Below are 144179 nucleotides of genomic sequence, written 5' to 3'. Positions count from 1 at the left end.
CCCAAGGAGAAATACACCGAGGCACATAGTAATCAAACTGACAAAAAATAAAGACAAAGAAAAATTATTGTAAACAACAAGGGAAAAAAAACCAAATAATATATAAGGGAACTCCCATAAGGTTAACAGCTGATTTCTCAGCAGAAAATCTACAAGCCAGAAGAGAGTGGCAGTTTATATTTAAAGTGATGAAAGGGAAGAAACTACAACTAAGATTACTCTACCTGGTAAGGATCTCATTCAGATTTGATGGAGAAATCAAAAGCTTTACAGATAAGCAAAAGCTAAGAGAATTCAGCACAACCAAACCAGCTCTACAATAAATGCTAAGGGAACTTCTCTAAGTGGGAAACACAAGAGAAGAAAGGGACCTACAAAAACAAACCCAAAACAATTAAGAAAATCATAATAGTAACATACCTATTGACAATTACCTTAAAGATGAATGGATTAAATGCTCCAACCAAAACTTGCTGAATGGATACAAAAACAAGACCCATATTTATGCTGTCTACAAGAGACCCACTTCAGACCTAGGGACACATACAGACTGAAAGCGAGGGGATGGAAAAAGATATTCCATGCAAATGGAAATCAAAAGAAAGCTGGAGTAGCAATACTCATAACAGATAAAATAGACTTTAAAATAAAGAATGTTACAAGAGACAAGGAAGGACACTACATAATGATCAAGAGATCAATCCAAGAAGAAGATATAAAAATTATAAAGATATATGCACCCAACATAGGAGCACCTCAATACATAAGGCAACTGCTAATAGCTATAAAAGAGGAAATCAATAGTAGCCCAATAATAGTGGGGGACTTTAACACCTCACTTACACCAATGGAAAGATCATCCAAACCAAAAATTAATAAAGAAACACAAGCTTTAAATGACACAATAGACCAGATAGATTTAATTGATATTTATAGGACATTCCATCCCAAAACAGCAGATTACACTTTCTTCTCAAGTGCACATGGAACACTCTCCAGGATAGATCACATCATGGGTCACAAATCAAGCCTCAGAAATTTAAGAAAATTGAAATCATATCAAGCATCTTTGCTGACCACAATGCTATGAGATTAGAAATCAATTACAGGGAAAAAATTGTAAAAAACACAAATACTTGGAGGCTAAACAATACGTTTCTGAATAGCCAAGCTATCACTGAAGTAATCAAAGAGAAATCAAAAAATACCTAGAGACAAATTACAACGATAACACGATGATCCAAAACCTATGGGATGCAAAAAAAGCAGCTCTAAGAGGGAAGATTATAGCTATACAAGCCTACCTCAAGAAACAAGAAAAATCTCAAATAAACAATCTAATCTTACACCTAAAGGAATTAGAGAAAGAAGGACAAACAAAACCCAAAGTTAGTAGAAGGAAAGAAATCTTAAAGATCAGAGCAGAAATAAATGAAATAGAAACGAAGAAAACAAGAGCAAAGAGCAATAAAACTAAAAGCTGGTTCTTTGAGAAGATAAAAATAATAAACCATTAGCCAGACTCATCAAGAAGAAGAGGGAGAGGACTCAAATCAATAAAATTAGAAATGAAAAAGGAGAAGTTACAATAGACACCTCAGAAATACAAAGCATCCTAAGAGGCTACTACAAGCAACTCTATGCCAAAAAAATGGACAACCTGGAACAAATGGACATATTCTTCAAAACTTATACCCTTCCAACACTGAAACAGGAAGAAATAGAAAATATGAACAGACCAATGACAAGCACTGAAATTGAAACTGTGATTAAAAATCTTCCAACAAACAAAAGTCCAGGACCAGAAGGCTTCACAGGTAAATTCTATCAAACATTCAGAGAAGAGCTAACACTCATTCTTCTCAAACTCTTCCAAAAAATTGCAGAGGAAGGAATACTCCCAAACTCATTCCATGAGGCCCCTAACACCCTGATACCAAAATGAGACAGATACTACAAAAAAAGAAAATTACAACCCAATATCACTGATGAATATAGATGCCAAAGTCCTCAACAAAATACTAGAAAACAGAATCCAACAACACATTAAAATGACCATACACCATGATCAAGTGTGATTTATCCCAGAGATGCAAGGATTCTTCAATATACACAAATCAATCAATGTGATACACCATATTGACAAACTGAAGAATAAAAACCATATGATCATCTCAATATATGGGGGAAAAACTTTTGACAAAATTCAACACCATTTATGATAAAAACTCTCCGGAAAGTGAACATAGAGGGAACCTACCTCAACATAATAAAGGCCATATACGAAAAACCCACAGCAAACATCATTCTCAATGGTGAAAAACTGAAAGCATTTCCTCTAAGATCAGGAAAAAGACACAGATGTCCACTCTTGCCACTATTATTCAACATAGTTTTGGAAGTCCTAGCCATGGCAACCAGAAAAGAAAAAGAAATTAAAGGAATGCAAATTAGAAAAGAAGAGGTAAAACTGTCACTGTTTGCAGATGACATGATATTATACAAAGAGAATCCTAAAGATGTCACCAGAAAACTACTAGAGCTAATCAATGAATTTGGTAAAACTGCAGGATACAAAATTAATGCACAGAGATCTCTTGCATTCCTATACAGTAATGATGAAAATTCTAAAGAGAAATTAAAGAAACACTCACATTTACCATTGCAACATAAAGAATAAGATACCTAGGAATAAACCTACCTCGGGAGACAAAAGACCTGTATGCAGAAAACTATAAGACACTGATGAAGGAAATTAAAGATGATACAAACAGATGGAGAGATATACCATGTTCTTGGATTAGAAGAAATAACATTGTGAAAATGACTATACTACCCAAAACAATCTACAGATTCAATGCAATCCCTGTCAAATTAACAATGGCATTTTTTACAGAACTAGAACAAAAAATCTTAAAATTTGCATGGAGACACAAAAGACTCCAAATAGCTAAAGCAATTTTAAGAAAGAAAAACGGAGCTGGAAGAATCAGACTCCTTGACTTCAGACTATACCACAAAGCTACAATAATAAAGACAATATGGTACTGGCACAAAAACAGAAATATAGATCAATGGAACAGGATAGAAAGCCCAGACATAAACCCACACACCTATGGTCAACTAATTTATGACAAAAGAGGAAAGGATATACAATGGAGAAAAGACAGTTTCTTCAATAGGTGGGGCTGGGAAAACTGGACAGCTACATGTAAAAGAATGAAATTAGAACACTCCCTAACACCATACATAAAAATAAACTCAAAATGGATTCTAGACCTAAACGTAAGACTGGACACTGTAAAACTCTTAGAGGAAAACATAGGAAGAGCACTCTTTGACATAAATCACAGCAAGATCTTTTTTGATCCACCTCCTAGAGTAATGGAAATAAAAGCAAAAATAAACAAATGGGACCTAATGAAACTTAAAACCTTTTTCAAAGCAAAGGAAACTACAAACAAGACGAAAAGACAACCCTCAGAATGGGAGAAAATATTTGCAAATGAATCAACAGAAAAAGAATTAATCTCCAAAATATACAAACAGCTCATGCAGCTCCATATTGAAAAAACAAAGAACCCAATCCCAAAATAGGCAGAAGACGTAAATAGACATTTCTCCAAAGAAGACATACAGATGGCCAAGAAGCACATGAAAAGCTGCTCAACATCACTAATTATTAGAGAAATGTGAATCAAAACTACAATGAGGTTTCACTTCACACCAGTTAGAATGGGCATCATCAGAAAATCTACACACAACAAATGCTGGAGAGGGTGTGGAGAAAAGGGAACCCTCCTGCACTGTTGGTGGGAATGTAAATTGATACAGCCACTATGGAGAACAGTATGGAGATTCCTTAAAGAACTAAAAATGGAATTACCTTATGACCCAGCAATCCCACTAGTGGGCATATACCTAGAGAAAACCATAATTCAAAAAGACACATGCACCCCAATGTTCATTGCAGCACTATTTACAATAGCCAGGTCATGAAAGCAACCTAAATGCCCATTGACAGACGAACGGATAAAGCAGATGTGGTACATATATACAATGGAATATTACTCAGCCATAAAAAGGAACGAAACCGGGTCATTTGTAGAGACGTGGATGGATCTAGAGACTGTCATGCAGCGTGAATTAAGTCAGAAAGAGAAAAACAAATATTGTATATTAACGTATATATGTGGAACCTAGGAAAATGGTACAGATGAACCAGTTTGTGGGGCAGAAATAGAGACACAGATGTAGAGGACAAATGTATGGACATCAAGGGGAGAAAGTGGGGGGTGGTGGTGGTGGGATGAATTGGGAGATTGGGATTGACATGTATACACTAATATGCATAAAATCGATAACTAATAAGAACATGCTGTATACAAAAAAATTAAATTTAAAAAAAAGGATCTTACATCTAGGAATAAAAAAAGAAAGGTGAAAAAAAGACTTTTCCTAGTAAACACTGAGAGAATTCTTTTCTAAAAGAATCACCTAATGTTAATTCAAATTCACACAAAAAAAGAGTGCTGTTAAAGGTTATCATGTATTGGTAAAATATCGTATACATATATATTTCTTTTTGTTTTCTTAACTGATTTATAAAGTAATCATATGAAATAATATGTATATAACATAATGTTGGACCTGTTACATATGAAAATGTAATATATTTTACAATAATAGCACAAAGGTGGTGCTTGCGAGAAAAAGCAGTTTGGAGAAGGAAATGTCATGAGATGGTAAATTGAATCCAGAGTAATAAATGAAAAGACCAGAAATGGCAAAAAAGAAGATGAGCATTACAAACTCTATAAATACAAACTTTCTTTTCTTTTGTCAATTTGTTTAATAAAGATAAAATTATAAAAATTAATAATTATAGCAATGTGTTGTTGGATTTATAACATATATGTTATATTACATATAACAATAATAGCACAGAGGGGAATATTATAAAAAATTGTACGCCAATAAATTAGTAACTTAGATATTATGTACAAATTCCTAGAAAGACATAAATTATTGAAACTGACTCAGGAAGAAAGACAAATTATGACTGATGTAGAACAAATATAGATATTGAAATAGTAAGAACAAAACTGCCCACCAGAAAATTCCAGATCCAGTGGCCTCTCCCCATTGTATTATCTTAGCACCCTCGTCAAAAATCAGTTGACCATAAACGTGAACATTTGTTTCTGAATTCCCAGTTGTATTCCATTGATAGATATGTATGGTTTTAATGATTTGACATAATAGCATGGTACTGCAATATGAATAGACATATAGATCAATGAAATAGACTTGAGAATCAAGAAACAAGCCCTCACATTTATGGTCAACTGACTTTTGGCAAGGGTGCTAAGATAATACAGTGAGGAAAGAATAGTCTTTTCAACAAATGATGCTGAGATAACTAGATAGTCAAATTCAAAAGCATTAATTTAGGCTCCCGTCTCACATCATATAGTGAAATTAACTCAAAATGGACCAAAGACTTAAATGTAAGTGCTAATACTATAAAACCCTTAGAAGAAAACAGTCATGCTTTAAGAAGAAATTGTTCTTCAAAGGTAACCATCAAGAAAGTGAAGAGACAACACACCAAATGGAAGAAAACATTTTCAAATCATATATTATAAAAGACTTTGATCTAGAATACATAAAAGAAAACCCCTTACAATTCAGTTATAAAAAGACAACCCAATTAAAAGTGGGTAAAGGATTTGAAGAGACATTTCACCAAAGGGTAAATACAAGTAGAGAGTAGGCAAATTAAAAGATGCTAATATCATTAGCCATCAGAGAAATGCAAATCAAAACCACCATGAGAAACTACTCTCTGCCAATGAAATATCTATTATCAGAAAGACAGGGCAGTTGTTGTGAGGATTTAGAGAAATTGGAACCATCATGTACTGCTGGTAGAAATGAAAAATGGTGCAACCATTTTAGAAAGCAGTCTTCCAGTTCCTCAAAATGTTTTAAAATATGGATTTACCATACAACCCAGTAATTTCACCCTTACCTGTATACCTAAGGCAATTGAAAATATGTCCAAGTGAAGACTTGTACACAAATGTTCATAGCTGCATTATTCATAATAGCCAAAAAGTAAAAACAATCCATATGCCCAACAACAGATAAATGGATAAAAAAGATGTGATGTAATCATGCGATAAAATATTTATTAGTTAAAATAAATGAAGTACATATACATGCTACAACATGGATTAACCTTGAAAATATTATGCAAAGTGAATACCGTCACAAAAGATCACATATTGCATGATCCCATTTATATGAAATATCTAGAATAGGCAAATCTATAAGACATAAAGTAAAATAGTCATTGTCTAGGGCTGGAGGGATTGGGGGAACATAGGGAAGCCTGCTAGTGGGATGGAGTTTATGAGGTCATAAAATGTTTTAAAATGTATTGAGGTTATGGTTGCACAATTCTGTGACTGCACTAAAAACCATTAAATTTTACACTTTAAATATGTGAATTGTATGGTATATGATTTACATCTCAATAAAGTTGTTATTTTTTAGTAGCATTTTCTCATGAAATTTCAGAGAAACAAGAATAATTAAGAAACTTTTAAATGCTTTCAGAGAGGCAAAAAAGTTTACCTATAAAGGAATAAGAATCAACATGGCATTTAAAAAATCTCAGTCACACAGGAAGAGACAAGATTTCAAAATTCTGGAGAAAATTTTCAATTTGATTTTTATACTAGAATGTTCTCATTCAAGTATAAATAGTGTATTAGTTTCCTATTGCTACATAACAAATTATATAAACTTAGCAGCTCAAAACTATCTACACTGACCAATTTCTATGTGTCAAGAGCCCATCCTGACTTAAACTGGATTCTCTGCTCAGGGTCTCACATAGGAAAAATTTAGGTGTCAGTTAGGCTATATTCCTTTCTGGAGCTCCATGTTCTCTCCAAACTCACATGGTTGTTGAAAGAATTCAGTTTTTTGTGGTTATAGGACTGATGTCTCCTCTTTCTTCCTGGGTCATCTGGGGGCTAATTTCAGCTCTTAGAAGACCCCTCAGTTTCTTGCCATGTGGCCCTCTCATAGGCTCTCTTACAAATGGCAGCCTACTTCTTCAAAATCAGGAAGATAAACTGTCTATTTGATCTTCTAAGATGTCATCTTTTAGTCTCTAAAGTGACTATGCCATCAACTTTTCTAGAAGCAAGTCACAGTTTCCCACCCACTCTCAAGGGTAGGGCTCTATACAAGAATTTGACTCATTTGACGGTCATCTTAGAATTCTCCCTACCATACAGGGCATAAGTCTCAGAAAGTTTATTCTCCTTATGCCTTTTCAGAGCAAGTTATCTCAGATATACTCTTATGAAACATGGCACAAAACAAAGAAACAGGGAGTTGTGATATAAAACAGTGAGATATACCACAAATACCATATTGATAAGGTTACAGTCAGTGGACTCTGGTGTCAGTTCATACCTGCTCACAAGAGCTGACTGTTAACTTTTTAAGAATTAAATTACATAAATTTACAATTAAGTAAATTATATTTAAGAAAAGAGATAATGAATACTCAAAACTTATTACTTCCTAGTTATTTTACTGCAGTTTATTGCTACCTATGCTCTTGAGGTTATTTACATATATTATATCTCTATGGTAGAAACACTAGATAATAGTGAACTACAGCTCATCTCCTTCCAATCCTGCATTCAGTGACTTCACGTTGGCAGTTTGAAATTAGCCATGTAGGGAGTATTTACACCATGGAAATTGGCAAATATTACAAAGAGGGGCTCAGTTCGCCATCACAGAGCTGGTTGTTAAATATTTAGAACATCATTGGCTGCAGGTAGGAATTTTACATTTCAAAGCACTATGCCCTACAGCAAAGCAGCATGAGCTGGGTCTTTATAGCTGTGAAATTTGAATAATGACAGTAAAAGGGCTTGAGAATTTGGGAATGGGGAAAAATATTTAGAGGGTAGGACACGGGATTCAGATATGGATATGGTATAGGACCCCCAACTCCATACCCCAACCTAAACCTTCTTTTGTAATGAGAATTTCTTAATAACTTTGGTAAAGACTATTCCTTATTATAGTTCCCAGATCTGAAGGATTATTAATCCCTAGATGGGCCATGCAGAAAATTGTTCTTTTTTTTTTTTTTTTTTTTTTGCGGTATGCGGGCCTCTCACTGTTGTGGCCTCTCCCGTTGCGGAGCACAGGCTCTGGACGCGCACGCTCAGCGGCCATGGCTCACGGGCCCAGCCGCTCCGCGGCATGTGGGATCTTCCCAGACCGGGGCACGAACCCATGTCCCCTGCATCGGCAGGTGGACTCTTAACCACTGCGCCACCAGGGAAGCCTCCAAAATTGTTGTCTCTTGATGATCCTGTGAAGTAACAGGGGGAATGGCTCAGATGGCTCAGATTGGCTCAGATGGAGAACAAATTTATGAAATTATTAGTCCAGAGAATATCATATTCCTTTTTTTAAATTGAAATATAGTTCAATTACAATATTGTGTTAATTTCTGGTGTACAACAAAGTGATTCAGTCATGTATGTATGTGTGTGTGTGTGTGTATATTTATATACACACACACACACACATATATGTACATATGTTCTTTTTCATATTATTTTCCATATGGTTAATTATAGGATATTGAATGTAGTTCCCTGTATTATACAGTAGGACCTGTTGTTTATCTGTTTCATATATAGTAGTTTGTATCTGCCATCCCAAACTCCTAATTTATCCCTCTCTCACCCCACTTCCCCTTTTGTAACCATAAGTTTGTTTTCTCTGTCTGTTTGAGTCTGTTTCTGTTTTGTAAATAAGTTCATTTGTATCATATTTTAGATTCCACATATAAGTAGTATCATACTGACTACTTCACTTAGTAGAATATCATATTCCTTTAACTTCACCTTTACTAAGTAAAGGTGAAGTATTGTGGGCAAAGGGTCAATTCTGCCTGAAAATTTCTTTAGGTCAAGCATAGTGCTTTCACAAAATAGATGTTCAGTAAATACTGTGTGTAGGTTCATATTAAGTTGAATTGAGCTGAGCCATCTGGAATAGAATTAAAGCTTATGTCTAGTACTTTACAATAAAAATGATTTAAGGACCATGAAGATAATGTACTTAGAATAAATGCTTATGAACAAAAATAATCTGATAATCTCTAATGTATTTATGAACATTCTATCTAGAAATGTTGTATAGAAAGTGAGTCTCAGAGGCATATATCTATTTATACTTAAAATACAATTTTATAAATTAATTTTTTGAAAAACAACTAAATTAGAAAGTTCCAACTAAAACTTAAGAACACCACTCTCGGGACTTCCTTGGTGGTACAGTGGTCCTGGAACATCCCACATGCCGCGGAGCAACTAAGGCCGTGTGCCACAAGAAGGGAAGCCACTACAATGAGAAGCCCGCGCACCGCAACGAAGAGTAGCCCCTGCTCACCGCAACTAGAGGAAACCGGCACGCAGCAACGAAGACCAATGCAGCAAAAAATAAAACATTAATTAATTATTTAATTAAAAAAAAACAAAAAAAAACCCCACAACTCTTCCCAAATGTAAAGTTTCTCTTCTTTCTGTGCATTCTGAGTATTTTATCTTTTGACCTGAAATGACAGGGGAGTGTCTGGTTAATGCTGTTTTGACTTCTGCTTTAAAGGACACTTTTTTAACTCAGGAAACATTAAAATTTAAACCAGTTTCCTCATGCAGAAGGAATATGGAGAGAAACAAAATATTTGTTAAAGTGTTTCATTCTTATGTTAATTTCTCAATGAGTACTTGAATCCAGCATTTTGTAAATAGGTATGCTCATGATTCTAATATTTCAGTGTTCATTGTACAGGCTGAAGTTTCTGATGTAACTCTGGGAAATGGCTTCCTTGGTGAGGTCTCCAGTTTGCAACACCTCCAGTTTTGTAGTCTCTACTGATTATAATTCAGTGCTAAATTTTGAGCTTGGCAATACACAAGAACTCTGAACTTGGTATTTGATTTAATTTCATTCAGCATTTAATGAATGCTAACAAGTACTGTACACTTAGAATGGCTCTTCAACTAAGTCATGACCTCTAATCTTTAATGTCTTTTTGTTTTCATTATCTACCAGCTCATTTTATCTTCATTTTCCCTTATGACCAGCTTAGACTCCATGTTTCACTATTATAATCATTCAATCTTTATTTTGAAAATATCCAGGATTCCATTTCCCTTTCTGCCCCTATCATCATTGCAAAAATAACTCAACCATCCATTATTTCTGCGACCACAGCAGAGCAGCCGGAAAGCATCATGCACCAGGGTAGAGTATATTAGTTTCCAGGGTATATTAGTTTCCTAACACTACTGTAACAAATCACCACAAATTAGTTGGCTTAAAGCAACAGAAAATTATTCCCTCACAGTTCTGTTGGCTAGAAGTCGGAAATCATTATCATTGGACTGAAATCAAGGTGGTGTCAGGACCATTCTCCTTCCAGAGGCTGTTGTAGAGAATATTCCACATTCCTTGACCCTTCCAAATTCTGGTAACTGCTGCCACTACTTGCCTTGTGGCTGTATCATTTCAGTTTCTGCCTTTGTGGTAACATTGCCTCCTCTTCTTCTCTGTGTACAATCTTCCTCTCCTGTGTGTATAAGGCTACTTGTGATGGCATTTAGAGTCTACCTGGATAATCCTGTATAATTTCCTCGTTTCAAGAAACTAAGCTTAATCACATCTTGCAAAAACATTACAATGTAAGCTAACATTCACAGGTTCCAAGCTCTAGGGTCTAATACCTTTGGGAGACCATTTACTAATCTACCACAAATAGTTTCACTTTAAATTCAGGATCTCAAATTTTATGTAAGTTCTCAACATAGCCTAGCAATCTTACTGTATCTCCTGACTTTCCAAGATGACTGTACATCTGCTCTCTGTCAAATATTTCATGGTATCACTTCCAAACCTCTTAGCTAAAGACTATGAATCTTCACATGATGTTTTCATTTCCTATCCTCCAACCTCATTCCATGCCACTGTTCAATTGCTCACTATGCACCAGCTCCAGTTCATTCAACATACAGAGCTGTTTTTAAATTCAGAGCATTTATACATACCATTCCCTCTCTCTGATATGCTGCATTCCACTACTATTCCCTTCTGTCAACCCTCCTCCAAATCAAAACCAAGACTCTTCTTGCCTAATCCTCTGGTGTCACAGAATATCACTCTACGTTGGTCTTTGCAGATAACATTATCTTGTTTCCTGTTTCCACTATCTCCACACTTCTCCCACTATCTACACACTTTGTCTGTTTAATGTAATTAAAGACCATGATTGTTTATTCATCATTAAATACCTAGTATTTTGTCAAATGTCTAGAACTTAAAAGGCACACAATTATTTCCTAAGTGAACTAATTACTGAGACTCAGATGGTAAAACTTCACAATTTTAGGTTGGAATAAACAACTTTATGGCTGGAAATGTGAACTTGGGAATCAAAGAGACTTATATTTGAATGCTGGCTTCCTCATGTTTTAACTGGAAGAATTTGGGCAATTTAAATAGTAGCTTGATATTCTACCTACCATTAGTTAAAAAACTGAAAGTGTCAAGTCACGACTCTCCCTCTTACCGGTTCTATGAAACTTGTCAGACCTCAGTTTTTTCAACTTTAAAATGATAGGCTTGGATTCAGTGATCCCTACATTCAAATCATGTCTAATATTCTATAATTTCATTTTCTGTGGTATTCTAAGTGATAAAATTCAATAGGACAGAAAAAGTTTCTTAAAATTTGAGAAAAATGACATAACTGAATATTTGCTGACTATTTAAAACTATTTAAACTTGTCAGTGTTTGTTTATATGTGAAATATAGTACATGAAAATCTTGGTCATCATAACATCTATCTTTCCAGATTTTACTGTGCTTTATTGAAAAGTTGACAAGCCATACCGTTTGCCAATCATCTTTCATCCTCAACAATTGACAGATTGGAAAGATGTGACAAAAAACTAATTTCAGTTCAGCTTTGGTTATTCTTTGAAACTTTCATGGACGAGATGGATGTGCTCTATGTGAAACAGATGATAGTTTTGGACAACACATCTGTGAGATGGATAGCTAAGAAACAGTATGAGTTAACTCAAGAATTTTTATTTTATATAATGTCAGGATATGGAGGGAAAAAAGTAATGTCTTTGGTACAGTAAGGCAGTGTCACATCTAGAAACCACTAGTTACTAATCAGCAAAATATTTTTAAAATGATTTCAGGTTATCTTTCAGGTGAGAACTGAAGGCCAGCACATATGGATAATAGACCCTTGATATCAGAACAATGAAAGATATTTACGATATTCATGCACTGAGTAATGCAGAAAAAACAACAATGAACTTAAGAATAGGATGATCGGGATTCTAGTTCTGGCACTGCCACAGCTTGCTTCATAACAGTATATCAAATGAAGGTATATGATGCCAAAGTGTTTTCTCCTGCACTAAAATGCATTGACTCAAATACTTCCTGTCAACTCTCTACAATATGTGTATCCATTAAAATAATCTAATGCAAGTAAACAAGACTCAACTCAAAGAAGCTTACATGATAAGAATATCTGTAATTTCATATAATATGAAGTCTAGTGATTGGGCATTTGAAGGTTGATTCAGTTAATGTCATCAAGGGCCCAGGTTCTTTCCACCTGTGAAGTCTCATCTCCTTTTAGTTCCATGATGCTGTAGCAGTTTCAAAAATAACATTTTCACACACATTGTCAACCATCAAAAGAGACTTCTTTATGTCCTTAAAAAGATAAAACTGAAAACATTTTTTATTGAAGTTTCATATATACACATACATACATACACACACACACACATACACACAGAAAGAGGGGAAATGTGTATATATGTACACATAAATGTAGGAATATGGTATATTTGATACCTTAGAACATTTTTGTCAAACTAATAAGTATAATGAGATTGACTGGTTACTCCTAACTGTGCTGGACAAAGTGGAGAAAGAAAAGGATGAGCATAGGATTCAAATTATCAGCTCAAGCACCTCACAAATGACCTGAAAATTTCTATGTCTGCCCTGAAAAAACCCCTTATCTCCTTTAGCTGCAGAGCTGAAACTGTTGAAAACCAAACCCAGGGCCTCATCCTGAGAGTGGCTGAATTATAATGCAAATTGAATTCTCAACATCACAGAGTTCTGCTATTAAAATAAGGGCATTAATTGGGATAGAATGAGATCCTCAAAATGGGAATGGGAACACGTGGGAAGTTCTTAATGAAGCTGGAAGCATTAAACCCATGAATTCTGATGAGTCTTCTTTGCCAGTAGAGGATTCCATTACATCCCTGTCTAAGAAGATTAACCCTGCTTTGCCTAAAGAAACTATAATGGCCTTCCCTGAAATAATTGCAAGGCACTGTTGATTCTCTTCAAGACCCCCACTCCCACCCCTCTTTGCTTCTAGACTTATAACTAGACTCAAATCCCAGCAAGCCCTGAAAGTTGAGGTATGAAATGCGTTCCATGTAGAGGTGCGCCATAATCCAAAAGAACTACAAGCTTTTTCCAATTTATACAGACAGAAATCCAGGGAATATGTGTGGGAATGGATATTGATCCATCGGATAATGGTGGAAGGAACATAAAGTTAAATAAGGTTGAATTTATTGATGTGGACCCACTAAACAGAGATTCTGAATTAAATGTTGCAGTTTAGAAGGTTAGAAAGCATTCTTTCTCTTTGGTTTGACTGAAACATAGACCAAAAAATAGACCAAAAGGTAGCCTACACTAAATTAAGTTGAAATGCCAGAACTGCCTAGGTATATGGTAAAATGATCAAAGGCTTAGGGAAATTGGAATGTTAGAGTGTATTTATCATGTAAGACCTGCCCATTTACCCCTGCAAGGTCCAGAGTTCTCACCTTACAAGACTGTTAAGAAATAAGTTTGTGAGGGGAAGACCAGCATCCTTGAAGAGCTTCTTGGTCACTCTTTTCTACAGGTCAGAAATTATTGTGAGAACTGCTGTCACTGAATTAGGAAACCTAAGTATAATGGAGATAATTGGATTTCAAGGTGGCAGGGGCCAAGTGGTGGTATTAGTTACAAAAGGCAAGGTGGCTGTGGTTGCCATATGGACAGCAGAGTCAAAGCAGCTATCACAATAGCCTCGCAGAGTCCTAGAAGTAAAATAGTGGACAGTCTACTAAATTCTTACTTGATCTGTGTACATGGGATCGTTATAGGTTAAGTGAACTAAAGTCTAACTTGACTCATAAAAACTGAGTCATGGTCAATCAATTAATTCCTAGATATGAGCCAGTCTATAGCCCCCAAAACTCTTGAATAAAGGGGAGGCTGGGTCCTCTTGAGGAAGGACCCTACCACGCTGTCAAAAATTTGTACTGTTAATCTTTCTCCTAGCCTTCCCTGAAGGTACCTACGGCCTTTTACCAGGGTGACTATACATAGGGAAAAGGAAATAATTAGCCATTATTGTACACTGGCTCTGAACTGACACTAATTCAAGGAGACCCAAAATATTGCTGTGGTCCACTAGTCAGGGTAGGACTTATGGAATCAGATGATTAATGAAATTTTAGTTCAGGTTTGTCAAACAGTAGGTCCCCAAACTGATTCTATGGTTATTTTCCCAGTACTGGAATTCATAAGTGGACTAGACATACTTAGCAACTGGCAGAATCTGCACATTAGTTCCTTGACTCATTGAGTGAGGACTATTATGGTGAGAAAGATCAAGTGGAAGCTACTGGAACTACTTCTACCTAGGAAAATAGTGAACTAAAAACAAAGCTGCACTCCTGCAGAGATGGTAAAGATTAGTACCATCATCAAGGACTTGAAGGTGATTTTTCCATAACATCCCCATTCAACTTGACTTTCTGACTTGTGCAGAAAACAGGTGGATCTTGGAGGATGACAGTGGATTATTATAAACTTAACCAGCTGGTGACTCCAATTGTAGCTGCTGCACCAAAATTGGTTTCATTGCTTGATCAAACTAACACATCTTCTCACGTGCAACTATTAATATGGAAAATTTTTTTCTCCATACCTATTAGTAAATACCACCAGAAGCTGCTTGATCTCAGCTGAGGAGGCCAGCAACACACCTTTACCATCCTACCTCAGGGTATATCAATTCTCCAGTCCTATGTCATAATTTAGTTCACAGGGATCTTGGTTGCCTTTCCTTTCCATAAGACAGCCATCAATCACACTGGTCCATTACATTAGTGAGCAAGAAGTAGCAACCACTCTAGACTTATTGGTAAGAAACTTGTACGTCAAAAGGTGGGAAATAAATCTGACAAAATTCATTGACCTCTACCTCAGCAAAGTTTCTGGGGACCCAGTTGTGTGGGACATGTGGAGATATCTCTTCTAAGGCAAACGATAAGTTGCTGCATCTGGTCCCTTCTACAACCAAAAAAAGAGGCACAGTGCCTAGTAGACCTCTTTGGATTTGGGAGACAACATATTCCTCATTTACATATGTTACTCCAGCCCACTTATTGAATGATCCAAAAAGCTATCTGTTTTGAATGGAGCCCAGAGCAAGAAGGCTCTGAAACAGGTGTAGTCTGCTGTGCAAGCTGCTCTTCCACTTGTGTCATATGATCCAGCAGATCTACTGGTGCTTGAAGTGACAGTGTCAGGTAGGGATGCTGTTTGAGTCTTAGGCGGGCCACTAGAAGTCAATTACGGTGCTGACTCAGGATTTTGGAACAAAGCCCTGCCATTCTCTATGGATAGTTTCTTCTTTTGAGAAACAACTTTTGTCCTGCTACAGGGCCTACTTTGGGTGATTGATACTGATTACCAGGAGAAAATTAGACTGCTACTCCACAATGGAGGTAAGAAAGAATATGTCTGGAATATAGGATATTTCTTAGGGCATTTGTTAGCAATATCAAATCATGTGATATCATATCACGTGATAAAAGTCAACAGAAAACTACAATAACCCAATTCAGGCAAGATTACTAACGGCCCAGACCCTTCAGCAACAAAGTTTTAGAACATGTTTTTTGATGAACAAATAACTGCTTTTCTTTGATGAAGAAATGAATATTACACTTAGGAGTAAAATTGCTAGATAAGGTTTATGTATGTCCAGTTTTAGTAGCTACAGCAGAAAAACTCAATAGTTTTGCTAATGTATATTCCCATTAACTGTTTATAAGAATTCTAGTTGTTCTACATTCTTTTCACCACTTAGTAGTTTCTTTTTTTAAATTTTAACTCTCTAGTAGATATATGTTAGTACTGCATCGTTGTTCTATTATGCACTTTCCTGATGACCAGTGAGGCTAAACACTTTTTCATACAATATATAATATTCAACATAATATAAACACAGACAAAATATTTCACATATATACATATATGTAGATTTTATAAAGTTTCTATAGATACTATATGTATATAAAAGATTTTATATATACAAATTTTGTACATACAAATATTTTGTTGATTGTTTTATATGGAGACATATTTCTATTGTTTTGTAATTATATCTATATCATGTTGTGAAGTGTGCATTCAAAACTTTTGTCTTTTTTTTTTTCTGCTGGGTTGTCTTTTCCTTTTAATCAGTAGGACTTCTTTGTATACTCTGAAATTTGCCATTTGCTTAAGATATAATTTTAAATGTCTTCTCCATTTCTGTGGACTATTTTTTCCCATCTTTTAATGGTATCTTATGAACATTATTAATAATAGAAGTTCATAATTTTAATATAGTTAAATTAATTAAATTCCCCCTCTGGTTAGCCCTACTTTGCATCATTTAAGGCTGAAAAAAAGATTAAAAACCTTACCAAAACACTCCTGGAAAATTACCTCTCACATTTCATTGGCTAAAATTGCATCTTATATCTGTTTCTCAACCATTAAATGTCAAGAAGAATGGAATTACCAGGACTGACTGAGACTAATTAAAATCAATACCCTGGGGCTGGAGAGGGGTCCAGTTTCCAGGTGGCTCTTTACCTGGCCTCTGGACACCTGAACACTGTCCACAGAGGCAGTCAATATTTATTAAATGAATAAGTTCTTTCAACCAAAAAAATAGGGGAAATGGCTGTTGGATAGCCAACTAAAATTAACTGTGGAAAGTATATTCTTTTTTTTTTTTTTTTTTTTTTTTTGTGGTACGCGGGCCTCTCACTGTTGTGGCCTCTCCCGTTGCAGAGCACAGGCTCCGGACGCGCAGGCTCAGCGGCCATGGCTCACGGGCCCAGCCGCTCCACGGCATGTGGGATCTTCCTGGACCGGGGCACGAACCCATGTCCCCTGCATTGGCAGGCAGACTCTCAACCACTGCGCCACCAGGGAAGCCCACGGAAAGTATATTCTTTATGTGGATTCCTTGCCTGTTGTCTCTAATCATAGGAATTTATTGGATCACAGCACAGACTAGAAACCTGGAGATTCATGGAATGTCAAAGCCATATATATATGGCTTTATATATATATATAAGCAAATGGCACAACATACTTTTTCTTTCCACTTTCTTTCTAATCTTTTCCTCTTTCCATGTGGATTGATGTTATTATTACCTCATTTTAGGCTTCTACATAGTATTTTCTCCCTCTACCTCACTACACAGAAATCCATTCATGATTTTCTTCCTAATGCATTGTTTTCTTCATGATGTACTTCCCTGCTTCCAAGCTTTCAATGACTTCTAAATGACAAAGGTATTGTGATGGCTCATTTTCTATGTCAATTTAACTGGGTCATGGGGTTATATAGATATTTGGTCAAATATCATTCTAGGTGTTTCTGTGAGAGTATCTTTGGATAAGATTGGCATTCAAATCAGTAGACTGAGTAAAGCAGATTGTCCTCCTTCAACCAATCAGGTAAAAGCCTGAAGAACAACAAAGCTGACCCATCACCCCACCCCCAGCAAGAGAGCATTCCTTCTGCCTTGACTATCTTAAAAGTGGGTCATTGACTTTTTCCTGCTTTCAGATTCAAAGTGAAACTTTGACTCTTCCTGGGTCTTGAGTCTGCCAGCCTTTGGACTAGAACTACACTGCATAGACCTTCTTGGTTCTCTGAGCTTTTGGGCTCAGACTGGAACTACACCATTGTCTCTCCTGGATCTCCAGCTTGCCCAGTCATCCTGCAGATGGGACTCGCCAGCCTTCATATTGTTTTCCATGAGACAATTCTTTAGAGTAAATCTCTCTCTCTCTCTCTCTCTCTCTCTCTCTTTCTGTATATATATACCTCCTACTGGTACTGTTCCTTTGGAGAACTCTAATATAGGTATGAAGTTCAAAATCTTCATCAGAATATCAGAATTATCAATACCCTTTAAATTTATTTCCAATCAACCAGTTTCCCGTATTATTTCTCCTTATCCTCTCACCCTCAAGTATTTTTCACTCTGGTCAAAATATATATTTTACCATTATACATTCTGTGAGTTCTCCCTCATTGTTGCCACTGTCTCTGATATAATGAAATACACATTCTCATGTTTATTTGCTAAATGAAGGCCACCTTCTCTTTGAAACCTTTCTGGAAAAAGATTTCTTTCTCTTCTGTACTCCTGTGGTACACATTTTTTGGTCTTCATTAATCATTGTATTTATTACAAGTTGTCTTTGAAGTATTTTACCTTTGTTGGGTTTTCTTTCCCAACCAATTAAAGGCAAACTTTATTTAATAAAGCAACTACATTATGAGTTAGATCATTATTATTTCTATTTTACAGATGAAGAATCTGAGGCTCAGGCATGTTGAGTAGTCTTTCCCCAAAGCAAACAGTGGTGACAGAACTCAGCTACAATTCTGCCCAACTCCAAAACTCTTTCTCAGTACTGCTAGAGTGGAATTGCTATTTGTGTTCTTAACACTACCTCTTTACTACAATTTCTTGTATATAACGGAAGCTTAATAAATGTTAATTACTTCATCTTCGGAAGGGTAAATGAGTTTCCAGTTTAAATTGGCATCTGGTGAACATTCCATGATAAGTTATCTCCTAGCTTTACTGTAAAATAGACAAACACAGCTCCCAAAGCTTAGATACAAATCTATCATATTGCTATTGATTCTTCTGATTGTAAGAACTATGAAGATGAACTGAGAATCATGACTTTTCCCCTGAAGAAATGCTAATATGTTAGCATCGAAGGTGAGATTGCTTATAGGTTTTCACTTTAACTTAGCATTGGCTTTAAACCTCCCAACACAACCTTCTCCATCTGTTAGAAGATGGGGAAAGAATAATACTTAATATAGCACTTACTGTATGCCAGGCACTGTTCTATGTACTTTAAATGCATTAACTCTTTTAAGTCTCACACCAACATTATGATGTGAGCACTAATATCATTATCCCCATCTTACAGATGTGGAAACTGAGGCATGGGACTATATTAAATGACATTTCTAAGCACAGAGACATAGTACGTGGCACAGATGGATTGGAATTCAGAGTCCTGTAACTTATTTGTCACAATGCTAATCTTCACTATGTACACTAGGTATGTAGGTGATTTCATCCCAGGCTGTCTAGCCTTACATCACAGGCTCTGCTTCTCACTCTCCAGTGCCCATGCCATTATCCATGGAGTTCCTCAGCTACCCCAGGAGCTAAGTATAGTTCAGTTGGGCCCTAGAGAGACACCTGGGTTGACTGGAGTGATTGCCTGCTGGAGGGTGCAGGCAACAAACTTTGGCAGCTTCCCCGCAATACCTCTCTACTGGTGCTCTGCGTGTAAGGGCCCAGGGACATGGCTGCCTCTCCCTAGATTTCAAAGGAGAGCTGCTAGGAGCCTTGCAACCCAACCTGGGGAGAACACTAAGGGCAGGCCTGGCTGAGAGCCTACTAAAGAGCCTTCCCAGTGAACATCCAGGGCAAAGAGTATTATCTCCAGCTTTAAGGTCTAATGAAATTTGCCCTGCCAGGTTTTGGACTTACTTGGGACCTGTCACTCCTTTCTCCTTTTTCCCTTGTGGGATGGGAATGTCTATTCTATACATGTTCCACCATTGTATTTTTTAAAACAACATAATTTGTTTGTTTTTACATGTTCACAACTGGAAGGGAATTCGTCTCAGGATGAATTGTACCTTGAGTCTCTCCCATATCTGATCTAGATACATAGATGAGACTTTGGATTTAGACTTTAAAGTTGATGCTGGGACAAGTTAAGATGTTTGGGGCTATTCAGTGGAATGAATGTATTTTGCCTGTGAGAAGGATGTGAATTTGGGAAAGCAAGAGGTGGAATGCTATACACTGGATATTTGTGTCCCCCTCCACCCAACTTCACATGTTGAAACCTAATCCCCAGTGTAATGGTATTGGCAGGTGGTGCTTTTGGAAGGTGATCAGGTCATGAGAGTAGAACCCTCATAATTGAGATTCATCCCCATTTAAAAGAATTCCCACAGAGCTCCCTTCCCCCTTGAACCATGTGAAGAAACAGCAAGAAGACAGCCAACTATGAACCAGGAAGTAAGCCCTCACAGCCACCAAATCTGGCAGGACCTTGCTTGATCTTACACTTTCCAGCCTCCAGAACAGTGAGAAATAAGTTTCTGTTGTTATAAGCCACCCAGGCTATGATATTCTGTTATAGCAACTCAAATGGACTAAGACATATGGCTTTGAGACGACTCTTCATAGGGGCTACTCTTTAGTTTGTATCTCCAATTTGAACCTTTTGCCAAGCTCCAAAACACATCCAGCTGCTTACTTGATATCTTGTGGGTTTTTTTGTTTTGTTTTGTTTTGTTTTTTTGCAGTACGCAGGCCTCTCACTGTTGTGGCCTCTCCCGTTGCAGAGCACAGGCTCCGGCTGCGCAGGCTCAGCGGCCATGGCTCACGGGCCCAGCCGCTCCGCGGCATGTGGGATCTTCCCGGACCGGGGCATGAACCCGTGTCCCCTGCATAGGCAGGCGGACTCTCAACCACGGCGCCACCAGGGAAGCCCTTGATATCTTTACTTGAATGACTAATAAGCATCTTAAACTTAACATATTAAAGAGAAGATACTGATTGGCCTCTAAAACTTACCCTCTGGCAGTCCTCCCCATCTTAGTTAAGGATTCTTCTATTTGAGTTCAGCTCAAAAAACCTTGCAATTAGCTTCGATGTACTTTTTTTTTTTCCACACACAGTAGTTCTGATTCATAGCAAGATACCTTTGGCATTACCTTCAAATATTACGTATACCCATATAAAATTGCCAATCTGGACCATTTTTTACCTCTAAAAACATCAATTTCAAATAGTTTAACTTCATATATATCCAAAATCAAACCACTTCTCTCCATCTCTACCACGACTGTGCTGGTTCAAGTCACCATTATCTCTCATCTGTACTTTGTATTACAGTAACCATTTGATAGGCTTCCAACTTGCCCTCTAGGCTATTTTCTAGCCAGCAGCCCTAGTGATCTGTGAAAACTAGAAATCAAATCATGTCTCTCCTTTTTTCACAAACCTCCAGTGGCTCCTCATCTCATTTGAGGAGCCATTTATGATCTTTCCCTCCACTGTCCTTCTGCACTTGAGCCCTGTCACCTCCCGCACGCCCCTGCTCTGCCTCTAAGTCCCCTCTGCAGTCACGCTAGCCTCCTCGTCTTCCTTGGCATGTACTTGCTATTCCATCCGTCTAAAATTGCCTTGTCCAGATATCTGCTCTGGACAAGCATGACTCCTTCCCTCACTTCCATTATTGAATCTCTGCTCAAATGTTACCTGAGCAGAGGGGCATTTCCTAACCACTCTAACATGGCATCATCCTAGCACTCCCTTATTCCTTTCTGTTAATTTATCTCCATAATATTTGTCACTACTACATTATACATTTATAAGTTTATTGCCTTATTGTCCAATTTTATACATTCTATTAGGGAGGAACTTTGTTGTGTTCATTGCTGTATCTCCAGTCTGACTCATTTTTTAAGTTCAAAATAAATATTTGTGAATGAAAGGAAAGGAGGGAGGGAGGGTGATTAAACCAGCAGCATTAATTGGAAATAAAGGGTACAAGTGAGTGCGTGCAGTTCCCTGATATCTCTCTTGTTCCTTCTTGGGTAGCATGCAAAGTGAAGCTGCTGACAGAGTCTGCTAAGAATGAGTTATCAGTGGGATTACAGCCAGCTCTATGTATTAAGAAGATGAGACAGAAGTAAGACAAACTAATTTTGAGCCCCTACTCAGTAGGTTGTTATCATATCATAGAAAAAGAAACATTTTGTCCATCAGTGTTCTCATCAGCAATTATTACATGCTCTTCCTACTCCAGAAAGTGTGAGAATCAATGACGGCACAGCATGTGAAAGAAAGCATATTGTATTGTATTGTTTTAGGCAAATTTATGTGGTTGATAATAGTTCAAATTTCACAACTGGAATATTAATGAAAATATTACACAAGGAAATACAGACTAGATTGTTTCTCCCATGTGTTTATCACATGAAATATGCCTGAAATAATCCATGTAGTATGATATCACTTACCCCTATACAATCTCAATTCGAAGTAGGAGTTAATATGTATATATTTAAACTTAAGAAAGGTAACTATAAAAACAATTATAATACAAAAATATTTCCAAAGCCGTACTTCTTGGATTCAGGAACCTTTTGTCAAACATAGTGATTTTCCAAGAATAAGTGTCCAGTAAACACTTGGTGAAATGATGAAGGTTTTTTTTTTTTTTTTTGGTTCCTATCAATAGCCAAAATGCATCAAGAATTCACAATGGCTGTTATTGTGTGTATATATATATATATATATATTTCACTTTATTTTATATACATAATATATTATTATTTTATATATACACATATATACATATATACATATATATATATATATATATATATATATAAAATAAAGTGAATACCAAATTCAGTGCTTTCTTTCTTTCTAAAGTTTCTCAGGAAACCATGAAGGTATTTGGAAAAGATCTATTGCTTTGGGGAGTCTGACATTGCATAACTGGTTTAAATGCCTTTCTGAATACAATTCACTTTGGGGGACTCATTTAGAAGTGCCTTTTCTTAAATACTAGAGGAGTTGGTTAGGACTTTCCTTGTTCTAGAAGATAATGTTTAACACTTCTCTTGGTTGTTACCCTCAATGTGGTTTCAGCCTTTCAGTTGTGTCTTTAGAGCTCTTTTTGTTTATTTCTTTTATTTTTTCAGAAACCCTTTCCATTTTGTTTAAACATGGAATTCTTTGGCATAATGAATGCCAAGAATATAAATCATAGATTTACCCTTGAGGCTAAACTTTCCCCTTGAACTCCTCCCACTTTCTTTTTTTTTTTAAACATTACCAGTTGCATTCACCCTTGCTTGAATAGAAATTTCTTACCCCCTACACAGACACTGGCAATGACTGCCCCTGCCTACCTCAGCTTTTGAGACGCAAATTTATTTCAAATTAGTTCCTTGAAAACAAGTAAAAATGCTGTGAAATCTGAAGGTATTCAAGATACTGATTGAAATATTACCTATCAGATTATATTTTTAGGCTTGTATTCTAGAGAAACCTATGTATACTGGGTGAGCGAACCAAGGTATTGGAAGAAGGTAGTAGGAGTGGCCTATCTCCTTTTAAAGATGGAGGGATGACTGTGGCTTTCCTTGTCTCTCAGGACTGGAGCCAGGAACAGAGGCATCAATATGCTGCAGGCACCATGCTCTGAAATTGCCTTACTCCTGCCCAGTCTTTCTAATTCTACTTTCTTAAGTATTAATTAGCAAATGAACCAATCCAAAACCACTTAAATGTTGGCTATTTACACACTCATTCCCATTTTGTGAAGAAAAAGGGTAGGTTAAATTACTTTAAAAAAAAAGTGCCATGGTGCCAACATACTTAGTTGCTTAATTTATGTTTAATAAGAAAAAAAAAATTAATTGTCCCTATATTCCCCTCCATGCTTCATATTTTTTCCTGACTTTATATGGGATTATTAAACGAGAAAGAATTTTCACGGAAAAGCTATCGCTGTAATGTGCTGATTGTTACATTAATTTTTCCCCCAGCTCTATTGCTTGGCAGGAATTTTGGACTTTACTCAGGAACTGCTTAGTGAGCTTGTCGGTGGATGGGATTAGTTTAATCTCCTCTCACAAGCTTCTAAGCACTGGGAAAGGTTGGGGTAGAGGAGAAACGGTGGTAAAGCAGGGAGGACAGGGAAAGAAGGGTTGCTGATGACCAATGCCAAGGTTTATTTTGTCTTAGAACTAAATCTGAATAGTGAGCAGAAAGGAGGGAGGGGAGGGGAGTTAGAAAATGAGAAGAGAGGGGGAAGGGGAGTAGGGGAGGGGATGGCAGTGGTGGTGAATAAGAGTGTTAAACTGGGATGATGGTGGTGAGCTCTTCATGGTTTCACTGTGCTTGGAGTACCTCCAAGCCCTGGGGGCAGTGCACAAATGAGAGGGAAAGAAAAGGGGGGAGAGTAGAATGATGATTAGAGTCCACAAATAAAGAACCCTGAGAGAAGGGGAAAAGAGAAAAGAGGAATTTCTGGATATAAAGTGAGAAATGGGGAAGACTTGAGATTTGGCTACTTATTTTGATGGACCTTATCCATCATGAGGGTGGCCTAGGTGGGGACCATAGTAAGATTTTAACAGAATTCCTAATATTTTCTTTCCCCTTGATGAAGATTAAATTAAATACATTGGACTAGATGAGTTTTATGAAACAAGGTTTGTAAAATGTTTTATGAACTCTACTGTGCAAGAGAAATATAAGGAGTTATTATCAGTGCCATTGCTGTATCTGGAGAGTAATACATGAGAAAGATTTGGTTTATATATTGAGACATGATAAATTCACTGTTTATTTAATTTAAAATTTTAGTGTAAACTGCTTCCTGTCCCAAATAATAGATAATGAAATTTTACTGGTGAAGGAAGTATGCTTTTTTTATGGACAATGGGGCTTGCAATTTTGAACTTGAATAACAGTAAATGTGTTAAACAAGACTGCAAGTTTTATTCTTGGTCTGAAAAAAGCAATTAGATGCTCTCCCAAGATTGTCTAAAATTGAATAGGATTAAAAAAAAATGAGCTGTTGTTTAAGGAATTTTGTCTTCTAAATTTTTCTATTGGTTGTAAGTTATACATTTACACTTTGTATACGTGTTCAATTGCTGAAAATTTAGATCTAAATTTGTAAACTGAGAGGTGTTTTGCATATTTTTATGCACATTTCTGCTTTCTTTATTAATAATGAATCAGCCCATTAGAAAAATTTAATGTGTATGTTTAAGAGACCCAGTTAATGTCCATAAAAGGGATGAACAATTAGAACATGGAGAATGCTTTTGTGTACACAGTTCTTAAAGCTAACTATTTTTGCTTTGAGGACTTACTCCTTGATCAGAGACAATGTAACAAACTATTTGCCACATCTGATTTTTTCTTTATGTATATTTTCAGATTTGTCAATTGATTAGTTTTTCTCAAGAAATCACTCTTGACTTGTTTATCTTCTTAAGTGTAGATTAGTTCTTTAATTCATTACTTTCTTTTCTTACCTTTATGACATTGGGGTTTATTCTACTGTTCTTTTTTCAGTTTATTTATCTTCAATACATAACTCATTAATATTTAGCCTTTTTTCCCCAAAATCTAATGATTTAAAATTTACATTTCTCCTTTACATTACTGCTTTAATTGTTTCTCATGGGTTTCACTATATAGCCTTTTAATTACCATTCACTTCTAAGCACTCTTTAATCTTAATGATATATTAATTGATTCATTAGTTACTTAACATTTTTTTAAAGTTCCAACTGTACTTTTTTGGTTGATGAATTTGTCTTCAATGTTTATATTTCTAACTTAATTTCATAGAATGTGAGCTCCATGATAGTTTTATAATAAAGCAAGTTTGCTTTGTGGTCATAAGCTTGCATGAATGTTCTATATTTGCCTTAAATTAATGTGTATTCACCAATTGTTCAATATAAGAGAATATATGTGAATAATAGATCAAGTTTATTGTTTTTCTAATCTTTACCTTTCTTAATGAGTTCTTTAATCTGCATAACCTATCCGTTTCTGTGAGATGTGTAATAAAATCTTCAGTCTTCACTATCACCCTCCCCTTGCTCACTCAGACAAACCGGACCCTTTGCATTTCTTAAACACTCCAAACATATTCAAAAGTCAAGGTCTTTATTTTGAGGTACCTGGGAGTGCTTTGTCCCCAAATTCTGTATAGATTGCTCCCTCACTTGCTTTAGGTTTTTTGACCTGTTTAGTAAAAACCATTATAGTAGAAAGGGTCAGGTGAAAGTCTCTAAAACTGCTCCCTCCCCCTTGGTTTCTATCCAATATAGTAAAGCAGAAACAATATATCCTGGGAATAACTGAAGAGGTTAGTTCTACAAACAAAGACTTAAGGGACACAGATTTTGGAGTCCTCATTATTCCCTATTCAATTTACCTGTTTGGCTCCTATGAAAACCAGATAAATTGTGGCACATCATTGTAAACTACCAAAAACATTGAGTAACCTGAGTCTCAAGTGTGACTGCTCCGGTAGATGTGGTGTTTTTACTGAAAGGGATCTACAAAATATTTGTCATTTGGTCTGTGATTACTGGTCTGGGGAATGCATTATTCTCAATCCCCATCAGTAAAGAAGATCAAAAACAGTTCATATTTATGTGGAAAGAAATACACATTCACAGTCTTGCCCAATGGGTACATTAATTCCCATTTTTGGTCACACCATAGTCTGCAGAGATTTTGGTTATGTTGGCTTTCTATGGAATATTATTAGGCTGTACAACTACATTAACGCTACTTTTTTTTTTTTTTTTGCGGTACGCGGGCCTCTCACTGTTGTGGCCTCTCCCATTGCGGAGCACAGGCTCCGGACGCGCAGGCTCAGCGGCCATGGCTCACGGGCCCAGCCGCTCCGTGGCATGTGGGATCTTCCCGGACCGGGGCACGAACCCGTGTCCCCTGCATCGGCAGGCAGACTTTCAGCCACTGCGCCACCAGGGAGGCCCCTTCAGTGTCATTTTTATAAACTAAGTATTCATATATGGGTGAGTCCGCTTCTGGACTCTCTTTAGTTCCATTGTATTTTTTGTCTACACTTACATAAATACTACATACTCAAATTCATCGTGAGTTTTATAAGACTTAACAACTGGGAATATAATTCTTTCACATTTATTCTTTGAGATAATCTTAAATATACTTGCCCCTTTGGATTTTTACATAAACTTTGACTCAATTTGCCAACTTCAAAAAACCTCCACTGGAATATTGATTGGGTTAGCAACAAACATATAAAACATTTTGGGAGAAATGACACCTTTACAATCCTGAACATAGACTATTCCTTTGTTAACTTAAAAAAAAAAAATTCTTGTAATATTTTTTGCAGTTTCCTGTGTGAAGCATTTTTACTCATTTCAAAAAATATTCATTCATAGTTATGTGAAGTGTTTTGATGTTATTTTAAATGGTAGTTTACAAAGTTTTCTGGTTGTGGCTATAGAAAAATATCATTTATTTTATGCATTAATATTCATAATTTTGTAATTCTAATTTTTTTTCTGTATAAATAGAAAACTTAAAAGTACCTACAATCTGTTGTCTATGATTATTCTCAGTTTTACTTTTTCTCTTCCAATCAGTATACTTTTTTTTTTTCTTGTGTTTTCTGTGCTAGCCAGGATGTACTATACACTATTGAATAGAAGTGCTGATAACAAACATCTTTGTTTTGTTTCCAGTTTCAGGGGAAGAACTTTCTATTTTGTGATTACATATGATGTTTGCTGCACTTTTTTAAGAAATGAATACACTCTATAAATTAAGCAGTTAAGAAAGTTCTCATCCATTCCTAGCTTCATGCCTGTCTTTTTAAATCATGAATAGGTTTGAGGTATATCAAATCATTTTTCCATATATACTGAGATTATATTTTCTCCTTTTCATCTGTTAATGTAGTGAATGACATTGATGGATTTTCAAAACAAGCCAACCTTGCATTGAAGCATAAAGCTCTCTTGGTTAAACTCCTACATTTCTATATATACATGGATTCAATTTTTTAATGCTTTAAAAATATTTTTCTTAGTTTTCTTATATTGAAGTATAACATACAAATAATAAAATGCATAAATCTTAAGTGTTACAACTGGATGAATTTTTAGAGCTGTATACTTTCATGTCACCACCATTTAACCTAAGATTTATAACATTACCTATACCTAGATGCCTCCCTTATGGCCCCTCCCACTTAATACCACCCCCATAGAAGCACTTTACTGGCTTCTACTATCAGATTAGATTTGCTAGTGCTTGAAGTTTATATAGATGAGTTATATAATATGTACTTCCTTATGTCTAGTTTCATTTTCTCAGTATTATGTCTACTTGCCTTTGCATGCAGCAATTCTTTGTTTTACATTTATGTATAATATTTCATTGAGTGAATATTTCACAATTTGTTCTCCAAGTTTGGGTATCATGAATGTATCTGCTATTCATATTCTCATACGTAACTTTTGGTGCTTAGATGCACTCATTGTATTGAGTTTATACATTAAGATTAGAATGACTAAGTCTTGGGGCATAACATATTCAGATTTAGCAAACACATTAAAGATATTCGAGATGGTTGTATCCATTTACGTTCACAGAAAAAGTGTATGAGAACTCTACTTACTTTACATCCCTGTTAAGAGTTGGTGTTCTTTTCCTTCTTTTTTTTTTTTTTTATCTAAGCCATTCTAGTGGGCGGGTTGTGGTAGCTTATTGTGGCTTTAATTTGCACTTTCCTAATAACTACAGATTTGAAGACGTTTCCATGTACTTACTGGGCAGCTGTATATCCTGTTTTCTAAAGTGACTGTTTAGTGTTTTGTCCATTTCGTAAATGAGTTTTATGTCCTTTAGTTATTCATTTGCAGGAGTTTTCTATATGTCAATACAACTAGTACACGTGTATTGCAAATATTTTTCCAGTCTTTCAATTGATTTTTCTCACCCTTAATAATATCTTTTGATGAACCACAGATTTTAATTTTAACAAAGACTAATTTATTAATATTTTATGGTTAGTATTTAAGAAATTTGCTTAAGAAAACTGACTATTCCAAGGACGTGAACTTTTCTTCTATGCTATTTTCTAGAAGCATTTTTTCTTATTGTTTTACTGTTTGCTTTTAGATCTACAGTTCTTCTGGAGTTGAGTTTTGGGTATGGTGTGAGGTAGTGGTCAATATTCATGTATTTTAAAAACATGGATATTCAACTGAACCAGCGCCATGTGGGGAAATACCATCTGTCTCTCCCGCCCCCACATTTTACAGTTATTTTATTAATAGCTGTGTGTGTGTGTGTGTGTGTGTGTAAGTCTTGTTTTTAGTACAGATAATGCTTGTGTTATATTAAGTTTAGTATAAGGCTTATTATAAGTTATATTTTGATGTGAGCCATTTTATTGTATTTTTTAAAATGTTTTGGCTGTGCAGCATGTGGGATCTTAATACCCCATCCAGGGATCGAACCCACACCCCCTGAAGTGGAAGCGCAGAGTCTTAACCACTGGATCGCCAGGGAAGTCCTATTTTATATGTTATATCAGAATTATTTATGTTATTTTGATACTTTGCATTTCCACACATATTTTAGAAACACTTTCAATTTCTAGAAAAAAACACCAGAAAAAAAGACATTTTTCTGGCATTTTGATTGGGATTATATTGAGTCTATACATGAGTTTAGATAGAAATGTTATCTTCATGAAATTGAATATTGTAGTCTATGAATATAACACATACCTTCTGCCATTTAGATCTTCCTGATTTCTCCTAGTATAGAATCTTAAATATTTCTGTAATATCTTAAACATATTTCATTTTGCCTGTCACTATAGTTCACTTTTGTATTTTAGTTCCTCAGTTCTAATAGCTCCATTCAAGTTGTTACTAAAAATGTTAAAAGGGGAAGAAGCATGCATAGATCACTAGGTATCCCGCTAGGGAAGCTTCCTTCAAGTTGATGTGAAGATTCTGTAGTCACTTCCTGGATATGTTCACTTAGTTAATTATGGATTCATCTATATGAATTTTCATGCAGCCCTTACTTCTCCATCTTGTCTCAAGTATAGCATGAAATGCTTATTAAATTTTGGATAGATTATATCATTCCTTTGCCAGCAGCCATGGTCAGAGCTTTTAAACTATTTGCACATTGAATATTCAGGAACGAGCAGAAGCAATGACAGGCTTTCTGGAAGAATTCTTTCAGCAGCCCTGTGCTTGGCCAGCCTCACTTCTTTACCTCCACTCTGCTCCCATTAGCCTTAACCTTTACTCTTGCATTTTTCTCTAGGAATACATTTATTCATTTCAATCAGACCTATTTTTACTTCCTGGCTAGAACATCTTTGATCATTCGATATTGTTTGGGCCTAAAGTCTGGCCCAAGGTTTTGCTTCCAGACATAACACCTGCTTGGTTAATAGCCCAAATGCTCATACAACCCAGATTCCTAATTAGACCCAATATTCTTTGTATGTTTCTATTTTGTTTCTGATAATTGTTTGTAAAACTCCATATCTACAAAATTAATAATTTTAAGAAAACAGTATATATTTAGCTGGTACAATGAATTCATCCCATATTGGCCCTACATTATCACCATTTCCTACTTCTGGGAAACCTTATGCTATACTGTTACTAACTTTCCCTCTGTAATCTTACCAAAGATAAATTTCAAGTTCACATTGGTAGTTTGTGGGATATACTGTGTCTATGCACAATCATAAAGTACTCTGTCTTCTGTAACCTGCTCTTTTTCGCTTAAAAATGTATCATGAAGATTATTCTTAGGTTATATATCCAATGACCACCAATCTTTTTTTTCCTGATTATTTCTTCTAAGGTAAATCTTCACATGGTTCTGAACTGAGATGATTTGATGAAACATAGAACAAAGAGAGCAACTACTTACTACAGAGATTCATTGAATTTGGAGACATCCAATAAAGACTACTTCAAAAACATCAAGTAGAATGGTGGTTACCAGGGGCTAGGGGTGTGTGTGTGGGGGGAGGTGTTGGGGAAAGGGTACAAACTTCCAGTTATAAGACAAATAAGTTCTGGGGATCTAATGTACAGCATGGCAATTGTAGTTAATAATACTGTGTTATATACTTGAAAGCTGCTCGGAGAGTACACCTTAAATATTCTTCCCACAAAAAAAGAGATATGGTAATCATGTCACATGCTGGAGATGTTAGCTAACACTATGGTGGTAATCATTCTGTGATATATAAGTAATCAAACTGACATGTTGTACACCTTAAACTCACACAATGTTATATATCAGTGATATAAAAGTGATATAAAGCTGGGGTGGGGGGAAAGGAGTTGTCTTCATGATCCCTGAAGTTCCTAGAGCAACTCTTGGATACAAAACCTGGTGAACTCTTACCAAGCCTAATTCCCTGACCCAGAGCCAAAGCATCTGCTGAAAAATAATTCTCATTTGCCAGGTATCTCTACCTGGTGCACAAATTTGTGATTATAACTTATTCCTTGGAACAATTTAAGATTTAGGATCCTATCTCAAGGAAATACTGATATGCCCTACTTTCTGTGACAAAGGGAGGAGAGCAGGTCCCCTTCTTTACCAGGGCTTGGTCACTTGCTCTCCCAACTCCATTAACCACTGAAAGTTTTAATTGTATATTTGTCACTACTGGATAGATAACATTTCTGAAAGCTTAATCTCATAAAAGTCTACTTCCACCTATTCTACTGTCACTAACACATTCTATTTACCCTTCAATATTCTGTTTGAGTTCTTCCTCCATAAAGATTTTTGTAACTATGCCAGCCCATATCAGCTTCTTCCCTTGATGTCTGTGGAACTTAAAATGTCTGTGGAACTTAAAATCTTAAGTTCTTAAGAACTTAAGATCTTCAAAGCTTGGAGATTCATTATAAAGTTATAAAGAAACACTGGAGACTTGCCAATTCTATTTTACAGAAGAGTCTGAGACACAGAAGTGAGATAAATGGGAATGGTATGTAATTTTACAACCATATGGTGCTTACATATGCATAGTAACACGTACATTTGTTTGTGGTACATATATACACATAATGCATGTTTATATGCACATATGTATGTAATACGTTGTCTTAATTGGTCACCTTCTTGAGTATTTCTTCATTATCTCCCTCAGTCCTAAAATACAATGTTTTTTATTTACCTAATATATTGCATTAATTTGGAGAAGACCTTTACAGAATAATTTTATAGACTCCCAAACTATAAATAGATAGTATCTGCCAATCACTCTTAGATAATAGAACTTTATTTAAGTGTGCTACTTCAAATTCTTAATTCTTTCTTTCTCTCTCTTTTTAATCAGGCTAGAAATTAAGAAATGCCAATAGAACAAGTGGAGGTTTAATAGTATTGATCCTGTTCAGAGCTGTGCAGAATAGCATAAGGTTACAAGACAAAGAAAAGACACATTTTAGCTCTGAGCACAGCAAAATGTCTAGGTGGTTTGTCAATGTGCTGTTAAATCCCCCTCTGAATGGAAACATTAAAAATTCTTCCCACTGTGCCTTTAAAAAGCTTCTTGTGTGTGAGTTTGGATTCTGCTGCCAGGCCTAGCTGGGACATTCCTCATCTCTCACCACTGAGATTCTTTAAATGTCTGTCAGCCAGTTGTAGCACTTGCTGAATAGGGCAGCATTATGTCATGCTCTCAGAAAAGGTGGCAAGCAAGCTGGTTGCCTGTTCCCTCTGCTTCTTATTTATTTTAGGCAAATGTGAGTCCTTAAGTTTGAGACTAAGCACTGGTGGTATCGAGAGCACAGAAAAATTAACCTAAAGAAGGTGAAGGGGAGAGGTTGGCAGCCAGGTCTTACTTGGGGAAGCTGCAAGAGGTGGGGTGTGGGTGAACTGGGGGAGAAACGTGAGTTAAAAGTCCAAGAGTGCGCCCGGGTTCCTTTAACAGAGGCAGAATAATGACTAGCTGAGCAAATTAAGTCCTTTCAGGGATGTGCAGATAAATGATTGCTTTGCATTCAAGCAGAAAACACTATTATTTCTGGCTTTGCGTAGTGTGAATTAAAGAGAGATGACATTTCCTCGTCTGTAACCTGAATATATGAAAGAGATAAGAAACCTGCAGAAAAGTGAGGGAGAAGTACTGTTTATTCTTTTTCCCCTAAAAGAAAGTAAATTTCTTGAAGGAGACTTTTTTTTTTTTTTTTTTTGCGGTACGCGGGCCTCTCACTGTTGTGGCCTCTCCCGTTGCGGAGCACAGGCTCTGGACGCGCAGGCTCAGCGGCCATGGCTCACGGGCCCAGCCGCTCCGTGGCATGTGGGATCTTCCCGGACCGGGCCACAAACCCATGTCCCCTGCATCGGCAGGCGGACTCTCAACCACTGTGCTACCAGGCAAGCCCCGCTCAACAGTTTTTAACATGGCTTGTTACCCCCAAAATTATTATTATAGTCATTATTTTTCATAGTCTTTGCATTTTCCTACATTGTTGAATTTTAGTTATTATATTGGAAAGGAATTTTTGAATATATTTCAAGAGCAAGCAAAAGTAATTACTATTGAGAATTTATCCTAAGTAGACAATCCAATAGAAAAATAAGTCAACGAACGAGTATATATCAATTAGGAAGTTTTTAGCCATCTCAATGAAAAAGTAGCTTTAAGAATATTTGTCATTTCACATTACAAAAAGTGTAAAGAGTTACATGATTATTTAATTCAGTAATTAACTAACTTACTCCATTCCCCATCTTTCTGCCTTTCTCCGCATGTTCACTTACCACTCAAGGCTGGGCTCCCCAGGTATCAGGGTGACAGCAGCAGTTCCAGGAATCACACGTAGACAGCAAAGCCCAGAAGTAGGGAAGTTAACTTAGTTCATGTGACTCTATTTCAAATCTAGAAAATGTTTCCAGAACTCCCTCTGGTGCCCCTTCCCTCTCACTGGCCCAAATTGCATTACATTCCTTTGCCTGAAACAATTATTAGCAAGAAGATGATGTTTCATTTTTTACAGATGGGGAGAGGCCCAGACCACCTAAAGGATGAGGTTGCTCAAAGGAGGGTGAAGAAAATTAGAGATCTGTTAGGTAGAAAGAAGATGATTTAATGGCCATTGCATAGACAAGTATCAGTACCAGGCACAGTTCACTGCCTAGGGAATTTATTTTATTGAAAACTTTATTTTTTATGGTTAAATATTTCACACATGGACAAGAATTGATAGTAATATGGGCACATCTGTGACCCAATCGCTTACCTTTAATAAGTACTAACGTTTGCTCAGATCTTCATTAAAGGAAGAAACTTACAAATATATTTGTGATCACCCCTGTACTCAACTTTGGTTCTATTTCCTTCTCTTCTTCCCCAGCTGTGATTATTAACCTGAATTCCTTATTTCCTTTCTCATACTGGATCTTCTATTTGGGGTATACATTTATGTATTTAGGAAAAATTTTTTAATTCATTTGTGATTTTCCATTCTTGGGTAAAGAAAATAGAACAAATATCAAGTTTGTGGGGGGAAAACAAATAATAATATTCTATTCCTAAGAATTTCTGACTGCAAGAAAGTTTTAATTCCTTTGGTCCTGAATTTTGCTTTACCACGCTCAGTTAGGCAAATGAGTCCATAAAGATTAGAACCATGTTTCACAAGAAATGCTCTTTCAGTCAAAAAGCCAGTGATAATTAATCCCCCACCTGTAACCTAAAACATTTGAAGAAATAAGTCAATGAAAATCATGTCCTTATAGCGTACAAGAGTAGTGGGAACAAGAAGGAAATAAACTCTAATTTCATTATATAAGACAGTGTCATAAGGATGATGCTTTGAGATCCAACTGAATTCCCAAGCTCTTCATTTTAAATATACAACTGAAAATAGGGATCCAGTGGTACATAGTCCAAGAGAAAGCACTGATATTGTATCTATCACCAGCTATATTTATTCTGCAGGGGAATTTCCAGACTGTAAGTGTCTTCCCTGAAGGAGTAGGGAGTTGGTGCCCCTATTTGCTGGGCTGTCTGAATTATCCAAAAAAATATACAGGTAATTTTCTTTCTTTAAGACTGTGGAGTTAACAGTTCTCAATTAAACTGACTCATATGGATAGGTAGGGAGTTTGGGACTAAGCATAATTCCCACTGCCCATAACTGATTTAACTTGCTGAGGTACCAGGTAGAGCACATCTACTACGTGCAACGTATGTAGTAGTCAACACACAATCCAACAGCTCACATATTAAAAAGGTCACTCTCTTTGGGCATAAATAATGCTAATGAGATGTGATAAATGCTCTTTTAAATAAATATTACAGGGTGGTAACATATTAACCAGAAATTGGAGTTCACTATGAGGGTCTGGGAATGTTTCATGGAGGAACATTTGAGCTGGTTCTTGAAGAATAGGAAATACTTCACAGGTAAAGAAAAGAGGAAGAGAATGTCAAACAAATAAAACATACTGTGTTTCAAACAGGAAAAGTGACTCCAATTGGCTCCTGGCCTCCTGAATGTCATCTCTTACAGTGCTCTTTGATTAGGTCCACTTGGCTCTTAATGGACTGCAAATCTCCCATTTTGAGCAAAGTTTCTCCATTCAGCTCTTGAGCTTCTGAGGCTCCCATTTAGTAATGCTTTTCATTTATTTCTTCTTTCCATCTTATGACCTCCTTTTGCCTTCCTACTTCCCTCAGAGGTAATTCTCTTCTCAAACCAAATACTGTTATTATTCTTTCACAATAGACCTTGGTAATCCATTGAGACCAGAGCATAAATTTATAGCAACTAGAAACTCGTTTCCCTGTCTTCAAGCACAAGGTGAGTTTAATCCTCAACCTTTCATCCAAGCTAAGGAAAAGGGCTTCCCTGGTAGTGCAGTGGTTAAGAATCTGCCTGCCAGTGCAGGGTACAGGGGTTCAGGCCCTGGTCCAGGAAGATCCCACATGCCGCAGAGCAACTAAGCCCATGCATCACAACTACTGAGCCTGTGCTCTAGAGCCCGTGAGCCACAGCTACTGAGCCCGCGTGCCTAGAACCCGTGCTCTGCAACAAGAGAAGCCACTGCAATGAGAAGCCTGTGCACCGCAACGAAGAGTAGCCCCCGCTCGATGCAACTAGAGAAAGCCCACGTGCAGCAACGAAGACCCAACGTAGCCAAAAATAAAATAAATTAATTTAAAACAGAAAAGACGCTAAGGAAAAAATTACTGTATTCTCAAAGAATAAAAAAATAACAAAATAAATATCCATAGTCAACCATCTGAGTGTGTGTGTCACATCCTGCCCCAATCTCTCTCTCTCTCTCTGTTTTTTAAACTTTTAAAAGATTATCTCCTCCCAAGGAGCCTTTTTAGATATCTTTTCCTAATTATCCTTTGGTAAAACTTGAAATACCATAGATATACTATATATCTGTTCAGGCACTGTACATATATCTGAATTTATGGATTAAAAAGTAAGATTATTTTTGTCCCCTCAAGAGTCAAATTTTACCTGCTGAGGGTGAAGAATGCATGAGTGATCTATCTATCCATCTATCTATCCATTTCCACTTTTTCTCCCCCATAAAATTACTAAACTTCTGTGAACTTTAGTCAGCAAGTCAAGTTTATGAAAAATGAAACTTACTCTGATTAATTCACAAGGGTATTATGAGATATTATGACTTACACAAGTATTCTAATATCAAAGTTATTATACAGATTGAATTTTGAAGAAAACTGGGCAGAATGAACAGAGGTTTTGGCCACCATCTTGTTTTATATCTCTAACATTTGCTCTGTGACCTTTGAATAATCTGTTTAATTTCCCTGCCAGTCTTTTATGGAGAGACTGTATGTGTGTACGTGTATAGGTGAGTGCATTTTGCTCATACTTTGTACAAATATTTCAACTATGAACTAATTTGTAGTCACTTAAATGGATTATATAAGAATTTATTTATTGTTTGTATAATCTTAATTCAAACACAGAGAAGCAGAATCTCTTTGAGTAAAAGCTCTAGAATTCTTGAGAAAAGAGCTCCTCTTCAGTGCTATATAGGTGAGGGGATTTCTGAGGAGTATCCTTATACTATATGATCTTTTATGAACCTCTGATTTCATTGTTTTTGGAATGTTAAAAAAAAGGTCTTTTTTACTGAACACATGCTAAGTAATCAGGTGTCACTAGATAATGTTATTTTGTTGAGTAAAAGTTAAAAATAATTGCTTCATAAAATGGTAAGGCAGGTTTTTCAGCAATTAAATGTGAAAAGTTTGGCTCTCACTCTAATGAAGTTTCAGCATTCAAATTACAAAAATGTTCTACTGTTATGGAAATAATTCAGAGAAGATTCTAAGTCAGCAAGTATTCTTTTCCATATAACTTTCTCTTAAAATGGACTGATTTTCAGGCTTTTGCTTATCTGTCAATGCCCACACAATTTTTCTACCTCCACATTATGTTTAGTGGATAAAGCATATGCTTTAGAGTCAGATATCTAGGCATAAATCCCTTATCTAACTTATCTAAATAGTTGCATGTTTGGGGCAATTGATTTTGTCCCTTTGAACTTAAACTCCCTCTTTTATTTATTTATTTATGTTTTTATTTGCCTGCTCTGCACGGCATGTGGGATATTAGTTCCCGGACCAGGGATCAAACCTGTGTCCCGTGCAGTGGAAGTGTGGAGTCTTAACCACTGGACCTCCAGGGAAGTCCCGTTAGTTCCCTCATTTAAAACAATGGAAGTAATATTATATATTTACAAGATTTGGGAGAAGATTAAATGAGATAATGATCCTGGCACAAAGGAGATGCTTAAAAATGTCATTGTTTCCCTTTCTCCTGGCCACATTTCACTCCAAGTGCAGAGATGGCACTAGTTTATAGATTTGCAAATGGATGTTACCTATGAACCACCTTCTCCACTCTAAACACCAGGGAGATTGTAGGTGATCAATAAGTAGGACGAAGAGGAAAACAGTCATTTTCATTCATTATGAAATATTTCCAGAACATAAACTCTAGGTTAAGTTCATAGTAGGCTCTGTGAAGGTTTTAGGGATTAATAAAACCAAGAGTTCACTGAAAAGTGGATGAGACATACTTAAAAAACAATCAACCTTATACGGCAGGGCTTTGATAATCTACAAGTGTTTCAAGGGTTCCAGAAAAATGCTGTGGAAGCACAAAAGAGGGTGTGTAAAATTCTATCTGTAGGAAATTGTGCCTATCACCAAGAGAAGAAGTAAAGAATTAAAAAACTGTGACCTTTTTAGGAATAGGCCTGTGACACAAATGCCACCTTTCCGAGTCCTGATCCAGAGATTGTTTGTATTTGGAAATATTTCTATTCCACATTTCATGTACTGGTGTTATAGACCAACTGCTTCATTTCACTTTCATCCTACACTGAATGGACATCCAGGAACTATAAAATAAACTTTTGCCAACAGTCCAGTGGGGCAGATTAGCTATGGCTGTTAACAAGGAGCAACCGACACAGCATTCCTCAAAAATGGCTTGCACTTGGGTTTGGGGAACACCATTTGCCAAAAGGGAAATTTGTGGGTGCTAAATTTAGAAGTGAATAGAAAACGTTGAAGCTTCAAAATCCCATTTGGCTCCTAAGCCAGACACAACTTCAGGGCTGTGTGGGGCTTTTTTCTCCTTTTTCTATTTTATTCCCATGGCAGTCTCAGAAGAAGGAGCAAGAATGTTTATTGCCTGCATGATGCAGGCTCCCATTTAGTTAGAAAAACATGTTTTTCAATTAACTTTCCCTTGATAAACAACGATTTCATTTAAAGGGATGGCTGTTTTGCAAATTGCAATAAAACACATTTTATGTAGGAGAAAACCTTATTTTTCAAAAGAAGGGATGGTTAGTTGCCAAAGTTTCTAAAAGCAGAGTCTAATTTTTGAGTTCTTGCTTCTCCTGCCACAATATTTTTAGTAGTGTACCTGGAATGGAAAACCCTGAATAATCTCACTTGAAGTGTTCAAGTGAAGATGGCATTCACCCCAGTCTAATCCATTTGGTCTTCAATGGTTTGGCTTTGGATAAACAAATTCTCTGCTGATAGCAATTCGATTTAAAACAGATACAAGGTCTTGGCTTGATTGAGAATGAATGCCTCTTCATCTCCTATCTATTACCAAGCCAAAAATTAGAATGTAAATCCCTTGAGTCTCATTCAGTTAACACCATATACAGATTTCTAGGCATAATCATATATATATATAATATATAAAGAGGAAAAAAATACAAGAATAAAGTGTTAAACTGAATGTAAATTATTGCATAAAAGTTTATAGTAAATCTATCCATAATGCCAAATGGAAAGTGTACTGATTTTATAATGAATCATGGTGACAACCATGATGAAAAAACAACAACAATAACAATAATAGCAATTAAATAAAGAAGATACCTTTCCCTCCGCAAACGATCCCCTCTTCCCAGACCACCAGCAGAAGCTTTAAGTATTATCTAACAACTTAAGCTCTTATCAGTGGCATTTAAAAATCTTTAGCTTGGTGTATTCACAGCTAAAGTAGAAATCACCAGGTAGTAAATGACCCAGGAAAAGGCTTAGTTCTTAATTCTATCATGAGTGTACAATTTGAGAATGGGGATAGGGGTGAGAGAAATGCACAATGTTAATAATCTAAATTATTATATGAAATGCTAACTTCATTGTGATGCAGATGATCTTACATATTTGGTAGGTTTTTAGGAAAATATTTTCCACAAAACATGTTTTTATGGTATTCTTATACATGTCTTTGAGAGGTGATGTGCGCATGTGTAAGTGTGTGTATGTCTGTAAGTGATCAAATGGGTTACCAGCTGGACATGAAGAAAACCAAAATTGTGTGCAAGCTCATACTTCCAAAAAGAGCAGACTTAGTATGTCCATGCCAGCTCTGGAATGGTCTCCAAGTCTTGGGGTATCTAAACAACCTTACAACCCTGGTCTATCCTGTGAATCTAAGAATGTCAAAGGCCACTGTATACTGTCTTAGTGACACCCATGGAGTGTGTTCTTTAATGAATAACTTAGAGTTTCCAGAAATGAGAGTAGGTCCTAGAGGGAAAACAATTCTAATGGGTGCATAGTAGGCTTCCTTAAAAAGATAAGGTAGATTCATAGAGTGGAAGTTAGAAGTTGTGTGTGTGGTTTCTTTCCAAATGGTAAGTGTCTGAAGACAGAATATCCAGATAGAAACTGGAGACATATGTGAGATTCCCCCAGTGGAATCTTTTGTTGTTCCATAAAGTTTTAAAATTATTCATTTTAGTTCTGTGAGGTAAGCCATTAGAAGTTTGATAGGGATTGTATTGAATCTGTAGATTGCTTTGGACATTTTAACATGATTTATTATCCCAGTCCATGAACATGGAATATCTTGCAATTTATTTGTGTCTTCTTCAATTTCTTCTATCAGTGCCTTATAGTTTTTAGTGTACAGGTCTTTTATTTCCTTATTTAAATTTATTCCTAGGCATTTTACCCTTTTTGATACAATTGGAAATGGGATTGGTTTCACAATTTCTTTTTCTGTGAATGTGTTATTAGTGTATAGAAATGCCAACAGATTTCTGTATATATTGATTTTGTATCCTGAAACTTTACTAAATTCATTAGTTCTAACAGTTTTTTGGTGGAGTCTTTAGGGTTTTCTACACATATTATTACGCCATCTGCAGAGAGTGACATTTTATTTATTCCTTTCCCATTTGGATACTTTTATTTCTTTTTCCTAATTGCTGTGGCTAGGAAAATGGCAAAAGTGGGCATCCTTGTCTTGTTTCTGAGCTTAAAGGAAGAGCTTTCAGCTTTTCACTCTTGGGTATGTTAGCTCTGGGTTTGTCATATATAGCCTTTATTATGTTGAAGCATATTCCCTCTATACCCACTGTGTTGAGAGTTTTATAATAAATGGATGTTAAATTTTTTGTCACATTCATTTTCTGCCTCTATTGAAATGATTATTTGATTTTTATCCTTTATTTTGTTAATATTATGTATCACCTTGATTTGCAGATATTGAACCATCTTGGTGTCTCTGTAATAAATCTCACTTGATCATGTGTATGATTCTTTTAATGTATTGTTGGATTTGGTTTGCTGATTTTTTTTTTTTTTTGAGGATTTTTACATCTATGTTCATCAAGAACATTGGCCTGCAATACTTTTTGTGTGTGTGTGGTGTTAATATCTGGTTTCAGTATCAGGTTAATACTGACTTCTTAAAATGTTGTTGGGAGCTTTCCCTCCTTTTCAATATTTGGGAAGAGTTTGAGAAGGATAGCTATTAAATCTTCCTTGAATGTTTTGTAGAATTCACTAGCAAAGCCATCTGGTTCTGGGCTTTTGTTTCTTGGGACATTTTTGATTATCACTTCAATCTCCTTACTAAGAAGCAGTCTATTCAGATTTTCTATTTCTTTATAATTCAGTCTTGGAAGAGTATATGTTTCTAGGGATTTATTTATTTATTCTAGGTTGTTCACTTTGTTGCTGTATAATTGTTCATAGTAATCTCATGATCCTTTGTAACTCTCCTCTTTCGTTTTTTTAATTTTATTTGAGTTCTTTCTCTTTTTTACTTGGTTAGTCTACCTAAAGGTTTGTTGATTTTGTTTATCGTTTGAAAGAACCAGCTCTTAATTTCATTGATCTTTTATATTGTTTTTTTTAGTCTGTTTCATTTATTTCTGCTCTAATTTTTTTTTTTTTTTTTTTTTTGCGGTATGCAGGCTTCTCACTGCTGTGGCTTCTCCCGTTGCAGAGCACAGGCTCCGGACACGCAGGCTCAGCGGCCATGGCTCACGGGCCCAGCTGCTCCGTGGCACATGGGATCCTCCCATACTGGGGCACGAACCTGTGTCCCTTGCATTGGCAGGCGGACTCTCAACCACTGCGCCACGAGGAAAGCCCTCTGCTCTCATCTTTATTACTTCCTTCTATCACTAATTTTGTGTTCTGCTTGTTCTTCTTTTTCTAATCTCTTTAGATATAAAGTTAGATTGTTTATTTGGCATTTTTCTTGTTTCTTGAGGTAGGCCTGTATTTCTGTGAATTTCCCTCTTACAAGTGCTTTTGCTACATCCCACAGGATTTTTGTATGTTGTATTCTGTTTTCATTTGTTTCTAGGTATTTTTTGATCATCTTTTGATTTCTCAATGACCCATTAGCTGTTCAGTAGCCTGTTATTTAGTCTCCATGTTTTTGTGGCTTTTCCATTTTTTTCTTTTGACTGATTTTCTAGTTTTATACCATTGTGGCTGGAGAAGATGCTTAATATGATTTCAATCTTCTTGAAGACTTGTTTTTTGACTTAACATGTGATCAATCCTGGAGAATGTTCCATGTGCCTTTGAGAAGTATATGTATTCTGCTGCTTTTAGGTGGAATGTTATATATATATATATATATATATATATATATATGTCAATATGACCTAAAGTGTCATTTAAGTCCAATGTTTCCCTATATTGTTATTGTATTTATTTCAATTTCTCCCCTTAATTCTCTTAATGTTGCTTTATATATGTTGGTTCTCCTTTGTTAGATGCATATATATTTACATATGTCATATCTTCTTGCTGGATAGACCCTTTATCATCATGCAATTCCCTTCTTTGTCTTTTATTACAATCTCTGTTTTAAAGTCTATTTTGTCTGATTTGAGTATACCTACTCCAGCTTCTTTTTCCATTTCCATATGTATATAATATATTTTTCCATGCCCTTATTTTCAGTCAGTCCTTCCTGGCCACTAGAACCAGATACTCTAAGGAATGCCTCTTATGTGGGCTGCATGCACCCTTCTATTATGCCAGAAACCTATAACAACTCTTTGAGGCAAATCTTACCACATTTTATAAAAGTGAAAAATAAAGTTAAATGATTGAAAAGAAAAGACTACAATTTGAACTCAAGTTTTTCTGTTTTCAAAATCAAAAATTTTCTTACCACCCAATGAAAGTTAGTCAATTTTGTTTGTTCATTTACATGCAGCAATACTTCTATTAATGACAGACATCCAATCTATAGCCATAGCATTTCTCTATTAACATAATCAGATAAGGAAATAAGAAAAATATAAGTAAGAAAAATACCCTAACATTTATATAGCACTTTGTAGATTACAGCAAGGCTTTGCATGACTAGTTTACCTGGTGTGATTTTGTCAACTCTCTGTGGACTGGTACCCCATTTCACAAGTGAGTGAGGGAACAGAAACTCAGAGCAGTGAAGTAACTAGACCAGATCATACAACTGCTAGGTGGAAAATCTTCCATGAGAACCTAGATCTCTTAACTCTAGATATTGTCCTCTTTCCACTATATCTCACCATGTGGTTTCCTTCTCTGATATAACTTGGCTGGCTTTCCCTGTCTTCCCCTTAGGTTGGGAAATTGCAATGTTTTCTCAGAATACTGATTAAAATTTCAAAAAATATTTAAAACATTAGGCATCTATGATGTAATCACAGTACATACCTGAAATATATTTATAAGATATAATAACTTAGGGTTGAGTTGCTAGACAGGTGTAAGTGAGAAGTAGAGAAAAAGAACACTTTTTTTGAGGCTACCTTGTAGAGTTTATCCTTGGTAAAATGATTAGGTTACAAAAGTTTTCATATTTGTTTTTAAGTACACAGCATCAACTTTTAAATGTTTCTTCCCTTTGAAACCTTCCATCCTTTCTCTGTGAATCAAATGTCTTTCTTCATCCTGGTTCTCAGGCCTTCTTTTAAGGCTTCCAGTGTTTAGAACCCCCCTCCCCATACACAGAGATTCTCAGAATAGAGAAGCACCCTTGAAATAACAGAGGGGTCCTATTTTAGAGTGGGCTATCTTAGTTAATGGGAGTCTTCTAGTCACTGGACGAGCTTAAACAAAAGGGGGGAAAAATCACTCTTCCTACCCCCACCAATTGAACTTTTTTTTTTTTTTAAAGATAAGACTATAGAAAGAAAGCATATTGCCTCCACCGTAAAGAAAGCATAGTGGAGATCTAGGATGGCTACCTACAGGGCTGACTGAATCATGCATGTAATCTTCTGGGACTCCATCTCCTAGAGATGATCTTATACCTTTACCCTGGGCTTTTCAGTATTGCCTAAGTCCTGCCAACAGCTGAATGATTTCTCTTCATTCTGTCATCTGAGTTTCTAGACAAAACAGTGAATTTTTTTCTGCTCTTGAGAAGGGTCGTGATGACCCATATATAAAGTTCTGCCTTCCTAGAGGGGCTCCCTAGATTGGATGCTGCTTGTGTTTTATATCTCTGGACTTATTTTATCTTCTTAAAATAAAGACTCTCCTAGATGAAGAAGAAGTCAAAGGGGAGCATAACTCTGACTTTGGGTTTATGAAGGTGTCCCTGTTCTGTTTAATTAAAACTGCCTTAAGGCCTTCTAATCCAATTTTTTGTTGGATTCACAATATATTACTAAAATCTGCTGACTCTTTATATTTCAGTAAAGAACTTCTCTTGCCCTAGGGAAATAACTTAAGCACCAAGGCATTTGGACAAGTAGAGGTTTTTCCTGTTATTTAAATTGGGAATTACTGTTTCATATAAATAATTGCCTAATAATATAATGACAATAAAAAAAACACTTCAAGAAAATTAAATTTATTGTCCTCAAGCTCTTTAAAAGAGAAATCAGTAAGTAAATTGCTATTTCACTTTTGGGGATGAAATTAAATTTTATATTTCACACAAATATATCAAAAACTTTGATCCTGATATGAATGCAGAAACCAAGACAAAATCGTTGATAAGACTTGGTCCAGCTTACATGACTTATAAGTGAGATGGTGATTATTTAAATCCAAGTTTAATGATATGAAGATTCAGGCTTTATTCACTGCAGCATTCTACCTTACATACTGTGATACTGTCAAAGAAGAGTGCTTTTCTTTTACTCTTAAGCAGAAAATTAACCTGTCTTTCCCAATGTAATATATTAAATATATTATGAATGCTTAGGAAACTAGAGGTGCCAGTACAAGATGAGGCATGGCATAGTCGGTGTGGAGTAGCCTTTCTCCATCCCCAACCTCCAGCTATGTATTTATTCAATGTAGGGTCCTAGACAAAACCAGAAGCTAAGTCTTTGATTCAATTGTGTTTTGCTTTTCCGACCAACTTTATGTGCAAATTTAGCTACCATTAACAAATTGGCTTTTAAAACAAAGGTGTAAAGTATATGTTTGTAAATAAACTAAACATATTTCCCATGGTCAGAAGTTATTTAAAATAGAATATAATCATGGGAAAAGCTAAAGAAAACTTAGTTATGTAGACATGAAAATTATATGTGTATATGTATTTTTTTTCTAAGTGGACTCAAACTGGACATAATCTTTTGGTAGCTTATTGTGAGTATTTCCCCAGATTCACCTGGTTTTTAAATTATGAAGAAAAAATGTACAAGATTATTCTGTAAAATGTACAACACATACTGCGAAAAGTATGCAATGTGATGTAATGAATAAAAGTTGGATTAAAGAGACAGGAATGCTGGCTCTGTCACTCACTAGCTGTATGACCTTGGATAAGTTACTTAACTTTCAGTTGTTCCTGTTTCCTCATACATAAAAATGCAGGTAATAATAATATCTTCCACATAGGAAAGTTGTAAACTAAAATGAGTAAATACATATAAAACTATTAGGAATGTATTTGGCATATAAAAAGCATTTAACTACTGGTGACTCTTGGACATTATGACTATACAGGTATGACTGTATGGGTGTAGTTTATAAGAGAATCTGAGTGGGAGGAGTCTCTTCTAAACTGTTATTGGAGGACCTACTGATTTTTCCCTAGGGCTATGAGCCATGAGGCCCAGGGGAGGAATGTGTGCTTATTTCCACTTACCTTGATTTGCTAATTAGTTAGCCATTCTTCACAGTTTTCTTTTTCATAAATTTATATCCTGAATTGAATAATCACAAGGGGGAAATTATATTCTGAATTTTAGCTTTAAAAGATGAGTAATATGTTAGCTGGATATGGAATACAGACACATGAACATGGGTGCATGTTCACACACACACGGAGCTCAATATATGTTTAAATATAATCCCTATGCTCTAAACTAACTTAAAATGCCATTGTGGCATCACTGAATTGTGAAAAGCAAGAGAACGTTTTACATCTGTGTGAAAATACAAAGCTGGCTTTTAAAAAAGAGAGTGATAATTTTATTTCCCATAAATTCATAGACTCAAACTCTCACTTCAGCCAGCCACATAGACTGTCAGCACAACAGTCACATAAGAGATAATTCTGCTGTGAATTGATCACCAATACAATACTTGGAGGGGTTTGTGTAAGATGCCAGGTATTTCAGGCAGATAAACAAAGAGCTATGCTAATACATCAGTAGACTCCAAGTTTCATTTCTATATATAAAATGATTAGAATTGGAATTGAACTGCCTAGACCTCTTGATCTCAATTCCCAGAATATATGCCTCCACTGCTTCATCACTTAGTGTTGCTCCCTCAGCCTATACAGATAGTCTGTAGAAGACCTATTCTTTTGATCCAGATGTTGCACAGTACAAAGAAGCCATTATTCATGCTGTCACATATACAAGACATCCTTAGATACATTTTGTGTTTGGTTACAGGAAAAATGTATCTCTGAAGATAAACATCTTACCTTTCCTCTGATATCTAACAAGAAGAATATTTAAATGTTTTCTTTTTTTTCTTCTGCTCTCAGTACTTAAAGATTGTTCATATAAAGGCTATTACAGGTGCTTTGTAACTTTATAAAAATGTTCTTACTTTTTTCCTGTATCATCATTCTGTTTCATGTTTATTATCTTATTCTTCATTACTTTTAATTGGATACGATTTCTAGATGTTGGTGGTAATACATTCTAAGGAAAGTCAAAGATTTCAACATTTTGCTTTAATTTCTTGCAACATCAAAATCAGACTGGAAAGAAGGAAATCTCCCATTTGAAATGGAGAGTTAGATAGTAATTCAAAATGTGTATCATACCATTGGATTTAACTGGATGAGTTGAATAAATTATATGCAAAAAAAATTCTCTTTAAAACCTTGTGACATTTTTATTAATTTGTTAATTGTATATATGGTACCTGACTTTAAACCCTTTCCTTTCCATGATTATATTTAGGAAGTTCAAACAACTTTGAGTGTCTAGATGGATATGAATTCAGTAATAACTCCAATTAGGAAAATATGACTTCCTGCTTGTTGACCGATTTTACTTATATTGACCTAAAATAGATATTTCTAGGAAAAGATGGGTTTATTCAAGATCATCAGAGAATTGCAGTTCAGGGTCTGCAACTATGGTGAGCCACAAGCAAGTCCCCTCAAAGCAAGGGAAGGAGAAAGCTTTTATACGGAGGTAAAGGAAGTTGGGTGATCTATAGTGACCAAAGAGTCCTTGACTTTTTTTTTTTTTCTTGCAGTACGCGGGCCTCCCACTGTCATGGTCTCTCCCGTTGAGGAGCACAGGCTCCGGACACGTAGGCTCAGCGGCCATGGCTCACGGGCCCAGCAGCTCCGCGGCTTGTGGGATCTTCTCAGACCGGGGCACGAACCTGTGTCGCCTGCATTGGCAGGCGGACTTTCAACCACTGCGCCACCAGGGAAGCCCGAGTCCTTGACTTTTCATTGGTTGAGTCCTTGCCAGCCAAGGACTTCTTCCTTTTGGGTCTGCTATAGTTGCAGGGTATGAGAGCTCACCCTTCTGTCTCCTGACTGTATTTAATTGAGATTACTTTTTATTACGTTTTCACACTTATTATGCATTAAAGCTTGCCACTGAAAGAGTATTCTTTCTCCCTGATTCTTCTTCTTAAATATTAACTCCTCAAACTTTAAATGTTACTAAATTAAAACATCACCATATGGAAGCAACCTAAGTGTCCATCAACAGATGAATGGATAAAGAAGATGTGGCACACATATACAATGGAATATTACTCATTCATGAAAAGAAACGAAACTGAGTTATTTGTAGTGAGGTGGATGGACCTAGAGTCTGTCATACAGAGTGAAGTAAGTCAGAAAGAGAAAAACAAATACCGTATGCTAACACATATATATGGAATCTAAAAAAAAAAAAGGTTCTGAAGAACCTAAGGGCAGGACAGGAATAAAGACGCAGATGTAAAGTAGAGAATGGACTTGAGGACATGGAGAGGGGGAAGGGTAAGCTGGGACAAAGTGAGAGAGTGGCATTGACATATATATACTACCAAATGTAAAATAGGTAGCTAGTGGGAAGCAGCTGCATATCACAGGGAGATCAGCTTGGTGCTTTGTGACCACCTAGAGGGGTGGGATAGGGAGGGTGGGAGGGAGACGCACAGGGAGGGAATATGGGGATATATAGCTGATTCACTTTGTTATACAGCAGAAACTAACACAACATTGTAAAGCAATTATACTCCAATAAAGTTGTTAAAAAAAAAAAAAGTGCCAGTGTAGTTTTGTTGAATATGTTAAACTATACTTCTTTTATTTTAATAAATTTATTTTATTTATTTTAAAAGATCACCCCATAAGTTATGAATGGTGATGTTAGTTATGTAACAAGGTATAACAAATGGCCCCCAAACTTAATGGACTAAAACAACAAATACTATCTCATTGTTCTGTGAATCAAGAACTTAGAAGTTCCTTTTGGCTGGAGGTCGCTTAAGTGGTTGCTAACACCACGTCAGCCATTGTTGTAATTATCTGAAGTTCTGACTAGGGCTACAAGACCCGTTTCAGTGCTCACTAATGAGGCTGTGGGAAGTAGTTCTCAGTTTCTTGTTAGCTCTTGCCCAGAGGTTTCAGTTCTTTACCACAAGGGCTGCTTCATAAGGCAGTTCGAGTGTTTTCATAATACAGTAGCTGACTTGCCCCAGCGAGTGATCCATGAGGGAAGTTGACTTCACAATGTCTATTATGATCTCACTCCTGCACCAGCACTTCTGCCACATGCTTTAGTAAAACATGAGTCACTAAATACAGCTCATGCTGAAGGGGAGGGTGACTAACTTTACCCTTTGAAAGGAGCAATATCAAATAATTTGTGGACACATGTTTAAACCATCATAGTATGCCCTCTGGACACAAGTTATTTACATTTACCTCACATGAAAAATAAACTATGTCTCTTGATGACCTCTCCAAGCTCTTATCCTTCTACAGCATCAGTTCAAAGTCTAAGTCACGTCAAGGCAGAGAATCTACTCCTTGGGTGCAGTTCCTGAAATAGAGTTCTTCTTGAGTTGAACAACTGTGAAATAAATAGGCAAAACTGCCCCACTGATCACTATATCATGATGCATGCATTCATGTTTAAAAAGGGGGGAAAAGCGGAGACACAAAGAAGTCACTGAGACATAGCAGATTGGAAATCTAGCTGGGCACACATTGTAACAGCCTTGATTAAAATTCAAGATGCAGAGAATAGCTTTCCATAGCTCTTAGCTTTACTTTCTGTGGTTTTGGTTTTGCCCTCAACTATTAGGCTATGCTTTACTAGTAGACCCTGGATTTGATGTTGCCCCTGGGTTTTAATTTATCTTGGGTATCTTTCATGTGTTTTTACTTTTCAACCCAGCAATTTTTTAATTTCTTCTAAATTCTTTTTGAAAAGTGAATATTTCCAAATTTAGCTCATCTGTTTCTTTCTATTGGCAGATTTTTAAAAAAAATGTCAGTTTCTACTTTCAACATTCTGCCTGGATATCTCTTCAGCCAGATCCCCAAGCTCATTAGGTACATTTACTGTAAGGTCGGATCTTAACAAACGGCACCGCGAAACAGAGGAAAGCTTCAAGTGAGCTTTATTTGGGAACGCTACCGGGCGAGGTTCACTGGTCCGAGAGAAAGGGGCCAGAGAAGTCGCACCCGGGCGAGGGTTGGGCAAGATTTTATAGGGGAAGAAGGGAAAGGGGTGTGGTGAATCTGGGAGGGCGCAGGGTATTCCTTATTTGGTGGTCTTTTCGGGTATCCTGGGGGACCGTTAGTCCCGCCCCTCGAAAGGCGGGAAGGCTGGGCTGGGTTCAAAGTCCCCAGGTCAGTTCCTGGAACTGGGTGGTCCGGAATGTCTCCAGGGCAGTTTCTGGAACTGGGTGGTCCGGAGAATTTCGGTCTGATGCAACCTGTGAATCTGATTGTGTTCCCCTGCCTCGGGCCAGTTGGCCTTACATTTACCATCTTCCATGTTTTCATAGTTGAGAATGTTGCGAAACATTACAACACTGCATAATATTAATCACCTTTTTGTTTGCCTCAAAAAACAATTTCTTTACACTTTTTAGCCCCTCCTAACAGTGTCCTTATTACCACGCAGTTCCAAATCTAATGCCACATGTTTTACATTATGGTTATGATCGTACTTCACTTCTAGGTATCAATTTTTATATAGAATATTTATTGCTGCGTAATAAATGATATCTTAGTGGCTTAAAAATAACATTTAATTATTCCAAACCATTCTATATGTTTGCTGGCCTCATCTGATGGTTCTTCTGCTCGACATGGTAATACCTGGGGTTGCAGTCACCAGAAGGCTAAATTAGGCTAGAATGGCCAAAGTGGTTCACCCATGGCTGGCAGTTGGTGTTCGTTGTAGGCTAGGAGGTCAGCCTGGCTTTGTGACAAGAGCACCTTGGTTTTTTTCCATATAGTGTCTCTGTATTGCTTTGGAATCTCAGAGTCTGGCACCTGGATTATGAGAGGCAGGAAGTGGAAGCTCCAAATTATTTTAAGGCCTGATATCAGAACATTCAAATGATTGCTTTTGCCACATTCTGTTGGTAAAAATCAATCACAAAGCCAGCCCACATTTAAGAAGATGGTAATAAGCTCTACCTTTTGTTATGAACTGAGAGAGACTAGGAGTCCTTTCTATTTCTTTCTTTCTTCCTTCCTCCCTCCCTCCCTCTCTCCCTCTCTCTCTCTTTCTTTCTTTCATTCTTTTGCATAAATATATACAGGTTTATTTAAATGATTGGATCTACATTTTCAGAAGAATCTTATTAAAAAAAAAAAGACATTTTAAACAAGAGGTTAAAAAAACTTTTCAGACCCAAAGGCTAATTGTGCAAATGTATGCTTTTTGAAATGCACGTCAGTGTAAATTTGCTACCTACCAATATTATATTATACAATATTCCAGTGGGTATTGATTGATCAAGTTTAATCATGCAGTCATTAGCTTTGGAACTAGGTAAATCTCACTGGTTACTCTGGATCAAATTATCACTTAAATTTCATTAAAGGTACAACCATTTAAGCTACTGGAGTAGATATAGTTTGATAACTCTAAGACACGAGATAAATGACCAAAAATTTTAACTTGTGGACTTACTTCTACAGGGTAAGTCTCCTTTAGATGGTATTATCCATATTAAGGCATATTTTGTTGGACATTTAGTAGATTTTTGGTGACCAGCTAATGGTTTTCTTTCAATTCATAGCCATTATGTTCAACAAATCTAAAAGAATAAGCAAAAGAGGTAACTAAAAACTATCTTTCTGAGATACAAAGTAATCCCAACAGCAGGGGCACTGGGATTACTACTCCCTTAGTGGTAATAATGACAAAGTTTTTGCACAAGAGAAATATTATGGCAGTGGCTGACCCATGAATGCCTATGGGAGCTGTTCAGATGGAGAATTATATGCTACCAGCGGATGTTCTCCTAGGGAAATAAATTCTTATTACTTTATCTCCATTTATTTCAGTTAAAAACATTGATATGAACACATGTAAGGGTTCTTAGCACTTTAGTGAACTTTAAAATAGGTGTTCTTTGCCCTTTCACAGGTGAGGAAATAGGGACTTAAGGAGGTTAAGAAACTTGGTCAAGTAAACAGACTAAATTGGTCAAGTTTAACAAAGGTAACTTTCACACAGAAAATATTGAAAGTTGAGCAATTACTCAACAAATCCCATTTGTTGTGAGGTCTCCTGACCACAGTCTCTTTTTCTGGCTCTTTATGGATCAATCATTTCTAAGTTTCATAGTAAATAGTTATGCAAAATATGAAAAAAATTTTGTATGAGTATTATGCATTATAAAACATATATTATGCAGCTTACATTGACTAATCCCATAATGTTGATTTGTAAATCCTTTCCATTTTTTCCAAGCTTTCCAAAGTAAGACATAAAGCAACTTATATTTGTTTTCCAATCTGGTGAAATATTGGTACTCATTAGGGAATTCCCTGGTGGTCCAGTGGTTAAGACACAGCACTTTCACTGCCGATGGCACGGGTTTAATCCCTGGTCAGGGAACTAAGATCCCACAAACATTGCAGGTTGGCAAAAAAAAAAAAAAAAAGTACTCATTAAGATAATAAAAACCAGAGCTTGACCTGAAACTGAAGGGAAGTAGAATTTGTCACCTCAACATATGCCTCTATGGCATAGGAATACTTTTAGGCTGATTAATTAAAAAAAAAAAATAGACATGGATGAAGCTCTGAAAATTAAGAAATTACTCTTTTGTAACAGACAACTTTATTTATAAGGGTAAGCTCTATTTGTAAGGGTGTCTCCCTCTCTGTACCAGGAAGAGAAAAGTGACTATATCTTTTAGTCACCTTTAGAAACTTTTATCAATGAAGAAGGCATTCGCTTAAATCTGCATAAAAAACTTACCCTTGTTCACTATGTTTTCCTGGTAACCTCCCCAAACTAGCCTTCCCCCGCCCCCACCAACATCTTTTGTCTTTACCTGGAGATGATATTTAAGGTGGTGGCTTGGGCCATTTCAAGGAGTTACTCAGTTTTCCTAGGTATCTCTCAAGTGTACATGGTGTATACATATCATTATACTTTTGTTTGTTTTTCTCCAGGTAATCTGTCTTCTGTTATGGGGGGGGGGGGTCTCAGCCAAGAACCTAGAAGAGTAGATGGAAAATTATTTTTTCTTCCCCCCAAAACCACATTTGTCTTAAACCATAAGCCTTTGTCTTTCTACTACACTAATTCTGACATGGCCCAGATTACCACTTCCTAGTGCAAATATTCTCACTTGAACACTGATACTTTACAAAGAATCCTTTCCTTTCCTTGGCCACTATCCTTTGCAAATTGATTTTAAAGAGAATTGAATAAGAGTGATATTAAGATAGGGCACCAGGTCTCCCTCCAATTTGCATTTTTTTTCATCTCTTAGGAGCCTCATTTGTCCATTTACTACTCTTTGGCCACACAGTGTTTGGAGCTTGATAAAGTTTGTTAGGTATTGAATGAACTAATTCATTAATCTACCTACTTTCCCGCCCTACCAGCCTATAAATCTATCATCATACTGAGAAGGATTAAAAACAAAACAAAACCTCAGAATGAGAAAAAAAGCAGACACTACAGGAATGTCTGAACAGGGGAGGGACTTCACAAAAAATGTTTCCTGCGAATTTACATCCTTAAGAGGATTACCTCTGGAGGGGTATTGGTGCCTTTTTTCCAGAGTAAGCAGTTGTGGTGTGGTTTGGGATCACCTTTTAGCCTCTGGTTTCATTAAGAGCTCAGCACCCTGGGTGGACTGGTTGGCACCTGAATGAGAAGAGCTTTATTACACTGTGGAAAGGGAGAAGCCATGTACAGCCTTGACTGTGAAGCTTTGGGCACCAAGAGTCCTCAAAAAATTTCTAGTTGTTGCTATTCTTTAAAATCAACTTTGTTAAAATAAACTTTGCATAAAATAAACTGGAACTATTTTAAGTGTAGTTTGATAGGTTTTGGAAATTATAAACATCTTTGTTGTAAATGCCATCACAATCAAGGTATGTAATATCTCCAACATCCTAAACAGTTTCTTCATGCTGTTTGCAAGTCAATCTACCCCACTACAAACCAATAACAATCATTGACCTGCTTTTGATAACAATAGCTTAATTTCACCTTTTCTAGAATTACATATAAATAGAATCATCCTCTATACATTCTTTGTGTCTGGCTATTTTTCTCAGCATAATGCTTTGAGGTTCATTCATGTGGTTCCATGTATTATTAGTGAAGCCGAATCTGACCTCTGTACCCCGACACTGAATTAATTCTCGGAGACAGAGTTTTGGGTGAAGTAGAAAAGAATAGCTTTATTGCTTTACCAGGCAAAGGGGGCCACAGGGGCTAATGCCTTCAAAACTGTATGTCCAGACCTGGAGGAGGTAGTGAGGAATTTTCTAGTAATGGTTCGAAGAGGATGTGATCATCTCGTGGACATTCTTCTTATTGGTTGGTGGTGAGGTAAGTGGTAGTCGGCATTGTCAACCTTCTGGTTCCAACCCGTCTGGGGTCTACATGTTTGTGGGCAACATACAGTTAACTTCTCCTGTGTGCTGGGGGTTTCTGTATCTTCAAAACAGCTCAAAGACAATGTTATGTATATCCCTTGAGGGGGAACCAAGACCCTCCCCCAAGGCTACACTATTGTTTCTTGACTCTTACTCCCTTGTCTCTGCTTCCCCTCCCTTCACAATTAGCAACTCTTTGAACCCACTTGTTGGAACTTAGGGAAGGTCATGGAGGCTGAATGAAGCCTGTTTCCTGTAATCAAGAAATGGGGGACACAGAAAGGCTTTTGTGCCCAGGAGCCCCACAAGGTCCTGCTTGGTTTCATTAGTAGCTCATTTATTTTTACTGCGGTGTACTATTCCTTTATGTATATATTACAATTTATTTAGCCATTCACTTGTTTTTGGACGTTTGATTGTTTCCAGTTTTTGGCTATTATGAATAAAGCTGCTGTACACATTTTTGTATAGGTCTTTGAAGGGACACATTTTTTCATTTGTCTTGGGTAAATATCTAGGTATGGAATTGCTGGATCATATGGTATGTGTGTTTCCAACTTTATAAGTAATTGCCAAGCTGTTTCCCAAAGTGGTTGTATAATTTTACGTTCCCACTAGAAATGTGTGAGAGTACACTTGCACATGTTGAGACAAGTATATGGTTTTCCTGCTTTATTCTGTCAATATTACCAATTCTGGTAAATAACTTTGATTTATTTTTGAATGTTAAACCAATCATGCATTTTTGGGTTAACCCTCACTTATACTATTTATTCATTCCAAGATATTAGTTTATAGTTTTCTTTTCTAGTAATGTCTTTGTTTTGTTTTAATATCATAAGATGACATGGGAAGTTTCCACTCTTCCAATTTCTAAAAGAATTTGTATTATTCCTACCATACAAGGCTAAGGATTCACCAATAATGCCATTTGGACCTGAACTATGTTTTTATTATGAACCCAATTTCTTTAATTGAATTGAGCTATATAAGTTTTCTAACGCTTTTGAAGCTATCTCTATATCTGTATATCTGTATATCTATATAAATATAACTATCTATCTATATATCTTTAAGTAATTTGTCCATTTCACTTAAGTTGTTGTCTTAGTCATTTAAGAATGCTATAACAAAGCATCATAGACAGGATGACTTATAAACAACATAAATTTATTTCTTCTAGATCTAGAGGCTGGGAGTCTGAGATCAGAGTGCCAGCATGGTTGAGTTCTGGTGAGGACCTCTTCATGGTTGCAGAGTGTAGTGTTCTCGTTATATCCTCACACAGTAGAAAAAGAGGGTGAGAGAGCTCTCTGTGGTCCCTCTTAGAAAAGCAATAACCCCTTTCATGAGGGCTCCACCCTTATGACCTGATTACAGGGTCCACCTCCTCATATCATCACATTTGGGGTGAGGATTTCAACATATAAATTTTGAGGAACACAAACACTCAGTCCATTGCAGTTGTCAAATCTATTGACATAAAGATGTTCATAATATTGTCTTGCTATCCTTTTCATGTTTGAGGTGCTTTAGTGATATCCATCTGTCATTTCTAGTATTTTAAGCTTCTCTATTTTCCTTATCAGTCTCCCTAGAAGTATGTCAATTTTTTATACCTTTTTTTAAAAAAATGCAGCTTTTATTTGATTCTTTTTCTTTTTTGTTTTTCCAGATTCTGTTTTAATAATTTCTGCTCTTATCTTTACTATTTATTTCTTTTATTTAATTTGAGTTTAGTTAGTTCTTCATCTAACAGTTTAAAGTGGAAGCTTAGATGATTGGTTTTCTACATTTATTCTTTTTGCTTAGTTGTTTTCATTTTCATTCAGTTCCAAATATTATATTTTTTAATTTCTAAAGTTGGGGAATTTTTGTCAAATATTTTTCTGTTGTTGGTTCTAATCTTATTAAATTTGATCAGAGAACATACCCTATATAATTTGAGTCCTTTTAAATGTATTGTCTTTTTTGTTATTGTTGTTTATCCTGATGAATGTGTCATGTGCATTTGAAAAGAATGTGAACTCTACTATTGTTCCATAGATAGATAATTGTATGGAGAAGTTTAGATAAAAATTGAAGAATTTTGTAATACAGTAAAATTAAGGAACTTGTGTGGTGGGTTGCAGTCCATTCAGAAATGGCTGTAATTTAAATATTACAATGACTCAAGCATAACTTTCAATTTAACTTATTTTTAGTATCTAGTTCTGGGTAAAATTCTTTTTATACAATTATACAAGAATGCTTGCTTGAATCAAGAAAAGACGTAGCTAAACATTGATCCACCTTTCACCTCTATGTTACCTATTGGGATGCCAATCTCACTCAAGATAGAATTGTAGACATTTTTCTTGTTCCTAAATTCAGTGCCACATTTAGTGATAGAAGGGCATCTTTAAGGGCATCCAAACAATATACTTCCCTACTTCACAGACTCATCAGTACCAAGTACCCTCTGGAAATCAATAGCAAGGAAGCAACACCCAGGCACCTATTATTCATTTTTCATAATCCCACTTTAGAGAAGAGCCTTGTGAAACCGAAGTGCTTCATACAAATGATTATATAAATTCCAGGGATATGAGTAACATCATCAAGACAGCAACATAGGTCATTCCTGACTTCAGTCCCTCTCACAAGAAGACAAACTAGCAACTATTCATAGATAATACACCACTGTGAAAATTCCAGAACTTGGAGATGAGGCTGAAGCCCTCCCCCTGGACCACAGAGACTGAGAAGGACTACTTTAGAAGCATAAGAGAGGCGGTGATACTCTGACTGCATTACTCCTTCCCCTAGCTGGCATGGCACAGCACCAAGAAGGCCCCCCTAAGCCTATAGTTTCTCCAGAGGCAAAAAGAGAGCCCAGTGTGTACTTCCAGCTCCCCCAGTATTGTGGGATGCTTCTTGGGGAGCCCACTCAGGTCTCATGGGAACTACTGGGGAAATCTGCAGTTTGAAAACTGGGGATCAGGTAGAGATGAAGAAGGGAGATGGGTCTTAGAGCAATCAGGGCTCAGATATATATATATATATATATATATATATATATATATATATATATAAATTTTTATTTTGTATTTTTTTTGGAATTTTTTGAATTTTATTTTATTTAATTTTTAAAAAGCAGGTTCTTATTAGCTATCCATTTTATACATATTAGTGTATATATGTCAATCCCAATCAGGGCTCAGATCTTGGCTCACTGCATTCCTGCTTGCAGCAGTGGCTCCTATCTACAGAGCCCAGCCAGTGAGCACATCTGGCCAGGGAGCAAAATTGGCAGTTCTTCCTGATTTGAGCCCCCAGACATGGAGCTTGTTCTAATGGTTCACCTGGACAGGGAAGCAATTCACAGTCCTGTCCAACTGCTGAGAATAGCCTTCAGTCCCACCTAACCAGGAAACCTGGTCAGAGAACCCAAGTAGCCCCAGAGCCCATCCTAAAGCTCCACTTGGACCAAGAGCCAAGCCAGCAACCCTGCCCAACAGTTAAATATAGCCTCTGGCCCTGCATAACCAGGAGGCTTGGACAGTGATACTGGGTAGCCTCATAGCCCAGCTGATGATATTGCACTGTAGCAAAACCCAGCCTATGACCTTGACTTGTTGCTGAGCACAGCCTGTGGCCTCTCCTAGACAAGAAGCCCAGCCAGTGACTCCACTCACAGAGCATAGTCTCTGTGTGATACAGCTGGGGGATACAACTGGAGACCCTTCTCTACCAGAGAGCCCAGCCAGTGACCTTGCACAATAGTGGAGCACAGTCAGAGGTCTACTGTAATTAAGAAGCCCAGCTTGTGACCCCACCCAACTACAGGGCATAGCCTGCAGCTCCACCTAATAGCAAAGAACAGCCTGAAGCCATATGAAGCTCTACCTTCGGTCCCACCTGAACACAGAGTCCATCCAGCAGCACTATCTGGTGATGGAGCATAACCTGACAGTCCACCTCCACCCCCCCACCCCTGCCCAGTAGCAATTGTGGAACCCAGCCCATAGTCCTGCCCAATAGCAACCAACCAATGGCACCACCCTGCAAGGGAACGCAGCCTGTGATCTTGATTGACCAGAAGTGATTGCAGAACATAGTGAGTGCCTCCATCTGACCACAGAGCATAGCCAGCAGCTCCACCTGATCAGGAAGCTCATGCAGAAGCCTCACTTGAGTTTGGAGCCTAGTCAGTCCTGACTTCAGAGCATAGGCAGTGGCCTCACTTAACTGGAGACCCAGATAGCAAGCCACACCTGCTCATGGACACTACCAGCTGACTTGTCTAGTAACCCAAGCTGAGCTGACCAGTGAAAGTCTTTCATTGAAGTGTTTTTTTTGGCTGTTGACTGTGATTGAAAATGTTTTATAATACAAGGTTATAAAAGGTGATGAGAGATTTATACCTCACAATTTTGCTGTATTTTAATTATTGTTAATCTGAGCAGCTCTCTCCTCTTTAAAATGTTATAGGATTTCAACATCTTAACAACATGTTCTTTAAGTCATAAATGTCTTGTATTATGGATTTTATGTGGTCTTTCTTCCCTCCTTACATCCATAGCTTCCTATGTAAATGCATGAAACTCAAATTCAGGCTGTATTTACTTGAGTTCTTTTGTCACAACAAAGATGGACTAAAATAGATAACTATTTTAACCAAATAAAAACATTTAACTTTCTTGTTAATTTGTTCACACACTAGTATTGAATCTTTTTGAATACTTTAAGAGCAAAAACTCAAATACTCTTTTTGTTATCTGGCTTGTCCTTTTGACACACAAGAATGGAGTCGATCTTGGGATACCACTAAGACCTTGTGATCTAATTTCATGAAGGTCCATGCACAAAAGAGGCATAAATGGCACAGGTGAGATAGTTTAAGGAGCTAACGACAGTGTGCTCCAGAGTAAACTGTTAGGGTAGTCAGCTCTTTAGCAAGCTGTTTTCAAATCTTCTGGAAAGTGACAAAAGATTTCCAAGGAGCAAATGATCTGGGTTTCTCATTTAAATCAGAAAATGCAAATTTTTTTAACCTAAAGAATTAGTCAATAAGCCAAAGTAAAAATACCTTGAGAGCCAATAGATAACTGACCAAGTTCAAGTGGTAGGTTAATAATAATTTTTAGACATGAAACAAAAACTGAATTCCTAATAAGCTCACTTTGCTTTTCTTAGAATTAATATGTTGCTGTTTCATTCCAGCTTCTGGGTAATTATAAGCTTGTATTAGAGTTCTCCAAAGAAACAAAAATAATAGTATATATATATGTGTGTGTGTGTGTGTGTGTGTGTGTGTGTGTGTGTGTATGCGTGTGTGTGTGGAGAGAGAGAGTGAGAGAAGTATTTTATTACAGCAGTTGATTCACATGGTTATAGATGCCGAGAAACCCTATGATCTGCCATCTACAAACTGATGAACCAGGAAAGCCAGTGGTGTAATTTAGTTTGAGTCTGAAGGGTTGAAAATGAGTCAGGGGGTGGGGGAGGTGGTCTTGGTGTCTGGATCTGAGTACAAAAGCCTGAGTCTGAAGGCAGAAGATGGGTGTCTAGGTTCAAACAGAGGGTGAACTTGTCCTTTTTCTGCCTTTTTGTTTTATTCAGGCCCTCAATGGGTGATGCCCACCCACATTGGTGAGGGGGGTCTTCTTTACTCAGTCTACTGATTCAAATCCTAATCTCTTTGGAAGACACCTTCACAGACATACCCAGAAATAACGTTTTACAAGCTATCTGGGTATTTCCTTAGACCAGTGAAGTTGACACATAAAATTAACCATTACAAAACCCAAACAGTAGGATAGGTGACAGCCATGTTTGTTTTAGATATGCTTTCTTACCAAAAATGGTCCCTGTTCGGGAGGCAACATGCACAGTAGGTAAGTATGTGAACACTAGAATCAAACTGAGTTAAAATCCATGATTCTTCTATTTAATAGTTGTGTCAATACTGAAATCAAGCAGGACCCTGTTGGGCATGGAAGTCTGTAACCCCCATTTCTTGTTTGTAGGAAATAGACTCCAGCCTCCATGACCTTCCCTGAGTTCCAAAGGGCAGGTTCAAACAGTTGCTACTAAGGGAAAGGAGGGGATGCAGAGACAAAGGAGGAGGAGCCAAGAAACAATAGCGCAGCCTTGGGGCAGAGTCCTGGTTCCGCGTCAAGGGATACACATAATGTCTTTGAGTTCTTCTGCAGAACTAAACCCCCAACAAATGGAAGATGCTAACTCCCTGATGAAGCATTCTTCAGAGAAGATTAGGAGACCACCTGAGTTACCACAGAAGCTTTATCAGGAGATTGCCTGAGGACAGATTAAAGGAATACAGGCACTGTACACACCCTGATCCTTATCAGCAGCCCTGCCCTTGAACAACTGCTATAAAATGTATTGCCAATTTCCCTCTGGTTGAGACACACAGTTTTTGAAGGGCATAAGCCTGTTTTGTCCCCTTTTGCCTGGCAAAGCAATAAAGCTATTCTTTTCTACTTCACCCAAAACTCTGTCTTCGTGATTCAATTCATCACCAGTGCACAGAGATCGAGTTTTCAGCATCAATGGGCAAGTAAATTCTAAATGCTCCAACTTTTTACTTGTAAAATGGGGATAAATATAACTGTCCTATGGGAGTATTGTTCAAATTAAGTAAACTAATGCATGAAAATGATTTAATTTTGTGTCTGATTTGTGGACAATAGTATTAGCTATTTTACTCACTTCTACAGACATGTGGTGTCTAACTACTGAGAGAAAATATAGCACAGAAGTCAAGAGCACAGCTCTGAAGCTAGATTGCCTAGGTTCCAATCCCAGCTCAACCAAATTTTAGCTGGATTTTCTCCATTTATATGTGATAGTGTATTTGAATGTGTTTCTTTATATAGTTTTTGTATTGGTTGCTCTGGGTATAACAGTATACATAAGTGACTTATAATCTACTGGTATCAACATTTTACCACTTCAGATGAAGTGTAGAAATTTTGCTTCCACTTACTTCTTTTTACCTTTCTTACTTTTAAATATCATTGTCTTGAGTATCATGTACTTATAATTTTTATTTGAACCCCTGTTCAATTAGGGAAATGAATGAGCCAACTTGAGCTGCCTTCTGTTGCTTGATGGGGGTTGGGAAACTTCTGGGTCCACTTCCAGCGTATGTGTGTGTGTCAGGGGCAGTCATAAACCTTCATCTCATTAAGTTGCTCCACCAGTCCTGGGGTAGCAAATTATTTGGTTTTCCTCTTACCACCTTTCAGCATTCTCCTTTGGTAGCTTCTTACATCATTTCTAGGGTTTATAGTTGTATTTATTAGGGAGGAGCAGAGAAGAATGCGTGCATTCAATCCTGTCCAACAAGAAGTTGTGGACTGTTTTTGAATATTAAGATTGCTTAAAAATAATATATAGTCAATGATTTCAACTTTTGTCCCAAATCTTCTTGCAATTTAGTGGAAATATTATGTATAGTTTAAAATAAGTACTGGACCCAATAAATTTTAGCTGGGGTTACTGTTCAAAATATTAGCTATGCTCTGTCCTTTGTAAGCATTTACAGTTCATTTATTCTCTCACCAATTTATTCACTTGTTCTAATTTGTAATGCACCAAGCAAGTGTAATAACTTGTCGTATTTTAATAGGAAGAGAACACAAAATTCTCCTTTATTTTTGTTTTCTCCCATTCAATCATATAATAATAAAAATTTATATTGTAATTAATAATGTGAAATTCTGATAGACAGTGGTATACAAAGTCAATTAAGATGTATAAACCAACTTTTTAAAATATTTAAAAATAAAGAGTAGGAAGAATAGTAAAATACAATCCCATTAGAAAGAATGCATGATTTATTTTGAGTATATACCAGTTTTTTAAAGTACTATGAACCTGGCCAAAGGTATATTGTTAAAGACACACATACACATGTGTACACACGTATGTATACAATCAAATAAACATTACACAACACATAATATAGAAAAAATTATATATAACAAAAATGTTTTGATATCATTTTTACCTATGGAAATAAATACCAAATTAATATTAATGTTACTTCCACAAAGCCTTAATAACCAGCAAATTCAAATAAAAAATAAAATAAAACTTGAGAAAAAAATAATTGAAAGCACAATTTTTTATATATCATATTTCCTCGCAAAAATATTTAAGCTCTTAGATTATTTTATTAATAGAACAGAATTTTTATTCATTTAAAAAAATTCCTTCAGGGGATTCTAAGTCTAAGAAATCAGAGATTTAATGAAGGAAAGATAACCATTAGAAATAATTTAATTATTTATATCATTCTAAATTATCTCCACAAAAATGACTAAATATTAAATGTCTTGCTTTATATTATAGTTATTACATTACCAAAAGGTTGAGAAAGTTATTCCTCTAGAGTAGAAAAAAACTTTTCATAAAATAAAACATTTTTTATTAGTTACTGATTCTAAGGCCAATTATTTGATTTTCATTATTCTATCTGTAAAACCAATAAAAGGCTATTTTGGGGGAAACAGGGATCAAGATGAACTGAGGAATGATGCAATGCTAAACACTTAGATTTGTTAACGTTATGATCATATTATTGATTTCTTGCTAATAAAAAATATTTAATACTTTTGATATTTAAAATAAAGTTTCCTTGATAGCCTCTGCTTTTGAATTCCAGAAAGGCAATACTTAACAACTATATTTTATGATTAAACAAAGGTATTTTATAATTATGCTTTGGTACAGTTTACAACATACTTTCACAAATTTAGATATTTCAGAGGGAAATAAGGCATGGAAAGGGAACTAAGTCACAATGAACCCAAATCAGAAAACTTAGAGACTATGATCTTTCAACTTCCATACATTATTTGTTACAGCATTTATTTACTATGTTTAAAAATAAGCATCTTTGTTTGAATACACTTGCCAAAATAATTTATATATTTTTTAACTCTAGAAATATTTTGAGACCCCCTTTAACAATGGATGCATTGAGTTATCTTTGTAAATAATATAAATATGAATTAGGTGTTTAATCATTTGACTTTCTAATTGAGGCAAATGGCAGTGGCTGACACACAGGAGTAGCACCAAAGGCAGTAATCCATTCCCTTCACACAAATAGCGGCCGAAAGGCAGATGGAGGTGCCAGTTGTGTCGGGTGCAGGTGATTACTGCCCAGCCTGCACACACCAGGTTGTTTTTCTCTCCACCAGAAAACTATCCATTAACTTTCCCAAGAGCCCAAAGCAAAAGGAGAGGAATTTTTGAAGTTGCTAGCCCATATGGCTGGTAGTGAGTTAATCTGTGTCTGAGCAGCAGGTAGCACGAGCCAGTCTGTCTGTTGGGGCTGTTAGTAACCCAGGGGCAGATCAGAGAACAGCAGGGAAGGGGATCAACTCAGGCTGCAAATACAGTCAGGAATGTGGCAGGAAATTATTTCTGAAAACACTCTTTTCAGCATAAGGGCAGCCATCAGATGCTACATGATCATGTATCTGCATTTTGTACACTTTGGTGACTATATAACGCTGTACATATACAAGTAAATTTAATATGTAGTTACAGATATATAGTTATCATGAGGTTTTCTTTTATATAGCGTCTTGCATTGAAGTAATTATTTTAAGTGTTCCTTAATAATAAGATATGTAGGCAGTGAGATTTTAAAATTATTATAAAAAGGGAAATTTCTCTAGATTAGTTATGTTAGAAAAGGATATGGCTCTATTCAAAAGGTAGGACTGCAAAGGTGAGTGCTGTGATACATAACCAGGAGAAAATTGGAGTTAGATAATAGTCCTGTAGTCAAAATAGCAAAATAGGGAGAAAAATGAGAAATAATTTAAGAATTGCTTGAAAACACTGAGAAGACTGAAACATGGGGACAATTAGGTACTAAAATTTAAGTAAGGAACCATGGAATTGGTAGGACAATTGAATGATGGTTATTAGTATCTTCTGCCCTTCCTTCCTTCCTCATCCTTTTCCTTCCTTCCTATGTCTGTTTATCTATCTATCTATCTCTGTCTATCTATCAATCTATCATCTATCTATGGAAATGTGAAGACTTAGTATATTTTTGTGTTCACATGTTTAAAATTAAGGCATTTACAAAGATGAACTAGACCAAAGGATCTGCTTAGATATAGTCTTTTATTTCTTAATCATGAAAATAAACCAATTAATTTACTCAACACTTATTCATTAAAGAGCCAGACTATTATTGTCATTCTTTAAATATTGAGGAGAAAGGTCAAAGACAAAATGTTCAAAGAGAAAAGAGAGGGGAGAGGGGAAGTGGATGAAGTCAGTCAAAAGGTACAAATTTCCAGTTATAAGATAAATAAGTACTAAGGATGTAATGTACAACATGATAAATATAATTAATATTGCTGTATATTATACATGAAAATTCTTGAGAGTGAATCTTATCACAGGAAAAATTTTTTCTGTTTCTTTAATTTTGTATCTATATGAGATGATAGATGTCAACTATTCTGGTAATTATTTCATGACACTTGATATTGGCACTTGCCATCCATCTCTACAAGGATTAAATTACTGGCAGAACAGGTTTTCAGGTAGGTAGATATTTTCAGGAGACTGTTTTATGAGCCCAATTCTTGCATCTCCTCATATCTCATATCTAGAAAAGCACTAAAATCTTTCATGGTGACGTCTGCTCCCCGTGACTAGCAGTAACCTTCCCAAGACTAGCAGCAAACTTCTGCAAAAAATATGTGCTTGATTGCATGTACTCCCCTTTCACCAATATCACATACATACTGACCCTCCCCCACTACCTCTTTGGAGCTATCTGAAGTGCTGTCTCCTGGGCTGTAGTACTCATTTTGCCACAAATAAAATTTAACTCACAACTTTCACGTTGTGCATTTTTTTTTCAGTCAAGACATGTTAAGTTAAATCATTATGCTGTATACTTTAAACTTATACAGTTCTGTGTGTTAATTAAATCTCAATAAAACTGGAAGAGAAACAAAAATAAAAGAGGAAAGAGAAAGCTGAATTAAAATGACCACGCCCCCCGAAACCCATTTCTCTTAATCAGATTATTTAAAATTATTAATAGTAACTTGAAATCTTCACCAGTATTCCTGTTTCAATGGATAATTATAGAAAATAGAGCTAGGTTTGGGATGTGGACCTCAAGACACAGAAGAGGAAAATTTTATTTCTCTTTTCTCCTTCCATTAGGGAAAGAATTAAATGAGGACCTAATAGTGTCATGTTCCCAAGCAAATATTGCAAGAGATACAGAGAAAACCAAGGTAGTACTAGCCATTGTATAATTCATAGATGAAAATAAATATGTTTTCTATGATGTTCACAACTAATACTGAATGTGATTACTCAGAAGGAATATTTCCAGAAAGCTAAAAATGCTATTTGTTTTTAATACTTAACCTTTTTGATACTATAAACTTGTGCTTGAGCTCAAAGATCTCCGAGAACATGAATATTCAAAAGGTATAAAGTTTCAGTGAAGCAAGATGATTAAATTCTAGAGATCTGCTGTACAACATTGTGCCAATAGTCAACAGTACAGTATTGTACAATTAAAAGTTTAAGAGGATAATTTTCATGTTTTGCCCATAATTTTAAAAATCTCCAGAAAGGGAAAGAATTGATCAGGAAGGTCAAGTCTATGCTCTATGGTCAAAATGCAGCTGCATCTTCCTTTTTTCTGAGTCTGTGGCCTTTAGTCTCAATGCACTGCTTCTCATCTTCTGTTAGATCATAGCTAAAATTCTGAAACTAAGATATTTACTATTTTTATGAATCTATGATTTGACCCTAGTAATAGGATTTGGCTGTTTCTACAGTGAGGCATATTCTTTCTTTTAGAAACATGGCAAGTGAAATATTGTTACTTCTGGCACAAAGTAGTTGCTCTGAGATATTTTTTGACTGACTGAATGAATGAATGAGTGAACCAATAAGTGATACATTATAATTGTCCTCTAACACCTATTTTACTGTGGGTATTCTTGGGCATGGGCCTCAAAGACCAAGTAAGGTTTTCTTCTCTTTGTTTCAAATTAGAACAAACCTCTAAACAAATTCCTTAGAGTGATCAAGGCATTTGATCTGGGCCTTGGAGCTTTTGGTTAAGAAGAAGTGGAGGGAAATAGAGGTATTCCAGGTCAATGATATATCAAGCACTGAGCCATAGAGGAGACATTGTCCCTTGGGAGACAATGCAAAATGGTACAATGCCTAATTTTGTTTTTATATACTTTTGAAATCATAACATAGAGGGTCCCTGAAATGTAAAGTTAAAATTAATGTTAATTCTGCTGAAGATTTTATGAGTGAGAAGGTAGCAAGCCCTGGAAGTGAAGATTTGGAAGAAGTTTGACAATTCTTAATGATTAAGGAAAAGGAGAACAATGACAACAATCGGAAAGAGGTATCCACCACCAAAAGGCTCTGTGGTAATAGTTACATGTATTTTTAGTAATATTTAGTGGTAACCAAGATTCTATAAGTTTCATGTAGTATATTAAAGAGTGCTTCTACATTGAAGGAGCTTATGTTTTATTAAGTAGGAGGAATTTGTATTTTATTTGCAAGTACTCTTATTCGCTATTATGTACACGTATGTACATCTACATATATAATGATTTACAGGTTACACAGCAATTTCACGTTCACTACTCCATTTTATTCTTATAATAATAATTTTTCTTAAATCACAATAACCCTCTAATAGACACCATTTTATTATAAAAGAGAAGAAATTGTGTCTTATAAAAACAAAAACTGATGTTATTCGTCCACATAATCTCTTTAAAATGTATCAATGTTCATTGATTTTTAAAGTTACCATCAAAGTAATATATGGATGTGTTTAAAAGCAACAGCACTCTGCCCCAGTTCCACTCCCATTTCCTAAAGGCAATGACTTCTTTTTTTTTTTAATTAATTAATTTAATTATTTATTTTTGGCTGCATTGGGTCTTCATGGTTGGGTCTTCGTTGCTGCATGCGGGCTTTCTCTAGTTGCAGTGAGCGGGGGCTACTCTTCATTGTGGTGCCTGGGCTTCTCATTGCAGTGGCTTTTCTTGTGGAGCACGGGCTCTAGGTGCGTGAGCTTCAGTAGTTGTGTCACGTGGGCTCAGTAGTTGTGGCTCGCGGGCTCTAGAGTGCAGGCTCAGTAGTTGTGGCGCTCGGGTTTAGTTGCTCCACGGCATGTGGGATCTTCCTGGATCAGGGCTCAAACCTGTGTCCCCTGCATTTGCAGGCGTATTCTCAACCTCTGTGCCACCAGGGAGTCCAAGGCAATGACTTCTATCTTATTTTCGTTGTTTATTATATTAGTTACCTCCATATCTCTAAATAATATGCGTGTACAGCTGCTTTTATTTTTTAATTTAATTTATTTTTTTATACAGCAGGTTCTTATTAGTCATCAATTTTATACACATCAATGTATACATGTCAATCCCAATCGCCCAATTCATCACACCCCCACCCCACCACCTCCCTTGGTGTCCATACGTTTGTTCTCTACATCTGTGTCTCAATTTCTGCTCTGCAAACTGGTTCCTCTGTACCATTTTTCTAGTTCCATATATATGCGTTAATATGCAATATTTGTTTTTCTTTTTCTGACTTACTTCACTCTGTATGACAGTCTCTAGATCCATCCACATCTCTACAAATGACCCAATTTCGTTCCTTTTTATGGCTGAGTAATATTCCATTGTATATATGTGCCACATCTTCTTTATCCATTTGTCTGTCAATGGGCATTTAGGTTGCTTCCATGACCTGGGTATTGTAAATAGTGCTGCAGTGAACATTGGGGTGCATGTGTCTTTTTGAATTATGGTTTTCTCTGGGTATATGCCCACTAGTGGGATTGCTGGGTCATATGGTGATTCTATTTTTAGTTTTTTAAGGAACCTCCATACTGTTCTCCAAAGTGACTGTATCAATTTACATTCCCACCAACAGTGCAAGAGGGTTCCCTTTTCTCCACACCCTCTCTAGCATTTGTTGTTTGTAGATTTTCTGGTGATTTCCATTCTAACAGGTGTGAGGTGATACCTCATTGTAGTTTTGATTTGCATTTCTCTAATAATTAGTGATGTTGAGCAGCTTTTCATGTGCTTCTTGGCTATCTGTATATCTTCTTTGGAGAAATGTCTAGGTCTTCGGCCCATTTTTGGATTGGGTTGTTTGTTTCTTTAATATTGAGCTGCATGAGCTGTTTACATATTTTAGAGATTAATCCTTTGTCCATCGATTCATTCACAAAAATTTTCTCCCATTCTGAGGGTTGTGTTTTTGTCTTGTTTATGGTTTCCTTTGCTGTGCAAAAGCTTTGAAGTTTCATTAGGTCCCATTTGTTTATTTTTGTTTTTATTTCCATTACTCTAGGAGGTGGATCAAAAAAAAGATCTTGCTGTGATTTATGTCAAAGAGTGTTCTTCCTATGTTTTCCTCTAAGAGTTTTATAGTGTCCAGTCTTACATTTAGGTCTAATCCATTTTGAGTTTATTTTTGTGTATAATTTTAGGGAGTGTTCTAATTTCATTCTTTTACATGTAGCTGTCCAGTTTTCCCAGCACCATTTATTGAAGAGAATGTCTTTTCTCCATTGTATATCCTTGCCTCCTTTGTCATAGATTAGTTGGCCATAGGTCCGTGGGTTTATCTCTGGGCTTTCTATCTTGTTCCATTGATCTATGTTTCTGTTTTTATGCCAGTACCATATTGTCTTGATTACTGTAGCTTTGTAGTATAGTCTGAAGTCTGGGAGTCTGATTCTTCCAGCTCCGTTTTTTTCCCACAAAATTTCTTTGGCTATTCGAGGTCTTTTTTGTCTCCATACAAATTTTAAGGTTTTTTGCTCTAGTTCTGTAAAAACTGCCATTGGTAATTTGATAGGGATTGCATTGGAGCTGCTTTTTGATTTATGAAAATGTATTCATTTTCTATGGTCTTCCTGCTATGACCAAAAAAGATTTAGCACGTTTAAACCACCTTCTCATTTCCTCTTTTCATGCACTTCCAATATAGCTATATCACTATTTTAATTTCTCTTTTGGCTACTTCTTTTATCATTATGAAGTTTAAAGATATGGAAAAGAGACTACAAATTAGTATAACAAATACATATACAACTACTAGCCAGCTTAAGAAATAAAATACTGACAATACATTGAGGTCTTCTGTATAAACCTTACAATAACATTCTCCCTTTCTTCCCCCTCAAAGGTAACCACGTCTTAAATTTGGCATTTGTTTTTCCTATATAAATCCTTATTTTTTTATACCTGTACATTGTCTCATTGAAAACTTTTGGGGTCATGTGCATTCTGGAATTCATAACTTTTCACATTCAAGAGAACTGTTACTGTATAGATATTATATATTATATGACCCTCCTTGCAGAGTTTGGAGCAATCCCTGCAATTAAAACTTTTAATATTTCTATAGCAAAAAGTATAGCCCTCCTTAATAAATGTGATAAAGAAAAGCTGCAAATAGCTTCATGTTATTTTGGTCATATCACCAAGTGAGTTAAGATCAAGTAAAATTTTGCAGCCAGTTGATTTAGAGGAACGCAAACTTCTGATTTTCAGAGCTTTTAAGATTTTGGAATTAATAGATATGATATTATGGAATTGTATTAAAGAATGTATTTGGTTTTTTTTTTGCGGTATGCGGGCCTCTCACTGTTGTGGCCTTTCCCATTGCGGAGCACAGGCTCTGGACGCGCAGGCTCAGCGGCCATGGCTCACGGGCCCAGCTGCTCCGCGGCATGTGGGATCTTCCCGGACCGGGGCATGAACCCATGTCCCCTGCATCAGCAGGCGGACTCTCAACCACTGCGCCACCAGGGAAGCCCTAAAGAATGTATTTCTTAATAAATTCCTAACACATTTATCCTTTTCTGTCAACACAGATGGAGTCGTTCCATTCCCCACTCTGTGAAATGAGGATACCAGCATCCCTCCACTCCTGGTGGTTTCCCAATTTCCCACCTCTGAACTCCTGTCCTCTCCGGTTTGGTGACACTTGCATTCTGTATAATCATAAGTATGTCTTCACTTCCATGTCTACAGGTGAATTCTAAAAGTGGTATGTCAATAGAATGCTGACATTACTTTGATTATATGAATATGGGTCATGCAGAGCAGTGATCACATCCATGATTCTATCATTTTTAATTCTACTTTGTTTGTTTCATTGCATTATATCCAAGAAATATATGCTTAGTTTCATCTAAACTTTCTATCCAAATATGTTTCCCATCAGCTCCCTATGAATCCTGAAACTCAATCAGCTTCTGCATTAAAAAGTGATCCCCCTCTTGTCATTGCCTTCTGTATGTGAGGCAAACTCCTCTGTGCAATTTAACCTTTTGTTTCCAGTTTCCCATGACAATCATAGCTACTCCTCTATCTACCTTTTATCATTCAGAAACTTCTAGAAGTATCTCCTTTGCTAATGCCCCTAACTTTTCTATTTATGTTGTGAATATATGTGTTTATATACATACACACTCATACATTGATATAAAAATAGTGTTCTTCTATATATAAAAATCACTATTATTTTAGTGTGGTCTCAGGAAGGAGCACAAATAAATTTATATTGTTAACTTACCATTTCTCGCTGTGAATTAAAGAAAAAAAATTTCTAAACAACCATAACTACAAAGGATCATATTATGCAAGAACAAGATGTTGAGGTATAGGGCTCAAAATGACAGTTTTGATTTTAGTGTTGGGAAATTCAATACAGAGAGCAATAAAGGTGCAGTGAAAGTTAAGATGCACTTTGAAAATATGGGTAAATGAAAATGACTTCTCATTTTGTCATAAAGAAATCAAAATTTGGAACTGATTCTCAATTCTAGGGTCCATGCTTGTCTCATTTTGACACAATAGGAAGAAAGCACAAATAATCAAGAAAAATAAGAGCATAAAATAAACTAATTCAGTAAAAACTGATCCTGTTACACATTTCCATTGGTGATTTGAAGTAAAGGCAGAATTTCTGAGTTCCTAGCTATATAGCTAAGTTAATTTAAATGGGTAACTTAGAGGAAGCTATTCAGAAAACATTAAAGAAGTAAAGCAGTTGCTGTCGATGTCTCACTCACATTCCCTTATCTTTATCACTCAGTGTATACCTGCCCCACTTCTAGAATATGTACATCTTTATCAGAGGGCCCCTTTGTTCACCCATGCAGTAGTCCTAAAGTACCAGAGTGATGGGAATATGTGTGCAAATACTTCAGATCCTGTTATGGACCACATGTTTGTGTCCTTTCAAAATTCATGATGTTGAAGCCTTCATTTCCAAAGTGACTGTATTTGGAGATGAGACCTGTGAGGAGGTGATAGAAGTTAAGTGAGGTTGTAAGTGTGGGGACCTAATATGATAGAACTGTGCTCTTATAGAAGGAGGAAGTGACACCAGAGATCTCTCTCAGCTTGTGCTCAGACGAAAGGCCATGTGAGGACAGAGTAGCCATTTGCAAGCCAGGAAGACAGCTCTCACCAGAAACTGAACCCTGCCTGAGCCTTGACATTGGACTTCCTAGCCTTCAGAACTGCAAAAAATAAATGTGTGACGTTTAAACTACCAGTTTGGTTATTATGTTATATCAGTTTGAGCCAGTCCCTTGGGAGGTGTGTGTTCCATGCTGATTCTCAGAGTTGCTCCACCAGGATTGCCTACACTGGGCTTAGAGACTTATGCTTTGTTGGCTGCTGTCTCTTTCTTGTCTTCCTAATCCATATCACTGTCTCCTTCACCTCCCATTTTCACTCTAATCTTTATCTGAGTTTCTGCTTTTAGAGTAACCCAAACAAGGACAAGAATCATACACATGGCTCAGGTATTTTGAATTTGTTAATATTTGTTGTGCAGCAGTGGGGATTTTGGGGTTGGACAAGGACAGAGGAGGCAGGGAAGAAGGCTTTAGTTTTAGCTTACTTTATCCATATGCCTTATTTCCAAATGTTTAGTAAGTAAATAGCACTTTTTTTTAACACACTCAATTAGTCCTCAAAGTGCAATTCCTAAGGAGTAAATTATTTTTAGTGCTTTGGAAAGGGAAATTCAACAAGAAGTCTAACACAAATTGTTATTTGATGGGAAGAATGGAAAATAACCATCTTTAATTCAAAAAGATATTGTCCAGGTGAATAACAATACACCTGCTACATTTGTTATTTGACATTCACAGAGAAAGGCAGTTTTGGGGGTAGAGAAAAATATGATTTTATTAATACCAGAAATACTGAGAATGCTGGCACTTTTATAAAGACAGATCTTTGAATTTATGTCAATGAATTGCTTGGATAAATTCTGTCAAATAAATAAGTCACTGAGTGGAACCTCTCAATTTATCAACCAGTTTATCTCTATATTGATAAGAAATGACCCAGGTAAAAAAGTAGCCAATATGTCATGCTTGCCTTTCTAGCTGAAATCCAGTCTTTGTTTCTTGTCCTCTGAACATCCTCTATCTCTATACCTTCTTAGTTTTTCTGAAAAAAAAAGCATCTTTTTTCTTAATTATTCTTTTTCCTTTTCCACTATCTTTTCTTTCATTCTGCTTACTTTAGAATCAGTACTTGCATTATTCATATTAGAGGGTTAAATGGAAACTTTAATCTGTGGGATTCCAAGTGCTTTTTTTCTTTATTTTCCATTAAAATTATCCAAGTCCTTCATAATTACATTGGTTACAGGGTTTTATTTGATAAAATACCACTATTCAAAAGCAGCAAATAGAAAGTAGGCTACTTTGCTAGTTATTGACAGCAAGAGTCTGTTGTCTATGTTCAAGATTGAGTAATAATCTATTGTTATAGAGTTTATTAATTCCACTAAAGCCTTTAATATAAGCTCATATTAATTGTATCTTTAAGCTTCATTCCTCGGCTTAGCAATGCTGAAATTTCCTAATTGGAATCTGGACTGTAATTATAATTTACTTAGCTGGAATTTGTGAAGTATGTTGCCTCTTATAACTCTTAAAGTTGAATCTCAAGTCAAAACTTTTGAAAGTGAGGCATGAGGGAGGCTGACCTATACTTGGAGAATGTTGTCATTGTATACATAGTAACCCCTCAGAAAGTATGGGTATTTGGGTATTTATATTCTTCTGATGCTGTCTATGTGGGTAAGAGTTCCTTTTCATTTTTTTTTTCTTTTTAAGAAAGAAAGCTTATGAATTCAGTAATTAAAAGTTGGGAAGATTTTTAAAAATGTTCAAATTGTAAAATTTTCTGGAGGAGAGCTCCTTTTGCTTATATTACACTTCTTCACAACCACCTTATGTGTTAAGCTTTTCTGATGAGGAAATACCAGCAAGGACTCAGAATCAAATATTTTAAGTCAGGCTGACCCTTATGCTTTACCATCAGCCTGTCAAGAAGTTGAAGTCAATAGCACAAACTGTTTCTAGGTAGTACAATTACCAATGAGAGAATGGCTTTAGATGCATCATGATACTAAAAATCCCATGTCAACAGATTTGAAGCCTATAAAGGTGTCTGCTGGCTTCTCCCAAATGTTATAATACAAAACATAGGCTAGTTAAGAGAGTGGTGTTTTTGTGGCAAAGAACCATGACAGTAATTCAAAGTGCAAGCATTTCTGATAATAGATTAGAAATACTGTCTTCATCAAAGGACAGTAAATTTAATTAATTTTATTATTCTAAATGATTTTTTAAAAAATAACTCAGTGTGTAAAATGATAAAAACATGTAGAAGATACCATAGGTATCTATGAACAATACATTTAAAAACAAATGGCAAATTTGAATAGGATTGAGATACTGTTTTATATGTTTCACTTTCTCTCACTTTAGAATTATGGGATGGGGGAAGAGAAGCAAATGCTGGCTGCTGGATTAAAATGTATTGACAATTCAAGCTTGATATATTTATCCGTTATTGTTGCCATCAGTAATAATAACTACAATCTACTGAGTACAGATATAGAACAAGTGTTAAGCAAGCATTATATCATTTCATTCTTATGTTCTTGAGAAACAAGTAAAGAAAGTAAGAATGAAACATGCAGACCAATAAATAAGACATGTGCACAAATACAAGGTAAAGTGCAAACACCAATAGAGAGGAATAGAGAATGTGCCACTGTATCCTGAGGTGGAATCAGTCCTGTCTAGATAGGGTAAAGGAAATTCAAGGTGCTAATATTTAAGCCAAATATGAATATTTGAAAATGAGAGAGAATCAGGAAAGTCTGTGCCAATTAAAGGAAAATACTGAAGGAAAGTTTCTATTTAATATATTTAGTGCTGTATTTTGTGTTGTGAGAGACATAAAGAAGTTTCAAATATAGACCTTGATCTCAGGATGGGGACTTGTTCTTTGAGGAAGTGACTTATATTCATGAAATAATTGGAGGACAGCACAGATGCTAGTTGGGTACTTTGATGTTGACCTCTTACTCAGAAGAGTAAAGTTCAGTAATATCAATTTACAAATCATTCCATATTCTGAGGTTAGACATTTTCTTTTGCTTCAACTGGACCTTATTTTAAACTCTGTGTATAGTTTCCTGTAACTGTTGTGTCAGGAATGTAAACAGAATAATTAAGCTCTACAGAGAAATATTTAACCTAGCCAAATAAATAAATAAATAAATAAAAACAACTTAAAAATATTCTAAACCAAGAGGAGTTCTGGAAGGAAACTTTCTTAGTGAGAATGGAAAGAAGTAAAAGTTATCTCCAATGTTATCCTCCAGAAGTTTTCCTTTCCATTGTGATTCTCAAACCTTGATTTTTGCTGCTTGTCTATACTCTATCTAAATATGCAACTCACTATATGTTCTCATATGTCTCTTTAATTTTATTTTATAGTATAGTATAAATATTCATTAATAATTTACTTTGTGTCAGACACAATGCTTGTTACTTTATAAAAAATTAACACATTGAATGCTCACAAAACACTGAAAGATATTATGTACTGTTCTGTACTATTATAATTCCCAGCTACATCTGAGGAAAATTTAGATTTAAAGAGGTTAAGCAACCTGCTCTAAATTACGCAGTAAGTGGTCTTGCTAGGATTCAGGTCAAGACATCCTCTTGCCTGCTATTTCACAGGCATTTCCTCATGGTTGTATGTGTTTAATATCCATCTCTCAGGCTGTCAATTCCCCAAGCAAACATGTTTATTTCATTCACTGTTGTATTTCCAGGGTCTAGCTTGGTGTTATGTACATATTATACATATAAAACTACAGAGCCTTGTTGCATCAAAATGAAGAACATTACATAATAATATAAGTATTAGAGATAACTTTAATGAGAAAATAAGCTTTATAAACATCATAAAAATGAACAGGACTTTAACACCACACTTACACCAATGGACAGATCATCCAGACAGAAAATTAATAAGGAAACACAAGCTTTAAGTGACACAATAGACCAGATAGACTTAATTGATATTTATAAGACATTCCATGTGAAAGCAGCAGAATACACCTTCTTCTCAAATGCACAAGGAACATTCTCCAGGATGGATCACAATTTGGATCACAAAACAAACCTCAGTAAATTTAAGAAAATTAAAACTGTATCAAGCATCTTTTCCAACCACAATGTTATGAAATTAGAAATCAATTACAGGAAAAAAACCTAAAAAACACAAACACATGGAGGCTAAACAATACACTACTAAATAACTAAGAGATCACTGAAGAAACCAAAGAGGAAATAAAAAAATACATAGAAACAAATGACAATGAAACATGATGACCCAAAACCTATGGGATGCAGCAAAAATAGTTCTAAGAGGGAAGTTTATAGCAATACAATTCTACCTCAAGAAACAAGAAAAATCTCAAGTAAACAACCTAACCCTACACCTAAAACAACTAGAGAAAGAAGAACAAACAAAACTCCCAAGTTAGGAGAAGGAAAGAAATCATAAAGATCAAAGGAGAAATAAATGAAATAGAAATGAAGAAAACAATGGCAAAAATCAATGAAACTAAAAGCTGGTTTTTTGAGAAGATAAACAAAATTGATAAAGCTTCAGCCAGACTCATCAAGAAAAAAAGGGAGAGGATTCAAATCAATAAAATGAGAAAAGAAAAAGGAGAAATGACAACTGACACCCCAGAAATACAAAGGATCATAAGAGACTATTAGAAGCAATGACATGCCAATAAAATGGACTACCTGGAAAAAGTAGACAAATTCTTAGAAAGGTACAACCTTTCAAGACTGAACCAGGAAGAAATAGAAAATATAAACAGACCAATCACAAGTAATAAAATTGAAACTGTGATAAAAATCTTCCAGCAAACAAAAGAACAGGACCAGGTGGCTTCAAAGGTGAATTCTATTAAATATTTAGAGAAGAGCTAACACCAATCCTTCTGAAACGCTTCCAAAAAATTGCAGAGGAAGGAACACTCCCAAGCTCATTCTATGAGGCCACCATCACCCTGATACGAAAACCAGACAAAGGTATCACATAAAAGAAAATTACAGACCAATATCACTGATGAACATAGATGAAAAATATCATCAACAAAATACTAGCAAATAGAATCCAACAGCACATTAAAAGTATCAAACATCATTATCAAGTGAGATTTATCCCAGGGATGCAAGGATTCTTCAATATATGCAAATCAATCAATGTGATACACCATATTAACAAATTGAAGAATAAAAACCATATGATCATCTCAATAGATGCAGAAAAAGCTTTTGACAAAATTCAACACTGATTCATTATAAAAAGCTCTCCAGAAAGTGGGCATAGAGGGAACCTACCTCAATATAATAAAAGCCGTATATGACAAACCCACAGCAATCACTCTCAATGCTGAAGAACTGAAAGCATTTCCTCTAAGATCAGGAACAAAACAAGGACGTACACTTTCACCACTATTATTCAACATAGTATTGGAAGTCCTAGCCACAGCAATCAGAGAAGAAAAAGAAATAAAAGGAATAGAAATTGGAAAAGAAGAAGTAAAGCTGTCACACAGATGATATGATATTATACATAGAGAATCCTAAAGATGTGACCAGAAAACTACTAGAGCTAATCAATGAATTTGGTAAAGTTGCAGGATACAAAATTAATGCACAGAAATCTCTTGCATTCTTATACATTAACAACAAAAATCAGAAAGAGAAATATAGTTAACAATCCCATTTACCATTGCAACAAAAAGAATAAAATACCTAGGAATAAACCTACCTAAGGAAGACCTAAATAGACATTTCTCCAAAGAAGACATAAAGATGGCCTACAAATACATGAGAAGATGCTCAACATCACTGATCATTAGAGAAATGCAAATCAAAACTACAATGAGGTATCACCTCACGCCAGTCAGAATGACTATCATCAAAAAGTCTACAAACAATAAATGCTGGAGAGGGTGTGGAGAAAAGGGGATGTTCTTGCACTCTTGGTGGGAATGTAAATTGATACAGCCACTATGAAGAACAGTATGGAGGTTCCTTAAGAAACTAAAAATAGAACTACCATATGACCCAGCAAGCCCACTATATACTCTGAGGAAACCATAATTCAAAAAGACACATAAACCCCAATGTTCATTGCAGCACTATTAACAATAGCCAGGACATGGAACCAACCTAAATGTCCATTGACATATGAATAGATAAAAAGATGTGGTACATATATACAATGGAATATTACTCAGCCATAAAAGGAACAAAACTGGGTCCTTTGTAGAGATGTGGATGGAGCTAGAGATTGTCATACAGAGTGAAGTAGTCCAGAAAGAGAAAAACAAATATCGTATATTAATGCATATATGTGGAATCTAGAAAAATGGTACAAATGACCTTATTTGTAGAACAGAAATAGAGACATAGATGTAGAGAACAAACCTGTAATCAGCAGGGAGGGAATGGGAGGGTGGGATGAATTGGGACATTGGGATTGACATATATACACCACTAGTTATAAAATAGATAACTAATGAGTACCTGCTATATAGCATGGGGAACTCAGTGCTTTGTGGTGACCTAAATGGGAAAGAAACCCAAAAAGGTGGGGATATATGTATACATATGGCTGATTCACTTTGCTGCGTGGCAGGAGCTAACACAACATTGTAAAGCAACTATACCTCAATTAAAAAAAAAAATGAACTGGACATTGTGAAGGGTTTCTGCTGTGACCAAGAGGCAGTGAAAAAGACCAGATAGACCCTCATAACTGAAACAACTAAAATACTAGATAAAATTATGAAAATATGGTTCTAAAGATAATTTGCACATCAGTCACTGAAGGACAGCAATCCCTGATATGAGAAGTAAGAGGTTAAGCCTTACAATTGCTCTAGTCTAAAGTCTGAAGAGTTCCAGGCAATGAGGCAGGAAAGGGGGATTCAGAAGAAGCCTGGTAGTCTCCTTGCATTTAGAAAATAGATCTTAGGGTCCAGAGAGCTCAATGTGGTTAGAGTTCACAAGGCAGTGTCCAAGAGAAAAGAACTGCACAGAATTAACTCTGGAGATCAGGACATGTCCCCCCTTGAGGATTCAGCTCAGTGCCAAGCACTGATTAAGCTGCATTTATTTGAGAAAACTATCCAAAGCCATGGAAAGAACCACCTGAAAGAATTAGGAGAAATAATCTCTAAAACTCACACAGGGCACAGAATAGTTCTTGCTCCTGTTCCCACAGGTAAGAGTAGAAAACATAATTCATATGTCATTGAGGAGAGTACTTGAGAGTTTTTCCTTAGTAGTTGTGAAAAATTAGCCCTATGCTAAACATACTCCGGTCATGTTTGTCAAAGTTTAAAGTTATGAACAAAAGGATCAAACAATTTCCAAGTAACTTAACTGCATTCTCAAAAAAGGTCATTGACATTTATAGAAATAAAATATATTTTTTAAACATTCTTTTTTGTGTGCTTTTTATTTTTATTTATTTCTTTTAACATCTTTATCGGAGTATAATTGTTTTACAATGTTGTGTTAGTTTCTGCTGTATAACAAGGTAAATCAGCTATGTGAATATGTATATCCCCATATCCTCTCCCTCTTGTGTCTCCCTCCCACCCCTCTAGGTGGTCGTAAAGCACTGAGCTGATCTCTCTGTGCTATGCAGCTGTTTCCCACAGTTATCTATTTTACATTTGGTAATGTATATATGTCAATGTTACTCTCTCACTTCATCCCAGCTTACCCTTCCCCCTCCCCATGTCTTCAAGTCCATTCTCTACTTCTGTATCTTTATTCCTGTCCTGCCCCTAGGTTCATCAGAACCTTTTTTTTTTTTTTTAGAATCCATATATATGTGCTAGCATATGGTATTCGTTTTTCTCTTTCTCACTTACTTCACTCTGTATGACAGACTCTATGTCCATCCACCTCACTACAAATTACTCAATTTCATATAAATAAAATATTTTAAATGCAGTCCTCAACAAGGTAAAATTGATAATCTCTGACATCTAATCAAAGATTCCCAGGCATGCAAAGAAGCAGGAAACATAATCTATATGAAGGAGGGAAATCACTCAAATGAAACAGACCTAGAAATGATACAGAATTAGTAGATAAGGGTGTAAAAATAGTTATTATAAGTGCATTCCATATGCACAATAATCTAGAGAAAAATGAGCATGTTAAACAGAATATGGAAGATATAAAGAAACATAAATTGAGCTTATAGAAACTATGATGTCTGAGAAAAATATTCACTGGATTGAATGGATGATAGATAGACACTGTAGAAGTATATATTAGTGAATTTGAAGATATAACAACTGAAATGATCTGAAATGAAACAAAGAGAGAAAAAAATATATATTAAAAAAACAGAATTGATGACCTGTGGGACAATTTCAAATGGTCTAATATACATAAAACTGGAGTCCCTGAGGGTGGGGCAGAAAAAAAATTGAAAAATTAATGGTAGATAATTTTCTAAATTTGAATTTGATGAAAGCTATGAACCCATAAATCCAAGATGTTTCATAAACCCTAATCACAAAAAGCATAAATAAACAAACAACAAAAACTACACAAAGGCATTTCATAACCAACTTACTTATCTTTAAGGAGCTTAAAGAAACATACTATAAATCTAGAATTTTCTACCAAAACAAAAATATGTTTTAAAAATGAAGGTGAGAGAAAGGCTTACTTTAGACATAGAAAAGCTGCAGAAATTTATCACCAGCAGACATCAAGACAAAAATGTAAGGGGAGTGCTTCACACCAAAAAGAAAAGTGTCCCAGGTGGGACTCTAGATCTATAAGTAGAATGACACACAGCCCAGATGACAACTACTTAGCTAAATATAATATTTAATTAAAATCTCTTTTTAAAATAATTGGCAAAAATAATTGAAAAATAGCACAAAAAACCACAACAGGAGAAGAGGAAGTATATTGTTGTAAGGGTCTCGTACTATATGTGAAGTTGTATGCTACCACATGGAAGTCATACAAGTCATACAAAAAACAATGACTCAAATTTCCAAAATCAGGAATCAATGATGGACACTATTACTGACTAAGAGAAATTAAAAGAATTATAAGAAAATAACATGAAAATTAAGAAAAATATTAGACAACTTTGACAAAATGGACAAATTCTGGGAAAGCCAAAAATGAGCAAAACTAACTCAAGAATAAATAGAAAGTCTGAATAGATCTATAACAAATTAAAAAATTAAGTAATTAAATATCTTATAAAGAAAAGCTGAGGCCTATGTAACTTCAAAAGTGAATTAAATCAAATATTAAAGAAAAATGGTGAGCCTTTACAAACTGTTTCAGAAAAGAGAGAAAGAACATTTCCCACCTCATTCTAGGAGGCCAGTATTACTCTGGTGTCAAAACTAAACAGTGACATCATAAGAAAAGAAAAAAACAAAACAAATGAATAACATTCATGAACACAGATACACAAATCTTTAACAAAATACTAACAAAATTAATTTAGCAATATAAAAGTATATTATACACCATGAAAATGTGGGATTTATCCCACAAATGTAAGGTTGGTTTACTATTCAAAAATCAATTCATATAACACAACATATTATCAGAATAAAGGACAAAAAGATACATTATCATTTCGAGAAACACTGAAAAAGCATTTGACAAAACCCAACACCTAGCCTTGAATAAAACTCTGAACAAACTAGATGTAGAAGGCAAATTCTTCAACATGATAAATGAAAGCTATGGCAAACTTAACAGCTTATATCATAGTTTATGGTAAAAGATTTACTTATTTTCTCCTAAGATCAGGAACAAGTCAAGGATGACTGTTCTTACCATTCATTTTTAAGATTGTACTAGAGATTGTAGTCAGGACAACAAAGAGAAATGAAAAAAGAAACTAAAGGAAAGATGGGAAAGGAAGAAAGAAAACTGCCTTCATTTGCAGATGACGTAATCCTGCACATGCAAAATCCTAAGGCAGCACAGTAGAGATCAATAATGAAACAAGTTATAAGGTCAATTTATTTCCAAATTTTAGCAACAAATGTATGAAATTTTACAAAATAATGAGAAAATAAAACAATTTAGAAGTTAACAAAATCCATGAAAGAAATAAAATTGTAAAGTTCACTGAAGAAATAGGCAATTAAAGCTATCCATATGCTCTTCCATTAATACAAAATCTCAGAAAATGCAAATTAATCTATAGAGACAGATGAGTAGTTGCTTGGGGAAAGCATGGGCAGGAGTGAGAGATTACAATGGGCAGATTACAAATGAAGAAATTTCTGAGGGTGATGCATATGTCAACAAGGTTAGTTATATGATAATTTTATGCTTATTTGAAGACAAAAAGAAGGCAATTGCTGGAGAGAGATATCAAGGGCTGAAGAGTATGTAGAAAAGTTTCCTATTCATTGGTAGAAGGCTTCCTGGTAGACAGATGACTAGTTTTTTATTGCTGCAAGACAAACCACCTGCAAAAAAATATTTTATTATACTTATGGATTCTATGGATAAGAAATTAAGGCTCAGAAAACATGGCTTGTCTTTGGGTTCTATAGTGTCTGGTGCCTCAGCTGGGAAGATTTGAATAGCTGAGGTGTGGTATCATCTGGAGTCTTCTTCACTCACATGTCCAGTGTTGTGCAGAAATGATTCAAGTGGCTTTCTCCCTCCACAGAGTCTCAGAGTCTCTCCATGTGGTCTCTCTATAGGACCTCTCCCGGATGGTGGTCTCAGTGTAGTTGGATTTCTTACATTGCAGCTCCGGTCCAAGAGGGAGTGTTTCAGTGAACAAGATGCAAGCTTCATGACTTTTTAAAATTCAGTCTCTATATAGCACCACTTCCACCTATTTGTCAAAGCAGTCACAAGCCATCCAGATTTAAGGGAAGGAAATACAGATCCCTATCTATCTATAGGAGGAGAGTCAGAGCATTTAAGGCCATGTTTTAAAACTACAAAAGTAGATTAATTTTAGAGAGAAGAAAATCTCAGGTTTATGGAAATGATCAATAATTAAATCTCCCTAATTTTCTCAGCAAAGCACATGACACATCCAACTGTTGAAATGTGTATGGTGTTGGGGGTAGAATGAAGCTGAGAGAAAGAAAAACTGGTGATTTAATATGAGGCAAAAAGGTCTAGAAAAACCACCTAGGCTGAGAAATCAATTAGCAGAGTGGAGATTTTGTGATTCTTCTGGGAATGAGAAAAATAGTGGAATGACAAAAAAGTTTAAAATACAATTTATTAATCAAACTCATGGTAAAAATACTGTGAGTAAAGTAAAAATGTAAACAACAAATTGAGGAAAGTATATAATGATAGATTAACATTTTTTGGTATTAAAAGATCACACAAATCAATAAGACCAATGGTCCAAGGTAGAAGAACACAGTGTTCTAATAATGAACTAATATCAGGTATGAGCCTGCAGCATTATGTGAAAACCTGGCGTATCCTTTTATGTGAATATTGGGATTAGGAATCAGAAAGATTTTTTTCAGTTTTAAGAATGTGTTCTTGTTAAATAGTTTTTAAATATCTAATGACTATGAAGTACATAACACACATCTGACATCCTTCTGTAAAATTTGCTATTGGCGTCAGGAATATATTTGAATTTCAATACAAGCATTGAAAAGCATGTGCTTTGTTATAGATTTTGTGTGGAAAAGTAGAATATTTATATTTTGAACAGAATAAAAGAAAAACTTCATAAACTTTATACAAAAATGTGTTTTGAATAACTTCAAATTATTTTATTCACAATAAACATGAATATACACACTGGTCATTGCTGCACTTATAAGATCATAAACTCATGTTTCCCTTTGAATAACAGAATAGAGAGAAACCAACCATTCCCAAATGCTGCTCTCTCTTTATCCCAACAGGTGGGCTTCAAGCTTTTCTATACATGTAGTTATTGCTGGACAATTCTTTCTCACTTTCTCTAAGCCATTCGCCCCTCCATTGAGCTCCAGTTCTTTATGGTGAGATGACTCATTAAGCTTTCTTCCTGGCAGGGAGCTGACACCCAATTAATGAGCTGACACTGTTCTGTGTCCGCTCTCACTAGTGCAATAAGGCTCTGTTTACAAACACAGACTGTTGTGCCTGTTAGGGACTGCAGGTTAAAATCTCCCTGCTGGGACAGTTTGTTCAAAATCATAAGGGTTCTTTAAACAATGCCTTTGTGCCTTGAGCATCAGACATTCTGCTTTCAGCAGGATACAAGTCACCCTAATGGCAACATCCTGCTTGGAGGGAAAGGGACAAATGGGACAAGATTTTAGATTTATATATAAATAATATAAATGGCAATATTTTATTGTAAAGTTATTCTCAATACTATCTAAGGATAGATAATTGTTTACTTTTAAGATAAAACTTCAAGTTTGCAGACCTATTTTTCAACTAAATGTGTTGTTGAATCTAGACTCCATCTGTGTTTTTCTCCCTCCACCAGAATTCCATCTGCCCTTCTCCATTTAGCAAACTCCTTTCTAACCTCAGGCCCCAGATAAAATAGCATCTCTTCTGTGAAATCTTTCTTGAATTTTTCAGGAAGAGGTAACTATGCAGTTTCCTTTAGGACTTTTTAAATGCTACTATAGTAGCATTCATCACATTAGTTTCCTTTTAATTCTCCTTCACTAAAGAAATGACCAAAATACAGCATGGTGCATGACACATAATACATGATTGCTTAGGCTTCCAATTCTACAAATACAGGTTTCTACAGTTGTGCTCCAAACCTATAGGTACCATCTTACACCTAAGGAACTCATTGGTTGCCAAAATCATATCTCTTTCTGTTCTGTTTGTACTCTGTGGTTTTTTCCTACCTGGCTAATTAGCTTTCCAGATCAGCCATATCAGTACCTATGTAAAACTAGCAGACAGGTATAGTGCCAGCCACGTGGCTCTCCTCCAACTAAGTTTGGCATAAATAATCGAACATGCTTCAATAAATTCTAGACTGTGAATGACATTTGGAAATTACCTCTAGCTAGCTGTGTCACTATGGTCATGTCTTAATCTCTGAGGTTAGTGTAACTGGAATTGGAATTAAGAGAGAGAGACAGAGAGAGACAGAAAGAAAAAGAAAAAGGGACAAAGAGAGACAGAGAGAACAGGAGCAAGAGTCCAAAAGGGCTAGAGAGGAATAAAGCACAGGCCATGCTGAGCCTAATAAATTGTCTTCAGGGTTTCGATCTTTATCAGACAATGTGAAAATATTAGATAGTTTTAAATAAAGGTTGACAAAGAGATAAAATTTATGTTCCTAAAATATTACTTAGCTTGCATTGTGGAATATGAGTTGGAGGAAGGTCTAAAAGGATACTGGGAAGACCAATTTTAAATCTACCAGGTGATAAGAGATTACAGTAACTTGAGAAAGCTTGTTGTTGGTGGTGAGTGTGACGCTTGTGGTAGAGGTGGAAAGATGTGATAGATTTGAGAGAGATTTAGGAGATAAAGGTACAAGGAGTTGGTGGTCAATGCTATATGGGAAACAAGATTGGGATGAGAGAGGGGTCAAGATTTTTAGCTTTTATACCTTGCTGAATGATAGACTCATTGACTGAGAACTCGCTGGTGCTGTGCGAGTTCTTCTTCTTTTTTTTTTTTTTTTTTCTTGTGCGAGTTCTTGAGTTTACTTTTATAGATCTTGGGTTTGAAATGTTTTGAAGATAACTAAGCGAAGATGCAAAGAGGCAGTAGATTCTTGTGTCTATAAGTAAGGAAAATTTCTATACAGATATATACATATATTTATAGTCATCTGCATATAGTTAGTAGTTGAAGCCATGAACATTGATGAGAAAACTTAGGAAAAGAGTACAAAGTAAAGATAAGAATATCTAGGATTGAGTTTTGAGAAACCTCATCATATAACGATCAGATACAGGAAAAAAAGAGTGGTAGGGGAGAGAAGGAGTGGCTGAGATGGAGAAGAATAACTCCAGCAGTATGAAGTCCAGAAACCAAGGGATGGGACATTTCGACAGGAAGAAAAGAGCTAACAAATGCTGCTGAGAAGTTAATTATGATAAAGATTGAAAATAGTTCACTGAATGTATCAACATGGAACTTGTCCATTACATCAGCAGGAGTTGTTTCAGTAGAGTGATAGAAGAAAAAGCCAGATTGGAATGGGTTTAAGAATTAGTGTAAGATGAAGATATAGAAGCATTGAGCATGTTACCTTGTTTTTATTTTAAATTGTGGTAAATTTACATAACAAAATTTAACATTCTAATAATTTTAAAGTGCACATTTCAGTGTCATTAAGTACATTTACATTTTTATACAACAATTAACATTATCCATCTCCAGAACTTTTTTCATTTTCCCAAACTGAAACTCCATATACATTGAGCCCTAACTCTCCATTCCCTTCTCTCCCCAACAATTTAAAGCAATGGGAGGAAATAGAGAAGAGGTAGAGAAGAATGTGGATTTGAGAGCCCTCGCCAATCTTTTTTTTTTTTCCTGAATGAAAGAGACAGCATTTTTAAAAGTTCATATGAAAAATCCATCTGAGACAATTAATAATAAAAGCTTCCTAAGAAGAAAAAGTGCAATGAGATCTAACAGTGGGAGTAAGAGTCTTAAATAGGGAAAGGGACAGTTTCTTTAAGGAAGCAAGAAAAAGGAAATCAGGAAGCTATAGATATAAGTAAATTAATGTTTGGCATTAAGAAACCTGGGAATTTCCTCTGTGGAGATGGTTTGATAAAGTTACTATAGAGAGTAGCAGAATGGTTTGATCAGAATAAGGAAGATGCTGAGTTGACAATAGATATTCCAGAACAGAGGCCCTCTTACATGTTAGATACACGTTCAAACACAAGTATAGGTGAGTTCTTTTATACAACATGTATTAAATGAGAAACATAACACCAGGCACTGCACTAATCATAAGCGATCACAAGGTGAACAAGAAAGAACCCCTTCCCTCAAGGATCCCATAATCTCATATAAGAATACCTGCTTTTATTTTTTTAACCAACTCTGTACTGCCTCTGAATATTAGGACCTGGGTCCCTAAGATACTTTTTCGGAATGGAGATAAATCAGCTAGGAAGAGAAACAACTAGTCGTGGTGTTTCTATTGGCTAAAAAAGAAAAACCTAAAGAGGATTTAGTTGTTAAAACAATAGTACTACAACCAAAGTAAAGACAAAGGAATTGCTTTCTTTTTTAAAAAAACTGATATTGATCCAAGTCCAGAGGTTCCCATATATTCAACACTTTCCCAGTGAATGCTGACTCAGTACCCAAATTCCCATTTAGAGGCTCATCCTGATTCAACAAAACCTGAATTTAAAGAAGGCATAGGAATAGTGAAAGAACTCAAAGCTAAAAAGTTAGAAACCTGCACTTACTTGTTAATCATTGGTTAAAGAAAAATGGATACAGAGCTCCCAATGCGGAAGGCAGCATATTCACTATTTTGGAAATGTATGTGGAAATATTGGAATCAATATTTTGAAAAAAAATATGTATACCATTTAAAAATGGCATTTTTAGTCCACTTTCTTCTGTAGAAACTCAGAGAAAATAAGAATTAAAAAATTGATATAAAAATTCCTTATGCAACAAAATAACCATGAATTCAAACTAAAACCATAGTGTGTACTGAGTTTACACTGTAAACTAGGAATTAACCTAAGTATCTTATGTGAGTGAATTAATTAATTCTCAGAACAAATCTATGATTTAGATGCTCTTCTTATTCTCATTTCACAAATGAGAGAAACGATACAAAAAAAAGCTAAGAAATATATCCAGCAATTTGTAGCTAGTGAATAGTAGAGACAGATTTTCATATGGAGGATCTGACTCTAGAGTTTGAGCACTTTATACTCTCTCTCAGCCATGACTCCATATGGGATAAATACTGAGACTCTGAGAGTCAACATACACTTCTTCAAACTGAGAACAGATACATAAAAGAAGTGTTCGAGCTCATTCATCCAATATAGATTCATCCAATGATCTTTTGCTCAAGGTGACAAGAAGCCTTGTTTACACTCAGAAGAAGTACTAGGATGGAAGACAAGTGAGAACAAGAGAGCTTTTTATTGTCTTAGACCTAATCTCTTTATTGAAGAAGTGTGTTGGAAGTAAATGGGGAGAAGTAGAAAGAGAAATCAGGAAGCCCTAGATCTTAATTAAAAGAATCTATAGCCATATGGGTTATTAGAGGCAGAGTCTTAACTCTTAGTTTGCCTGTGAAGCACAGCTATCACATTGCTGCCACACTTCACCTTCAGTCTTACCTGAATATCTGACAAATTTCAAAAGCACTCTGTTTACAAAGCAATCGGGAAATCTGAATTTTGACACTAATTTGATATAGCCATCTGAGTCACTTGAATCTCTAATGTTCCTTCCACCACTGAATTTCTATAATTTATTAATTTTATTTTTCAGTTTCCAGAATGGCAGACAATTTTTTGCTAGACTTGTGCTTTTCAATTTGATTCTGCAAGAATCCACTCTGATCATATTGAATAGCTTATTTGTGGATAGTGGGAACAGGGATACATAGCATTTATTTTTTCATATAATATTTCTGCAAACACTCATTAAGCATGTCCTAGGATTCAGATACAATATTAATGATTGAAATACAAAGATATATCAATCATTATTGTCATCAAATTATAAAATTCAGCATGCCTATAAATGTATAGCATTCTGTAAATCATTTTGCAAGAACCGTGTAAGGTTATTAATATCCTTATTTTATGCAGAAGGAGACTGAGACTTTAAAAAGTTAAGCAACTTGACCAAGGTCCCATAGCTATTCGATGACAGAGACAGAATTTGAATCCAGTTATATCTAAGTTTAAGGCTAATGTTCTTAAAACTATAGAATTTTTCGACCCCTACCTGAGTAATGGAAGGCACATATGGAGGTACTTGCAGCTAGAACAGAGCATTGCTTTATATACACTGATAGAGATCAGAGAGGAAGAAATGATTGCTTTCTTGCCAAGAAGAGAAAAATGGATCTAGGTTTTAAGGAATGAGTGGAAGATTTCCAGGCAAGAAAGAAAAAAGTAAAAACAAACAAAAACAAACAAAACACTTGTATTTGCAAAGGCAAAGAAAAGGAGAACATGGTTAGACTTAGGGGAGTGTGGATATAGAATTGCTGAGGCCTCTGAATGATGGAAACGAAAGCTGAGGCTTGAAAAGGAAATTAGAATTAGATCATAAAGAGTCATGACACATTACAAAGGAATCAGAGTTTCCTGAGCATAACTATCAAAGTTGTTTAGTGGAAACTTTAGTAAATATCAAAAGCAGTTTATTTGGTTCTTTTTTGCTTACAATTTTCCACCACCATCGCAGCATACCAACGAACTTAGTTAAATTTGCCAAGCACTGGTATCTCCTCAAGACACAATTTCTACTTTTTTTTTTCCTGTATGCGGGCATCTCGCTGCTGTGGCCTCTACCACCACGGAGCACAGGCTCCAGACATGCAGGCCCAGTGGCCATGGCTCACAGGCCCAGCCACTCTGCGGCACGTGGGATCCTCCCGGACTGGGGCACAAACTCGCGTCCCCTGCATCGGCAGGCGGACTCTCAACCACTGCGCCACCAGGGAAGACCAATTTCTACTTTTTAATTAGTCTATAATGTAGTCAGAAAGTGACACATTAAATATATATATATAATATATATTATATATGTTATATATAATACTTAAAAGAAAACTATATATATGTCTATGTGTATATATATTTATAAAATGTTTAAAATAAACTATATATAATTTTATTTGGAAAAAAGTAACACATAAGTGACAATAAATGAAATATAGTCCTGTGTGCTAGGGCCAATAAAAGTCATAGAAAATATATGAGTTACATTAATTCAGTTGCAGGAGCAGACACTTTGAATGATATAGGTCATGGAAATATGCATAGTGGTAAAGAGCATGGACCCAAGATCAAGATCTAGGTTCTAACCCCAATAACTTCAAAATTTGTGTGACCTTGAAGAAATCACTTATCTTACTTTCTTCTTATGTAAATTAGCAATTAGAATGAATATAGTGCTTAAAATATAATAAATGATCAATAAGTATTGGTTAGGAAAATTCTTGAAACATGAAAAATTGTTGATAGTCATTGCAAAAGGTGTAAGGAAGAGCAGGAAGTCAGACACAGGAGAGAGATATGTCCAAGGCTATGAGTACCTGGAGTAAGTAAAGAAGTTGAGAAACCCAGATAGAGTTGGATATACCAGGATCATATTGGAGGTATCATGGCACAATGGAAAGAACAGTGGATTCCCCACTGGGCCACTTTGATGGGTTTTCTACCTTGAGCAATTAACCACACTTCTGAAACATAGTTTGTTGATCTGTAAAATAGGTTTTATTATTCAGAATCATTTAAGAGAATATATAGTATAGAAAAATATACTCATGTATTATTAAAACATCCATCTTACAATGAGCAGCTGTATGACAGCCCCATTTATATCTATCACTTGCATATAAAACAATCCATTACTATATTGGAAGACTGACCTGGATCAAACATTTAACCACTGGTGGTAATGTCTTGCTACTTAATTAGGGATAAAGAGCTCTTTCTTAGTAAACAGGTCTACAACTTTTAGACTTGAATAGAAAAGCATACTACCAAGATGTGGGGTCTAATGAAAACAGCCAAGTTCCTGTTAGCTCCTCTTAGATCTAGAATCACCCAGAGCCACAGTGTGTATGCTAATATTAAAGACTTCTTAAAATTCTGCAGGAAACAAACCTTCCTAACTCTGTTTATTCTGACTTCCCCATACTTATTTGACCTCTGAGACATTTTTGTCATGAAGTACTCACTAATATTCAATAGAACTATGGTACCTATGGTACCTAATTTGGTTAAAACCATAGGACAGGGCTGCAGTCATCTTAAGACATGACTGGAGCTGACAGATCTGCTTCCATATGGCTGATGACATAGGCCTCAGTCCTTCATCACAGGGGTCTCTCCACAAGGTTGCCTGAGTGTCTTCAGGACATGGCAGCTGGCTTCCTCCACCAGTGATCTGAAGGATAGCAAGGCAACCTTGATTGAAATACAAAGATATATCACAGGCACATTGATTTTCTTGATGACATAATCTTAAAGAGACCCATGTGGCTTTTTGAGTGTTAGTGGAGAAGCTCAGAACCCTGCCACCTCAGTCACCTCCTTGTTCCTCACTACGTCTTTGAGGTTTCATTATAAAAACCCCAGCCTCCCTCAAAAAGGAATTTAAAACCATTGCTAGCCTAGATAATTCTTAATGTGGAAAATGTTGCAATTTCAAGTAAATATGATGTTCATCGTCAGCTTTAACATAGATAATAATTGTGAATGCTGGTAAAATTTTACCGAGAAAGACTTTATTCATTTAAATATCCCATGAAACATAATTTGGGAGCTCTAGTTCTGTTCAGCCTTCAGTGTAATAAAAAATTCTACTAACCATGGAGGAACCAAGATGGCAGAGTAGAAGGACAGGCTCTCACTCCCTCTTGTGAGAACACCAGAATCACAACTAGCTGCTGGACAATCATTGACAAGAAGACACTGGAACTCACCAAAAATGATACCCCACATCCAAAGACAAATAGAAGCCACAATGAGACGGTAGGAGGGGTGCAATCACAGTAAAATCAAATCCCATAACTGCTGGGTGGGTGACTCACAAACTGAAGAACACTTATACTACAGAAGTCCACCCACTAGAGTGAGGGTTCTGAGCCCCATGTCAGTCTTCCCAACCTGGGGGTCCGGCAACGGGAGGGGGAATTCCTAGAGAATCAGACTTTGAAGGCTAGTGGGAATTTATTGCAGGAGTTTGACAGGACTGGGGGAAACAGAGACTCAACTCTTGGAGGGCACACACAAAGGAGTGTGTGCATCGAGACCCAAGGGAAGGGGCAGTGACCCCAGGGGAGGCTGAACCAGACCTACCTGCTAGTGTTGGAGGGTCTCCTGCAGAGATGGGGTGTGGCTGTGGCTCACTGTGGGGACAAGGACACTGGCAGCAGAAGTTCTGGGAAGTATCCCTTGGCATGAGCCCTCCCAGAGTCTGTCATTAGCCCCACCAAAGAGCCCAGGTAGGCTACAGTGTTGGGTTGCCTCAGGCCAAACAACCAACAGGGAGGGAACACAGCTGCACCCATCAACAGTCAAGTAGATTAAAGTTTTACTGAGCTCTGTCTACTAGAGCAACAGTCAGCTCTACCCACCACCAGTTCCTCCCAACAGGAAACTTACACAAGCCTCTTAGATAGCTTCATCCACCAGAGGGCAGAGAGCAGAAGAAAGAAGAACTACAATCCTGCAGGCTGTGGAATGAAAACAACATTCACAGAAAGATAGACAAGATGAAAAGGCAGAGGGCTTTATACCAGATGAAGGAACAAGATAAAACCCCAGAAAAACAACTAAATGAAGTGGAGATAGGCAACCTTCCAGAAAAAGAATTCAGAACAATGATAGTGAAGATGATCCAGGACCTCGGGAAAAAAATGGAGGCAAAGATTATAAGGATGCAAGAAATGTTTAACAAAAACCTAGAAGAATTAAAGAAAAAACAAACAGAGATGAACAATACAATAACTAAAATGAAAACTACACTAGAAGGAATCACTAGCAGAATAACTGAGGCAGAAGAATGGATAAGTGACCTGGAAGACAGAATGGTGGAATTCACTGCTGCAGAACAGAATAAAGAAAAAAGAATGAAAAGAAATGAAGACAGCCTAAGAGACCTCTGGAACAACATTAAATGCAACAACATTCGCATTATAGGGGTCCCAGAAGGAGAAGAGAGAGAGAAAGTACCCGAGAAAATATCTGAAGAGATTAGAGTCAAAAACTTCCCTACATGGGAAAGGAAACAGCCACCCAAGTCCCAGAAGCTCAGAGAGTCCCAGGCAGGATAAACCCAAGGAGAAACATGCTGAGACACATAGTAATCAAATTGGCAAAAATTAAAGACAAAGAAAAATTATTGAAAGCAGCAAGGGAAAAATGACAAATGACATAAAAGGGAACTCCCATAAGGTTAACAGCTGATTTCTCAGCAGAAACCCTACAAGCCAGAAGGGAGTGGCAAGATATACTTAAAGTGATGAAAGGGAAGAACCTACAACCAAGATTACACTACCAGCAAGGATCTCATTCAGATTCAATGGGGAAATCAAAAGCTTTACAGACAAGCAAAAGCTAAGAGAATTCAGCAGCACCAAACCAGCTCTACAACAAATGCTAAAGGAACTTCTTTAAGTGGGAAACACAAGAGAAGGGAAAGACCTACAAAAACAAACCCAAAACAATTAAGAAAATGGTCATAGGAACATACCTATCGATAATTACCTTAAACGTGAATGGATTAAATGCTCCAACCAAAAGACAGAGGTTTGCTGAATGGATACAAAAATAAGACCCATATATATGAGACAAGAGACCCACTTCAGACCTAGGGACACATAAAGACTGAAAGTGAGGGGATGGAAAAATATATTCCACGCAAATGGAAATCAAAAGAAAGCTGGAGTAGCAATACACATATCAGATAAAATAGAATTTAAAATAAAGAATGTTACAAGAGACAAGAAAGGACACTACATAATGATCAAGGGATCAATCCAAGAAGAAGATATAACAATTATAAATATATAAGCAACTAACATAGGAGCACCACAATACAAAAGGCAACTGCTAACAGCTATAAAAGAGGAAATCAACAGTAACACAGTAAAAGTGGGGGACTTCAACACCTCACTTACACCAGTGGACAGATCATCCAAAATTAAAAGTAAATAAGGAAACAGAAGCTTTAAAGGACACAATAGACCAGATAGATTTAATTGATATTTATAGGACATTCCATCCCAAAACAGCAGATTACACTTTCTTCTCAAGTGCGCATGGAACATTCTGCAGGATAGATCACATCTTGGGTCACAAATCAAGCCTCAGTAAATTTAAGAAAATTGAAATCATATCAAACATCTTTTCTGAACCACAAGGTTATGAGATTAGAAATGAATTTCATGGGAAAAAAAACCATAAAATATACAAACACATGGAGGTAAATAATACGTTACTAAATAACCAAGAGATCACTGAAGAAATCAAAGAGGAAATCAAAAAATACCTAGAGACAAATGACAATGAAAACACGATGATCCAAAACCTATGGGATGCAGCAAAAGCAGTTCTAAGAGGGAAGTTTATAGCTGTACAAGCCTACCTCAAGAAACAAGAAAAATCTCAAATAAACAATCTAACCTCACCTAAAGGAACTAGAGAAAGAAGTACAAACAAAACCCAAAGTTAGCAGAAGGAAAGAAATCATAAAGATCAGAGCAGAAATAAATGAAACAGAAACAAAGAAAACAATAGCAAAGATAAATAAAACTAAAAGCTGGGTCTTTGAGAAGATAAATAAAATTGATAAGCCATTAGCCAGAATCATCTAGAAAAAGAGGGAGAGGACTCAAATCAATAAAATTAGAAATGAAAAAGGAGAAGTTACAATAGACACTAAAGAAATACAAAGCATCCTAAGAGACTACTACAAGAAACTCTATGCCAATAAAATGGACAACCTGGAAGAAATGGACAAATTCTTAGAAAGGTATAACCTTCCAAGACTGAACCAGGAAGAAATAGAAAACATAAACAGACCAATCACAAGCAATAAAATTGAAATTGTGATTAAAAATCTTCCAACAAACAAAAGTTCAGGACCAGATGGCTTCACAGGTGAATTCTATCAAACATTTAGAGAAGAGCTAACACCAATCCTTCTCAGGCTCTTCCAAAAAATTGCAGAGGAAGGAACACTCCCAAACTCATTCTATGAGGCCACCATCACCCTGATAGCAAAACCAGAAAAAGATACTACAAAAAAAGAAATTTAGGGACCAATATCACTGATAAATATAGATGCAAAAATCCTCAACAAAATACTAGGAAACAGCATCCAACAACACATTAAAAGAGTCATACACCATGATCAAGTGGGATTTATCCCAGCGATGCAAGTATTCCTCAATATATGCAAATCAATCAATGTGACACACCATAATAACAAATTGAAGAAGAAAAACCATATGAGCATCTCAATAGATGCAAAAAAAGCTTTTGACAATATTCAACACTTATTTATGTTAGAAACCTCCAGAAAGTGGCATAGAGGGAACCTATCTCAAATTAGTAAAGGCCATATACGACAAAACCACAGCAAATATCACTGTGAATGGTGAAAAATGGAAAGCATTTCCTCAAAGATCAGGAACAAGGCAAGGATGTCCACTCTCACCATTATTATTCAACATAGTTTTGGAAGGCCTAGCCACAGCAATCAGAGAAGAAAAAGAAATAAAAGGAATACAAATTGGAAAAGAAGAAGCAAAACTGTCACTGTTTGCACATGACATGATACTATACATAGAGAATCCTAAAGATGCCACCAGAAAACTACTAGAGCTAATCAATGAATTCAGTAAAGTTGCAGGATACAAAATTAATGCACAGAAATCTCTTGCATTCCTATACACTAATGATGAAAAAACTGAAAGAGAAATTAAGGAAACACTCCCCTTTACCATTGCAACAAAAGAATAAAATGCATAGGAATAAACCTACCTAGGGAGACAAAAGACCTGTATGCAGAAAACTATAAGACACTGATGAAAGAAGTTAAAAATAATACCAACAGATGGAGAGATATACCATGTTCTTGGATTGGAAGAATCAATATTGTGAAAATGACTATACTACTCAAAGCAATCTACAGATTCAATGCATTCCCTATCAAATTACCAATGGTATTTTTTACGGAATTAGAACAAAAAATCTTAAAATTTGCATGAAGAAACAAAAGATCCTGAATAGCAAAGCAGTCTTGAGGGAAAAAAACGGAGCTGGAGGAATCAGACTCCCTGACTTCAGACTATACTATGATGCTACAGTAATCAAGACAATATGGTACTGGCACAGAAACAGAAACATAGATCAATGGAACACAGTAGAAAGCCCAGATTAACCCACGCACCTATGGTCAACTAATCTATGACAAAAGAGGCAAGGATATACAATGCAGAAAAGACAGTGTCTTCAATAAGTGGTGCTGGGAAAACTGGACAGCTACATGTAAAAGAATGAAATTAGAACACTCCCTAACACGATACAGAAAAATAAACTCAAAATGGATTTGAGACCTAAATGTAAGAACAGACACTATAAAACTCTTAGAGGAAAACATAGGAAGAACACTCTTAAGTGTTCTAAATCACAGCAAGATCTTTTTTGATCCACCTCCTAGAGTAATGGAAATAAAAACAAAAATAAACAAATGGGACCTAATGGAACTTCAAAGCTTTTGCACAACAAAGGAAACCATAAACAAGACGAAAAGACAACCCTCAGAATGGGAGAAAATATTTGCAAAGGAATCAACAGACAAAGGATTAATCTCCAAAATATATAAACAGCTCATGCAGCTCAATATTAAAGAAACAAACAACCCAATCCAAAAATGGGCCAAAGACCTAAATAGACATTTCTCCAAAGAAGACATACAGATGGCCAAGAAGCACATGAAAAGCTGCTCAACATCACTAATTATTAGAGAAATGCAAATCAAACTACAATGAGGCATCACCTCACACCAGTTAGCATGGGCATCATCAGAAAATGTACAAACAACAAATGCTAGAGAGGGTGTGGAGAAAAGGGAACCCTCTTGCACTGTTGGTGGGAATGTAAATTGATACAGCCACTATGAATAACAGTATGGAGGTTCCTTAAAAAACTAAAAATAGAATTACCATATGATCCATCAATCCCACTACTGGGCATATACCCAGAGAAAACCATAATTCAAAAAGACACATACACCCCAATGTTCATTTCAGCACTATTTACAATAGCCAGGTCATGGAAGCAACCTAAATGCCCATCAACAGATGAATGGATAAAGAAGATGTGGCACATATACACAATGGAATATTATTCAGCCATAAAAAGGAACAAAATTGGGTCATTTGTAGAGACGTGGATGGATCTAGAGACTGTCATACAGAGTGAAGTATGTCAGAAAGAGAAAAACAAATATTGTATATTAACGCATATATGTGGGACCTAGAAAAATGGTACAGATGAACCGGTTTGCAAGGCAGAATTTGAGACACAGATGCAGAGAACAAATGTACAGACACCAAGGGGGGAAAATCGCCAGGGTTGGTGGTGGTGTGATGAATTGGGCAATTGGGATTGACATGTATACACTGATGTGTATAAAATTGATGACTAATAAGAACCTGCTGTATAAAAAAAATAAAATTAATAAATGAAAAAATGAAAAAAAGATTCTACTAACCATGAATTCTTGTAATTCTGAAACAATAGATAAAGGTAGCAAGTTTGATTTAAAAAAGCCTCCATGAGCTAAGCATTAAAACAATACCATATTCCCTAAGCAAGGTTAGGTGCTTATACTTGTGGATAAAATTGCAAGTAATAACTTGATTTTTTAATTTTCATAACTGAATCACTTTGCTGTACACTTGAAACTAACACAATATTTCAATTAAAAAATTTAAAAATATATTGTATATTTCTATTCAATTCTTCTAAAAATGTGAAAACGCAAGCATAACTTTTCATATAAGAATCATGAGATAGACATTTCGGGTTTTTGTCTCAATTATATGAGCTTGAGCAAGTCACACCACTCTTATCAGCCTGATTCTTCATTGTAATCAGGAAATAATTAATATATGTTGCTGAATTACACGGTCTAAAGGCCCTCTGGTGCAAACTGTCTTTGGCCCTAAAATTCCCACTTCTAGTTTAAAGTAAATCTTGGTAACATCTTAAATCTACAAGCTGTTCCTATCTGTAAGGTGCCAAATAAAAGACAGATGTTTAAATGAATAAAAAATACATGAGACAATACTCAGGGAAGGGTATTTTTTAACTTGTATATTAAATGTAAGATATAATCCAAGTGTTATACATGATTCCATGGAAAACACAACGGTATTCTTAACACTGATAGAAAGCTTTATCTTTATACAAGGTTCAAGTCGATATTTTTCCATTTACAATAAACTATCTTAATGACTGAAATGCTTTAATCTAAAATATTAAAATATGAAACAAACTACTGGGATGTAGATGAGTGTGGATGCTTATGTAAATAAGAGAAAGTGAACCAAATTATGTATCCAGAGCTTAAAATACTACATTGCAGGCATTCTTAGCTCACAATTCATAACAAAATAAACAAACAAAAATATATCGATTTAGTGGTAGTTCAATACTAAGGAATTAGGACTCTTCTAGGTCTGATCTTATTCTTGATCTGCTCAAAAAACTTCCATCAGCTGAAATGAATGCCCTAGGAAATAGAATTATTTTAATGAGCAAATACATAACATCCACTGTGAGGACACCATGAGTGAGTGTCACCAGTCAGCTAATCAGACCTGGAACACAGGTAGCCTCTGATGAAAAGCCACCCTCTTTGGGCCATATTGCAGAAGTTTTCAAAAACTAGAAGTTCTAAAGAGAGAAAGCATTGATATGTGAGTTCCCAAGGTCACCTCTCAGTGTGGGGCAGGCAGGTTTTGTGGTTGAAGCAACCCTCTCTTCACTGAACAGACCCTATGGAACTCTTTTGCTCTGTGTGGTTTCTTTAACTAATGACTTAAATAATTTCTATTTTTAGACTTGATAGAACCTCACCATCTTGGTTTGGATTCACTGTTTCTATGAAATTTACCCTGAAGTGTCAGACCTCCTAATGACAATTAGAATTATATAAGAATAACATAGGTCTCTCTCTGTCTCATTTTTAGCGAACCTATATCTAGCACATAAATTTTGCCAGGCCTGATGCTAAAAACCTTATGTACGTTACCTCGATTTATCTTTACACTAACTCCCTGTGGTAGATCTGGTCGGTCAGGTGCTATTTATGGATAAAGAAACTGTAAATTAAAGAAGTTAGCAATTTTCCCAAAGTCACATTGCTGCTAAGTGTCAGAGCCTTGCCCAAAACTAACTACAGATTCCATGCTCTACACTGTCTCGCTTCTTGTCTTTCTTATTCCAAGATTCCTCTGGGTGTAATTTTCAGCAATTTGTAGTTTGGGGTGTTTAAGAATATGTTGTAGCTAATTTAAAAAAGAGAATCTGTACAAACCATTCTCAGAAAAATGAACAAAAAAAATAACCATATTCACACACGCACGTATTCATTCACACACAGCATTGTTCATGTGTATTCTTTATAATGGCAGAACACAGAGGTGAGTCTACTTTGTCATATCTATAACATTTCTTCCACTTGAGTTCATTAATAAACAGTGTGAAGTTGTTGGCGGCCGTCTAGTAAGAGAGGCTACATAATCACTTTTATATAATTAGTAATGCCAATTTAAATGATATATAAAATATCTATAATGTCTATACCATCCTGAGTAATTAACATAAGAAAATCAGTAAATGAAGGACAGGATTTGAAACTCTTTAGCAAATCTTTCAAGAGGAAATATTTGCTGGTTGGTAAACTCATCCTCCATAGACATCACAGAGTTTGTTTTTTTTTTTCTTTTTGGTATTCAGAAAATTGGAGTTTTAGATTAAGTTGATATAACTTAGACATAGATGTTAGAGTCAATGAACAAATCTCTATTGATTGTGTCTGATTCTGAGTGGAAGATTTTATGGTACAGAGACTACAGCATCCTAAACATTTGGGTACAAGTAATGGGTACCAAGTACAAGCTCTGTATACAAACTTACAGATGATGGAAAAATATTTATTTGGTATAGATATGCAGTTGAATACCAGGAGTGTGTGTGATTTTCCAATTTATCTGACAGAAATAACATTCAAAGGATATTTCAAACTCTCCACTATTAATTTCCCAAGAAACCTTCCTTTCTATAAAATAGAATATCACTTTATTCTTTGTCAGACCCAGTGACGGCCCAGTCTAATATTTCTCCTCCTTTTTATACATCTGCCTTTTTCTCAAGGTAATTCAAGTACAAATAATGTACTTGCATGGCTCTCACCAAAGGCTTTCCTGCAGTCTTTTCTCAAGGCTTCTCTTATTCCTCTGATGGCAATCACACCAATAAAAGATGACATCTGTGCCTCAGATCACTGTGAACCACTTCAGGTAGGCCATGTGTTGTACCTTGACCTAACGTCTCATTTCTGTTCCCACCATTGTGGCCAATTAAATGGGGACCTTGTAAGGAGCCTGTTGACTGGTCGTGTGCCGGCTATCACCACAAGAGCTTAAGGGCCACAAATCTCTGTTATTACCAAGCTGTTGCTGCCAGAAGCATGCTGATTCCTGACAAAAAGAATAGATTAGGATCAATCAAATCTCCCCCAGGCTTGTCAGTGGGACTTTTAACCACACCTTCTACCTCAAACTTTCCCCTTCACCTCCTTCCAAACACCTACGCAGCAGCAAGCTAACAAGGTGTCTGCCAAACCATATGTTCATAATTAGTTGACTTCTTGCCTGTCGCTAGAGGCACCACTGATTCAGCAACAGCCTCAAGGGTGTTGGGCATCCAATGAGACACCACCAACCAGCATCAGCCCCTCCCCTCAGCAGTAGGAGAAGAGGCATACTTAATTCCAGCTGTGGCATTGTTGAGTGAATTAACTTTATCCTCAATTTAAAAAGCCAGCATGAAATCAAAGGAGATCCCAGAAAAGAAAAATAGAGAAAATGAAAAAAAAATGCTTGTAGGTTAACTCAACAAGTCTGATGAATGAAACTCAACTTGTTGGCCTCATTTAGCCAATCACTGCAAAGCAGGTTTCTGGCACCGTTGTTACTTCTGGCATAATTCTTCCTTTTACTTCCCAGTTCTGTGGTTAAGGTCTCTTGTTACACACAGAGGGATTGATGATATAATTGTTTATGAGCTAGTGGAACACATTTTTAGGTAGTAGTGAGGTTACTGAGCAATGAGAAATTAATGTCAGAAACAGCAGTGTACAATGCTGGCTAAGAAATCTCATCTCAAGGTAAGAGTGCTACATATAAAATTAAATTTGCAATCTCCTCTTTGAAACTATTTCTGAGTGTGTGGTTTTCTTTATGGGAAAGGGTTGGCAAACATTTTTTAAAAAGTTCTAGGGCAAAGAGAATTCTGAAATCTTTTTGTTTTCATTGACTAAGGAAAAAATGTCTAATATTCTGAAAAAAATGTGCATTTTCATTAAATTTATTTACATGAGTATCACTGATGGGTTACACTATTTTCAATGAGATAATTTATACAGTGTTCCAATAAATTTATCAATATTACTTTACTTAAAGGATTATAAATTAATACTAAAGGCATATATGATCCTGAGTTTTAGTAGGCAAAATAGGGTAAAAACCAAGAAATGTCATGTCTTGGTTTGAAATTTTCAAGACTGTGATGAATAATTTTCTAAACTTGAAAAACCTTAAGGGTACATTTTCTATAAAATAAATATTATAAACTTAATTTAAAATTTATATAAATTAATGAAATTATTTAAATTAGAATGGAAAATATTAGTTAAGCAAAAATATGTATTCTTAATATACAGTCTTAAAATACAAATTGCTATAAAAATTGAGTGCCTAAAAGCAATTGTGTAAAAAAGCAATATTTATATTTTTATAAATGATGCTATGAGACCAAAATTGTGGATATAAACATGCAAAAAGATTGAAAATTTAAATTTAAAATAATAAAATTAAATAAGTTGTGTTAAAATAATTATAAATGAGAAACCAGTTTATTGTTTTAAACAGCACTTGTCTTAGAATATAGTGATTTTGATGTTGTAGTTGATGTTATTGTAAAATCCTCTTATGATGCAATCTAAGAACTTTGGACAAAGTAAAGAACAGGAGCAGAACAAACCCAAGATCTAGATATCTACCAAGTATAGGTCACTGTTTTAAGCATCAGCTTGAGATCTGATTTCACTGTCAATCACATAATCTCTGCTATTATATTAAAAATCCATTGAGATTGTCAAGGGAATCAGGGGTTTTGAGTAACAGACATTGTCATGATATGTGGCTTAAAATGAATTAAGAAACAACTGATGTGGTTTGGGACCAGGGAATTAGAAAACATAAGCCAACGGGAAACTGTAGAAACAACAGATTGGTACAAGTTACAGGCAATTTTCTTAATAAGCCCCTTTACGATAATGTCAGACAAGACATGTTAAGCATCTCTTCTCTTACCCTCTATGGAACAAACCAATTTACAATCAGAGCCAAATGTTTGCTTTCAAAGAAAAGTTGCCATCCTAAAAATGTTTCTTAAAAATATTTTTTTTACAACTTGTCATTAAGCGACACCTTTTCCTTTTTCTTTTTTTAAAACAAAAAGAACAATAAAATAACCAGCTTAAAAATGCCCATAGATTAATAAACACTCTTTTCAGTTTAGTCTCTCCAAATTTTCAACTTTGTTATATTTTAAATAAAATAAAGCATGAATCAACTAAAAGTATAATATTTTTTTCCTAGCCAAGGATATTTACAATTCCATAGTAGGGGGTCTTTATTTTAGCTTTTGGTGTGATTAAGTTATAACGAGATTTACCTTATAATGAGTATTATATTATGGAACATGAAGATATGCATACTAGAAATATGAAATAATTTTGATCAGATTTTAAGAAATGATTTTTGAGGAATCTTAAAAATCTTACAATAAGAAATAGTGAACCATTGCAGAACAGTAAATAGTGATCTAATATGATGAACAGGATGCTTTAACAAAAAAACTGTTGGTAGTGAGCAGTGTAGATTGGTGGAAAACAAGAGGCTTATTGAAGATGCTGTGTTCCATATTAGTGATAAGCACTTGGCCAAGGACAGTGACAATGGGACTGGATAGAAAGAGACAAATATGAGACATAGTAAAGACTGAATCAGATGGCTATAGCTAATGAACAAAGGAGAGATTCAAGATGATAAGGTCAAATTGGCAAGCTTGAGTAGCAAAAAATATGACAGTGGCAAACATGATGTGAAGGAAGACAAGGAGATAGGAAGTCAGTTTTTTGGCAGAAAATATACTGAGTTCAGTTTTAGTCAAATTAAACTTGAGGCGTGATATGCATAATAGGAATAAGTATCTGACAGACCTAGGGTTCTGATGAGCAGATTGGGAACATTTCAATTTGGGAATTACCAAGATGGTAAGGATTACTAGACACACATGAATGGTGTGCTCTTCAAGGGAGGTGATATAAATCAAGAGGAGAAATAGGTCAGGCCCTAAATGTTAACTCCCAGAGTAGAGGGGCAGAAGGGAAAGGAGTTAGGAATGAGAACATAGGAAGAGTGTCAAGAAAAGAGTCAGTAACAGAATCTACTAGACTTAATGAAATTCTAAAAAGCAAGGTAAAGTAAAAACATCTTGGGGAGCATAGAGCTCAAGTATAAAGAAAATGGCTAAAAATCCAGTTAAGCCCAGTTAAACATCACTGGCATTTTTCAAATTCCATTTGTAAAATATGGGAGCCAAAGTGGCCAAACAATATGAAGGCAGTGATAAGTAAACAGAGGCAACATTTTATGATGTATTATTTGGTAGTTTACAACTATGCTTATAAGGGAAACTGGTCAATAATTCTCCTTTCTTATGCCATTTTTGTTCAGATTTTGATATGGAGGTTATACTAGCTTCATAAAACGATTTGGGGTATGTTTTCTCTTTTTCTCATCTCTGCAACTATTTGCAATAAATTGAGATTATCAGTCCTTTGAAAGTTTGATTAAAAATTCACTTACAAAACCATCTGAGCCTAGTGTATATGTCAGAGGGAGATTTTTGACTATGCATTTAGTTTCTTTAAAAGTCATCACGATATTTTGAGTTATTCTCTTGATTCATTTTGTTTTATTGATATATTTCTGAGGGGTCATTTCTTCTGTTTCCAAAAATATTTGGATTAACAAATTCACTTTTTTATAATTAAAAAAAAAAACTCAACCAAAGCTAAAGTTATAGCTTCCTTTTTATTTCTAATGTTTAATTTTTTTCATAATCAAGGATGTATGTATGTCTATTGGACTAGTGTATTTCAAATAATTACTATTGGGTTTGTTGATTAACTCAACATTTTTTCAGTTCTTTGTTGCAATTCCTCCTTTTTTTTTTTTTTTTTTTGCGGTACGCGGGCCTCTCACTGTTGTGGCCTCTCCCGTTGTGGAGCACAGGCTCCGGACCCGCAGGCTCTGCGGGCCATGGCTCACGGGCCCAGCCGCTCCGCAGCATGTGGGATCTTCCCGGACCGGGGCACGAACCCGTGTCCCCTGCATCGGCAGGCGGACTCTCAACCACTGCGCCACCAGGGAAGCCCTGCAATTCCTCCTATTTTTAAAAATTATTTCCTCTCTTCTACTTTTAAAAATTTTGTTTTATCCTAGTTTAGATTAATCTTAGATTAAAAAGTTAGTTAATATTTGATTTTTCTTGTTTCCCAGTATTTTAATTTGAGCTTGTGAATCATCTTCTACATCTTTATTTCTAAAAAAGTTTTTTACAAAATTATTTTATGTAGTTCTAAAAATTTTATAGTATGCATTGTGGTTTTTTCTTTAGCTGATTTATTATTTAGACATGGGGTTTTAAATTTTTCAGTTGTATGGGCTTTGGTTTATAGTATTGATTTGTAATTTTATTTAAAGGGCTGGTAACTTACTAGAAATTACTCATCTCTGAGTTCAGCAAGGCTAAAGAGTGACATTATTGTCATTATAGTGCAAGACAAAAAAATGACAGAAGCTTGGACCATGATGGTGGGCTGGGAATAGAAATAACTGGAGTGTTAGAAAAAGCATTTAGGATTGAGATTCCATGACTGATGGGTTGTAGAAGGTGAGGGTGAGGGAGGAGTCAATTATGACTTCCATGATCATGGCCTGAGTGACAGGATAGATGGTACCACCATTTACTGAGATGGAGGAGGTTGAGAATGATAGCAAAGATTGTGTTCAGTTTTGGACAAGTTGTGTCTGTGTTGCCTGTGAGACAGCAAGCAGGTGATAACAAGAATGTAATAAATATACAAACCTTGAAATCACAAGAAAATTTCAGGCTAAATATATATTAATTAATTTTATTTATTTTTGCTGTGTTGGGTCTTCGTTTCTGTGCAAGGCCTTCCTCTAGCTGTGGCAAGCGGGGGCCACTCTTCATCGCGGTGCGCGGGCCTCTCACTATCGCTGCCTCTCTTGTTGCCGAGCACAGGCTCCAGACGCGCAGGCTCAGTAGTTGTGGCTCACAGGCCTAGCTGCTCCGTGGCATGTGGGATCCTCCCCGAACAAGACTCGAACCCGTGTCCCCTGCATTAGCAGACAGATTCTCAACCGCTGCACCACCAGGGAAGCCCCTAGGCTAAATATATAAATTTTGAAGTCATCAAGGTGTAGAAAGTCGTTGAAAAAATGGCAGTGGAATAGTTTGCTCAGGAAAAATTCATAGAATAAATTTTGGAAAAAGGCAAGTCTGAAATCTTGAGCAATTCCACTGTTCTGATAGAGGAGGAGGAGTTGGCAATGGAGACTCTGAAGTCACAGAGAGTGAAGAGGAAGAGGATTGGTATCACAGTGGACAAGAGAATGGAGTATTTTGAGAAAAAGGGAATAATGAGCAAAGAGACGCCATTAACAATAAAGTTTAGAAGAATGAACACTATATTGATACTTAATATATATTACAGAAACTGGATTATAAACTGATGATTTCCAAACGGAAGTCTTCATTAGTATTATGATTAATAGGGATTTAAATAGTTCAGGAAGTCCTATGAATTGTGCATATTTTATTGATAGTATTGAATGGAGTTGTCAGATCATTAAATCCAGTAAAAATTCTCCTAACAAACTACCGTGTAGTAAGAGCCTGCCACTTTCCAACAAGAGGGATAAGCACCTTATCCAAAGCAACTTTGAAAAAATATGTATAGTTTCCATCTGGAGCACAAAATGGTTTAAATAAATAAATGCCTCCCTTAGTAAAGATAGTAAAACTTTCAATTTTGTTTTGTGATTTATAGTTTGCCAAGTACCTTTCACGTAGTTTCATTTAATTATCACTGTCGTGGAAGGAAAAGAAAAATCTCTACTCTTCTCTTCATATATCAGCCTTAACCCATAGAAAAGGACACTGTCTACAGCTCTAACTTCTTTCTTACTCCCTTTCTGGTTTCCATCTATAGGAAGAGGGGTTGGTCATGGACTCTTCTGAACATCAGTAATTGGCTTGTATTTTGCTGATACGCAAGGCTTCATTTCTGTAAGAAGCAGGCAGATAGCCTGCTCTCTCCTTTACTTGAACTCCCATGCTTTCTACTCCCATGTGTAAAGCACACCTAGTCACATAGCTGTTAGGTCTACTCTTGCAATGCAGACCCTACATTCACTCTCTCTGTTCTGTCCGTGATGTAAGGTGACACAGAATAGTTACAAATGTTTATGTAACCAGCTGAGTGAATGTAGCTTGTACCACGAAACTGGCCATTCTAGATTCAAAGGACACTGACAGATATTCAAGCCTAAATGCATTCCTCCATCATATTTTACCAGAGCAACCCTGTATTGGGGATTATCAGGTGAACAACCAAATTAGAGCACACACCACACACACATACACGCACTTTTCCCTCATTGGCATATTCTTTTTGTCTGTGTGTACAATGTTTTAACAAGTAAACTCAGAGGAGAAGAAATGAATTATTACTCATACATTATACACTTAAAAACTGAAGTTCTAAGGTCTTGGAACTTAACCAATTTCAAACTATTAATAAAAAGCAGATTGAGGATTTATATCCATATCTTTTCAGTTTAGTTTTAGTATTCTTATACCTAATCTGTATTTTTTCACACAGACATTATGTAATAAGTCAACTTTGATTAAGCAAACTGTTCATAGCACTTTTCCTTTTATAAAATCTTTGTCATATTTGTATTCATCAATAACTCCATTGAATATATTTTATCTATTTTACTAACACCCAGTAATATATGGGCTTTATGGACTTCAGAATAGAAAAATAGTGCTCCAAGCTAGAGGAAAAACATTTTGGAGTGGGAGAGAGAATGAGAGGGAGGGAGAGAGAAAACATTAAATGATAACATAATTTTCATACCTGAATAAGAAATGAAATACTATCAAATAAATCAGTTGACATGTCATCTTTATACAAGCATTATTAAAATGCGGGGCTCTGTCTTATGCTCCCTCATCAAAACTTTTATAGATCAGAAAAAGAAGAGAACAAATGCAGAGTCACACTTAATGGGTGGAAAACAACCATAGCTATCCCAACCTTGAAATATTATAGTCACAAAAGGCAGCTAAGAGTCTCATGTGAATAATGATGAGTTCACAATAAAAATCCTTGCACCTTCTGAGGAGTGTAAATATTCTGGGGGATAATAAATGAAATACCTGATACTAGAGACCATAGAGCTGATGGAACAGAGAAAACAATTATTTAAAACACGGATATAAATATTCTTAGAAATATAAGGGAAGATGTTGGAAAACAAGAAGCAAGAATCAGTTGGAGATATTGGTTGTCAAAAATATATTAGCTGAAATTTAAAAATGAACTGAAAGGAATGGGTAAGAGAATGGATACAGCCTAATAAAGAAATGGAAGTTAGAGACTTGTTAATATTCCCATAGTAGGAGTACCAGAAATGAAGGAAAAGAATGTAGAGGAAGCAATTAGTGAAAAGAATAACTGAGAATTCCTCATAATGAAGCCATAAGATCTCAGATTGAAAAGCATTGTAAAGATTCAAATCTTAAGAAGAAAAAAAAATCCCAACACCTAAAAACATATTGAAGTATAAGAATATCAAAGATAAAACCTAGGGCTTCTCTGGTGGTGCAGTGGTTGAGAGTCCACCTGCTGATGCAGGGGACACGGGTCCGTGCCCCTGTCTGGGAAGATCCTACAGGCCGCGGAGTGGCTGGGCCCATGAGCCGTGGCCGCTGAGCCTGCGCGTCCAGAGCCTGTGCTCCACAACAGGAGAGGCCACAACAGAGAGAGGCCCGTGTAACGCAAAAAAAAAAATAAATAATAATAAAAATAAAATAAAATAAAATAAAAACCTAACAGATCCCAAGAGAATAAGAAAATATTCTACAAGAGAAGCAAAGAATCAGATTAATGTCAGCTCTCCTTGATCTAAAGATATGTTAGACAGTTTCTTAATTAAAAATAAATAAATAAAACAAATGCAAATTAACATCTCACCTCAATCTATATTATCCTTAAGATGATGGATAGATCTTTATTTGTTTATCATAAATTTCACAAGCCTACTTTCTTTGGAATTTAAGAAAAGTGTTCATAATATTTTTATTTTTAAATGAATCTTTATCAAATTGCATTTCTTTATTTTCTACAACATGCTCTTAAAAATACACAGGACAATTGTAACTCTCTTTACAATATCATCTAACAAAAAGTTATCTTAGTTATGAACAATGGCTTTCAGAATCCTACTCATGATTGCACTCTCTTTCATTGGTTTAAATATTTTCATAAATTTAAAGATAGAGGATAGAAAAGTCTAGACCTGGTTGGTATTTAAAATAAATTTAGTCTCATGCTAGAAAGTCATATTAATACAAAATGTTATAATTGCTGCCACATATTTTTCTTTCACATTTACTTTATTTAAAAAGTGAAATCACATTTCTCTTTTGGATTGCCATTTAGAGACAGTCATCCCTTCCTTGAATCTGGATATATTGGAAAAGTCTTCAGGAAGCCCCCTCTAGTGTCTGAAGGATGCAACAGCTCACTGGCAAAGGATTTGGGAGAGACAAAGATGTGGAAATTTTAGTGTATCCTCTAAAGTGGCTCAAAGGAACCATGGAGATAGTCAACTCCAATATCCATTCTATTTACAAATAGGAAAACTAAAGGTCCATAGAGAAAATGTTTTGTTTAAGGTCACACTGGTGTATCACTTATATAAAGTCACTGGTATATCAAGTGTATCAGCTCAAATTTCCTGACTCCCAGGTCACAGAACAATCTACTCTACTCTATGGACTTGGATTTGAGCCAAGCAGGCCCAGAGTAGAATAAAAGCAAGGAACTTGGGGGATGTGGGATTTTTTAAATGAAAGAGGTATAGAGATGAGAGACAGGTCATTGGGATAAAGGAGAAAATAAGAAGGTTAGCATTAAGGGTTAGGGAAATGTAGTAAAGAAATGTCACTTAGCAATTATTCTCTTATTCTTGTCACCTGTCTCAATAGAGTTTACTGACAATGCAGAACATGAAAATGTCATAACAAGGCAATAAACCTTTATTTCCTGCCCCACTCCAGTTCATGATAATGGACTGGCAATGGGACTGTTAGTTAAAACAGTCACGATGTATCATTCTTAAATAGGATGTGCAACTTTTGGCCTCCTCATCCTTCCTTCAGAATGTATAAAGTGCCGTAACCAGCTGATCTCTAAGGCATGTTATTAAAGCTCTAATTACACCAAGTACAGTTGATAGTTTTCACCCCTCCCACAACTTCCCTTTCTTTCCACCACTCACCTTCCTACCCAGGAGCTTTCAGTTACTCACAAGAGGGACCCAAGTCCAGCAAATTATTCTACAAATGAGTACTCCAAAAGGATGGCTAAAGTAAGTCCTATACTGTATTCAAGAGGAAGAGATCAAAATACATTTAAGTAGTTTTGGGACAGCCTTCAAAAATTCATGTTTTCCCATTTTCTGGCAATAATCCCCTATCTTTCCAGTACTTTGTTTACTTGTTCTTACTATGCTTGCTCTCTGACTTCAGTAAGGTACCTAGTTTCTTAACTGTTCTGTTCTAAGTCTTTCAATCTTCTTGAGACATTTTTCTTTATGATCCAACACTTCTACCATTTCTTTACTAAAGCCTTCAAATCTGTCACTACATTGAAGTTCCTATAAAACTTTTTAACAAACCCTCAAATAGAGATCAATTCAAACATCCTTATTTTTCTTTACTCATATGCTACTGGTCACATAATTTAGTTACTACCCCTCCAAAGTCGTTCTCTTTATTTGATACCTTATCTGATGATCAGCTCCCTCTTCTCTCTCTTTTGTGGCAATTTTGAACCTTCATAGATTTCCACAAGCTTGTATCTTTGTCTTTTAGTAGATTGATTGTTTCCTTTACAAAGAAATTAGAAATTATCAAATAGGTACTTCCTCAGTTTTCTATCAAAAAGTATGTCACATCAATATTCTTCCATATCTTTTTATTACCAATTAGGCCCTTTTCCTATTGAAGCTCTAATCTCTATCCTTTCTCTGGATGTTGAATCCTATATTCTTTCTGTCTCCAAGGGTATTATTTTATTAATAATTTTGCATTTGGCTACACAATGTTCGTGTTTATAAGACTCAGTGTTGTTAAGATAAGAATTCTCCCCCAAATGATACACAGATTCAATGTAACCCCAACGAAAACCCCAGTAGGTTTTACAGGCTGACCCTGAAGATGTAAATGGACAAGAATACAGTCAGATAGTCCTTTGAAAAGAACAAAACTGTAAGATTTCAAGAACTTAATATAAAATTATAGTGATTAAAACAGTGTGGTACTGGAGGAAAAAAAAGATTACATGAATAGATTAATAGGAAATACAAAGTAGATTTAACTATATAATCACTTGATTTATGATTTATAGCAATAGTGACAGTACAGTGCGGTGGAGGAAAAGGACAATTGTTTTAATAAATATACTGGATCAATTGACTATGTGGAGAAAGATGAATCTTAAACTCCATCGCACACAATACAAACATTACATCAGAGAGACTGCAGACATAAATATACAACATAAAGCAGTAAATCCTTAAGAAGAAAAGATAGGAGACTATCTTTATGACCTTGGGGTAGCCAAATTTTAAAAAATAAGACACAAAGGAATTACCATGAAGGAAATATTGACCAATTGAATTATTTTAAAATTCAGAATTTCTGGACATCAAAAGATACCAATAGGAGTGCAAAGGCAACATACAGAATAGGTGAAGATATTTTGTTTATCTTGATAAGATTAATGTATGATGAATTTTGGACTCTCATTAAGTATTTGATTATTTTGGAAACTATGTATTAAGTGCCTACCAGGACTCACTGGATATTTAAAGTCATTATTTCATTTATTCTTCACCACAATTATGCAAAACACATGGTAATCTATTTATAGAGAAATTGAGGCTCAGAGGGATTTAGTAATTTGCTCACAATCTCACATCTACTAGGAGACAGAGGTGCAACTTAGAGAATCCAAAGTCCAAATTCTCTCTGTCTTGGTTGACTTAATTCAATATCTAGATAATACATATTTTATGTGATCTACTCCACAGATATTGTATATATTAAATTTTGAATAGGAAGAGATGTGAGTATCATTTTTATGCCATAGAACCCCTCAGTAGATTCTTGAATTTGGATAATCTAACAGCTAAGCAAGCTTGAGGCAATGCTGAAGGGAAAACAGAAGAGGAAAGGAAATCTTCAAATCTTCAGTGTAAAAGAAGAAAAGGGAGTCCAGAGAAAGTCTGGTATAAGGAGACATAGAAACAAACAGGCAGACATTATACAGCTTAGAAACAGAAAATAGTATTTCTGTGTAGTGGAAAGACTGTACTGGCCTAGAAATATGAAGAAGTGTGTCCAAGAAAGAGCTCTGCTAGGGTGTCTAGTGAGAGCCTAGAAAACTCCCATGATCTCTTTGCTGCTGAGTGTCTCTGTCTGTAAAATGAAAGAAATGGACCAAAGTGTCTCAGATGTTCCCTCCATCTCTGGTGCTAAATGAATCTCTCTGTGTATTGACCAAGTGGTACACATAGGGCAAAGAGCCCACACAGCCTTTACAAAGTGAATACCAAATTGTCTACAACTAATGCATTTCTTTTCCATTTGTTTTTCAAAGTTATTGATCAGTCAACATTTAAATCAATGCTTTAAAGAATTGAATTTGTTTAACTCATAATGGTTTTTTTTTTCTGTAAACTTCAGGTTTTACTTCTTCTACTAGGCATGTACTCTATATTAAATTGTAGTGAGCTCAGTCTTATCATGTCAAAGACACTGATTTAGTTTTCCACGTGACTCACTTGGTCATTTTAATGTATATTCCTTTCACACATAGCTTTCCACATAGGTTTCGTTTATGTAAATAAAAATCACTGTGCAAATCTCTGGGCCACAGTAAATAAATAAATAAATAAATAAATAAATAAATAAATGAAAACAGTTTCTGTGGAGCAGCAAAAATCCCATAGAGGGCAGTATGGTTTTAGCTGACTCAGTACTAAATCCTATTTCATTGTAAAGAATGTAATAACTCTTTAAAAGAATAGAAGAGTAAGGTGCAGAAACCTGATTTTAAAATAATATATAACCAATGTAAAATCTTTGGCATATGCCAAACTAAAAATAATTTTTAAATAACCAATTATCTCGAAGTTCAGACAGAACTATTTTGAATTTATATATAATTACTATCTGATTATGTGGTTTTGTATACATTTCTTTTTACTTTTTTATTTTAAGATAATCATAGCTTGATAAACAGTTTCAAGAAATAATACAGAAGGATTCTACTTACTGTTTACTCAGTTTATGCCAACGGTAACACCTTTTATACATTTTTTTGAAGTCATATTTAAAATTTTTCTAGTGTGATTGAATTCTTTATATGTTATTTTGAATGGATGGGTAAAATCCCTTTATAAGGATATATGTTAATTTAAACCATTCAGCTCTTGATTGAATTTTAGGTAAATTTCATATTTTCACAATGAATGTTGTGAGAAACATATTTTCATTTAAATTTATGTCAATTTCTGGATATTTATTTATAATATGTTCTTAAAGTGGAATTAATGAGTAAATAAGTATTACTATGTAAATATTCTTTATATCTATCACCAAACTGCTTTACAGAAATGTTATACCAACTAACACTTGTGTGACTATAGCTTTGACAACACTTAATTTTATTTTTACTAGGAAAAATAATATTTCAGTTTATTTGTGATGGGAAATAAGCGCTGGTATGAATAATAGTTGAGAACTAAGCATTGTAAATTATCTCAGCAAAATCTAATAGGTGGTAGGCAAATAGAGTGTAAAAGCATTTTAAAGGTCTTTTGAGAGGGGCAGAGGAGAATAAAGTTGAGGGAAATGAAAATATTTTTAAAATATTATCTTATTGGAATGGAAAGAAGGAATGAGGAAGTATAATGCTTTCCTAAGGTAAACCATTAAGTCAGTGAGAATCGGTGTATCATAGAGTTTCACAGCTTTGGCTAGACTCAGTCTACCTGGTTTGAAAAACTTTTGTTTCACCTCTTACCTGTGTGACATTGGATAAGTGGCTCAATTCCTCAGTAGTTAAAAATGATAAGTATGTCTACCCTAGAGGATTGCCATGCTGACAGAACTAGATAATATAGATGATTATAGATTAACTACAATTGTAGTAAACATATCACACTAATGGAAGATGTTAATAATAAGGGTAATTTGGGGGAGGGGGGAGGGAAGAGGGAGTATATAGGAACTCTGTACTTTCTACTCAACTTTTTTGTAAAGTTAAAACTGAGCAAAAAGTAAAGCCTATTAACTTTAAAAATAGTGTAGAAACCTCTGCTGGATTATATACATTATTTAGTAAAAACATTTTTTTGTATTTGTAATATTTGTAATATATTTAGATTATTCAGCTGTACAACAGAATAACTTTACATAAGCTTTTAATATGTTAATTGATTTTATATTAATATTTCCTTAAGGTATTGCTGACCCCTTAAAAATTTATATTTTTCAAATATAGATAGATAGATATACAGATAGATAGATAGATTATTTCATCATGCCAGTAATCCCAAGAGCTAAGCAAAAGCAGCTACTATTTGTGCCTTATGGATTAAAAAAAAATGGTTAACTTCACAGAACAAGAAAGTTGTTTAGTAAAAATAAAGATTAATTCTTCTGATTTCTTAGATCTTGGAATGATCCATGTTCATCGATATGAAAATAAAATAGACAGTGTACAAATAATGCTAAAAACAGTAAATCAGATAAATAACATAAAACAAAAAGAAAGATATAAAATGTCTTATCAATCATTATTTAAGTTGGGAATGGACTATAATCTCCCTTAAAAATGCATGTTTTTAAACTAGATTTTAAAATATCCAGCTCTATGCTATTTATAAGAATCAGAGTGAAAAAAAAGTAATGAAAATCTGAAAGTGAATGCAATTGAGAGAGAGAGAAAACATAGCAATATTAATGTCAGAAAGTGTACTTTACAATTGAAAGCACTAAACAATATGTAAAGGGGACTCAAGTATTAATAAAAGATATTTGGTGAAGAAGATATACAGTTATAGAACTTTGTAGCACAAACAATATAGTAGCTAAATATATAAAGAGCTATATATTAGAATATTGGCAACTTGATGAAAATATAATTATAATAAAAACCCTTAATATGTTTCTTTTGAAATTTAAGTAAATTTAAGCACTTCCTGAACATTAACTGATTTAATCCTCACCATAATAACCCTGTGATGTGGACATGATTTTAATCTCTATTGCAGTTGAGGAAAAGTACAAAATATAAATAAATCAAAAGTTTCTTTTTTTTTAGATGTCTAATAAAAATGATAAATCCCCCATAAACCTGATTAAGAACAAAAAAATGTAAGTAAAATATACACCATTAGAGAAGATAAGACCTAACTGCGGAGGTCATAAAATGTTATGATATGCAATTCAATGGCAACACGTTCAATGGCAACACGTTTGAAAACCTAAAAAAATGGATTTTGGGGGAAAAATATATAATTACCACAAATGAATGAAAAATTAGTGGAAATTTTTAAATGGTTATTATAACTGAAAAATATTGAAGGACTGGATAGGTTCACAGGTGATTTCTATCAAATATTTAAATTATAGATACTCTAGGTATATTAAAGTAATATGGAAAATATCAGAAAATCTATAGAGAGAGATATTGAAAATAAATGTGATCAAATTTAGTGGTCATTCTAGTAATAACACCAAATAAAATCAGAAAGAAAATAAAATACTAAATTTAATTCTTGACTATGCAAATAAAACAATATATTTTTATAAACAGCAAAGCTTTAAAGTAATTTTATTTAAGGTCAGAGGAGGCCTGCTTTTGTCATTAGTTTTCAGTGTTGGCTGGATGTGTAAAAAAGGCAAAAAGATAAGGAAAAAAATTAGTATTGATATTGGAAAAGAAAGAATTTCATTTCTTTCTGTTGTTGATATGATTGTATCCAACCCAGGAGATTCTAAAATTATAATGAGACTTTGTAAGGAGTCTGGGTATAAGATATATGTAAAGAAATAGTTTTCTCTTTAGCTCTGAAGCGTATAGAAGTAGAAAGAGAGAGAAAAAAAAACCTCACTGATAATAGCACATACACACAACTGAAAATACTTAGAAATTAACAGAGTAGAGTAGGACCTATATAATATATATATATATTTGAAGTATATATGAAATTATATATGAAATATATATATGTATATATATATAATCTTATGAGGGACATAAAATATTCTCAACTAATAGAAGTAGTTGTATGATAATAGTTGAAATGTGAAGTATTGCAGCCAATTTAAAAAGAAGCGTCTAGGGCTTCCCTGGCGGCGCAGTGGTTGAGAATCTGCCTGCTAATGCAGGGGACACGGGTTCGAGCCCTGGTCTGGGAGGATCCCCCATGCCGCGGAGCAACTAGACCCGTGAGCCACAAGTACTGAGCCTGCGCATCTAGAGCCTGTGCTCCGCAACAAGAGAGGCCGCGATAGTGAGAGGCCCGCGCACCGCGATGAAGAGTGGCCCCCGCTTGCCACAACTAGACTGAAAGCCCTCTCACAGGAAGGAAGACCCAACACAGCAAAAATAAATAAAATAAATTAATAAACTCCTACCCCCAACATCTTCTTTTAAAAAAAAAAAAAAAGAAGAAGAAGTGTCCAGCAGTATCTATTAAAATTATAAGACCTTTGACTCAACAAATACTCTCCGGGAAATCTACCTCTAAGAAATAAATTGGCACTACATCAGGATATATGCATGGAAAAAGTTAAATCTGTAATGTTTATAGAAACAAAAAATATGAAAATAATCTAACTTTTCATTAAGAGAAATTATTGAATATATTATGTAATATTATATATCCAATGTATTATTTTATAGCCAATAAATCTGTTAAAATTGTTCCAGTTTACTTAGCTTCTACAAGGTATCACTGAATGAGAAAAGAAATATTATATAGACAAATCTATATATCTTTCCATTCTTTTGTAAAATTATGTTAAAATGTAAAATACTGTTAAAAATAGCCCTATGTGGTATGTGTGCATGTACTATCTATAGATGTTTATGTACATTTAGTTACATAACATGGATAAATTAACTACGTGGGAGATGTTGGTGGAGGACAATGTCCAGGACAGGGAGAGACAAGTGATCACTATGGCTGCATAACAATCCCAAAATTTAGGCTTAAAGCAGTGATTCTCAACTGGAGTGATTTTGCCTCCCAAGGGACATTTTTTGATTGTCTTGACTTGAGAAGGGATTGCTACTGGCAGGAGGCCAGGATATTGTTAAGCATCCTTTTGATGCACAGGACAGCTCTCCAAGGCAAAGAATTGTCCCATCCAACATATCAGTAGGGCAAAGCCGAGAAATCCTGGCTTAAAGAAATGATAATATTTATTTGGCTTATGGATCTGCAATTTGGGTCAGGAAGAGCTGAGTGAGAATAGCTCGTTTGTGCTCTACCCAGTGTCTGGCTAGAAGGCCAGGCTGAAATCACATGAAGGCTTTCTCGCTTACATGGCTTGGTTTTGATACTGACTGTAGGCTGAGACCTGAGACTGTCAACAGGAACATGGATCTCATGGACCCTCTCCGTGTGGCCCCGCCTTTCTCATAACAGTGTGGTTAGTTTCCAAGGGGAGAGAGAGAGAGAGAGAGAGAGAGAGAGAGAGAGAAACCATATCATCTTGTGATGTTAATTTGGTTGAGGCAGTCACGACATCCCCTGTAGTTTCAAGAGGAAGCAAAATAGACTCCAGACCCTACCTCTTGACAGGAGTGGCAAGGTTCTAAAGGCACATATAGGAAGGGAAAAACTACTCTGTCCATTTTTGAAAGATATAATTTGCCACATAGCAACAATGAAAGATACACATTTTAAAAATTACTTCTGTAAAATTATCTAAGTGTGTGTGGACATTTTAGCATTCCTGGTAAGGTTAACTATTTTGCACTTTGGTAACCATTTGCTGTTTTCTTCTGTGAATAATGTCCATTGCACATTTTTTTCTATTGTTAAGTTTAGAGTTTCCTTATTTATTTGTGTATGTTCTTTATTATTAACTATTCTCCACCTCTTTCCAGAAAACACTTAAACTCCTTAAAGGAAGAGAAAAAATACATGAAGTTGGCATAGAAAAAATAGGAGAGAGAGAAGAAGTTAAGTAAATGCAATGACATCAACCAAGACCAGAATGAGGGTAAAAATTAGTGCCATAAAAACCTTTACCTTCCTATAGGCTCTACACTTACACAGCCAAAGGAAAGAGGGAAACCTGGACCAAATTCTCCATGTTCATGTTTATTTTGACATAAAGAACAGCTTTGGTCAGGGGACTGCTGGGGAACCATGAGAAAATTATACAACATTTAATTAAATACAACAATTTCATTGACATGATAAACCTCACAGTTACTCCATACAGACAGTCCCCAACGTACAATGGTTCAATTCCCTTACAATGGTGCAAAAGTCATATTAACTAGTGGAAACCGTACTTCGAATTTTGAATTTCAGGCTTTTCCCAGGCTAGCAATATATGGTACAATACTCTCTTGTGATGTTGGTCAGCAACAGTGAAGGTAAACACAAGTATAAACAACCATTCTGTACCCATGCAACCATTTTGTTTTTTTACTTTCAATACAGTATTCAATAAATTAATTGAGATATTTAATACTTTATTATAAACTAGGCTTTGCATTAGATGACTTTGCCTAACTGTAGGCTAATGTAAGTGTGCTGAGCCCATTTAAGGTAGGCTAGGCTAAGCTATGGTGTTTGGTAGGTTAGGTGTATTAAATGCATTTTCAACTTAATATTTTCAACCTAGGATGGGTTTATCAGGATGTAACACCACTGTAAGTTGAGGAGCATCTTTATACAATAGGAAAATAGACCTTTGAAACAGTGCATGTTTTTCCCCCTGTAGGTAATTTTATGTGCATATATGTATGTAATGGGATATTATTCAGCCATTAAAAAAAAAGAAGGAAATCTTGCTATTTGCGACAATGTGGATGGAACTTGAGGGCATTATACTAAATGAAATGTCAGACAGAGAAAGTCAAATACTGTATGATCTCACTGTGGAATCTAAAAACAAACAAACAAACAAAACAAAACCAATAAATACAGAGAAGAGATTGGTAGTTGCCAGAGGTGGAGAGTGACGAGGTGGGCAAAATGGGTGAAGGTACTCAAAAGATACAAACTTCCAGTTATAAAACAAATAAATCATGGGGATGTAATGTATAGCACGGTGACTATAATTCATAATACTGTATTGCATCTTTGAAAGTCGATAAGAGAGTAGATATTGAAAAAAATGCATTTATGCGTAGAAAGTTACAGCTGGAGTCCAGATTACTATTAAGAATATGGTAGCTTTTTATGTTACAAATATGTTAGACTGAATAAAGATGCTTAAACAAGTGGCATGATATGGCTGATATAACTACTGTAATTTAATTTCAAGGTATTATATAGGTTTTTCTCACAATATTTAGAATACCCAAAGAAGGCCATTAGAATAACTTTTGAACAGTTCTAAGTTGTAAAATAAAATCACAATAGCCTAAGACCTCAAATTTAAAATGTGACTGCCTAATAAGCATTACAGAATTATTATAACCACTAATCATTAATAAAAAAAACAACACTGATTAATAACAAGATTGGATGGAAATTTGGAGATTCAGTTTCTGGTTCTAGCTTTGCACTTAACAACAGGTGGTCTTGGGCAACTCCAGAAACCTCCTGGATGTGACTCCGGTGGTGATGAAAGATTAGATGGGATGATGTCTAAAGCCTCTTTCTATTCTAAATATTATGAATACACAGATTTAAAGCCTTAGGCATAGCACAAGATCAATGAAAAAGGATATTTTGGTTTTGTTTTTAAATGAAAGCTAGTTCTGCCCAAGGGTATAGGGGCCTGAATTGCCCAAGATGTAACTGGTAGGATGAAGTGCATCTATTTTGCAGAATCTTGAATTTGGAAGACCATTATTTTACCCAGTAATTGGTTCTCTGGAAACAAGCATCAGTTGACTCATCTAGATAAACCTTTCAATGACTTCCCACTGCTTTTAGGATAGAGCTTGATGCCTGCATCAAGCTTTGTCTCATCTACCTCTCCCACCCATTACTCATCATTTTGTTTCTGAATATGTGTCTCAGGGGCTTTGCATGTGCTTTTTACCTTCCTTGTTGTATATTTCCCTCTCCTCTCAACTCCTACTCTTCCTTCGAGTCTTTACTAAAATGTCATTTCCTCAGGAAAATAAACCTTGACACCTCAGTCTACTACCAGCTTTCTTCCTCCTGGTAAATGGGTTAGGAAAACAGGTTCAACACTCCTACACCCTATAATTAATCTTTTACTGCATTTATCACAGTTTCAGTTTAGGTAAATATGTGGACAATATTTCCCTCCTAGAGTAGAAACATCATTAAGGTAGAGACTATGACTGTTTTGTTCATGATTTATCCCCATTACATACATAATACAGTATAAAATGGAAGAGGAGCTCACTTACTTTTTGAATGAGTGCCTGTTTGCATTAACTAAATAACCTCTCTGTGTTCTGGTCTTTGATGGAATACCTCCGGAATGAAGAACCTACTACTGCTTAAAGAAAAAAGAAAATTATTTCCTTTTTGACAACTCTGTTAAAAAATGTCTTCAACTATTGAACGTAGATCTGTGTCCCTGTAAGTTCTACCTTGTTTCTGTTTTAGCCTCTGACTATATGTAGAATAAGTCATTCCTGAGGGTCATAAAATATGTAAGACTTTGTCTCTTCCATACATACATTTTCGGCTAGGATATAGTCACATTTCCAATGCAAAATGAATAGTAAAACCTGATGTCTGCAGCAAAATGACTACATAAAGGACAGCAAAAGACGAAAGGTCAACATTTGTTTCACAAAGAGCAAAAAGTAAAATACTTATTTAACTTGTGGTTTTTTTAACCTCAAGAAAGCACAGGATTCAGTAAGCCAGTTTTCACATTCTCCTTCTCTTCTGATTGCCCACATTTTTGGCCTATTTTCTCCTTATAGGCTTTTTATTTATTTATTAAATTTTACAACTTATGCAAGATGTCATCATCTACTTTGTGTATTTTTCAGTTTTCTGGACACCCTAGTGTCTCACAATCTGAAGTTCCCACAGACATAATCAAAGCATCAATGTGGGAGGAAAGCTCAACCTGGTAGCCTTTAATTTTCCCGTGAACCCTGATAAGTTCTGACTTAGTGTAACCTGACTCATGAAGGTCCTGTACTCCAAATTCTCATTTTTCCCTAAAACTTAAGCCCTTAAGACCTGGGATGGACTCAATATATCCTCTCACTTAATGTGCTCCTTCTATTTATTATGACTAGTTCTCAGGACCTAGTGATCCTGAGACTGAAAGAAAAGGTGCTAAAGGAATGGGGATTAGCAGTGATCCTTCCCTACCACCATTTTCACCCACAGCTGCCTCTTCCCATCTTCCAAAAACCCTTGGTCCCTATGGAAGTTCTACTAAATCACAGCAGAACACTAAATCTCTGTTCCCATATAAGAAAGGTTAAGGAGTTCTCAGTCTCTTTAAAGATATGCATGGAAATTAATTACAAAGGCAGACTTCTAATCTCAAAATCCTGTTGAATTGTAAGTTCTCATTATTGGAAATAATTTTAAGGAGCATATTTTCTTGGTATTACCAGTGTATGAATGAAATATAAAACATCTGAGATTACTGGTTATCTGGCCTTTTTGTGAATTTTTCTAGTGACCAAGAGCTCACTACTCACAGAGTATCAAGTTCTATCTTTATATAGTGCTGAGTGTTAGAATGTCTTCTTTTTAAGCTGAAGTCTGGCAACTTGTTAATTCTACCTATTGGCACTAGTTCTACTTAATCTCTTCAATACTTTGTTTTAATTTAAAGATTATAATAATTTATTTTATTTTCTTCTTTGATATATTTAAAAAAGACCCTAACCTTCTTGTATTTTGTGATATTTTTATCTTAGTATCAAAGCCTCACTAAGTCTTTGTAATTTTTGGCATTTTGGAGCAATGCAGTAACTAAATAAAGTGGCTATTTTGTGGTAAAGTATTTTTCTCCTCTCTGTAGATTTGTACATTTTTTAAAACAGTTTCAAGGTTGTGGACAGAAAAGAAATAAAATATTTTTCTGCCCCCACTTCACCCTTCGTACTGAAAATTTGCATAAAAGTAGAAACATGTGGAATACTTATTGTAATCAATATACACATAGACATTATCTATCACTACTGTTCAAGTTGCTTTAATTTTAAATATGATGTTATTCCACAAGAGTCTATCACTAATGATTTTTCCCTTATTTTTTTCAGTGGTATGAATATACTTGCATGTATCTTAATGTAGTTAACACAATGTTGTTTGTCCATGTCTTTAACTCTTTTACAAAAATATTTTCTGTGAATACACAGTCTATGCTATGAACATACTGCCATTTATTGAAAGAGTCTCTTATTGGACATTTAGAAAGTTTTTACTAATATTTGTTATACTGATATGATAATCAAAGTTGTACATTATTTTTGTTCAAATTTATTATTTTCATAAATCGATTATTTTGTGCTTGCTCCCTTAAAGGATATGGATATTTTAAAGTTCTTGAAATATATTCACATGTGTTTGATTTCATATAATTTTTTCTTCTGATTACTTACGTTTTATTACAAAGCCTACAATTTGTGTGTCCGTGTGTGTATAGCAATAACACTTTTTTCTTTCTCTCCTGAGGTAAGAAACCAGCAATAGACATAAAAGGCAGGTACATGGATATAAAAGTTACCTTTATCACTTGAAAAAATAGGCTTGATTATCAAACATGATTTATATTTGTAGTTTTAATAGGCTTCCTAATAGTATTTCTCAATAATATAGACTTACTTGTCCTATCACAGGTGACACTGGCTAGCCACACACAATTCCAACTGGGACAGAGCTTTCCCTACTTCATTTCCTCAGGGGAAGCAGAAATAGTTTGTGTCATGTAGATGTTGACATGAATGTGGGTAACTCATTTCCTTTCCTTCTTTCAATCTCGCCAGTCAAATAAATCCTTTCTCATGGGAACAGTTGCCCCTTTATAGAAAAGTGAGGAGTGAAGAATAAGTCTTTGTTTCCCAACACCTTTCCTCTTCACTCTGTATTTCAAGGCAATGGGCTCATTGATTCCTCCAGATACATGCATATGTATATAAGCAAATATATAAACACATACATTTATACACATCTGAATAGATACTAAAGAATGCACAAAGAATAATTGTTAATAATTTTTTAAAAGATAAAAGTTCTTCAATATGCAACTTGTGTTCTTACCAGTTGTGTTCTGGGACAATGAACCAGTTTTTAAAGAGCTTAGTCAATTTGCTTGCTTGTCTTTTGTTGCCTTCTCACCTATAAATGAAGCCATGGAAATTCATTGTGTTTAAAATTATTGGCTATGATTTGGTCGTGCAGGGCTAATACTGCTGTTCCAGAGGTGGCAGGCAGCAGGAAAGCTTCTGGTTGGATGAAGCAAAAACAGATTATTTACACTGTCTTCATCATGACTCTCTTTTTATACATTAGCAGAGGATTTTGGAGTTTTACTTTATTGTTGGCATGGTACTTTATTCATAGTCTAACGCTTCTGCTCATTCATTCAAGTGTTATTTAGCATTATTAATTTCATAGCAATTATAATTCTCTGTATTTTTCTCAGATTGTTTTTGAATGTATAAATGCTTCCCTTAGCTAGAGGTTTTTATTATGCTTTCATTTTGTAAAAAAATATGTGGAAAACAGTTTGACAAGAAACACCCAAATTTGATTATTAAAAATTTCGAGTAAGTTTCTTTGATTTGATTGTAAATAAGGTGATTTTGCCACAAATTATTGGATCAATAAGAATTCTGCTAACATTTTATGGATTGTTATGGATTACAAAGATATGGAATTATAACTTCACTTTAACATTTTGTATCTAAATATATTTCTTTGTCTTCTTTTAATGAAAGATGCCACATTGTTTCAGATTCTCTAATTCCAGGGTTAGAACGAATGAGGTCCTGGTGGTCCTGTTTTGCTAGCACCATGAACTAAACTTTTTGAATAAGCCAGCCAGTGATGTACCTATTTGTATTATCTTCAGGATAAAATTAGATGTCACGGTCTGTGCCAATGCACCTTTTAGGTCTTTAGTGCCTAGTCAGCAATCCATCTACTAACCCCGAGATCAAAAATCCTTAAGAGAGATTTCAGGAGCAATGAAGGTACTGAAACCTAGTTTATGAAAGTATTACTGCTCCTGAAGCAGAAATTCATTTTATTTCAAATTAGAGTTGGACTAGCATAACTCTGATGTATAGTAATCATAATAACTCACGATTTCCATTATTTTCTAATGTGGTTAAAGTAATGAGGAGTAGAGCTGTGTTTGTTTTATGTTGTTTGGGATTCCACATCTCTAATCTTTCTGTTAATTCAAATAACTTTCACTACTTATGTATTTACACTGCTATTGAGATTATCTTACTGCAATTTGGCCAGAGAGGAGAGTGGGGCTTCCCAACCAGTGCACCAAAATGCGATGAGTTAGAGCTCTGGGAGATAGTGTTATCCCCTGTCCTCATGGTGGCCTGATAGGGCCTGGGAGAAATGGGATATTTGCCCACAAACCTAATTTTCTTAAGTGCCATATTATGAGAAAAGCCAGAAAAAGCAATTTCACAGAGTACAAAAGAGGTTTCCTGCACTTTACACAATGAATACAGATTTGCATCCACTTGCTAGGTATCCTTCAGTATGAAGTACACAGTTGATAATTTGAAAGATTTGTGAATACCATTATAGTATATGATGGTTCTTAATATAATACAATCCAATATAACTGAAAAATTAAGCAATCACTCAATGAGTCAATAAGTAAAGGTCTAAAGCTGGTTATAAAGCTATTGAAATAAATGCTTGTTAAAAATCCAATAAAATAGTATCATAAATCTCTACCCCCTGCCCCCTCATTCTCCATAGCACTTATCTGAGTCAGGCCTGAATCGAACATTTCACTCTATAATTTGTCCCTGGCTCTTCTCTTCTCTGGCTAATAACCTGATATTAACAGTTGACTTTCTTTTGTATACCTTTTGTTCATGTAGAAATAGTTTTTACTAAGGCATGAGTTATTGCATATGTGATGGTTATTAGAAGCTATGGGTAGGTGGTGAAGAGTAGGCGAGATTCTGTCCATACCAGCATGATTGATTTCTGCACATCACTCTGGAGGAGTGATATTCAAAGCTAAAACGAAACACGTCATGGTTCTCCAGTAATGCTGAAATAAAACATGCAAATGTTAAGCCTCCCACTGTAAATCATTTACTGAATTGAATTTTCTCTAAGGGTTTCACTTTTCTTTACCTATATGTGAAAGCAGGCCTAGTGTATTTTTATTCCCTGGAGACTTAGCTGTAGAAGTTAGAGGGAAAGGTTATGTTCATAAAGAGAATTTCTTAATTGTTCTTTCCTTATATATGCTACTGAATTCACTAATGAGGTAATCAAATAAAGTGTCCTCCAGGGGTAAAATAAAAGAACATTCCATATGCCAATCTATTTATCTCCTTGGCCCACCTCTGATCACACTCTCCCCTTTTCTGTCTGCAGACTTGGTTTGTGTGCAGGTCAAATTACCTCCTATTTTGTTATATCTTTGGCCTGGCAGGAGGAAGTGCCCTGATTCAACAATTGGGCTGTTATTAGCCACCTTTCTTTAAACACCATCCCTTCAGCCACAATACAAAAAAGCAGCTTTCAACCGATCTTATTTTTCATAGAAGAAAAATCATCTACATGGATTGCAATCACTAAGGAAGGTGCACCTTCTTCTTTGATACTTACAAATAAAAAATGGCCAAAGGAATTCACATTACTGCTTAATTGATTCATTTTTCAAAAAATAATCATCAAATAAACCATAAGGCTTATACCTAAGCAGTGGACCTTAAATAAAAATATGAGCTTAAATCACACCTTAAGAATTTAGAAATCTTTTCCATTAGTTTATGATTGCAGGAAAGCTTTACCTTCTGATTTATGTTAAATTGTCAATAGCTCTTTACTGTTTAAAGATTCTCTGCCACCATATACACTTCCAGTCTTACTAAGCTAAAGTAATTAATGATTTATGAAATATTTATGTGCTGAAAATCCATCAAAAAGTTCTTAAAAATATTTCTACCCCTCAAAAAAACCCCTGGAATTTTACAAATGTAGTTTGTATTTTTAGTTATTTTTAATAGGCAAGGCACTGCAGCATATATGTTCAAAGAAAGAGTCTTCTACACCTAACAGTAATAATAGCTACTAGTCATGATTTAGGCAGTGAATTAAGAATGTTCAAGCATTAGTGGTCAGTTTTTTAACAAACCGCTCAAGTAGGTACTACTTTCTTAATTTACCAGAGGAGCTAACTGAGGATTTGGAGACCATCATATAGCCTCAGGTGACTTAGTCTCAGAGGGTAGAGCAGGAATTTGAACCCAGGTATATTTGGATCTAAAGCCTACGCCCTTTATGTCATACCATGCTTGCTCAATTGCCTGTTTTGTGTCATTTTTGGAGTCAAGAAATTGTATCTCCCAAAGGCTTACATGTCTCAGTTATGACAGTTTTCAAAAACAAAACAACCTCCCTCCTCCTTTTTCTTGCCCCAGGTGCTCATTGCAAAACTAATTAGGATTTTCTTTGCCCTGAACAAGATCATTGATTCTTACCACCTACATCAGTTTTGAACTGCTGCCAGGGCATCTTTGCCCTTTGTGCAGCGAGAGCAGAGAGGGGACCACTCTTTCACGTCACTGAATGAAATGAGTCCTGTTGAGTGACTCAGGTAATAACTTCCAGGGAGTGATCTTCAAATCTGGTACTAGTCACTTAAAAATGTGTGAATAAGGCTTCCCTGGTGGCGCAGTGGTTGGGAGTCTGCCTGCCGATGCAGGGGACGCAGGTTCGTGCCCCAGTCCGGGAAGATGCCGCGGAGCGGCTGGGCCCGTGAGCCATGGCTGCTGGGCCTGTGGGTCCGGAGCCTGTGCTCCGCAGCGGGAGAGGCCACAGCAGTGAGAGGCCCACGTACCGCAAAAAAAAAAAAAAAAAAAAAAAAGTGTGACTAAACAGTATTAGAACGGAATAAAAGGACTCTACTGAGTCTGACACCTTCCTCCTCTTCCTCTTCCATCTCTTTCTTAATTTTGGACACAAAGCTTAATGAGCATCTGCTAACTGTTAGTCACTGCTAAATGCTATGGATGGTAAATACAAGGCTGAATGAATAAAGGTTAAAACCGGTTTAGAGAAAGGACTATGCAGACCAGAATCAGAACTTTTCTCAATTCCTTCACTTTGTATTAGTTCGCTAGGGCTTCCATAACAAGAACCACAGCCTGGATGGCTTAAACCACAGAAATTTATTTTTCCACAATTCTAAAGGCTGGAAGTCCAAGGTCAGGGTGTCAGCAGGGTTTTTGGTTTCTCCTGGGACCTCTTTCCTTGACTTGCAGATGGCTGCCTTCTCTCTGTGTCCTCACATGGCCATTTCTCTGTGCATGCCATCCTTGGTGGCTCTTCCTCTGCTTGTAAGGACACTCGTTTTATTAGCTTAGAGCGCCACCCTTATGACCTCTTCACCTTCATGACCTCTTTAGAGGCCCTATCTTCAAATACAGTCACATTGAGGGTTAGAGATTCAACATATATAAAATTGGGGGAAACACAGTTCAATCCATGAAAATGTCCATTACATAAATATAATGTGCAGTGGAAAGACGTCAAAGAGAGTCAGAAACTATAATTATGGTAGTTAGCATGGATGCTGGAGCCAGAGGTTCAGATTCCCAGTCTGCCACTTCCTAATTGTGTGAACATTGGTCAAATTTAACTTCGGTGCTTCATTCACTATCTTTTGAAACAGAGACAGTAAAAGTACCAGCCTCCTGGGTTATTGCAGATGAAATAAGAGTTGGCTGTTAGTGGTAGATGAATAGTTTTAAGGATATTACTCGTTTTTCTACTCTGGATATAACATCATAGGAATGGTGAGAATAAAATGCAAGAGGAAAAATGGCAGAAATATAACACTTTGAGAAGTATTAACACTAAATTTTCTTAATTATATTAATTCACTCTATGTAATAGTAGTTGTGAAGAAAAGACCAACACAGAGACAGACACTTGAGATTCCTACATTTGTAGCTTAATTCATTCTTCATTGAGCACCCATTACATGTTAGAAATTGTTCCGGGCACTTTGGAAACAGCAGTGAACAAAACGGACAGAAACCGCTATTCTCCTGAAGCTTACACTGTAGAATGGATACAGATCGCCTCCACATTTCACACCCACTTCAGAAGCTGGGGAAAATGAGACATTATATAGAAGGAAAATGCCAATCAATCGCAACGTCATAGAGCAAGCTATTTATCAAGTGGCCAGAGAATACCCATGAGCAGTATTAACCTTGGGGTTGGAAGGGTTCCCCAAGCGCCGCTCTGAACCCCGAGATGCTGGTTTGCGTTTTTCCTGACCCTACACCCTGGCTCCCGGGCCAACCTGTGCGCCCCGCCTTGCCCGGCAGCTGCGTGCCTCGCGCGGGCAGGAGCCGGGATCGCCCTACCCGTCCGGGCGGCGCGGTCACGGCGGGTCCTGACGCCGGGGCCCGGGGGACGCGCGGCGAGCCGGCACCGGCGCGGGTTTTGAAGCCGCGCTGCGCACCCGGAGGCGGAGCGCCGTGGGCCTGCCCGAGACCCCGGCCCGCTGGGTCCCAGGTCTCGGGAGGCGGTCGCCGATAGTAGCAGTGACTTTGGCTTTGGCCAGATGTCTCCTGACCCACGTCACCAGCTTGTTAAACCTCGCACCAAATCAGAGGGCGGCGCTTCCCGGGAGCCCCGGGCGTCACCCGGAGCTCCCTTAGATTAGAACTCGCCTCTCCTAGCTCCTCCCCTCAGTCCCATTTAAAGCTCCCACCGGTTTTCCCGAAAAATTAAGAGTGGGCTCAGTTTCTGCAGCGCCTTCTTCCAGGGCAAGATGGTAAGTGAGGAGCCGGCTTTAGCTAGTCCGCTGGCGAAACCGGGGGTCTCTGAGGTCTACTAAGCTTTGCCTTTAGAATTTCTTCCACCTTGGAAACAAGATTTCTCTGCTACCTGCCAATTAAAACAGGTCTTCCTTCCTGCTCCATCTCTCTTTTCTTCTCCCCTGTCTCCTCCTGGCTTTCTCTCTGTCTCTGTCTCTCTCTCATCCTTTCGTCCTCTCTGTTATTTCTACTCTCTGTACTTTCTCCCAACTTTCCCTTTACACCTGTACTCGCTTTTCATTCCACCTCTTTCTCTAGATTATGCACATATTTGCAAACACTTGAACTTGAGGCTAGGGGTATTTGGGGTTTGTTTCCTTCTCAGATGTCAATTGCATAATAGCTCAGCTTTGATTCCAATAATAGCCTCAGGGGAAGAGCCTACAAACATGCTTTCAGAATAAAAGAAAATAGCACTTGATAAACTTTTGGCGGAATTTCTTTGGTCTGCACTGCCCACGCTGGACTTGCTTCAAGACTGGACTTTTTCAAAACTTAAATTATTGGGAATGTTAACAAAGTGTGACTTAATTGACTTAACTTTCTTTTTTCCTCTTTTTATTTGTTTTCTCTCTGTTTATGTTATGCCTGAGAAAGTTCACAAGTCAACAAAAGACTTGTCGTGGTCAAAGAGTTTGTCCAAAGCTGGGCTCTGCTGAAATGAATGGCTTTTACCTGATTAAACATTGACAAATAATTAGGAATGGGCGGTTGTACAAATTAACCCAGGGAGTCTGCATACCTGCCCCTAACTGGACGTTTGGAAACAGTGTGTTTGAGGTTTGAGGAAGCTGGGGCAGGAGGGTGTTCACTGGCTCAGAACACAGTAGAGAATACATGCCAGGCAGTTAGTAGTGGCAAGATAACTTTGGAAAGGCATTGAGATGTAGTGGTGGAGAGACCTAATTAGAGCTTCCTGTCTCTGCTAACTAACCTGTTTCAGTAGTATCCAGTAGCATTTAAAACCAGAGGAAGAGAGGTAGGAGGAAGGGAGGAATGGAGCAAATTTATAATTCAGAAACTAAAAACAAAAATAAGGAGGTTAGATTATGTGACGTGTTCTGTCCATTTCAACCTTAGCATTCTAAGTTCTTTGTCATTTAAGGTTGTTAGAAATATAATTAAGATATTTGCTAAAAAGAGTCAAGTAGCTCTTACATGTTTCACTCATTAAGTAGAATTCCTTTTACTTATATCTTGGGTAGCCTTTTAGATGCCTCAGACCTGGCAACAGAGACTACTCCTAGATATTTACAAGTTTGGTCCATCTCATACTAGCCTGTTCTTTGCTGAGAGGACCTAAGGAAAGTACTGGGTAAACCAAGGAGCTGATTCCTTTTTAGTAATTATATTTGGACCACTCAGAATCAATCTGGGATCTATATTTAACACCTTTACTATTTTTTATTCACTGCGCATATTTTCTGTTTCTTTCTCCCACTCTTTTCTCCCTCCAAATTCTCATCACCCCATCTCTTGGGACCTCCCACATACTGAATTTTACAGAACACCGTTCTGCCTTGCCAAGACCAGTACTTTGTAGGAGGCCAGAGCTATAATTGCCCGTATTCCGGTACGACGTCAGAATCTAGTGTTGACGTTTCCACGGAGACTTGGGTCTCTTTCTGGGCTGCTGGTCTCCTGGACAACAGAGAGCCCCAACAAGCACCACAGGCACAGGGTAAGTTCTGCTCTTCTGCTTTCCTGGTAGATCTGAAGCCCTTTTCCTGTACTCATAGTTGCAAGGCATTATGGGCTGGAACTCTGTAAAAGAAGGGATGATATGTAACGTTTAAGAAAGCCCAAAGACTCCTGTATTTTGCAACCTAACAACTTGCTTTTTGTGTACTTGCCAAATAGTGAAAATGGGCTTCTTCCCGTTGCTCACTGTACAATATGTATTTCTCCCTATACTTTACAGTTCTTGGAGATTTCAGAGTCACTGAGAAAGTATGGGTCTGGGTCAATGTTATATAAACAATACTATTGTGATGCTTTTGGAATTAAAATACCAGTTAGAGCTTTTTTTTTTTTTTTTTTTTTGGTATTCAGGAAAATTTCCCTGGGTATGAGAGAGAAGCAAGGAGAAGTACTAACTTAATCTTTTATTTCATAAAGGAAATTCTATGAATAGTGTCTTATAAGTGGAAAGAAAATGATTCCTTTTTGCCTAAAGAAGACTTCAACTTTGGAGGGAAGTATAACTTTGATGGAAAATTGCACATTAATTTTGCCCTGGGGCTTAGTAAACAGTGTTTATAACTATTAAAGGAATTTCTGATTAACACTCAAGTTTCTGGAAGAACTCTAAGGCCTTTCAGAATTCAATATCTGGACTGTTGGTTCTACCACAGGAATTTGTTGAATTTGAGAAAAGACACAAACAAAAAGCCCCCAAATATTGAAACACACTTATATGTAAGGAAGGAAGTTATTCAATTTTAGCTTTCTACTGCAAGAAACACAGAAAACAGAATGCCCAAGAATGTGAAACCAAAGAGTGTATAAAATTTTATTCCTGTCTCCTTGCCCATCATTCCACTTTAATCAGAAATATTTCAGTAATATTTTAGTTGAAGTAGAGGAGAGCAAGAGTCAGAACTGTACTAGATGAGGAAAAGAAACTAAAAGTAAACCAAATTAGCATGCCCAAGCATAGTTCTTATTGGTAGGCATAATTTGCTGTCAAATATGAAAAGAACAACAAAATCTCTTTGAAAAATCATAAAACACTTTATAGATGATGGCATTTGAAATACATGAGTTTGGGTACAGTTTTGAGATTTTCAATGAGTTCTTCAGAGAAGCAAGTTCAAATTATTTTGAAGTAGAAAGTGCTATTCCATAGAATTCTGAATAAATACTCTCTCTCAGCCTTAACTGATAGGCAGATAGGCAGAAATTTTTCATCTGGGGAAAAATGGTAGCATCAAAAATAGGATTTAAAAACAAAAACAAAAACAAAAACAAAAACAAAAATAGGATTTGATTCTGGAGCCAAACACTATATCATTAAGCACCACAGCTTAGAAAATAAGATAAAAACTTGGAAAACATAGTGGAATTGAAATGTAAGCCTACTTGAGGGTGGGACCAATAAACATCTGCATGAATTAGTAAAGCAGATAGGACAGTCTTTATAAATTTAGCCAGCAGGAATATATATATTAGGAAGGAAGTTGACCTCTTGACTCCTAAAAATTCACCTCTGTAGCCACCTTGGCATATAGTCTATAAATATTTCTTTCATAGCATGCTTGCCCCTTCTGAAAACTTTAAATGTTATTTTCCCATGTGGAGGCAATGGCTAATTTTAGAAAGGTAATTGAACCTATTACCTTTCCGAAATCCTCCAGTGAGTTCTTGATTACACAAAAACTGCATGTGTGTTTTCTCAGTTACCCATTTGGTGTTTTCACATAGAATCATCCAGTGACTCGAATTTCCCTGTTCTTAATTCGTGTTCATGGGAAGAGGCTCAGCTTTCCTCTCAGCTCTACAGAAACAAGCAGGTATGTGTAGATAATCAGAACATGAGACCGGCCATGTTCCACGCAGTTCATTCTCAACATCATACCTTAATGTCACATGGCTTCTTTTCCCTTGTTCAATTCATTGACTGTCAGTTTAGAACCAAAATGGTTATTTGTCCACAGAGAAGTCAAAGTTAGGTGATCACCATGACAGAAAATAATAACAACAAAACCAACAAAAACCAAAACCCTCTAGGAAGACCTTCAATCAAGCCCCGACCTTACACATTTTAGCTGTATGACCTCTCAAGTCCTCCTTTCTCTTATCTATGAAATGGAGATATTTGTGCTGCCTACCTCAGAGGGCTGGTGGAAAGATCAAATGATAGAATGAGTGTGATAGTATTTTTAAACCATAAACAGCTCATCACTTGGACAAGGGATGATGATTGTAAAAGTTCTTGCAAAGATTGCTTCATTTTCCCTATTTTGTTTGTTGTTATTTATGAGAGAGTAATTTAATCTAGTGGATGTACAAACTGACCTGAGACTGAGGGAAGCCAACCCACATCTTCTTTTTCTTTCTTCTTTTTTTAACATGCAAGGAAGAAGTTCAGCAAAACCTTTCTAAACACCGTTTTCTATATTTAAACAGTTGCACGCAGCTCATTTTCCTACATACCTTCCCGATCCCCTTGCGGTTACAATTTTAAAAGTCATATAATCTCTTCAAACACTTTGCAATGAAAAAATTCGGAGCACAAACTGAACAATCAAGTGGTAAGTGGGTGTAGATTGAACTTAGGCCTTTGAGGACGAGGGCTCCCTGAGATTGAGTTCATAAAACAAACAGAATAATAATCAAGTTTAAGTAGGTTAAGGATCAGTGGCATTATTATAAGGTTACAAAGTCAATATAGTGGAGCAGCCTTCACCATTGTCTGCTTTTTGCAGCTCCAAGATACTCTGGTGCAGAAGGAAGAAGAACTTGCTAGGTTACATGAGGAGAATAATCATCTCAGACAATACCTGAATTCTGCTTTAGTTAAATGTCTTGAGGAAAAAGCCAAGGTATGTGATGACCCCCTTTATAAGGACAGAGCAGTGATTTGAGAAAGAAGACAATTTGGGTAAAACTCCTTGATTCAGTGTAAGAAGTGTATTAAGCAATGTGCCTTGAAATGCGTCAATAGGATGGGCAAATTTTTCTGAAGGAAATATAGCACTTTCACAACAGTGTTTATATATCATTTCCCTGAAGTATCTAGATTGCAGATTTTAGCATATATTACAAAAGGAGCTGCTTAAGAATCAAAAACCAGTCAAGGAGATTGCTGAGACAACAGAGGCTAATCAAAAGATAGAGTTGGATGGGACGCTGGAGCGGGAATTAGATCCGAGAGACATGCATTTCTTTTATCTGTTTAACTTTAGGTCAGTCACTCTCCCACTTGGGGCCTCATTTACTTCTTTGTAAGTGTATGGGCTAAAAGATCTTTTAAGAATCTTTCCACGTCTAAAATGTTATAAATATGGCTGGAACCCACATCTCTTGACTGGTAATTAGACATAGCCGAGTACATTATCTGTTCATGAACATTTCATTCTTACCCTTTTAAAATGAACTGTTTCTAACTCAAGGATAGTTTGCCCATAGTCCCTTTTTGTTGTTCTTCCTTTTTGGGGTTTTGTATTTTTTGTTACCTGTCTGCCATTCTGTTACCATTATTGTTTTATCATCAATCTTTACCTTACTTCTAGACAAGCTACCTTATTTATCTAAATCGATCATATTTCTTACGACTCTTACCCAGATATAGCAGCTCAGAGAAGAAAAACCACTATATTTAGTGCCTTTAGAATTCAGTTAGTTTTGTTAAAAAAAGGGAGCACAGCTTACAGTTATTAGCCTGGCGTCCTATCTCCAGCCACCATTCTGTGAAAAAGCACAGTTATTAAATTAGTAAGTGATATTAATTAAGCAATTTTTCTCTCTTGTTCTCAATTTTGCAAGATTTAGAATAATATAATACATACCACAAGGGAGTGCTGTGAAGGTTAGGAAAATTAGAGGAAGAGTGTTATGTAGAATTGTAATCAGTGGTTCTGTCTAGATTCAGGTGCCTTAGGCTTAAATCTAGGCTGCATGATCCTTAGCAAGTCACTAATGTGCCTGTGCCTCAGTTTCCTCATTAAAGGAGGGTTTAATAGTATCTACATAAAATGAGATCATGCATATAACCCGTGTTCAATACACGATAGTTGCTATTATTGCCATAATAATAATAATAATCATTACTTCCCGGAACTGAAGTTTTAAAGACATCATTTCAACTTTTTTTTTTTTAAATGCTGTATTTTTAATTTTTTTATTTTTTTGCGGTACGCGGCCCTCTCACTGCTGTGGCCTCTCCCGTTGCGGAGCACAGGCTCCGGACGCGCAGGCTCAGCGGCCATGGCTCACGGGCCCAGCCGCTACGCGGCATGTGGGATCTTCCCGGACTGGGGCACGAACCCGTGTTCCCTCCATCGGCAGGCGGACTCTCAACCACTGCACCACCAGGGAAGCCCATCATTTCAACTTTTAAATGACTAGTAAAATTATATGAATTGGAATTTCTAGGTGGTAACTTGTCATCATAGATTTTGATTTAAAAGCAGAAGTTAATCCAATGAGTTTTGCTTTTGCATGTGAAAATATAAATTTAATCAAGTTTTCTAAGGAATTAAGGTGACCAGTAAATATTTGACAGTCTTAAAGAAAATGATGTTGATTATCTGACTGTGTATTTTCAAATATTACTTCCCCAGAAATTGCTGTCATCAGATGGGTTCTCCAAAGCACGTGGAAAATTCAGAAAGGGGAAGAGGAAACCCAAAGAGCAAAGATATTTTCCTCCTGAGATTCCCCATCATAAAAATGCCAAAAGAAACCTCTCTAGTGAATTTGCTAACTGTGAACAACCTGGGCCCCCTGTGGATCCCTGGGTTCTTCAAACACTGGGGTTGAAAGACCTCAACACCATTGATGACACCTCATCAGCTAACTACAGTGCCCTGTCATCTCATCCCAGACGGACCACAAGCACATTTCCCCAGTTTCTGAATGATGCAGTTGATTATCCCGGTGCCTCCGGGGAAGATCTGCCAATTGACTATGGAGGTGACAGAACAACCCCCTCACACAGCACTGCCAGCCACAGGGAAGATTTTCACTTCCTTTCTCAACTTTCAAATCCCCCAGGAGGACTACAAACTCTTCCTTACTATACTTCTGATGTGTCACCCAATAAGACAGAGATGGCCTTTTCCACATCCCTGAGCCCTCACTGTAATGTGAAAACTCACTCCTTCCACCAGGGACAAGCCTTTGTTTGTCGAGATGAAGAGGGAGGCTGGAAGTTTACCTGGGTCCCTAAGCAGTCTTAGTGATCCCCTCCTCTATCACAAAGGACTGCCATGAACTCTGTTTACAAGACCTGTCTTGCACTTGAACCTGACTATGTGGAAAATGCAAGCTATTGCCCAGACTGTCTCCTGCCACTTTAAATGTCACTCTCAATTACCTACTTAAATCTGCAGGGAATGGCTTCCAGGAATCTATAATGAAACATGCCTGCTCTTCTTTCACCTAAATTTGACTTGTTTACACAACCACACCTGCTGTTGACTTCCTTCCTTGGCCCTATACTTGAAAAGGTATTTTCCAATTGCCTGAATATTCCTTTGAGACCTACATGTGCCATTCCAATTATAACAAGTCTAAAAGCTTTTCTTCTTTCATCAGACAGTTTAAATGTTCACAGACTTCACCTTTCCACTTTTATTTCTCTCCTGTTCCTCTTCATTTCTAAAAACTGCCTTTGAAATGAGCATTATAATTGCTCCACATAGCTGTTATTGGGTGTTCAAATAACTGGGGGTGGGGTAGAAACAAGAATCTTTGCCCATTGCCATTCCTGAAGACATAAAGTGAGTAATGTTATGGGTAGTGCAGTTCATTAACTTGAGTGTCCCATGATGGAGCTGACAAAAAAATCTCTTCAACACCTGGAAGTCTACTGATAAGCAACAACACTGATAAATTAAAAGATAAAAGAGAATGAAAATTACTTCAAAATGCCTGCATGGTGTATCAGCTTCTATGGGCACCTGGCATTGTGTCTGCAACCAACATCACTCAAACAAGAAGATTTCTGAGGAATTCGTGGTAACGGAATAAGTCACTATCCTAAACTAATTAGATGCTGATACACTTCTATTCCTGAAAGTATAGTCTAGCCTAGCTCTGACACTGTCTTACTTATCCATTCAGTCATTCATGTGTTCATTTGTTCATTCATCAACACACCCAAAATATTTGTAGAACACCAACTGTGTAGCAGGCATTGTGCTCTGTGGTGATGATAAAATGTGAACAAGTTAGATGCTGTGGCCACCCTCATGAGACTCAGACTCACTCATCTGCTGTGACCTTGAGAAAGCTACTTCCTTGGTATGAAAATTCAGTTTTCCCAACTGTAGAATACAGAAGTCAAAGTAGATAATCACTGACATTCTATAAATTGAGCCTGGGTCCCATCAGCTTTACTCCAACACTGCCATCCCAGGGCACTGTTCTCTGCTTTTGATTGGCATTGCAGATATGTTGGGTGAACTTTTTTGTATACAATTTTTTTTAAATGTGAGCCATTTGTAGTTAACACTAGAAATCATTGCTCTGATCACAGTATTCTTTTTTCTGGTATGAACCCATTTTTGGGTTAATTCAGTCTGTGTGAGAACATGCATCTAAAAAATAGAGACATTATTTTCTAAATAAGTGTGCATAGATTTAATGGAAATATTGACATCAAAGATCTCTCTTTCTAGATTAAAAAACATGCATTCTTCATGTTCATGTTAGTTCTCCTTCTTTCCAATTCCCCAGGCTCCCTATCCTTCCCAGAATAAGTTAGGTATCAAAGATGTGCACCTATGATTTTTGGGGAACCTAACTTCAGTTGATGATAAGACCCACCATGTTGTACGCCTTTCCCATTTTTCTTTATTCCACCCTTCAGTAAGTCATCTGTACAATCAACGCCTGAGAGCATGAGTATTCTATTTGGAATTCTTTGTGACTAAGACATGTCTTTTGTTTTATTGCTGTTTGGTTTTTGCTTTATTTTGGTGATGTGGACAAATGATCTATTTATAAAGTTTTGCTACCACCCAGTTTTCTTTATAATCCGTGAAGGGGAATCAAATATATTAATTATTTTCATGACTTGGGAAGAAATAGAACACATTCTATTTTCTAAAAACAAAAACCAAAACAAAAAAGTGCCTTTTACATTCTAATATCTGTTCCCCTGTATGGTGAAATTTATCTCTTTTTAATTACAAATATAAGAATTAGAACTGACTGTGCTTTAATAGTAGGAATCAAGAAAGCAATAAATATTTTGAAAGTCTAAATGATCAAATTGTAAAACAAAATTGATTAGTCAACAAATTATTTTGCATTTTTTATGTGCATCATGTGTTAGGTACTATGAGGAAGCACCCAGGCTTAGCACATTTGGTACATACAACAAAGCCACATAAAATGTAGTAGCTTTTAAGTGAAACTTGGTCTCAGCCCAGTTTAAAGAAATTACAGCACATTTGTGGTAAATGATAACTCGCTCTGGCTTATGCGGGAGAAAATGACCACTTGTTCTTACAATCATATCTATAGGCATTTGATATTCACTGGAATTATGTATAGAAACTTATTTTACTGATGTTTGAAAAATTAGAAATTTCTCTCACCTGAGTATATGTTCTAACTTTATGGTTTTACCATGCCCATCCAGTAAACCAGAGTTAATATTTTACTAATATAAAGTGAGAAATAAAAATTAAATAGCACTTCTGTGATTGCAATGAATATTTTTATATTGTGCATAACATTTTCGAATAATGGATTTTCTTCTCCTAGGTTTTAACCATAATCTTTTGATGTGCACCTCTTTTGTATGGTATATGTGGCCAGACTAATATTTTCAGCATTATTAGGGTTCAATGGTTCTTTCCTTTATCCAGGGTACATTAATGAGGCTTTCAGATGTTAACTGGCCTAAAAGGTCAAGTGCTTTGTGTGTACAGCATTCTCTTACCTAACCTCCCATAAAAATTAGAATCCAGTATCAGTTTTTAAAATTTGATCACATTTCCAATGTCCTCTAATCATCTGAAAATAGATCATATTTGTATCACACTAGTATCTGGAAAATAAGGGCAATTGGAAAACCTTACTTATGCAGGTGACATTTAATGAATGGAATTGTTTAATACTGCAGTGATGCTAAACTATAATTTTGAAAATTTTGAAGAAAAGAAGCTATGTGAATCAATGAAAAGAATTACTGTTTGATCTATTTCAAGAAAACAGAAACATTTTTTTAAAGTGTGACAAATCAACAACTGACCTACTAAGTATAGAGTTAATACACCTATGATAATTTTTTGATAAATTTACCTCTTGCCTGTAAAGTCAAGATATGCAATTTACATTTGTTTCAGTTTACCAAAAGATTCACATAAGGTCAATATTAAATGTACCGTTTAAAAAAATTTTAATAAATCAAAATAATAAAAATTTAAAATTTTAATAATTTTATTTGGTTTACAAGCTACAAATATATGGTATATTTCTTAACATATTTGTCATATTTTTAGCTACATTTTTTGTTACATGAACATAACCAGACATCCAGTTATGATTCTTAACATTGGATACTCTATAAATGTTAAGATATAACTTAACACTTAATATTTTAAATGATTTTGATTTGTTTATGATTTAAAATATTTCTAATTATATGTAAAAGTCAATTTTGTAATGAATTTATATCTAATGAATAAATAAATGACAAAAAATTTAATCCTACTTTTTTGGCTTTATTTTAGAAAATATTTCAGTGAATGAACAACAGATAAAAACAAGTTTTTGGTATTTATTTCTGCCATAAATTTTGTCATAGAAAAATATATGTATTTTTTGGGCTTCCCTGGTGGCGCAGTGGTTGAGAGTCCGCCTGCCGAGGCAGGGGACACGGGTTCGTGCCCTGGTCTGGGAAGATCCCACATGCCGCGGAGCGGCTGGGCCCGTGAGCCATGGCCGCTGAGCCTGCGCGTCCGGAGCCTGTGCTCCGCAACGGGAGAGGCCACAGCAGTGAGAGGCCCGCATACCAGAAAAAAAAAAAAATATATATATATATATATATAAACTTCCAAATAGTGGTATGATTAATAATTAAGGCACTCATTCAACAGATATAGTCTGTGCCAGGCTCTGTAGAAGATATAAAGATGAAATACGGGCTCAAACTAACATAGCTATAAATGAGAGAAAATAACTTAAACATGCTTAATCAAAGCAAGGGAATAATTAGCGTTCATAATTAAAAAGTTCATGCTTCAGATATGGCTGGATCTAGGTGCTCAAGCAGTACTGTCAGGAAGCTGGTTTGGGATCTCAAGGAAAACTGATGATTAGGAATGAATTCTGGAATGCTGTTAAGATAGTCTCACCACACAAAAGTATGGCAGAAACCAGGATGAGGTAAGCAATGTGAGCCTAAAGAGCAGCAAGGTATATCCCATAAGATATTGTCTGGTTTTGTAACATTCTCCTTATCTTTCACCTTGTAAGCCCCTCCCCCCTGAAATGAATAAAGTCTCAGTTAAATGTTCCAGATTGGTCTCAGTCATACCATGGTAGATTATGAAAATATTTGGGTGTGTGTACATACAAATTGTGAGCAGATTTTCCCTGAGGTCACTATAGAAGCCATATATCTATCCCTAAGGGGGAGATTAATATCAAGAGAAATAATTTGAGACTTGCATATCAGGCCAATAACCTACTGTTACACAGGTTTACCAGTAATGGATAATCTGGATTTTACTTAGTTTCCTTACAGGGATTTTTTTTTTCTTGGAGACAGCTACCTCTGAAACTCACTCACTCTAAATAACCCTTGAAAATGCATGTCATAAGTACAGGTTATTAGAAACATCTTGATTCCCATTTTACAGATGAGAAATCTGGCTTTAGTGTTTTATAGATCACACTGTAACAAGTAGCTGAGGCCCAAAGTAAACCCTGGCACTGACTTTAGACCCAATTCTTTTTCTTCTATATTACACAATGATGATGTTTGGGACCAGTAAATATATTTACAGTCTGCAGTCTGTTACAGGTAATTATAAGCCTCAGAGCTAGAGGCCTGGGAGTATGGGAGTTGTCTTAGATCTTTGCTTACATTCATCAGAAGGCTATTCGGGGGTCCAAGCTTTCTTAATCCCATCATTGCTAAAAGGAATTATTCACAAAAGACCTAATTCATCCTCCACCATTTCAAGAAAAGGGAAGTGTATAAATTGAAAACTACTGTAGAAATTTGGGATAAAGAGAGTGGGATGGAAAAGGTAGACTACGCACAGTGAAAAATATTAATATGCTTCTTAAATGAAAGGAAGATAAATTGAAAGGGAAATAAATCTCTCTTCTAATCTTGCTACTGCTGCTAAAAAGCCTAAAGTAGCAGTTTATAAGCAATGCTCATGAAGTCTCTTTCTTCTTCCCTTCATACAGGAAATAGATTTTATGCCTGTTGAAGTAATAGCATTATTCCCTCTCCTGTCAATCCTTTTAAGTATAACTCTAGGGACAGTAAAACAGTTGAGGAAGCATATTTACAGTGTTGAGCCCACTTCTTCTAACTTACAGGGAGCATTCTATTCTCTTCCTTTGGAAATCAGGGGTTAAATGATACCTTTTCAGGGGCACAGCTGATGTTTTTCTTTCATCTCTTTTCCAGGTTTATAATCTGAAATAATAAGGCATTGAAAGGGCGTTTCAAGGTAATTTCTCATTTCTAAAGGGTCCCTAATACTCAATGGATGGTCCCTCTGGGATGAGGCCTAAGATCTCAGATCTGTAATCGGGAGCTTTCCAAAGGTACTGTTCCCTCAGGGTCCTCTGTTTGCTCTGAAGCTGAGAGCACGAGAAGCCCTTTTTTTTTTTTTTGCGGTGTGCGGGCCTCTCACTGTTGTGGCCTCTCCCGTTGCGGAGCACACGCTCCGGACGCGCAGGCTCAGCGGCCATGGCTCACGGGCCCAGCCGCTCCGCGGCATGTGGGATCTTCCCGGACAGGGTCACGAACCCGCGTCCCCTGCATCGGCAGGCGGACTCTTAACCACTGCGCCACCAGGGAAGCCCGAGAAGCCCTTTAATGAGTGTGGAGTGAGAAGTCAGGACCCCTAGTTATAATCAGGCAAAAGGCCGAATCACACCCTTCTTTCATTTTACTCTCCTGAGATTTGCCACCTTCCATTCTTCTTCCATCCCTAACCGCAGGGGAGTCAAAATGGATGGAACCTGAAAGTGGCATCTGCACAGTGCACCCCCTGCGCCATCCACTGGGAGAGCTGTGTACCCCAGGAATCCCAGCCTCCTTTGGGAGCAGAGCACCATATTGCTATAGACTTAGCCTTTCCTTCTTTTGATTTTAAGGATCATAAGTAATCCACCTAGTCCATCCTATTGTCCTCACTCCAAATTTCTACAATAGTTTTAATTAATATGCTTTCTTTTGAAACGATAAAGGTTGGATTAGGTTTCTTGTGAGCTGTTCTGTTAGCAACAAAGGAAGAAAAAGGGCTGAACATCCCGAATAGCCCTCTGATAAATGTAAATGTCTTCCTTCCAACGGCCTTGGAATGGGCTTAAGGAAGATTGTTTAATATCTATGCTAATTATTAGCATTTATTTGTGTCAGTAGGTCAGAATACTGACAAAAGATTCACATTCCCCTTCCCTACATTTGAGTGATATTATGGAAAAATAAAGGACTCTAGTCAAAAAATTGAGCTTCTTCCCTCACAGCTGTAACACCCCAGGAATTAATCTAGCATTCCTCAGCCTTCATGTATTCACCTATAAAATGGAGATAATGTTTGCCCTATCTATCTCATAAATTTCTGAGATAATCTTTTAATTTTTAAGAACCATGTGTAAGCTAAGATTCTGTTATTTTTCACAATCTTCACACAGAATAAATGTACATTCAATTTAATTCTTGAGTAGAAAACTTCATACTTCATAAAATGCCATGTCTTAAAACCACTTATACATATTTCTATTGATTCAAATCAGTAAATTCTCTCTGTTTTTCTCTTATGTTCAAAGTGCAATTTTATGTTCCAGGGACTATGGCCCATGTCTTAAAAGAGTTTACAGGTTAGTGAGTGGAGAGGAACTAAGAAAGGAGTCATTGAAGGCATGTTGAGACATTCATTGGATATTAAGTTAGAATTGCATCGGTAGAGATAGACGCAGGAGGAAAATAAAGAGAAGAGAAGCTCAACAGGGTAAACATGAGGCCTATGAAAGGAAGGATCACTAGCCCAGGTGGCTTCAGGGTAGATTGTTTATAAAATAAAATATCTATTCTTGGAATCCAGAAGAAATTTCTGTACAGTGAGACCTGCTGCTGACTCTACAAATGTGTTATTAATAATAGAAGGGAGGCACCACCTATAGCACCCAAAAGAGTAAAGGAAACAACTTAGATATGCTATTTGCATCCTTAAAATAAAACAATTCATTTATGATTTTCATGACTATTTACATTGGTATTGATACAGTAACTCATAAAGAAGTCCAACTTTTATGATTTCTTTTAAAATACTCTTAACTTCTCAAGACAGATTCAGGAAGACTCTTCAAAGACAAAGGTAAGGAGATACAGGTAGTGGAAATTACCGATTGTTCTTGATTCATATCCAGGAATGGGTAGTGATTTTAAGTGTGTTAAAATTTACTTTATATATGTGAACATTTTAGTGTTTCCCTTTGTGTTTTCTCTATTTGCTTAAAATATGAGAAACTGATAGCCCATCTAGAAATTTGAAGCAATATCAATTGGTTTTTTCTACAATTATTTGCAAACTGTTTTTTTAGTTTGATGAAAGAGTGTCCAAAAATTGCTTCTATGCAAAATACTGATCAATATTTTTTCTGGTACTGTTAATTAATCATCTTCAAATTACAACTTTGTGAAAGTTTTCCTGAAAATATGTTGCATTTTTATATATGAATATGCATTTATGAACTTCACATTTAATTTTTGTATACAAAGGAAATGAGTTATGAAATACATATTAAATAATAAAAATGACAAAAGCAAAAACATAATTATAACTTCTTTACATGAAACAATAAAAATGTATACGTGAACAAAACAAGAAGCAGAGGTGAGATAAACAATACAATTTTTTTTGGGTGGGGACAGTGGAGGAATGGAAAACTTTGTGTTTTTATAAATATTTATTTATTTGGTTTCACCAGGTCTTAGTTGCAGATCCAGGGCTCCTTAATTGTGGCTCCAGGGCTCCTTAGTTGTGGCTTGCTGGCTTCTTAGTTGCGGCACGTGGGCTCCTTAGTTGTGGCATGTGAACTCTTAGTTGCGTCATGTGTGTGGGATCTAGCTCCCTGACCAAGGATCGAACCCAGGCCCCCTGCATTGGGAGCACAGGTTCTTATCCATGGCACCACCACAGAAGTCTTAGGAATGGAAAATTTTGGATGATATTTTTCTTCTCATTTATGTTTCTGTTAATATCCAAACTGAAACAATTTGCAGAAAATCTACAGAGAGATACCCACAGAAGATAATAAATGGAGATCATGGTGCTGGACATGTGATAGATTTCCATTCTCCCAAAGCAATGAATTGTCAAGTATGTGCAATTAAAAATGAAAAGAGTTATATGACTGAGTTAGACATTTAGGCAACAAATACTTGAGTTATTTTCTTCTCAGACAAGGTGATTTTTAAACCATGGGAAGTAAGTGTTCCAGATCCTTAGTTAATTAGGCCATTCCATTAGCCATCAAATTATGCATTTCTAATTCTTCATCATTTTTGAATAAAATAATGCCGCTATTAAAATTAATATCAACATCTTTATTACATTTTAAATACTACTTATATTAATTGATTAAAGTATAAAGCAGTC

At 36.0% G+C, this 144179-nt stretch overlaps 1 protein-coding gene across 2 annotated transcripts; it reads left to right on the top strand.

Moving 5' to 3' along the window:
• Nucleotides 1–65643: 65643 nt before the first annotated feature.
• Nucleotides 65644–138945, top strand: GMNC (geminin coiled-coil domain containing). Of its 2 annotated transcripts, XM_049710473.1 has the most exons (6): nt 65644–65782; nt 70432–70591; nt 130159–130333; nt 132076–132164; nt 133080–133196; nt 134937–138945. In XM_049710473.1, the coding sequence occupies exons 2-6, from the start codon at nt 70568–70570 to the stop codon at nt 135552–135554; spliced, it is 1023 nt and encodes a 340-aa protein (XP_049566430.1). In that variant the 5' UTR covers nt 65644–65782; nt 70432–70567; the 3' UTR covers nt 135555–138945. The 2 variants fall into 2 exon arrangements, with proteins under 2 accessions (XP_049566430.1, XP_033259604.1); XM_033403713.2 differs by lacking the exons at nt 65644–65782; nt 70432–70591 and adding an exon at nt 128482–128609.
• The last annotated feature ends 5234 nt before the right edge of the window (nt 138946–144179 follow it).

Source organism: Orcinus orca, chromosome 5 (assembly GCF_937001465.1).
Source record: "Orcinus orca chromosome 5, mOrcOrc1.1, whole genome shotgun sequence".
Taxonomy (NCBI): Eukaryota; Metazoa; Chordata; class Mammalia; order Artiodactyla; family Delphinidae; genus Orcinus; species Orcinus orca.
This window is presented reverse-complemented; position numbering and strand designations above follow the sequence as displayed.

Excerpts from the sequence above, each read along its gene's own strand:
- GMNC (XM_049710473.1), top strand. The coding sequence starts at position 70,568 with ATGTCTTCACTTCCATGTCTACAG. Across the intron at positions 70,592-130,158 it reads CTTCACTTCCATGTCTACAG|AACACCGTTCTGCCTTGCCA; the intron begins GTGAATTCTAAA and ends TGAATTTTACAG. Across the intron at positions 130,334-132,075 it reads ACAAGCACCACAGGCACAGG|AATCATCCAGTGACTCGAAT; the intron begins GTAAGTTCTGCT and ends GTTTTCACATAG.